At 54.1% G+C, this 139,114-nt stretch overlaps 6 protein-coding genes across 12 annotated transcripts; 3 read left to right on the plus strand and 3 right to left on the minus strand.

Moving 5' to 3' along the window:
* Positions 1 to 230: 230 nt before the first annotated feature.
* PCGF3 (polycomb group ring finger 3) lies at positions 231 to 48,650 on the minus strand. Of its 5 annotated transcripts, XR_012502114.1 has the most exons (11): positions 48,439 to 48,650; positions 33,833 to 33,981; positions 30,616 to 30,733; positions 29,639 to 29,735; positions 27,951 to 28,006; positions 20,724 to 20,834; positions 19,843 to 19,931; positions 11,688 to 11,825; positions 4,920 to 5,502; positions 4,196 to 4,276; positions 3,748 to 3,796 (listed from the first exon to the last, which is right to left on the minus strand). XR_012502114.1 is itself a non-coding variant. In XM_074352581.1 (10 exons), the coding sequence occupies exons 3-10, from the start codon at positions 30,722 to 30,724 to the stop codon at positions 3,749 to 3,751; spliced, it is 726 nt and encodes a 241-aa protein (XP_074208682.1). In that variant the 5' UTR covers positions 30,725 to 30,733; positions 33,833 to 33,981; positions 48,439 to 48,645; the 3' UTR covers positions 231 to 3,748. The 5 variants fall into 5 exon arrangements, 4 of the variants coding, with proteins under 4 accessions (XP_074208682.1, XP_074208677.1, XP_074208680.1 ...); XM_074352581.1 differs by lacking the exon at positions 4,920 to 5,502 and having other exon boundaries at positions 231 to 3,796; positions 19,843 to 19,928; positions 48,439 to 48,645; XM_074352576.1 differs by lacking the exon at positions 4,920 to 5,502 and having other exon boundaries at positions 231 to 3,796; positions 48,439 to 48,642.
* An 11,059-nt stretch (positions 48,651 to 59,709) lies between these two features.
* On the plus strand, positions 59,710 to 68,189 carry SLC49A3 (solute carrier family 49 member 3). The gene is given in 11 exon segments (XM_010958750.3): positions 59,710 to 59,948; positions 62,694 to 62,852; positions 63,038 to 63,251; positions 63,409 to 63,485; positions 64,413 to 64,550; positions 64,637 to 64,753; positions 65,449 to 65,601; positions 65,870 to 66,027; positions 66,260 to 66,369; positions 67,012 to 67,109; positions 67,111 to 68,189. Coding segments are annotated over 11 exon segments (1,548 nt in total). The 5' UTR covers positions 59,710 to 59,774; the 3' UTR covers positions 67,261 to 68,189.
* On the minus strand, positions 67,991 to 73,516 carry MYL5 (myosin light chain 5). The gene is made up of 6 exons (XM_010959468.3): positions 70,424 to 73,516; positions 70,211 to 70,283; positions 69,372 to 69,476; positions 68,941 to 69,025; positions 68,431 to 68,479; positions 67,991 to 68,089 (listed from the first exon to the last, which is right to left on the minus strand). The coding sequence occupies exons 1-6, from the start codon at positions 70,622 to 70,624 to the stop codon at positions 67,991 to 67,993; spliced, it is 612 nt and encodes a 203-aa protein (XP_010957770.1). The 5' UTR covers positions 70,625 to 73,516.
* A 61-nt stretch (positions 73,517 to 73,577) lies between these two features.
* ATP5ME (ATP synthase membrane subunit e) lies at positions 73,578 to 75,964 on the plus strand. Of its 2 annotated transcripts, XM_045519494.2 has the most exons (6): positions 73,578 to 73,715; positions 74,179 to 74,205; positions 74,418 to 74,506; positions 74,770 to 74,824; positions 75,377 to 75,475; positions 75,887 to 75,964. In XM_045519494.2, exons 3-6 carry the CDS (start codon positions 74,471 to 74,473, stop codon positions 75,910 to 75,912), a joined length of 216 nt encoding a protein of 71 aa, XP_045375450.1. In that variant the 5' UTR covers positions 73,578 to 73,715; positions 74,179 to 74,205; positions 74,418 to 74,470; the 3' UTR covers positions 75,913 to 75,964. The 2 variants fall into 2 exon arrangements, with proteins under 2 accessions (XP_045375450.1, XP_074208715.1); XM_074352614.1 differs by lacking the exon at positions 74,179 to 74,205 and having other exon boundaries at positions 73,585 to 73,715.
* On the minus strand, positions 75,950 to 106,218 carry PDE6B (phosphodiesterase 6B). Of its 2 annotated transcripts, none has more exons than XM_010958732.3 (22): positions 105,751 to 106,218; positions 103,102 to 103,254; positions 102,750 to 102,839; positions 89,772 to 89,912; positions 89,608 to 89,682; positions 88,673 to 88,737; positions 87,822 to 87,888; positions 87,606 to 87,653; positions 86,749 to 86,898; positions 86,343 to 86,486; positions 85,863 to 85,928; positions 85,253 to 85,399; positions 84,031 to 84,138; positions 83,523 to 83,632; positions 83,222 to 83,309; positions 82,730 to 82,830; positions 82,357 to 82,464; positions 81,717 to 81,780; positions 81,341 to 81,415; positions 79,860 to 79,943; positions 78,536 to 78,683; positions 75,950 to 77,695 (listed from the first exon to the last, which is right to left on the minus strand). In XM_010958732.3, exons 1-22 carry the CDS (start codon positions 106,216 to 106,218, stop codon positions 77,634 to 77,636), a joined length of 2,562 nt encoding a protein of 853 aa, XP_010957034.1. In that variant the 3' UTR covers positions 75,950 to 77,633. The 2 variants fall into 2 exon arrangements, with proteins under 2 accessions (XP_010957034.1, XP_045375442.2); XM_045519486.2 differs by having other exon boundaries at positions 76,084 to 77,695; positions 78,598 to 78,683.
* Positions 106,219 to 122,052: 15,834 nt separating this feature from the next.
* Positions 122,053 to 124,556, plus strand: TMEM271 (transmembrane protein 271). The gene has a single exon (XM_074375254.1). It carries the CDS (start codon positions 122,222 to 122,224, stop codon positions 123,356 to 123,358), a length of 1,137 nt encoding a protein of 378 aa, XP_074231355.1. The 5' UTR covers positions 122,053 to 122,221; the 3' UTR covers positions 123,359 to 124,556.
* The last annotated feature ends 14,558 nt before the right edge of the window (positions 124,557 to 139,114 follow it).

The raw sequence follows: 139,114 nt of genomic DNA on the forward strand, positions 1-139,114 counted from the left end.
CGACCAACTGAAGAAGTTCTGCATCCGAGGTCACGTCAGCCCATGATGGTGCAGGACTGGGGCTGGGGAGGGGACGGCCTGACCGCGGCACGCGTGTGCACGTGTGTGCGTGTGCTGTGCACCTGTGCACGTGCATGCGGTCCTCACTGGCACTGGGAGGGGGGAGATTTTTTGTTATAGTGTGTTACACTGTATCTTACATAACAAAGGTCCAGCCTGGGAGAATTAGGTAACTTTTTCTTTTGCTTTTATTACAAGCATATAATATTAATTGGCAAAACACTGAATACAAGCTTCACTATCATAAAATCAAAACATTTAAGCAATATTCCAAAAAAGATTTTAGACAAAAACTAGCCACCAATAGTACAAAAATTACACACCAACACAAAGCATAAAAAATGTAAACTTTCAAAATAAACAGTCAAAAACGTGTCTGTAGTGTCACCTCCATAACCCTCCCCAGCTTCCAAGTGGCCACTCGGACGCCCGGGCTTGGCGGCGAGCTCTTGCCCCAAACACCACGTCGTCGGGGAAAGAACAGTCTTCTTAGGCCCAATTAAGTTGTTGGAATAGACATTTCCACTAATGCCACACACATTTTAGGGGACGCTCAAGCTTTGGTCCCTCAGGTGTGCTCTTGGCGAGGTGACTCACGAGCTGGCGGAGAGCGGTCGGCCCTGCAGGGACAGGTCATGGTGAAGGCTCTGGGGCTGGAATAGGTTTCTAACCGGCTTATCCCAACTTAGTTTGTTAAATGCCAAGGCAGAGAAACACACTGGTCTAGCACTGGAAGTTCACGAGTGATGTGGGGAAGTGAAATGATTTCCTGAGGAAACAGACGAACTGCACTGTTCGTGATTTCTCTGTCTGCACTACATTTATTTTCAGCGTCTGCGAGCACATCAGACGTTTACGTACAAAGTAGAAGCTGGCTCTTTCCTAGAACATTCAATCCAATGACACTTTTCAAAATCACTGCAAAATCCATCCTGGGGGCTTTGAGGAAAAAAATTAACGAATTTCCAAGACTTCAAATGCCACGGGGAGGCGTCAAGGCCGCAGGCCCAGGGAAAGTAGCGCCCTCACCCCTGTGGGGGAAGGGGTGGTGCGTCCCGGGCCACCTGCATGGGCCCTCCCTGCACAGTCCCCGTAAAGCATTATTACAGTAACAGCTACAGAGAAGGAAAAGTCAGACAGCTGGAGGTGCATGTTCTCAAAGTCCACCCACATTCCCTTTCGATTCAGCAGAAAGATACTACATCACAATTTAAACGTGTGTCTATGGATGCGTGTTGGAGCCCTATTGCACAAAAGCAGAAAATGCTCTTCATCCACATAAAACAAAACACACAAATTAAAAGCTACTCAAAGTAAAAATAAGAAGCTTGCAAAACATCTCACAATTTCATTTTATATGCCTGTAAATAAAGCTGGACCACTGAAACCAAACAAGTGGATGGGAAAATATGATAGAAGGCTTAAAATAGAATAAATAATTTTATAAAGTTAAGTTTTCTTTTTCTTAACCCCCCCAAATCTTAAATTCAATATTATATATTCTATCTGTGTTTTCTATTTTCATGAAAACTGTATCTAGTGAGACTGTGCACAGGTGACAGGTCCCACTGTTGAAGAGGACGCCGTTATGCAGCCGAACGGCATGTGTTTCACCAGCATAAACAGTTGTGAAAATGATTTCACAGTAACTCCATCTGTTAAAAAAAAAAAACTTAATAGGATCCAGTCACTAACTGATCCTGGCTTTCATGCTGGAAAAAATAAAACTCTTGCCTTTGACGTTACATGGAAGCGTGAGAGCAGTGACAGGGCCCAGCAGGCGCTTCCCCCGGACGGAGAGGCCCACGCGCTCCAGCCCTCGGGGCTGCGGTCAGACTGGGGGCCGTGACCACCGGGGTCTCGGGCAGCGAGGACGGTCTGCACGAGGAAATGTTAGAAAAACAGGTACTTCTGCTGCTGAGGTCTCATCAGGTTAGCACAATTACGGACGCGGGGTCAGCAGGAGAGGTCCGACCCCCTCCACCTTCTGTGTGAGTACGTCAGCTTAGCACCATAGCAAACTCAAGTGGCTTCAAGGAGAGCTACAAAGTGCAAGTGTGAGGCTGTTACAGCGGCGCTCGTTTTAGTCTGACCTGTGAATTCGTTTTGGGTCTGGAGGTCCTACTGTTCGCCCTTCCTTCCTTTCACCACATGGGAAAGTACCTAGATTCTAACGTCACACTTGAACTGCGCTGTGGCGACTTACGGTCTTACGGAGCGCTTCAGCAGAAGTGTGTATCTGAGGTAGACGGGCAATATTTACTCATACACATCTGCTCATTAAACCCTTGCAGTAACTCTAAAAAGTGATTTGGATGGATAGCGAGCTTAGGGAATTGAATAATTCAAACATCACTGGGCGGAATGGGCTGAAATAAAGAGGTGACTTTGGCCCAATTCTGAACAGAATCTTGTCTTTATGTTTTTGAAAGGCCTTATATTAAAACCACTAGGCCTGAGTTGGTCTGGATGTTTCCCTCATCACTGAGGACCTGGGTTGGCACTTGTGCACGTGAAACAGGAAGCGGGAGAAAACAGACAAACTGACCACTTCCAAAGCAAATTCAAGAAGAGGTCTAGTCACTAAGGTGAAATTCATCACGGAAAACCCAGCCCACACTGTCAGGACCACCTACCAAACAAAGGCGCCCAGACCCCGGGGTCTGGGGGAGACAGAGGATGGCGAGCCCACAGTTCCACAGGAAGCCAGCCGACTCACAGATGGGGTCGGGGTCGGGCTCCCACTGCCCAGGAGAGGCCTGCCCCTCGTTCCTGCCTTTACATGCCAAGTTACAATTGTAAAGGAACAAAATTCTATGTGCTGGCAAAGAGTTTATTCTCCAATTCCACAAAAATATTAACATTTGGGAGGAGAAAAGGTTAACAAAGGGTGTGCTGCCTCGAGTTTAGGTCATTAAGTAACTGAGAAAGCAGCTTCCGCTGCCCGCCCCATCCTCACCCACCTCCAAGGGTGGACAGTGGGAACCGGGTCCACAAATCTGGGCTCCGGCTGCAAACTTGCCCATTGGCACCAGCCCCTTGCCCACCAGAGGCGCCGACTCAGAAAGGCCTGCACGCCGCCACCATCCACCTCTTCAGCAAGAGGCAGGAAACTACACAACCTGTGCCTGTTTAACAGAAGCAGTTTTTACGAACAAGATTTGTTCTGCAAACTGGCGTCGCGCTGCTCAAAGCACCTCCGGCGACTGTGCGGGAGGCGAGGCAGGCCCCCCTGCATCCCCCCCGCCCAGGGCTGTGAAGTCGCTTGGCTAATGTATTCATGGAAACCTCTTTTGGTACGCTTTTAAATGAAATTTTTATATATCTTCCAAGTCTTCAGGAAGGTAAAAGCAACATAAATATTGTCATTCACCATGAAAAGACATTTTTTTCAATAACTTAGGAAGGGTTCAATAAACGTACAAGTGTTTTGGGGGCTTGTCATGAAACCTGATTCATAAACTGAACGAAAGTATCGGCGATCTTCAAGGCCTGGAAAGAAGCAAAGGTAAGGAGGCAGGAGGAAGCCCCTCCAGTCCGGACCCAGGCGCCCGCAGCCCCGGTGCTGGTAGTGTCTTGTCGAGGGCGGGTCTCGTACGAAAGTCATAAACACTCTGCTCAGAAGCCTGGTCCGCGTGGCGCCGGGGCCACGTCCTGCGTGTCAGTCCCGCCTGGCCCCGTGCCCGGCTCACAGGAGGTCCATCTTGGGTCTGTAGTGCAGCAGCAGCGGCGCCTTCTGTAAGACGACGCAGGGGTGAGGGCGACGGGGCACAGGGGCCACCAGAAGAGGACCCACGCCCCCACACTCTGCCCCGGCTGTCTCCCCCCTTCTCCCCGGAGGCTGCGAGTGGGAGAGACCCCGGCCAGCCCTTGGGGACACATCTGCTTTCTGCTTCAGAAAGAGGCACCAAAGGCCTGAGGGTACCTCTGATGGCAGTGGTCCCTCCTCCCCAGGACCCTGGTCACCTTGCCTGCGGACTGTGCCTTCCCCGGGGCAACTCTGGGGTTGGTGATTTCAGAATGACTGAGTTCAAAACAATTCGTAAGCTCTCAAATGAAAATACGCACAAAAAAGCAGCCACTATTCAGAGCAGGTCCTGAAAATCAAATAAAGCTTATCAGGGCAGGGTCTCACCTTGAATCTCCACCTTGTGACGACTACGAACTTGAGTGTGTGGTCCTTGCCCAGGATCTCCTCATTGCATAGAATGTCCAGCTGGTGGAAAAACGAGACTCAGTCAGCGGGGCCTCTGTCCATACCAGCGATGCCAGTCGGGTCACACGTTTCAGTTGGCGAAGGGCCCTGCCCTCCTTTCTGGGGCAGCACAGGTGGAAAGGAGCCCCAGTCCACGCCCAACAAGACAGCCCCGCCCCTTTTATGGGGCTGCAGCCCCCAGGCTGCTCTCATCCAAAGAGCACCCTGCCCCCCACATCGGTCCGCTCTTGGGCTGTTTGTCCCGCTTGCCTCAGTGGGAAAGGGCTCCACAGACAGTTCTTTCATTTTTTATTTTAAAAAACTATTTTTAGTTCCACGTATCTCCTGCCCCTATCCTGCAGCCTCCCCGCCGTCAACACCGCCACGGAGGGCACACTTGTCCCAGACGGTGAACCTGCACCGACACGTCATCACCACCCGGAGCCCACAGTTCACGTCAGGGGTCACGCTCGGTGTTGTGCGCTCTGTGGCTTTGGACAAATGTGCGGTGACAGGCGTCCTCACTGCAGTGTCAGCGCACAGTGTTTCACTGCCCTAAACCCCCTGCTCTGCTGGATCACCTCCCCCAACCCCTGCAGACACTGGTCTTGTCGCCGTCGCCATAGTTTGCCTTTTCCAGGATGCCGCACAGGTGGACTCATACCGTCTGCGGCCTTTTCAGACGGGCTCTGTCCCTCGGTGATGTGCATTTAAGGTTCCTCCGTGTCTTTTCATGCCGTGCCAGCTCACTTCTCTTTAGTGCTGAATAATATTCCCGCGTCCAGAGGAACCACAGTTTATTTATGCATCACCTGCCGGAGGGCATCTTGGTTGCTTCCAGGTTCTGGCAACGACGGATAAAGCTGCTGTAGACGTCTGTGTGCGGGGTTTTGTGTGGATGTAAGTCTTCTCCTCTGGCTGAGCACCAAGGAGTGGGACTGCTGGGTTGTATAGTAAGGGCGTGTTTAGTTTTGTGAAAAACCACCAAACTGTCTTCCGAAGTGGCTGCACCATCTCACGTCCCCACCCGCAGTGATGAGCACGCCTGCTGCTCTGCGTCCTCCCGGTGCCAGGGACGTCAGTGTCCAGATTCGGCTGTGCTGACAGGTGTGGCATGGGGCCTTCTAATTTGCATTTCCCTGATGACAAGTGATGCTGACCCAGATGGCCTTTTAAACCTCTCCCTCAAGGCAGGGGAGAAGGGTCTGGAATCTGTGTCTCCTGTGGCTGCCACTGAAACACCACAACTGCGGACATAAAACAAGAGAGGCGGTGTGTCAGGTCCAGTCCCAGAGCAGCAGGCACGCACTCTCCGAGGCTCCAGGCTCCTGACTCGCCGCTTCCTCCCTCCAACCTCTGCCTCTGCCTCTGTCTTCAGGTGGCCGTCCACTCCATGCCTCGAGACTCCCTCCACCCTCTTCCGTGTGTATCGATAGTTCATTCCTTTTTAGTGTTAAAAAGTTGTGGTAAAATACACATAAAATTTGCCATCTTAACCATTTAAGTGCACAGCTCGGGAGATTAAACACATTCATAAAGTGTATCCACACCCACACCTACAGACTCTTCATCTTGTGGATCTCTGTCCCCATTAATCAGTAACTTCCCACCCTTCCCTCAGCCAGACATCCCATTCCACTTCTGTCTCTGTGACTCTGGGGACTCCAGGGACCTCACACAAGTGGAGTCACACAGCACATGCCCTTTTGTGATCGGCTTGCTCCACGGAGCAGGAAGGCTTCAAGTTTCATCAGGCTGTAGCCAGTGTCAGAATTCCCATCCTGTTGAAGCTGAGTCACACTCTGCCATGTGGATACACACACACCACGTTGTACTTATCCGCCGTCCACCGATGGACACCTGGGCTGCTTCCACCTTCTGTCTATTGTGAACAGTGCTGCTGTGAATGTGGGGGGTACCAGGATCTCCCCGAGAGCCTGCTTTCAATTCTTTTGGGTATTACCCCGAAGTGGAGTCACTGGATTTTATGGTAGTTGATTTTTGTTTTCCACAGTGATGGCACCATTTCACATCCGTCAGCAGTGCACGGGGGTTCCAGCTTCGCACACCCTCACTTCTCACGAAGCAGCCAGAGCCTGGGCGTGCGGGGGGCCCGTGACCCGTTTTGCTTGCATCTGCCTCGTGGCCGTGGATGCTGAGCGTCTTCCCTGTGCCTGCTGGACGTGTGCCTTCTTTGGAGAAACGTCTATTCAAGCCCTTTGCTTATGTTTTAACTGAGCTGTTTGGCTTTTCTGTGTGTGTGTTGAGTTTTAGGAATTCTCTATATATTCTGGACAGTAATTCCTATGTGATATATGGCTTGGAGACACTTTCTCCCATCCTGTACAATCCTTTTTGCAATTTTAAGGAAGTACAATTTGTCTATTTTTAATTTTGTTGCCCCTGCCTTTGGTGTTCTAGCAATCATCGCCAAACCCAATGTCGCAAAGTTTTGGCCCGTATCCCTCAAACATTTTGAGTTAAATTTTGTATATCGTGTTAGGTAAGAGTCAAACTTCATTCTTTTTCATGTAAATATCCAGTTTTCCCTGCACCATTTGCTGAAAAGACTGTTCTTTCCCCATTGAAGGATCTTGGGACCCTTGTCAATAATCAGTTGACCACTTGGAGGGTTTATTTCTGGGCTCTCTATTCTATTCCACTGGTCTGGATGTCTGTCTGTATGCCAGCACCACACTGTTTTGATTACCGTGGCTTTGTCGTAAGTTCTGAAAGCAGGAAGTGTGAGTCCTCCAGTCTGTTCTCTTTCAGGACTGTTTTGGTTATTTGGGTCCCTTGAGATTCCATGAAAAATTTAGGATGGATTTTCTATTTCTGTAAGAAGTATCTTTGGGATTTTGACAGGAATTGTACCAAATCTGTAGATCACCTGGGTAATACTGACATTTTAACAATATTAAGTCTTCCAGTCTATGAAGGTGGGGTGTATTTCCATTGACTTGTGTCTTTAATTTCTTTCAGCAATTTCTGTAATTTTCATTATATGAGTCTTTCACCTTCTTGGTTAATCCCTAAGTATTTTATTCTTCTTGACGCTATTATAAATAAAATTATTTTTGCAATTTTCTTTTCATATTGTCCACTGCGTGTGTACAAAAATGCATCTGATTTTTCTGTTGAATTTGTACTCTGCTACCTTACTGAATTTATTGATTAGTTCTGACAGGTTTTTTTTTGTGTGTGGAACCTACATATAAAATCATATCATCTACAAATAGAGATAATTTTCTACGTTCTTCTTTTCCAGTGGGTGTGTTTTCTTTCTTTTTCTCGTCTAATTTTGCTGGCTAGAACTTCCAGGATTATGGTGACTAGAAACGGTAAAAGCTGGTGTCCTTGCCTTGTTCCTGATCTTGGAGAAGCAGCTTTCAGTTTTTCACCACTGAATACGATGTTCATAATGGGTTTCTCAGATATGGATTTTACTTTCATATATGGCTACTATTTCTGGTTTGTTGAGTGTATTTACCATGAAAGGAACTAAATTTCGTCAAATGCTTGTTTTTTTGTCAAATGCTTGCTTGGGTTTTCCTCCACCCTGTGATGAGGCATACTACAGCAATCCATTTTTCCTGTGCTGAACCATCTTTGCATTCCAGGAATAAACTGCACTTGGTCATGGGTGTGTGAATCCTTGCAACGTGCTGGATTCTGCTTGCTAGTATTCTGTTGAGGACCTTTGCATCACTGTTCATAAGGGATATTGGTCTGTTGTTTTCCTGTAGTGTCATTGTCTGACTTTGGTATCTGGGTAATGCTGCCACATAGAATGAATTAGGAAGTGTTCCCTCCTCTTCAGGTCTCTGAAAAAGTCTGAGAAGGCCGGGTATCAACTCTCCTTTAGAAGCTTGGCAGCACTCGTCCTCTGCCGGGAGGTTTCTGGATACTGATCCAATCTCATTACTAGGTACAGGTCTGTTTGGATTTTCTGTATCTTTGAGATTTACTCTGGGCAGTTTTTGTGTTTCAAGGCATTTGTCCATTTCATCCAGGCTATCCAATCTGTTGATGTAAATCTGTTCATGATATGCTCCTATCATCTAGTTCTGTAGAATCAGTAGTAATGTCCCTACTTTCATTTCAGATTTTAGTAATCTGAGTCTTCTCTCTTTCTTCATCCATCTAGCTCAAAGTCTGTCAGTATTTCTGAACTTTTGGAGGAACCATTGATTTTCTCATCTCTATTTTATCTTTGCTCTAATTGGGGGGGGGGAGGTAATTCGATTTATTTATTTGCTTATGATGGAGGCCCAGGGACTGTGTTCACACCAGGCACACGCTCCACCACTGAGCTACGCCCTCCCCACCTCCAATCTTTATCATTCTGTCTTCTGTTAGCTTTGGGTTCAGTGCATTTTTCTTTCTCTAGTGCCTTAAGTTGTAAACTAAGGGTTGATCTGAGATCGTCCTTGTGTTTAGTGCGTTGATGGCTATAAACCTCCCCTTCAGCACTGCTCTCACTGCACCCATTAGTTCTGGTACGCTGTGTTTCTGTTTTCATTTGCTTCTAAGTGTTTTCTCATCTCTCCTGGATTTCTTCTTGGTCCACTGATTGTTTAAAAGTGTGCTGTTCTCTTTCCACAGTTTTGTAGATTTTCCCGTTTTCCTCTTGTCACTGATTTCTAACTTTTTGCCACTGGGTCCAAGAAGATACTTGGCATGATGTCTATCTTTTTAAATCTATTGAGACAATTTTGCCTGCTCTTCTCTTATAAGGACCCTTGCCACTGGACTTAGGGCCCACCTGGGTAATCCAGGATGGTCTCTTCACCCCAAGGTTCTTTACACATCCGCAGAGAACTTTTTCTTCAAATAAAGTCATACTCACATGTTCTGGGGGTTTAGAAATGAGCGTATCTTTTGGCAGGGTCACCATTCAACCTACTACAGTCTACCTTCTGGCCCTGCAAAAACCCACATCTGCCCCACATGCAAAATCCACTCACACCACCCCCACATCCCAAGAGATTTAATCCAGCACCAACTCCAAATCCCCAAACCTCCTCTGAAGTTCAAGCCCTACGCCTTCCCTTCTAGCCGGGTCAGGCGTGGGTGAGCCTCGGCACGCCCTCTCCCAAGGCTGTGGGTCTGTGAGACCAGAACACAGATTATCTGCTTCCAAAGACACAAGCATGGGGCAGGACAGATACTCCTGCTCCAGAAGGGAGGTACAGTGGCATAAAGGGATCACTGGTCTCATGAACTTCTGAGACCCAGCAGGGAAAAGTCTATGAGGTTTCAAGACTTTTCAAGAGAATACATCACTGTGGGTCGAGGTTCTGCCCTCTGGGCCTGTGATGGCCTCACCCTCTGGGCTCAAGGCTCTACTTTGGAGTCAGACTTCCCTTTTCTTGAAGGGCAGCTCATGTTTGTGGCCGAGCAGCTCTATCAGCCTATTTCCTGCAGGAAGGATTTTGGAAGTCTGACAGCCTTCTCTCATTTCTTCCTGTCTCTGTTCCCTTCAGTCCAAGCTGGTGGTATTTCCCAAAACCTCTGTGGGTCTCCCATGTATGTCAGAGATCCAGGCCATTTGACAGCCTCCACAGATCTTCCCTGGATACCTCCTCTCCAGTCCTAGGTCCCGTGAGATGGCTGAGCCACCATTAAAACAACTACTCTCCTTAGCAAAAGGTTTCCAGCCACACACTTGGCCTTCTCTCCAGAGCATGTTCTCCTAACACTGAAACTCCTACTATTACCATCTTTGTGCAAGTGGGTGCTGTGAATTTTCCAAATCATCAAGTGCTAGTTCCATATTGCTCAGCAGTTCTTTCCTGAATTCATCTCTCTCCTCTGGTATTTTATTACAAGCAGCAAGAAGAAACTAGACCACACCGTCAACACTTTGCTGGGAAATCTCCTCGCGAAATACCCAAGTTCATCCCTTCCAAGCTCTGCTTTGCACACCACTGTGGAGCACAATTCAGCCATGCTTCCTGCCGCTGGGTCACAGCCAGTTGTCCTCCCCCTTCCAACACGATGCTCCTTTCCCCTTCTGAGCTCTAGTCAGTAGCATCTTTGAGCTCCTGTCTCCAGCAGAAGGCACGTGTCTCTGTGCGACATGTGCCCTCAAAGACGACAGGCGCTTTCTCCACCTTGCTCAGTTCCTCCTGGATTCTCACCAGAGTCGTCTTTAAAGATCGTATTTATATCGACAGTCTCTTCAAGGCAATTAGATTCTTTAAAAACGGTGTTTCTCAAAATTCTTCCAGCCTCTACCTCTTATCCGATTCCAAAGGCACTTTCACAGTTCTAGGTATTTGTTAGAGCAGCACCCCACTTCCTAGTACCAAGATTGGTTTTGGTTTCCTGTGGCAGGTATGACAAAGTACCACAAACCTGGTGGCTTAAAACAACAGGTGTTTACTTTCTTGCAGTCTGGGGGACAGAAGTTCCAAGTCAAGGTGCCAGCAGGGCTGTACTCACTCTGGGGGCTCCAGGCATCCCTTGGCTTGTGACTACATGCTTCCCATCTCATTTCTGTCCTTACCCATCTTCTCCTCCATACAAGTGTCTCAAATTTCCCCCTGCCTCACTCTTGTAAGGGCATGTGTCGTTGGGTATAGGGTCAACCCAGATTACCTACGGTTACTTCATCTCAAGATCCATAACTTAATTACAACTGAAAAGATCCTGTTTCCAGAAAAAGATCACATTCACAGGCAGTGGGGGTTAGGGTGTGGACACATCTCTTTGGGGCTACAATCCAACACATTCTTCTCTAAAACACATCTCAAAAGCCGTCCCTTCTCTGCATCCTCACTGCACTGCCCTGGCCCATCTCTCCTGGGGCTTTGGCCCAGCTGGCCCCTCATGCTTCCACCTCTGAACCCCAACAATCCACTCTCCTCACAGCCAGAGGACTGTTTTACATGATGAATCCCCTGCTTAAGGCCCCACAAAGCCCTCTCTTCACACTTGCTTACGCATGGCCAGCTCCTCTGACAACTTACACCTGAGCGTAAGTGTGACGCTCCGGAGGGCTCCCCAGGGACTCCTAATGTGCCCACCCTCTGCTGTGCACCCCTGGGACACAGGCTTTATTTCATTCTCAGCATTCACCCCAACTCGGGACTGTCTTCTCCATCTACCCCCTCATCTATTCCCTCACTCCATCCATCTGCCTGTGGGATTAAAGAACAGAACTTCTCTGTGATGAGAACCTTTAGCACATCCCGCTGCCGCCCCATGACATCCCCGCTTCCCTTCGGGGCGGATCCCTAACCTTCACTGCTGTTTACTCTCACACTCTCTGTGGGCAGGCAAAACAAATGGAGATTTTTTTTTCTGATTGAAAGTCTCCAAAAAAGTTGTAAACAAACAAATAAACAAACCCGAAGAACTTCAGAAGTACCACCTTTATGAATAAAAAATGACTTGTCACAGTTTCTATCTATGGTGCAACTATTACCTCATTGAAAGATGAAAGGTTAAGTTTTTTGGCGATGAACTTCTTTAGATGCAGGACCGTTGCCTGGGCTGAACAGCGGATCCATTTCCGTTTCAAGCCCCGCAGTTTGCTGCTATTGCATTCCAGGCAGATGCTCACCTTTAAGAGAAAGGACACACAGCTGGGCAGAGGCCGCATCGGGGTCTGGCGGGGCCGCTCCTGGAGGCTCCCTGAGACGTGTACTAATCCCACCAAGTCTAAGGATGCTGACTTTTTCGAAATCATGAATCTGTTCTGACTGTAGAAACACTGTAGAAACAGAACTCTAATCACTTTACACAGCTTACCTTAAAACCCGCTTACCGTTTGCCATTGTGTGAAATATAACCCTACAAGATTAGCGTTGTCTTATTAACATAGTGCTTTCAAGTAAATCCAAGAATTATTTATTCACTGTGGCAGTGTGTGCTGGCCTCGGGGCAGGACCGACAAAGGCTGGAACCCTGCTCTGAAAGCCTCTGGGGGCTGGGACACGTGTGTCGCCCCATGGACCGTGCTCCCTGCTGTGGAAGCACGGCAGGGACAGACACGTCACACCAGCAGACACCACCGTGTCCGCAGGAATGCCTGGAGGAAGGCTTGCAGGAAGTCACATTACTCTTGGCCTTCAAAGAAGACCGCAGACTCACCAGAGGACAGAGCACCTGAGCAGAGGACACACCGTGAGCAAAAGCACAAAGTCCAAAGTCATGGTCACCTCTGAGTGGACAGTGTGTGACAAGGAATGAAAACAGCAAATAAGTAGAAGACGTAGTTCAGAAAGAAAGAGCTTAAGGCGGACTGACTGGCTGGGGTTTAGGAGACGAGAAGTGGCCGACTGTCCGACTGACCCACTGACCGACTAAGTGACCAACTGACTGACCGACCGGCTGGGGAGCAGGAGGCGCCAGGAAGGGGCAAGACTCTCGTGTCGCTTAGGAGGCAGGAAGAGACTTGTATTAATTTCCGACTTTTAAACAATGCATTCATTTTAGAATTTTGTAATTGCTAAAATAATAAAAATCAAACATATACCTTGCCAATTAGTTGCCCAGCACAGGCAAAAAAGAAGATTAAATAAAATTTACTGATTCAGTAGAAGGCACACAAGGCAGGGAGCACAGAATTAAGTTAGAACACTCCCTCACTCCATACACAAAAATAAACTCATAATTGCTTAAAGACTTAGACATAAGACAAGACACTATAAACTTCCTAGAAGAAAACATAAGCAAATTATTCTCTGATATAAATCTCAGCAATGTTCTCCTAGGGCGGTCTACCCAAGCAATAGAAGTAAAAGCAAAAATTATCAAATGGGATCTAGTTAAACTTATACGCTTATGCACAGCAAAGGAAACCATAAATGAAACAAAAAGACAACCTATGAAATGGGAGAAAATATTTGCAAATGATGCAACTGACAAGGGCTTAATTTCCAGAATATATAAACAGTTCATACAACTTAATAAGAAAAAACAAACAACCCCGTCCAAAAATGGGCAGAAGACCTAAACAAGTAATTCTCCAGTGAATACAAATGGCCAACAGGCACATGAAAAACGCTCAATATCACTAATTATCAGAGAAATGCAAACCAAAACTACATTGAGGTTATCACCTCACACCAGTCAGAATGGCCATCATTCAAAAGTCCACAAATGATAAATGCTGGAGAGGGTGTGGAGAAAAGGAAACCCTCCTACACTGCTGGTGGGAATGCAGTTTGGTGCAGCCGCTGTGGAAAACAGTGTGGAGATTCCTTAAAAGTCTAAAAATAGACTTACCATATGATCCAGCAATCCCACTCCTGGGCGTATATACAGAGGTAACCTTAATTCAAAAAGATACATGCACCCCAATGTTCACAGCAGCACTATTTACAATAGCCAAGACATGGAAGTAACTTAAATGTCCATTGACAGATGACCGGATAAAGAAGTTGTGGTATATTTATACAATGGAATACCACTCAGCCAGAAAAAAAGAATAAAATAATGTTGCTTGCAAACAACATGGATGGGCCTAGAGATCATCATTCTAAGTGAAATAAGCCAGAAAGAGGAAGAAAAATACCATATATCACTTGTATGTGGAATCTAAAGAAAAGAAAAAAAAAAAAAAAAAGGACACTGTGAACTCATCTACAAAACAGAAACAGACTCGCCGACTTAGTAAACAATCTTATGGTTACTAGGGGGAAAGACGGTGGGAAGGGATATTTTTGGGAGTTTGTGATTTGCAAATGTTAACCACTATATGTAAAAATAGATTAAAAAAAAACCAAGTCTCTCCCGTACAGCACAGGGAACTATATTCAGTATCTTTTAATAACCTTTAATGAAAAAGAATATGAAAACAAATGTATGTATTGTATGTATGACTGGCACATCATGTACACCAGAGACTGACAATTATAACTGACTGTGCTTCAGTTAAAAACATTTTTTAAATTAAATTTAAAAAATGTAAACAGAAAGCACAAACTAAAGCAGAAATACATTCAACTCACCAGCAACATAGTAAATGTGAAACTGTTTTGTCATTTAAATGAATTTTCTGATTGGATTTTTTAAAAAAACACAGCTCTCTGCTGTAAAAAGTGTCACATTTAAGAAAGATGTTAAAAAATGGAAACACCAGGCAAATATGAGCCAGAAAGAAGCTGACGGAGCTCTATTAATATCACGTAAGGCAGACTTGTAAGGCAGAAATCTGAGTAAGAAAACACTCCGGAAGGAGGGAAACATCTCTACGAGTGACTGCTCTGCTAACAAACCGCCGTCGGCGGACTGAGGGGAAGTCACTCAGTCCAGTCACAGTGGGGCCGGGAGGGCGCTGCCGCGCCCCACGCCTGATGGGCGAGGACCTGCGCCCCAGGCCTGAAGCAGCATGACCCCGCAGACCTGCCTCTGAGCGGGACGTCGACCACACCCAGCACCACTGGTGGCACAGGGGCTCACCAGAGGGGCCCGCCCCCCGCCGCACCCCCCCCCCCCCCCGCACAGGACCGCGTCCTGCACAGGGAGCACGGCTGTCACACAGGAGGAGCTCAAAGAATGCTCGGTCTGTCAACACAGGTGACCGCGAAGTTGGGGAGCACAGGGGACCGTCACGTCATGTTGATCTTTGGGCTGTGGGTCCACCACCTACTTAAATACATAAAAGCATGTTTGTGATTTTTTAACAGCTTCACTGAGGCATAATTTACATTTATCTGTTTTAAGTCTGCAATTCAGTGATTTTTAGTCAATGTCAAGTTGTGCGACCACCATCATAGTCCAGTTTGAGGTCGTCCCCATCACCCCATGAGGCTCACACCCTCTGTGGCCAATCCCATACCAGCCCTAGGCAACCCTGTCCATCTGCACAGGTGGTCCTCACGTGTCTCCAGACGCATCTGCATGCAGCCCGTGCTGACCAGTGCTCCTCCGTGTGGACAGAGCATGTCTCGTCGATCCACTCACTGGCCAATGGACGTTTGGACCGTTCTCAGGGCTGGCTATTCTGAATAACGTTGCTATGAACATTCACGGACAAGTCTTCGTGTGGATGCATGTTTCCACACACATCTAGGAGCAGAGGTGCTGGATCATGTGGTTAACTAATGTTTAACTCTTTCTTTGAGAAACTGCCAAGCTGCTGTCCACAGGGGCCACACCACTTACACTCCAACCAGCAGAGTGGGAGGGTTCCCGTTTCTCCACATCCTTGCTGACAACGTGTCTTTTCGACGGCGGCCATCCTCGTGAGTGTAACATCATGTATCATTAGGGTTTTTATTTCCTCAATGACTAACGATGTTGAACATCTTTTCATGTGATCATTAGCCTTTTGCATGTCTTCTTAGTGAAATATCTACTGAAATCTTCTGCCTACTTCTTAACTTGGTTTGTTTATCTTCTTACTGAGTTACAAGAGTTACATACTCTAGAGACAAGTCCTTTTCGGACACGTGACTTGCAAACATGTTCCTCCCAGTCTGTGGCCCCTCTTTTTACTTCTTAATGGGGTCTTTTGAAGAACAGCAGCTCTTAATCTAATGAAGTCAGTTCATCAGTTTTCTTTTCTGAGTTAACGCAGCTGGTTTTGAATCTGAGAACTAACCCAAGGTCCCAGAGAGTTTCCCTCATGTTTCCCTGTGAAGCCTTCAAGTTTTCGCTCTCACATTTTGAGTTAACTCTTGGGCATGCTGTGAGGTAAGGGCATAAATGCATCTCTTTGCATGTGAGGACCCTACCGTCCCAGCACCACTGGTGAAGACATTATCACACAATGTCTTGATTACTGTAGCTTTTTAGGAAGATTTGATGTTTAAAACTTTCAGTGCATACTTTAAAAAATAAACCCATGGGTCAAACAAGTCATAATGAACATTTAAAACTATTCAGAACCAAATTACTACAGTTGGAAACCATATGAATGTTCAACTCAAGAACTTAAGAGAAGGAACCTACAAAGAGAAGAAGAAAGGAAATTAAGAGCAACAATGAACAGAAAAGAACACGGTCAAACCTCTGGCAAAAGTGACTGAGAAAGTGGAAGACACTCATGCAGTCAGAAAGAGAAATGGAAAAATAACTATACGTGCAGCAAAAGCCACAGGCAGAAGAAGGAATTCCATGAACTGTTTTATGTCAAAAAATTAGGAAACCTAAGTCTAATTAGAAAGTTCCTAGGGAAAATATGACTGAGCAGAATGAACTAGAAAAGCAGCAGACTTGAGAAGGACTAAAACCATTACAGAAATTTAATCTGTGGTTAAAAATATTCCTACCTCTCTCCAAAAAAACTTAATCAAGATCTGACGTCTTCATAGGAAGTTTAACCAACAGTCAATAAAACTGATGGTCTCCGTCTCACACAGACGTCGGTAGAGGATAAAACATTGAAGAAGACTTGCTTGTCTTACTTGACTCAATACAGAACCACACAAACACACACGAGCAAAGAGAAGACTAACTCCCGTAAAACGAGTACGAAAACGTTGGGACGCCCGACACCCAGAGGCCAGGAACAGAGCAAGCGGCTTGCATGGGACAGGATGCAAGTGCCGGGCACCCCCCTCGCCCACGGGCTGACCCACACACGAGTCTGGGACACGTGTGCTGGACGTGCCCCGGGAGGCCGGGGCAGTGCCTGGAAGGCTGTGAGCACAGGGCACGCGGAGCCCTGGAGACAGTGCTGCGCTGGCACTGCTGCAAAACTGTCACACACACCAACTAATATTCAGTGGGTACGTCGTGCACCTCAAAAAGTCTCAAAAATATAATTTTAATAGGAGAAGTAAGCTGCACAAAGACACAGGTTCTGCGTTCTGTGCTTATGGCTACGTACGTACATGTGGAGATTCAGTGATCTAGGTCAGCAAACAGCCAAGTGCCCACAGGCCCACCACCCGCAAGTCCCCCACGTTCTCCTCCAAACACGTCCCAAGCCCTTGGCCTCTGCGCCATCGCCTGTCTGAGCCACGGATGCTGCCTGGTCTCCCATGGCTGCCCTGGCCTCTCCGGTCTCTGCAGAGCAGCCACACCCCCAGGCCTTGTCTGACCGCCCTGCCCCAGGCCCTGCCCCATCCCTGCACCTTGGCCAGTCAGCTCCGCGGGTCCCAATGGGATGGGCGCCACAGGTCCCGGGTGAGGGCAGGCCGGACACAGACAGACCGTGGCGCCTCCCTCCCAGTGCCAGGACATCCCGCGCGGCCCTTCCGCGTGCTGTAGCGCAGCAGCCCATCCGCCCACCTGCTCAAAAGCAGGCTGAGTGTGGGCCTGGCAGGACGTTCAGTATTTCTTGAAAGTGTTCACTCTCATCTTCCTGCCCCCCGAGAACTGCCTTTACCCCAGTCCCACCTGGCAGCAGCTGCTGCATCCTCCGGGCAGAGAACTCCCTGGACGGGCACGTGGACGGGGCGGCGGGACAGGGTGGTGGAACTAACTCACAAACACAACCCTGTCCAGCTCCTCCACGGACAAGGCTGGCAGAGCCGACAGAAAGTCCCAGATGCACGGGCATCACTGGGGCCTGAAAGCAGCTGGGTTAACAGTCCCCACCGACTGAGAGGAGGCGAGGGTGGCTGGAGGTGAGGCGGGGGGGGGGGATGCACCAGGATGCCCCCAGCCAGGCAGGAGTCCCCCAGCCCAGGAGGAGCCCGGCCTCAGAAACTGCTGCTTGCCAGAGCAGGACAGTATCTGCCTTAAGTGCAGAAAGGAGAGCAATGGCCACAAAGGTTTCAGCTCCAGAGAAAACCCGGACTCTTGCTCCATGAACACCCAGCACTGGCTCTTTTGAAAACAATCAATCGAACACACAAGTCCGCCATGTTTGGGATAGAAAAGAAAAGGCGAAAATTAGTAATGATAAACATAAATCCCGGAGATTAACCCGACAGAACAGGGCTCAGTGAGAGGAGAGCCCCGGGCACCTTCACACACGGCGCTCGGCCCTGTGCCCGGAGGGGCCGGCCAGCCCGGACCCCGGATCCTGGTGGGCCCCCAACGCCACCGGGAGGCGTCCAGGAGGACTCACACCCCAGCCGGGTCAGAGCCAGGGGAGGAGCAGCACGCGGGCCCCGGGGTGCCCGTCACCCCAGCATTTATACTTTTCTCCGTTCACCTGGGCACTGCTTCTGTCCAGCACACGCGTGCGCCTATGTCTGTGACGCTCGTGGAAATTTTTAACAATACAGAAGCATATAAACTGCAAAATTAATATTCTGATATTCTATTGTTATCCCCAAACCACACCATTTTAATTATGTCTTTAATAAATGTAAGTGCACGTGTCTATGTGTGACCCCTCCATTTATTAAATGCACACGTGTGTATCAGAACACACACGGACAGGCAGACCTCACTTCGCTGTGCTCTGCAGACATCGTGCTTTTTATGAATTCAAGATCTGTGGCAACCCTGTGTTGTCAGATGACGGCATGTTTTGCTTTTTACAAAATTTTAGATCAATGAGTGTGTGTTGTTTTTCGGGCATGATGCCGTCACACACTTAACAGAGCACAGTGCAATGGGAACACAACTCCTACCTGTGCCGAGACTAAACAGCATACGTGACCCGCTTCACTGTGACAATCACGTGACCACAGCGCTCTCTCCGCGCTGCCTGCATGTGTGCGCGTGTCTGCGGACGCACCACATACATTCTGTATGGACAGCACCCTACTTCTCACAGCTATCTGAGCTTTTCCTCTCCCAGACAAGCTTCAGAAGCAGCTGGTTAAGTTCCACAGTAAATGGTGAAATCACACCTCTGAAATTAACTTGGAGCGAACTGACATCTTAACCCCAACCTTCCCACCAGGAACACGCAGCTACTCGGAGCTTCCTCCTGTGTTCCTCTGTAAGGTCTGGGGTCTTCATTTCGGCCTCACACGCTCCTTGTTAGGATGTGTTAAAGTTTTCATCAGTTGCGTGGACAAGCCCCTGTCCCTGTGCTACTGACCACGACACACTGGTCTCATCACCCGAACGAGCAGCCCCAGGGCTGAGATGCTACGTCACACGTGCAGCCAGAGAACGGGGCGCCCTGTCCACATTCTTTCTGTCGCGAGTGTATGGGTTAGGGTCTCCCGAATCTTCTTGAGTAACAGCTGAGTACAGACATTTCCCTGTTTCTGACACTAATAAGACAATTCTGTTTCATCATAAAGTATGATTGCTGTAGCTTTCAAGTTAAGACACCAATAAAAAGTTCTGTAGATGGGACTTTATCAAATTCTTCCACGGCATCTCCGTGATTATTTAGTTTTCCTTTAATCTGAAAATGTAGCAAGTGACACATGAACAGACCCCTGCATGTTACATTTTCACCATCTTTTGATGCCCTGCAATTCCATTTTCTTTTGCATAATGTCCACACATGCACGGAAGACGCCCGGCCTCACGCGCCTCGCGTGACCACCTGGGCAGTGGGCTGAGGATGCCCATGGTGGGTGGAGGGCAAACTTTAACCTTTTTACACTTCAAATGTTCTACAGTGAGTGTGTATTACCTTGTCAATTAAAAAAAGAGGGAAAAGGAAAGAGTTGGAGGAAAGAACTAAGAAAGCTGTGGACACGCTAGCGTCTCCGGCCTCCTCCGGGGCTTCAGGGGAGGGCACCGGGGGTCCCCGGGGCCCCTCTGCCCACCTGCTCGTCGCTGCGGTGGTAATCGCTGTCCTCTTCCGGCTTCTCTTCCGCTGCTTCTTTGTTCGAACTGTCATCTGCTTTGGTTTCTCCTTGTAGCGAAAATAGAAAATACTGCATCATCAAACCCCAAATACCCCCCCAGCGATTTCAGCTCCACAGCGCACTCAAAACGCTACAAAAGCCCCGGTAATAACAGTCTGCATGTCCAAGAGTCAGGGGCCCGAGACATGTCTCTAGAACGCGGCGTCCTGAATGATGGGGCCCAGAGGAGCCCCCACCGCCCCGTTCCTCCCCCCACCGCTCAGTGCCTCAACGTGCCCCGCTAAACAGCGCACGACTCCTAGAACTTGCGTTGTCCCAGCTCCGCTTTTGAAACGAAGACCCCACCTCGGGAGAGCAGCGGGGACAGGACTCCAGGGTCCCTGGCTGCCTCGTGGCCTCGCCTCCCCAGGGTCCCGCGAGCCCCCACCAGGCTGCCAGCCGGGGCCTCCCCCTCCTTCTCAGAGTGTTAGAGGCACAGGGCAGACCGAAACCCCAGGAATCTGTGTGGTCCACTAGAAAAATACCACGGCATCAAAGATTTCAGAAAGTTGTTATGATGTGTTCAGATTTTAAAGCACTGTTAATTTTACATCAAAGCCAAAAGGGTGTTTTGCCATCCTGCAGTAAAACAGACGGAACTAAGAGTCCTGGGACGTCCTGTGGTCCCCGTGCGCCCCACCTCCAGGCACTGCCGGGGCCCCCGGGCCTCCCCTCACTCGACCTACCACTCAGCCCCTCTGTCCGCCAGTGCTTCTCAGTCTCAGCCTCAGCACCGGGGGCGGCCTGACCCCCGCCCACAGGGGAGGTGAGCAGGGCTCCCAAGTAAGACGACCACTCACCACTCCGATGGGAATCTAAGTGTGGTTTCGCAGAACAGGCCTCCCCCTTCATGTCTCCAGGCACTTCCAGGCCTAATTTGTGGTAGAATTCCCTCTGTTTTCTCATTTCCGCTATTAAAAATTAACATACAATCCTTAATCTTAAGTAGGCAATGGTTACATTAAAATGCTCACAAACATCACAGGAAGGAAATCGCAGACCTGGATCACAAGGTTTTGAAGCTGCTACTGACGAGAAAGTAACAAATCTGGACACCGCTCATAGAATTTCGGGGCAGTGGCCAGCTGCGGCCAGTGGGAAGCGCCAGGGAGTGGGAACCCCTATCGCCCGGACGTACTGGGCCCTGGCAGCGCCCGCCATGCAGACCCGGGGCTGCGGGGCCAGGAAGAGAGGACATGGTTTCAACCCTCAGGCCGGTGTCCAGGACTGAGCCATCATCTGTCCCTGGCAGTGGGTCAGGAAGCCTCACCGCTGGCCTGTCAGACCCCCCATCTCGCTGACCACTGGGCAGCCGGCCAGGGGACCTGGCCTAGCAGCCCCACCCCTACAGCGCAGCCCAGCGACCTGAGGTGCCGCTGGTTCTCCCGACTCCGTGCACAGCCACACTGGATCCTCCTGGGACAGAGACATCTCGGAGCAAGCAAAGGGGCGCCGGAGTTCACATCGTCTGCACACCTGCTGTGGGGCCGCCCTGGTGTCCAGGAATAGCTGTCACAGCTCGCTTGAACTGCCCACCACAGGGAGAGGGTCCCCACCCGAGGGGGTGACGGTCACCACGCCACCTCCTGCGAGCACTCAGCCTTGCTGCAGGCTGCACCCAAGCGTGACCCGGGAAAGGCCAACTCCGGGACCCAAGGTGGCTACTAACCGACGTTTAGCCGATGCTCCGCCTGTGACTCCACGCCCCATCCCGTGATGAAGCCTCAGTCGTGGCTCAGGGCCACACGCAGGCAGCCAAGGAAATTCAAACTCAGCTCAAACCAGCAACCTACAAATCACGCCGCAGGAAGCATTCATGTGCATCTGAGCCAGTGAGCTTGGCTGCGCTGACACCTGCTCGTCTGCCTTCTCCTAAAACCATGAGTCTAGAGAGGGCCAGAAACCCGCCTGCTGGACCTACAGACGCCAGAACACCCAGCTGTGCAGGGACAGAGGTCGTGGGAGAGTCGGAGCCGCGGGCCAGCCCGGAGTGACGGGAACACTGGGGCTAAAATGATGAGTCTGGAAAGTTGGATTAGCCTGAAATTATTCCCTTAAATAAGCAGAAACACAGGCACAGGATCGAAGGCCTGAATCGCACTGCCTGAGGCCGTGAGCCCATCTCCATGGTCTCCACAAGGGGTGGTGAACTCCGGGGCGGCAGCCCCGCTGACTGAGGCAGAAGGTGCAGCGACGCGGCATCAGACAAGCTGCTCACCCTGCCTGCTCACGTCCCGTCTGCGTGTCACGGCCTGATTCAGCCTTGTCACCGTCACTGTGCTGGTCATGGCGTCTGTGACCAGGGATCTCTGGTGTCACGGCAGCGACCTGCTGAAGGCTCGGTGGAGGCGGGCGGTTTTCAGCAATAAACTGTTCTGATCAAAGGGTGGCCCCCGCAGGCTGTAACAGATCAGCGTCGTGTGAACAAAACTTCCAGCCGCACCGGGAAACCAGAAACTCCGCATCCGCTTTGCTGGTCCACGGAACCGCGGCGTCCACGTCCCCGGGGCGCCTGTGGTGGGAGTCACAGCCGCCGCACGTGTGCCCGAGCTCAGGCCGCCGCCCTCGTCCTTCGGTGCTGCTCTGCCTCCCACCCCGTTCTGTCCTTTGTGGTTGTCGCTGAGCGTTTTACAAGGTCCCATCTCCTCTCCTCTCTCGGCGCGGCGGTCATACTGCTTTTCTCTGCTGTCTGTAGTGGTTGCCCTGGAGTTTGCAGTGCCCGTCACTGCTGACCGAGTCCACTGCAGGTGGCATCTGAGCGCTTCCCAGGCAGTGGGTGTGCTGTGTGCTTCCACAGGCGTAAACCCCGACTCCTCCCTCCTGGGCCTCGTGTCGCTGGTCACTTTGCTCGTCCCCCCGGCACGTCTAAGCACGTGTGTACGCACGTCTAAGCACGTGTGTACACACGTGCAGTGTGTATCTAAGCACTCATGTCGGGTGCAGCGTCACCATTATCAGTTTGAACAAAAAGTTACTTATTAAATTAAAAACAAGAAAGGGAAACAACAAGGACCTGCCGTATGGCACAGGGAACTACATTCAATTTCCGGTCACAGCATGTAATGGAAGAGACCCTGAAAAGAAAGTGTGTGTGTGTGTGTGTGTGTGTGTGTGTGTGTGTGTGTGTGTGTGTGTGTGTGTGTGTGTGTGTGTGTGTGTGTGTGTGTGTGTGTGTGTGTGTGTGTGTGTGTGTGTGTGTGTGTGTGTGTGTGTGTGTGTGTGTGTGTGTGTGTGTGTAACCGAATCACTGTAAACCAACTACACTTCAATTAAAACAAACAAACAAAAGAGCACCTGGGAAAAACAGGACGAGAAAAGGAAACGTTTTTATTTGATCTTCATTGATCCCTCCTTCGATGCTCTTCTGTTCCCTACGGAGATCTGAGTTTCTGCCCCTCATCCTTCTTTCTGAGGGGCTTCTTCAACAACATCTCCAGAAGGCGGGTCTTCTGGCCACAGGTTGCCTGAGGTTTTGTTAGAAAGTCTTTATTTATCTTCTGTTGGAGGGTAGCTCCTCAGGCAGAGAATCCTGGGCTGCTGGCTTTTTCTCCCGACCCTGTGAACAGTTCACTTCCCTCTCGCTTGGTTTCCAGGAGAAGTCGGATGTGTAACTCTTCTCTTGGTTGCTCTGCAGGTAAAGCGCCCCCGCCCCCGGCTTCTCTCAGGATTTCTTCTTTCCTTGATTTTCTGTAATTTGAAACTGTCACGGCTGGTGTAGTTTCCCTGCACATATCCTGCCTGGTGTTCTCTGAGCTTCCCGGATCTGTGCTTTGGTGTCTGATGCTACTTTGGGGAAAGTGTCGGTCATACTGTTTCAGGGCTCCTTCAGGCCCTTCCTCTCTCTCTTCTGGAGTTCCCGCCACGTGCCTGTGACACCTTCTGAGGTCGCCCCGCGGCCCCTTTGCTCTTCAGTTTTCGGGGTCTGTACCGAGAGGCCCTCTAGCTCAGAGTCTCCCCTGGGCTGTGTCCAGTCCACTCAGCCTGTCAAACAGAGCCTTCGTTTCTGTGTTTTCACCGCCGGCGCTCCTCCTTGGTTCTCTCAGAGGGTGTCCACCTCTGCTCACGCTGCCTGGTGTCGGGCTGGGCTCATTAGAAACATCACCTGGGCTTCCGCGAAAGCTGACCTCTGAAGCGACTCAGGGTGTGGCCTGGCTAAAGGTGCGTCTTTCCATTCGGGAAAAACTTCAGTCAGCCCTTCGCTCAACCCCTCTGCCCCCCAGATAAACCACCACCGCGAAGGCTCTGAAGTACAGTGCGGAGGGAAAGCTGGGATATTCAGCTTTCAATTCTCACAGAAATTCACTCAAGTGAATTACATCCAAAAGAGTGATGTCAACAGCTTGGTTCAGAAGGTATGAAAGACCGAAGTATTTCTGCGCGGAGCCGGCTGACGAGAAACGTGATGAGCTTTCGTCGAAAACCTTAATTTTCACGTTTGGCTTATTTGTGCAACTAAGCATTTCCCTGACCCACATGTATTTTACCAACACTGGCTGTAACATTCTTAGCAGATCCCGCTTCGTCCTGTACCGATCAGCATTTCCTCAATTTCCCTGAAAACCCTCGCCGGCGGCTGAGTCCTACAGACTGCACAGGGCAGACCCTCCCATCATCTCAAACCCACCGTGCGCACAGCAAGCAGACGCAGGGGCGCCCAGCGCCCAGGAGCCCCCAGCCACCCGCCTGCTGTTCCCGACAGCCCCTGCCCGCCCCGCCTGCTCTGCACAGACCCCTCAGCTGCTGCAGTGTTTCATTAGCTCCTCATCCGTAAATGATTCTCCTAGTCTGACTAACAGATGAGCCCATCAGAAACTTACTTTGATTGCACTTTTATGCTCTTTTTTATTTTTGTGAAGAAATTCTGCTGTGATGAGACATTCCATTTTAAATTTTCGATTCTTTCCAAAAGTTGCTTCCTCTGAGTGGTCTGGTCTGATGCCAACACATCTTATACCCTTGTATTTCAGCACAGACGTAGCATCAGCGCAAGACAAACAATTTGCTTCCACAGCTGACAAGGACAATCCTGTAGCAAAACCGTCCACACGTCCCTGTGGCAGAAAAGCTGGAGGCCTCCATCCCCGCTTCCCTGCTCTGCTGGTTTGCACATGGCCGGTGCTGGCGCTGGAACAGTCTGACCCGCAACACGGCTCTGGGCTGGCGGTCAGATTACCACTGTGCCGTTGAGTGTGACACAGACATGCGTCACCAGGCGGGGCTGTGTTCCCACAAACTGTTCTTGGACATTTCAGCTCGTGAAATTGTCACATCACAAAATACCATTTAAAAAAAAATTTTCCAACTATTTAAAAATGTACAAAGCACTCTTAGCTCCAGAGCCACACACAGACAGGAGGGGCTGATCTGGTCTGTGGCCACAGTTTGCTGACTCCTGTCTTGCCAGGGCACAGAGGCAGAGGAAGAGCAACGCAGATAGTGGCTGAAGCAGTTCCCCTTCCAAAGCAACGCCACAGGTGTGTTCACTGAAGTCACAGACGTCCACACCGTCTGTAGAAGGGTATTCCCTGAGCCCCTCCCCTACGTTAGAGCAAAACTGAGACACACCTAAGTGTCTGTTGGGAGAGGTGAGACGGACAGTCCATGCAGAGGGAGGGACGCGAGGGGCAGCGTGACGCACTGACAACTTGATCGAGTTTATAGGTAAAGATGTGGCCTCTGGCAAAAGAGGTTTTTAAAAAACTATAGAAACAAAAACAACAAATGATGAAAAACTAGTTTCCCGTCAAAAAGGTCTCATCTACAAGGGAACAGAAAAATGGAGCCAGCCAGCAACCCACTGAGTCCACAAAGCCGCTGATTTTATTTCCCAAAACGTGTGGGAGGCTGGATGCCACGAACAGGCCTGGTCACAGGGGAACAGCTCAAAGGGGCTGTGGAGGGCAGGCCGCCACTCTCCAAGACACGCCCCGGCACATCACTGCTCCGTCTCTCCGCCAGACATCAGGGTGAAACGCACCTGGCTCGTCGGGAGGACTCGAGAGAGGCCCTGTCTGGGAGGCCAGCTTTACAACGTTGTCACGACAAAACCAAAGCTGCAGACAGCCTGCGATGTCCAGAGACATCGGTCCCGCTGTTAAGGATTTCAAAGTTATAATGATCTTTAAAAGAGCAACAAAGGACTGAGAGTTTGAGAAGTAGAGAAACCAATCACTTGCCTACCCAGAAAATACCCTGGTCTGAGGGCAGAGCTCGGGCTGCCCTGGGCATCAGAGCATGAACTTGGAGAATTCTGGAATCTCTACAATTTCTCCCTGGCACGTGGCGTTACCCGCTACCACGCTGGGCTGTTGACAGGGTGGGGTGATGCCTGCACAGACTTGTTCGGGACGTGGGCAGGGTCTTCACACTTGCACCGCTCCCTCCATAAGCAAGGGCTCTGCTAATGACACGTCTTCGTGCACCCCATGCGCCAATGACTGGCCTGAGGTGCTGCTGCCCAGGCCCTGCCGGCTGGCTCCAGGGGGCCAAGGTGCCAGGTGCCCGCTGGCCGAGGGGGGAGAGGTTTTGAGCTTCAAAAAGGACAGTGACTGCAATAAACTGCGACCACGTACATGTTCAAGCCATCTGACTGCAGCCAGAGTGGCTGGGAAACCAACTCACACTCTGTAAACAAATATAGGAAAACCTCACACATTTGCTCTGTGTTTCCGTTTCCGTACAGAGAGGAAGGACCTCAGGGAAACCAAGGAGAGACTGCGTCTTCATGGAAGCATCCCTCATCAATGGAGAAGGAAAACAGACTGGAGGGCAGGCTGTGCGGCCATGAGGAATCCCGGCTGCGGCTCTGCGGGGCCTGGCGGCCAGGATCACCCACGGGGGGGGGGAGGGGCCCGACCTGATGGAACAACTGCCTGGAGCACCACGGGGAGTTAGCTTGGAAAACGTGCGCCGGAGTCCGATCGGGCCTCTCGATCCCACCAGCTTATGGGACAGGGGTCTTTAGGGACCGCAGAGGGGCCACGGCGGCCCGACCTGGATGCTGACAGACACAAACTAGACCCCGGGGGACGGTGGGGCGCCTACACCGACCAGGATGGTGGTTCCGGGTTCTGAGGAGAATCCTCTTTGGGGACACAAATGGCAATGTATACAGATGAAGTAAGAGATGGGCGGGGGGTGGGGTGGGCAGAGAAACAGGCCTCACCGCAAGGTGGCGACTCCTGACCCTGGGTGGCAAAGGCGTGGGGTTCTTCTCGAGATTTTTGCCTTCTGCATGTTTTAAATACCCTACAATAATTTTTAAAGGTTTCAGAATTTTATCTTCATGCATTCTTTGCCTTTTTCCAGAAATAAAAAACCCTTCAGATATCAAAAGATTTGTTCCTATCTACATTTACTCAGGAGATTTAAACTCTTGTATGAATGAATTCCGTGAACACTGAAAGAAGACAGTATTACTCCCTAAGTTACGTACTGAAGGCCAGTTGTAACATCTGTTGACCTACCACAGGAAGCTGTATTTTAAATAAATTATCACCTTCTTCTGAAACAACAATGAGAAAACACAGCCCAAATGAATTCCTCACATCGCTTATCTCCGGAAGAAAGCTGCGGCTAGGTTTTACTGGCTGGCACTGCCTCACCAGCCACCACCCACACCGGACGGGATTCTGAGGCCGCCGGCCCCCTCACCAAGAGCAGGACAGTGTCTGTGTGCAGCACTGTGGGCAAGTTTTAAAAAGAACAGCCACTTCCACTTTCAGGGCGTTCAGACTACACAGTATTTCTTTTTAATTCTTGTGAGATTCGGCAATAAATAGTCAAGCTTTACTGACGCGCTCCTGGCTGCACCTCCGCCCCAGCTCCCTGCTGCACCCCCACCGCCCAAGCACCGCCCAAGCACCAGCTGTGCCGTCCTGAACGAAGGGGCGGAGGCGTGAGAGACAAGGGAGCTCAGGGCAGGGATGAGCGTGAAGGTGGTGTGGCCAGAAGGGCCCTGCAGTCAGAGAAAAGCCCTCGGAGGCCATGCTGCAGACATGGGGGTCTGTGGGCGCTCTGACACTTACCTTCTTGGAGGCCTGGGACCAGTTTGTAAACAATATCCTGCATGGTCCTGTCATGACTGGCAAAAAAACACAACAGGTGGGTTAGCTCGAAATGGCAATTCTGTAACTCACACATTTTCCACCCAACAGTGTCAAACTCCACAATCACAAATTTGGAGTTTTGGTTGAATTTTGCTTCCAGTTTGCACTTAAAAAGTCTGTGTTAGGAAGAATTACATGTAGCCTGAATTAACGCATCATTTAATTTGGGTTCTAGATGCTTACGAACATTCCAAACAATGACACAGACAAGACCCTTTTGGTGACGAGGGCTCTCTGCCCGCTGGGCTTGCCAACCTCTGACAGACGCCAGGCTCCGAGGGTCCCCGGGTCCTGTGGAGCGCCGGGTCAGAGAGGGCTTCTCCAACTTTCCTGACCGTGATCCTTGCTGAGCAGCACATTTCGCGTCACGGGTAACACGCACACACACAGACGTGCAGACACCGCGGACCTTCAGTACCCGTGGTACCCTCACTGTTTCCTACTGACCCCACCGGCTCCTCGTAAAGCTCACCCCCCCACACAAGGATGGGGCGCCAGGCAGAACCGCTGCCCCACTGCTCAACATCTGGGCCCCCAAGCCTGGCGAGGGCCCACAGTGGAGGGTCTGGGGGAATCTCTTGTCAGGGAACTGCAAGCTGGGGAGGGAACATTCCTCCCGGGGCCAGCCCCACCCAGGCCCCTGGTGTGGGAGCCCCTGAAACGGCCCCACGCCTACTCCGAGCTAGAGGCTACACCCCTCACCTCTTCACGGTCCATGGTCTCCACCAGCCCACAAGACAGAAGCTCTCGGCTGTAAGAGGGGCCTGAGGGGTGCAGGGCTGCCTCACTGACCCCCAGACCCTGAGAGCTCTCCTCCTGTCCTCAGTCACGGTCTGGGTCTGTGAGTGCAGACGCCAGGCCCTGCTACCACCCCCCTCACTGCCCTACCCTGAAGCTGGAGGCCTCCCAGGCAACTGCGGGGTCTGGGCGGAGCAGAAGGCCACATCAGGAACAAGGCTCTGAACCAGCCTGGTACGATGGGTGCTACCAGATGACCACTCCAACTGGATGACCACTCTGGCCAGATGACCACTCCGGGCCTGTGTGGTTCTGGCCACAAGGGTCGAGGGACAGGGTTACCAGGAAAGAGCCACCCCGAAGGCCAGGTGTAGCCGGGGAGGCACGTGGCTCACGGCCCGGCACCTGAGAGCCCACAGTGGAGGCCTCCAGCGTGGGGAGCAGGGGAGTCAAGACGAGGCACAGAGAGGATGGGCCCGGGCTCTGGGGCTGCGAGCGGCCTCCCTCTGCAGAGCGTTTCGCTTCTCCCACGTCTCTAAGGCCTCCCGCGGGCACACAGGACACACCAGTGCATCCGGAGAGACCAGCACACGGGCCTCTCCTCCTGAACCCACGCGTGAGTGGCTCTACTTCCTTCCACAGCCCCTAATCTGCCCGAGGGCCACAGGCCAAAACTCCCGCCTCTGTGGCCTGACTCACGGCCCCCAGGACCCCGGGGGTGGCACAGGGGCCGAGATCCTTGGTAGAAAGGCGGGTCCCAGGGCCGCTGCCACTGCAGAGGAAACCACAGCCAGGCCAGCGGGTCCTGAGGTCTCTCAAAGGGTCGGACTCAGGTTTTTGGGGCAGCAGAAGCCCTGCGGGCCACTCACCCGATGTACTGCAGGGGGTGGCTCTGGTGGATGACGATCCTGCAGGTGGGGCAGGTGTTGTTCTCCTCCAGGTACTTCACCAGGCAGCTCCGGCAGACTGCGGGGCGGGGGGGAGGCGAGCCCAGTGTCAGAGGGGAGGGGGCGCAGGCTGAGGCCACAGGGACCCCGCAACCCCGCAGCACTCTGATGAGGCGCCTGCCTCCGCCCACGTGACAGAGCTGAGGCTCAGGACCCAGGAGGGAGAGAAATCCCAGTGGGGATGCGGGACCAGAAGACGCATCTTCAGCGGCCCGTGTGGACACTCGTGCCGGGGCTAATTCCTCAAGCTAAAAGACCACCCAAGTTTCTTCATAAAACAAAATGAGACAAAATTCAACGAAATAAAATAAAATATTGCCAGCCGATATCCAAAAATTGAATTAACTTTAAAATAAAGATTTGATCAAAACTGGCAAATCTTTGATTTTCTACAGTGAAAATACAAGATCAGTCATTGGCGTTAAGGGTAAAGACCCGTCCAGGGAAATGCCCTGGACCTCTGCAGGTGGGCTCCTCACCAGCGTCCTCACAGATGAGCCCCAAGTAAACTGGGGTCTACAGACAGGTGAGGCGGCGCTCTGCACAAGCTACATGTCTAAAACCAAGCCAGGCGGCCGGCCGCAAGGAGGACACCAGGCTCCTTGTTTAAAACACCTACAGCGTTAGCCTGGAAACTGCAAAAATAAACACTGCTCTCCACTGGGAAGGAACATTCTGTCACTCCACACACGACGGTTCGGCTGTTACGTCGGAACACCTCGCTGCTCCCGGTGCTGCTTCGGCTGCCTCACCCGACATCTCTGCTGAAGCAACTTCACGCCGTTTTTCTCCTTCACCTTCAGGACCTCCTAACCCCACTGCCTGCTTTGTGCTGGAGCTAAAAGCTTCTGGTAAAAAAGCCAAAGTACCAAGTAGCACACAGAACATTCTGCACGTACATGTGTGAAGACACTCGGTCACCGTGGTGGCGTCGATGAGATACCCGCTGCACAGGCGGCAGGTGATGTGGGCGTTTATGTCCCAGAGTTTAATCTTTCTGGTCAACATCTTTGGCTTCTGCAAGAGAGACACGTGTATTAACTGGTATCTGAAATTCTCTAATGGGTCTCAACAAAGGTTCAGGTTCAGTGTAAAGAGTTACAGTCTGACCGGGAGGAGCGCAGGTGAGGAGGCCTGAGGCAGGGTGCATGCAGGCCCTGGGGCGTGGCCTCCACCTGTGAGGCCTCTGTCCTCACTGCAGCCGACCGCCTCCCGGAGGACGACTGGGACTGTCCTCTCCCCGCCCCCGAGCAGTGCTCGCCGAGGGGCCCGTAACAAGCACTCGGCAAGCACTCTTTCCTAAAACCCCTGTGGCACTGCCCTCTTTCCGAGCCCCCACCCTCTCCTCCTGCTCGGAACCGAGCAAGGTCAGCTGGGGAGCTGGATGGAAGGTCTGTGGAGCTGCGGGAGGAGGGGCCAGGGAGCAGGCAGGCCTCGCTGGGCCTCGGTAAGGGGCTGAGGGGTCTGCTGGAGCTTCTGGGCCCTCCGTGAAGGTGACCACAGGGAGCAGGCAAGGTCCCCGCCCACTGGGGGAAGCACAGCACACACATGACATCACAGAAGTCCAAGCATGTGCCCCAGAGTGTGGACACCTTTTCCCCGCCCAGGTGGCCGGGGGTGCCCCTGAGCTGTGGCAGCTCTGACCGTCTCTCCAGCTGGACCGCAGGCTCATGAGGCTTTGTCTGGCCTGATACAGTGTGTGCCAGGAAGCAGAGGAAGGGCTCTCCCCGGAGCCCTCAGCAGGTCTGGGACCTCTGGCCTGCAGCGCCGGTAGGTGAGAGGCCTGCATGGCTTCAGCCACTAGGTTCCTGGTGATCGGCTGCAGCAGAGGTAGGAGACTCGCCTGAATGCTGACACCGAGCAGGATCCGAGGACAAGCTTCAAGACGAGCATCCCCAACAGGGCTGCACAGACAGAAATGCACTGCCTCCAGGAGACAGAGGCACAGACCTAGGAGGGCCCAAGGCTCCACCGGGGTGCAGGCTCAGCCTCGGCCAGTGGCCACAGTGCAGGCGGCTCGCGGGCTGCCCCGCAGACACGCTTGCGTCCAGTGCTGTTTAAGAAAAGGCAAAGGAAAGGAGACCTCTGGGCGGACGAGGCCTCTCGGCCTGAGAGGCAGTGCAGGGCCCGGAGGGGAGGGGCTGCCAGGAGATGATCTCGTCACCTGGGCAGAAACCCACCAGAACCAACCGTCAGAGCAAACTGAGGTGGTCAGCAAGGCTGCAGACTCAGTGCACTTAGAGAAGGAGCAGTGACGCGCTAGGTCCAGGCAGTGAGGCAGGAGGCAGGCACGTGTGCTCGCTTACCCGGGTCTGCCCTCCCCTCGAGCACAGGAGCAGACGCGGCCACCACCAGACAGGAGAGACTGGAGGGGCTCGGTGGGAGGGGCTCTCACGGGGGCTCGACTGGCCTGGGATCTGTGAGGAGGGCCAGGCTCGCCGGCGGAGCAGGAAGCGCTGGGAACAAGCACTCAGAGGACAGAAGCCCTGGAGCCGCTCCCAAGCAGAGCAAAGCAGCACAGGAGTGCGCCCACTGGGGACGTTCCTCCATAGCCGCCCTGACCGGGCCCAGCACCCGGCCCCATCTTGGGGGTGCTGTTCACACACGAGACACACTCACACCCACCACCAACCCAACAGCCAGACCAGAACCAAACCAGCTCCAAATTCACGCAGACCCGGGGCCGGGCTCCACGCCTCCTTTGCGGAGGTGGGGGCGGGGGCGAGGGTGGGGTGGACTCACCCACCCACCTCCCAGCTCTGTCTGCTGAGGGGGCCTAGGAGTGACCACTCCTGGGTGGCCCCGGGGCCTCCTGTGCACACATCACTGTCCGTATGAGGAGCTGGTGCAGCCTGGACACGCGGACGACCCAGGGCTGGACAAGGGGCCGCTGTGCTCAGGCTGGGGACAACTGTCGCCACTACTTGTAACCAACGGAGCAACACAAGGCCTGTAAGGCCACACAGACGGACAGGCAGACAAGCAAGGGACACCCTTCCTCACAGACGAGTGTGGGCCGACAGACAGGAGGGGACTGTGAGGTCACCCCAAGACAGCACCTGCAGTGACCCACTCAGGGACACTGGTGAGCAGCCAGAGGAGCCATACAGTCTCCAAGGACCCCCGCTGGACACCTGCAGCTGCAAGGGAGGCGGGGCCTCAGGCGGGAGCCGCATGCCCAGGAGGACACACCCCCTTGCGGGAGCCCGCAGGGACGGCAAACAAGCCCCGAGTAGGTGAGGTCCCTCCGTAACACCGTCAGGGGCACAGGGACCAGGAAAGACGAAGCACCTGCTGACGGCCAGCCAAGACCGGCCTGGAAGAGGGGCCCTGCTCGGTAACCACCCACAGTCAGAGGCTGGGGCTCTGCCGGCCTCGGGCGCAGGAGCAGCTGCGCTCAGCTGGGACCCTGTCACCACCACCTCAGGAGGGTCCCATCCAGCCCCCTCGCTCTCAGGCTCTGCACAGCATCCGACACCAGACACCAGACACCGACACCGCACACTGAGTGGGGCCCACCTGGACTGGACTGGGGCAGAGGCTCAAGGCTGCCTGTCCTGTGCCCTCCACAAAACTGCAGGCCCGGGCCCGGCCCCTCAGATGCTTCCCCAGACGGCGCAGAGCAGGCCCAAGAAAGCCACGTCCCCCACCTCCGCTAGACGGCGCCGTCCCCTCCTCCTGCCTCTGCACCGGCGCTCGGGCTATGGCCATGACTCGGCGGCTCCTCATCCACCGTCCCCTCTGCGCTCTGGCTCCTCACCTCGGGGCCCTCCTTCCGTCTCTCCTCCTCTTCCCATTTCTAGCACAGAAACGGCTCCTGCTACTCACTTCCATGTCAGTCACGTGTGACACACACAGTCCTGTAAGGAAGTTCTTACCAGTACTTATGGGTGAGTCCCACGTGGCCAACAGTGCAACAGTCAATCAGAAACATCACTCAGGAGAAAATCTGAATACGCACAAGTGTTTGTGCCCCAGAGATGACACTTTGAAGGAGTTACACGGAGCCAACTTCTCCTATGGCTACAATATACTCGTGAAGTGTAATTCAAGGCAAATTTAATCAATTCGCAAGCACTGAAAGAGGAGAAAAGTCAAAGTTCAAACTGCACTCACCTGTACGCACAGCCTCGTCCTCCGCTACATGTTGAAGCCCGTGGAGACACCCGGGACCGGGGCGTCACCCACACGGGCTGTCCACGCGGAGCCCGGCCCCACTGGACCTGGAGCTTTGGCTGCTCAGTTAAATAGGTCTGTTCATTCACCTGCTTAAAACAATCAGAAGAAAAGCAAAACTGAATGACAGTAAAACACCAGCACGAACCACGGAGACACGGGCAGGTCTTGGTGGCAGCTGGGTGGCACCGAGGCCCAGGGGCTGGTGGGGGGGCAGGCAGGGACTCCACCAGATGCTCTGAGGGCTGGGGACCGCGGGGCCACGCGGCTCAGTCGGGGCCTCGGGGACCTCAGCAGGCTGCCCACTTGCCTGCCGTGCTCCCCAGGCCTGCCGGAGATCCGAGGGCTCCCACCTGGCAGGCAGGAGAGGGGCTGAGCCCGACACCACGCGAGGCGCCTGTGGTTCCACGGCAGTGGCTACCCATGACCTGGGGACAAGGGCCTGACAGAGGCTTAAGTGACGTTCGCAGTGCATCCAGTTTGTGTCACTTTTACCCTCCAAGTTTCTCCATAACTGCATGTTGTGTTAACTAGTCTTTGAAGCTCAATTAACTTCCGCAAGAAAAAGGAAGAGAGGAATGGAGACGTGGAGGAAGATAGTTATTCGGGAAGATTAAAAGGCCCTTTAACGAGAGAACAGAGATGAAGAGACATGAATGTGGGTCTAGACCAGAACTGTCCGCGGGGGTGGAAACCTCTCCACTTGCTGGCCACGCAGTGGCCACTGAGCCCTTGAATTCTGGCTACTGTGACCGTGGAATCTCTCAGTGCACTTTGCTTAATTTAGCAACACAGTACAGACTGCTGACATGCACTCTTGGACAACAGGGAACAAAAGACACACAAATCCCCGGAACCTACATTCTAACAGAGGGAGACAGACAAGGAACACAACGTGCACAGAGAGACAGATTCTCTGGACATCAGAGGTGACAAACAGCACAGGTAAGAGCAGGAAAGAGGGTCAGGAGCCCTGGTGGGGAGAACAGGGTGGTCAGGGAGGACTTCCTTGAGGAGGTGACATTTCAGTAATAACAGAATGTCATGAACAACTTTATGCTTGTAAAGTTGAAAGTTTATAGAAATTGATGAATTTCTAGAAAAATAACTCACCACAGTTGAGGCAAGTAGAAATAAACAAACTGGAAAGTTCTTTAACTCCAAGGAATCTGACTCAGGACAGTTCCATGAAACCTGCGAGCAGGGACCAATTTCACAGACACTCTCAGAGAACCAGGAGACAGTGTCTCATTGTGAGAGCAGAACTGGGGGGACAAACAGACCAAGCGTGACAATCTGACACCTTGTCCAGCATGAACAGAAGGGTCACCCAGAATGCAGTGGGCTCAATGTAAGAAATAAATCAAATTTATGACAAAAGATAAAAGAAGAGAAGTGATAAGACCTTCCCAAAGGCACACAGAAATCATTTAATGAAATTCATCATCCATTCATGATATCTAAAAATCTCTTAGCAAATGAAGAACACAAGGAAATGTCCGCACCCGATGAAGGTTCTCCACTTAAGAGACACTAATACAGAACCCACTCCAAGGTCTGTGCCTGACGTTCAAAGCTTTGTCCCAGCAGCCCTGCAGCCGCAGCGGGGTCAGCAGGTGGGAAAGAGCCCAGCCATGTGGCAGGGGCGCAGGGAAGAAATGCATGTCCCCACTGACACGTCCAGGGCAGGTTGGGACTGGGGTGCAGTCAGGTGACTCGACAGCAACTGCACATCAAACCAGGGAGCTTTAGTGCACGTAAACGATGTCTCCATAAAGTGTGTTTTACCCAAAAAAACCCAAAACAAAAAAACTACAACACACATCATTCCTGGGGGTGAAACTGAAAGAAAACCAAACTCCTACCTTACACCAGGCTCCCTGTTCCTCATCCTCAAAAACCAGCTCTAGGTGATGGAGACCAAATGTGAAATGCACACCTTTAAGCCTTAGGAGACATGAGGGCTCCAGCTGGCGTGGCCTGCTCCCCTGCAGGTGAGGGACCCGCCCTGCAGGTATCCTTGCCCCAGATGGCAAACCCCGCCCGTGCCCTTCAACGGAACAGGGTGCCACGACAGCCAAGCAACGAGCAAGCCAACTGCCTGCAGCTCTCATGGGGGAAAAGCTGGCCACGGTCAGACACACGTGTGGGGCTCGGACAGGCCATAGCCCCGCCCACACCAGCCACTGAGGGTGACTCCGGCTGGTAGAGCAGGCCCCGCCATCCATGGAGCCTCCTGTCCGGCCCAGTCCCGTGGACGCCTTCTCACCAAGTCTGATTTATCTCAGTTCCCTAACTGGCAGAAACTTCAAAGCTGGAAAATAACCCACCGTAAACAACCTAGTCCTGCCCCACGGCCAGTGCCGCCTGCGAAGCTAGGAGAGGGCACAGGGCAGACACCCCGGCCCACAGGCTCTGTGACGGGGGTCTGGGCGGCCGCCTGGCAGCCACAGGGGACCGAGGTCTGAAGCTGACCGACGAGTGAGTGCCAGATGGGCCGCGTACTGGCTGCCAAGTGTCCCAGGACAATTTTTCGCTGCACGTGACATACATGCATACAATTAATTGATGTTTTATTGACACTAAAAAACATAAGACCAAATAATAATGAAACACAGCACCAGATCTGTCCCCCTTCCTGAACCAGAGGCGTGGGGGCTCACTTTCTGGCCCATTACCCTCGACACCAGTGCCGTCCACCTGTGCTGCCCAGCGCGGTGGCCGGTGTGGCTGCAGGACACAATCCCTCTCCTCCAGCCAGCACCTGAGACTCGTCCTGCCAGAGGCTAGCATGGTCAGCCCTTGGCTGGGCCCTGGGACCCTGGATGGTGACAGTTCCTGTCATTAATTTAAAACTTTACCTGAATGCCAAGAGTGGCCCCCTGTGCCCAGAGAGTGTGGTGCGTGCCAGGCAGACGCCTCCAAGAGCCCTGACAGGCCCCTGGGTGACAACGTGTCCGTCCATGACCCCAGGGGAGAGGACTCCAGAAGCCCCGCCCAGTTCTCCCAGGCCTCGCCCTACATGCCTTTTCCTTCGCTGATTTTGCTGTGAACTTCCGCTGAAATAGTCTGGAGCCCTGAGCACAAGGAGTCCTTCCGGCAGGTCACAGGAGAAATGCACACCTCGGACTCTCAGTGCCCTGGGCCTGCTGGGCCCTCGATGGGACCTGCCCTGACAAGCCCATTGCAAGCTGACCGAGGGCTGGCAGGCGGCCTCTTTCCGGCCCCGCAGCCCCACAGCACGTGCTCTTGTGGGGACCCTACTGCCCTCCCTGGGGCGGAGGGGGCAGCCTCCACACCCCTTCCCTGGTCTCCAGGCTGACCAGACCCCACTCTGGACACCGTCCTCCTGCTTCACAAGGGCACTGACCGTTCCAGCAAGCCCTTCTCGTTCCAGAACCTTCCATACCTCCCTCCCGACAGGACCCCTCCCCACAGGACCCCCCAGCCTCTCACCCCTCTCCCCCGACTTCCGTCCTCTACTCTATAGAACTGCTCTCGACAAGGTCCCAGGCCGAGGACATTACCAACCCCCCCTGTGCAAGGCCACTGCCCACCCTGCAGCCCAGTTGATCCCTCCAACCCAACACCCCAACTTCTCCCACACAGCACTGCCACCGGGGGAGGTAGGAGGTCGTGGAGACCAGCTGCGCACCAGACCCTCCCACACCACGAGGGGTTACTAACAGACCCCTGGCCCGTCTTCCCACGTCTGCAGGTCAGCTGCGTGTGACCAGCCGTGACCAGCAGGCCTGCCTGGAGGCGCCCACTCCCTCCCCTCAGGGACCCCCAGGGAGAGAACCTGCCTCCTCACACCCCCAGGGGTCATGCTTCCTTCTGTTAACATATCCTGCAAGAAACTCAAAGTTTTCCACTTACTTTTGAGTTAGTTTTGCTAAGTTATATTTTCCAGGGAAGAAGGCCATCAAATTCATTGGCACAAAATTGTTCATTGCATCCTGTGACCTCTATAAACCGCTTTACTGAAAATACTTCACAAATTAACAACTACATGCTTAAAAGGTAATATTCTGTAAGGACCGCCAAGAGCAGGACCCATCCCCGGGGACCCCCATCTTCCCAGACGACAGCCCTGAGCCCCGGGGATCAGGTGTGCACTCTTTTCCTTTGGCTCCTTTCACTCAGGTAACGGTCCTGAGATTCGCCCGTGGGGCCGTGGGGATGAACAGCTCCCCCTTTCTGTTCTGAGCAGCGTCCACCATAACTCTGGCCCACTCACCAGCAGGTGGGCATCTGCGTTGGGCATAAGCCTGCTGCGGACAGTCATGGTCACGTCTCTGGACAGACGTTTCGGACAAACGCCCACCGGGGAGGTTGTGTGCGCCTGTGGGGTCCCTTCTCCCGCTCCATCCTCCCCCACACCACACCCTCTGTCCGACATCTGTGCCCACGGCCAGTTCCTGGACAACACCACAGCTCCCATCTGGACGGCAGATCCACCCAGGACAGGCCCCCACCCCCACTCACATCATCAATTCATTCTCCGCAGACAAGTCTGACCAACACTTAGAATAGCAAACCAGATGGGTCCCTCCTGAATAAACCAATCTAAGGGACCCCGACTCCTGCCAGGCCATGCCCTCCCTCCAGGCTCCGCCCCATTCACACTGGCGTCCACACCAGCTCCATCCACGGCAGGGCCTGCCCACATATCCACGTAGTCCACATCGGCTCCACTCCCAGGGCCTCGCCCGCCTCACAGCTGTGTAAGCTCTGTTCCCCGACGGCCTGGTGCTTCAACCACCGCGTGGTGGGCAGAGACCCCGAGACTCTTGGACAGGCCACCAAACCCCAGTCCAAACCCCCAAGCTGTCACCCTCTTCAGTCACCCCCTCAGCAGAACCAAGGCTGTGTCCTCACCATGGGACACCACGCCCAGTGGAGCGCCTGCTGGGAGCCGGGGCCCAGGAAGCAAACGCTGTGGGATCAGCCAGAGCCACCCTTTCTGCCCTCACCCGGAGCTCGGGAAACCCGTCTGTCCTCATTCTCACAGAAATCACCAAACTGCCGAGCCCTCCCTGCCCGGCCTGGGCACTCCGTGCTCCTTGCTCCCCCACCGGAGGGGCTGGGCAGGCACTGTGCCCGGCCCCCGTGGCAGCGTTGGCACACGGCGGGCTCCTCACACGCCTGCTGGCGTCCTCCACCTGTCCTGCTCCTCACCCGAGCGCCATCCTGCAATGGCGCAGCGCCCAGCATGCGGCGGGACTCACACCCCGAGGGCGTCACAGGGTCTGCACTCAGGCAGACGCAGGGATTCGCCAGAACCTTGTCTGGATAAGCACACCCATACTGTGGACATCCTGGCTGGGACACTGAAATCAGGCCAAGATCACAAGAGAAAAGAAACTTTAAATGTATTTCTACAAGGCTACACATCACCATGAAAGCTTTTAAAAAATAATAAAAAGGAATAACATAGAAGTGCTTTGAATTCAGATTTTCGAGTGGGATCGCAACTTACGAGTTAGAGTCCCCGCCCACCACTCCTCCAACGGGGACCTGACCCTCCAGCAAAGGCCTCCCCGGCCCCCAGGGCACCGTGTCTCAGCCCCTCGCCCCGCCTCTGTGTGGGGTCTTGGCCCCACTCAGGGACGCTCCGCCCTGCTGCAGACCACGGGGCGTGGACCACGCTGCTCCTTCCCGATCCCCACAGCCTGGTGTGCCGACGCGTGTTGAACGAACGGACAGACAACCACCACTCGCTGACGCGGCAAAGGCTGGTGGCCACCTCTGCTGCTGAGTCTGCTCCCAACTCTCATTTCTTAAATTAAGCGTCTGCACAGGTATTTGGGTGTAACTTCATGACTGAGACAGACACCGAGGTGGGACCCCAGGACGTGTCCTCAGCAGCATCCGCGTCAGACACCTGCCAAGACCAGACCAAATGCTCCCAGGTGGAGGCCACAGGGCCCAGCCCACGCCTGCTCCAGCCTCCTCCCCGGGCCCCACCACCACGTTTACACCTCAGGTTCCTCCAGCTCAACACTCCCCAAACCCAAATTCAGAACCAGTCACCTGTGGCCCACTCGGAAGGCACGCATTTCCACACGGTATTGGCATCTCCAAGTCTCACCTGGATTTCCTACCCACCAGGGCTTGTGCCTGGTCTCAGCCGCACTGCCCGCACCCCTCGACCGTGCCATCCCCACCGGGCCATGCTCACCACTCCCAGCTCGTGGGACTCCCCTGTGTAAAGTCCTCCAAGTCTCAGAGAAAGCTAAGGCATCCGGCAGCCACTGCGGCCCCAAGCTGCTGTCCTCACTCGGACCCCCTGTGAGCTGCAGAACTTTCTAAGTGCAATCCTGCCTCACCGTCCTTGCGTTACTGTCTCTGTCAGAACATTCTCTCTCGGGTGGCCACACGGCCCCTCCCTCCCTTCCATCAAGCCTTCTCTCAAATGTCACCTTGCCAGCAAGCCTTTAGAGAACACCTTGTTTAAAATGACACACACACAGGACTCTAAGCCACCACCTTTGAACTTACAATTCACACATTTATTTTGCTATTACCAGCTCCCTACACAACAGTGTCAGCCATGTGACTGGCAACACTGAAAATTCAATAGGACGATATGATAAAGTTGAGGAAATCTTCCCAAAGGGTCGAAAAAGACAGGAAATATAAAAGATGCAACATCCAACTAACAGGTGTTTCAGAAAAAGAAAACAGAGAAGGAGCTTTGAAACACAATTTAGTATTTTACTTCTTAAGTTGGGCAACGAGCACACGGGTATTTGTATGTCATTCTCTACGCTCCTCTTGAAGACTTGGAAAAAAATTATTCGAGTTTCCCCAGTTGGAAGAATCATCAGACTGCAAGGGCCCACGTGCCAACCCACATCCAACCATGTCCTCAACCTCAAGACCCTGAGGGCACAAGGAAGGACCCGAAGTTCCGGGGGAGAGGACCCCCCCTGCCCACTGCCACGGAACAGGACTCAGAGCGTCGGACTCTTCACCTGTAGGACTGAACCCTAAAGGTCAAGGGAGCAGCTCTTTCACTGTCCTGAGGAGACAGCTTTCAGGCAGAATTCTGTATCCCAGCAAACTGCTGACCAAGTGTGAAAAGAAACTCCACAGGGCTCAGGTCACGAGTGCTAACACTCGTTCAAACTGAGCACCTGACATGTGCCCGCAGCTGTGCTCACGGGTCATGACAGGTGGGCTCGGAGCCCCAAACCCCGCCGCTAACCAGACCACTCAAACGCACCAGCAGCGAGGAGCACCTTGAAGAAGAGGATCCAGGCCGTGAAGCCAAGGGCGGTGAAGGGGCCACTTTTCACTAAGACCAGAGGAATCTGACAGGGCGGTGGGGGGGCACTGTGCAAATGGGGTGAGGGGCCCCGTGAGCCCAGTAAGACCACCACGTGGCCGGCCAAGAGACCGAGGCATCGGGATGGGGTGGGGTGGGGGGCCAAGGACAAGGGCCAAGGAGGGCACAGGCTCAGACGTGGTCCTTGAGGACGTGGGACAGGAGACAGTAACGTCGGGCAAGGTAAGGCAGGAGGGAAGATGCAATTGGAATGGAGCCTTGAAATAGACTGTATTAACATAATCACATCGATTTCCCACTCTCAGATCCAAGCTTTGGAGACGCATGAAAACATGCAGTGGGAGGGGCTGTCGAACCCCAAGATTCTACTGGCAGGCAACTGGCCAACAAGGCTGCTGGCCACAGACACGAGGCCTCTTCAGGAGAAAGACCACTCAGCCGGAACCTGGTGCCCAGAGGGCAAGCTGGGAGCCGTCTGGGTCACCCTGAGCCTGAAACTCGACCCAGGACCTCAGCTGGGAGGACCCCGGGGCTCAGAGCTGTAGTGGACCTGTGACCTGTTACCTCCACTTCCCAGGAGGCCCAGGACAGCTGCACCTGCTGTCCCGTCTGTCCTGTGGTGCTGGGTGCTAGGAGGGCGACCTGTCCCCAGGTTCACAGGTGACCGAGGGTTGCACCCAGGGGATTACACCAAACAGATGACAGGGGGGATGTGCGGGCACCTTGGTAGGGAGGGGCAAGTGTGTCTGCATTTGGCAGGATGTGAATTCTGGGGGCCAGAGAACGGTACACTAAGAGAATTACTACGGCAGGCAGAATTCTGAGATGGCCCCAAGATTGTGGGCCCTGGAGTACACATACCTCTGCCCTTACCAACCCAGGTACTGCGGTAAGGGGCTTTTGAAGATGTAATTAAAGACTCACATCAGCTGACCTTATGGTAGGGCGAGTATCCAGCGGCCTGACCAAATTCATGGTCACTCAAAGCAGAGTTTCCTCCAGCTGGTGGCAGAGGCAACATTCTCTCAACTGCTCGCAGTCCTGGGCAAAGGCCCTCGGGCGTCCCCAGCCAGTGGGTCCCAGGTGAAAGCTGCAGTTTGGCCCAAATGTGGATTTCAGGCTCCGAGGCCCCGAGCAGAGGTGTCGGCCGCAGCCGGCTGGACTCCTGACCCGTGGAGCTGTGACTAGTAAGTGGGTGTCCTTTCAAGCCACCAAGTCAGTGTCAATTCGTTATCCAGCAACAGAAAACAAATACGGTAGTTTAGAGGCATGGAAGTTACTCGCAGGAGAATGGGCTAGGTTCCCAAACATGTAGAACACAGAGGGGCCACCACCTCTGAAAATATTCTCATTAGGCAGCTATTCTTCCAATTCTACAGATAAGAATCAGGTTAATAAACATGTAGAAGAAGCTGGAGCCCGCAGTACAGATCGGATTGTGCCCCCAGAGATCACATGCTGAAGCCCTAACCCTCGTCTCCAAGTGCAAGGCCTCGGGGAGGGTCAGATTCACGAGGGTGGTTAGAGTCATGACAGGTCAGGGCCCTTACCGGTATACCGGGTGCTGCCCCACCGCCCCACCAGCAAGCACACAGCGTGGGCCCATCCGCCGGCCAGGAACCGAACCCACCAGCACCTTGATCTCGGACCCCAGCCCCCAGGACAGTGAGAAACAAACGCTGGCCCTGTAAACCACCCTGACTGGGGCGTGGTTGAGGCAGCCGGCCTGGGACAGCCCCCCTGGCCTCCTTGCCAGGTGGCCTTCAGTGAAAGGCGGGGAAACCAGTGGGCATCAGCAGCCCCACTCCAGGGCCCGGAAGGCAGTTACTCAGCAAAGGAAATGTTACTGCACAGCAGAAGCCACAGTTCCCTCCACAAGCATGAACCTTCTGTAAAGTCGGCTGAAAGTAGCAAAGCCGACAGAGGGGGCTGACCATGCACTGGGGGAAATGGTGGGATGGCCCACAGACGGCCTGGCAGATTCACAGAGCAAGTGTGACCCTCTGGGACAGAGGCCCGACCCCTGGGCCTGGTGCTGGGACCCCAGGCCTCTCCAGATAGGCTCGGCCAGCCCACAGGGCCCTGCCTGAGAGCCGGCAAAGAAGGGGGCCAAGCAGCACCGACCACGCCGTCCCACAAACCCAGAGCCCAACCAGCCTCCCTGTTTAGTCTACAGAGTAAACTGGAGACGACAGACTAGGGTGGGCGACGCACAGGTGAAGAGTCGGAAAATCCAGATGTGATAGGTGGCCTGAAAAGTCAATGCTGAGGCGGGGAAGGCGGGGCGAGATGCCACCAGCGCCACACGGGGAGCCGTCTGCACCAGGCTCAGGGAAGTGCCTGGGAGACGCTCTGGAGACAACGACGGGGGGGGGGGGGGGGGGGTGCACCAGAAATCAGCCAGCATGTGGCCGGAGGGCCCTTCTCCGGGTGGAGCCTCCGATGACGGGGCCTGTGGGCTCCGCCTCACTTGGGGAGCACGCCAGGCCGTCTGCAGCTGCTTTCAGGTGAGCCCACAACAAACGGTGCATTTAGAAACAGATAAGCAAGTACGGCAAAACTCAGATGAGGCCTGGGTGGAGGGGGGCCAAGGGTGTTCCCTGTCCAGTCTGTCAGCTTTTCTCCACTGTCCTGCTTTCTCAATGAAAACTGGTAAAAAAGGAACGTGAAATCACTTGAAATGAAAAGAAAGCCCCGTCCCCATTGCCCCTCACTGCCCGGCTGTGCCTGGGCCCTGTGGGGTGATCAGGGTGCAGTCCTGGGGTGACCTAAGAACCAAAGGAGTTAGTACACACACCACCTTCAGATCAGGGCCTCAAAAGGCATCAAGCAAGGTCAGCTTTTAGTTACTCTTTGTCAGGCATCTATTATGGAGCAGGCCCTGCTGAGCCAGGAGATACAGCAGCTGGTGAGACCCCACAAGACCCACAGGGGACCCACAAGTTAGCAGGCTTCTCGGAGGTGGGTGGACAGCTCTCTACAGTTTGCTTATTTCTTGTTAAGCATCTAGCATTTGCTGTTAATGTAGTAAAGTCCAGCAAATATTGATGTATTTGCCAAAAAAAAAAAAACCCAGTTAATCTTTACTCTCTAAATTCACCTAAATATTAGACGTTCTCTTCAAAATAAAAATCAACCTACCAATGGTTTTTTTAAGGACCATATTTTCTAGTGAGTTTTAGTCCTTATGGGTGAGGGTTTTTCCTTAACTCAATAGACAATTCTAAAAGTGCACGTGAGCAATGCTCATGCCTTAACCCTCTCTTCAGACGTTAAGGGTTTCATTACTGTCATTCGGGCCCTCACTTAATTCAGTGCTGTAGGGAGAAACAAGCAGATTAGAAAAGAAAGTCTTTTTTTTTTCTTCTTTTTTAATGGAGGTACTGGGAACTGAACCGAAGACTTTCTGCATGCTGAGCATACACTTTACCACTAAGCTATACACACCCGTTAAGTCTTTCTATTTTTAAAGGCCTCAGTTTTTAAAACTCAATAAAAAACTACCAACTTGTAGACCGAAGAACAGTAGTTCCATTTTTGAAGCACAATGAATTGTGCAGCATTTCTGTGATAGAAATAGCAAGTATCAGAAGGGTAATAAGAAACCATCCCAAACCTCAACATTTCAATAATAAAAGAAAATTACATTTTTAACTTCAAAGTCAATTTTATTAACCAAATAAAGCTCCAAGGAAAATAACAAATCCTGCCATTTAATAGATTAAAGAATAATACTATAGACCAAAACAAACCTTATTTTATAATCCAAATCATAGAACCCAAATAAAGAATTCCAATCACTGGCAGAGGGCCCTGCCCTCACACCAGCAGGTGGAACCTGGCAGGTCCAGAAACCAGAGTGGCAGCAGGGGACACCTCCCCCAGCGTGGGGACGGGTCCTTGAGGGAGGCCTCCCATGTGGCCCCCTGCATCCCAGCCCGAGTGCACACAGTGCAATCAGGCACACAGAGAGCTGCGGGCTGAGCACTGAGGCCCTTGCACACAGCTTCCTGGAGTCACAGTCCCTACAAGAGTCAAATATCCCAAACGTATCAGGTTCTCACATCTAAAAAATGTCTTACAAAAGTCAGTTAATAATTTCTGGAGCAAAATAACTGACAGAAATAAAATGATGCTCCAGAAACAACTAAAATCGCTGCCCTTGAAGCTATCAAAGAATTCCACATCCCTGACACACACACCTACGATTTAATTTGTGGTTTGCTACAGGTGTTCTGAATTATAAGTTAATTCCTAAAAATCTTTCCTACGTGTAATTTACCTTCCATTACGTGTAGGCCCCAGTATCACAACAGTTTCAGTCACGATGGCGACATCAGAGAAGCCTCCTAACTAAAGAGGCAGCTGACCTGCTGCAACAGAGGCCTGAACACACTACTCTGTATACAGCTGTTAATTCGCCTGCAGGCACTACTCGGTCAGGCCCTTCTGATGGCCCAGCAGCCCCCGCCCCTCCCTGTACACTCACCCACGTGGAGGCCCTCCTCTCCGCGTGGGCCGGGCCTGGTGACTAGGTTCTAACAAACAGAATCCGGTAGGGTGGGATGTCACTGCCAAGATCAGGTCATGAGGCCTGTGGCCTCCTTGCTTGCTCTCCTGTTCTGAGCTGCCCCATGGACATCCTAGTCAGCAGCTGCATTAATGAGCCTGGGAGCAGATCCCCCCACATGTGAGCCTACAAACACGACCATAGCCCCCACTGGTCCCCTGACTGCAGCCTGATGAGACCCTGAAGCAGAGGTTCCAGCCAAGCTGTGCCCAGATTCCCAACCCACAGACACCATTAGATAATAACTGAAGTTGTTTTAAGGCACTAAGTTTTGGGGTAATTTGCTGGGCAGCAATACACAAATAACACAAGCTTCAAAACCCTTCAAAAATCCAAAAACAGGAAAATAAAGAATCTAACCAAATCTGAATGCCCAATTTTGCAGATCTTTTCCAAAACTTCACAAGGCAAATTAAGTCTTTTTTTTTAAAAAAAGTAAAGTGCAATGTTAAAAAAAAAAAATAGAAGAAGTAAGCATTGAGTAAGAAGGGCCTGAGTATGGTTACATTTGGCAAATAAAAGTTTCTATGCTGGACTATTTGGGGACTCCGTCCGGTTAAGATTAAGTCCTGTGAAATGTTACACTGAAAATTCAAAGCGGTTTTCTCCTAAGTAACCAAGAGTGAAGTCATGGCGCAAAATGAAACACTGAACTGACCAGTTCTAGCATCTCCCTTGGAGGTTTTAGATTTATGCCTCATCCCACTGCTCAACCTCTGGGTCAGTCTGCAAGCGAACGCAAGTCCACCTTTCCAAAAGTGCTCCTGCCTTTCTCTGGCTCGCTGGATGAGGGCGCGCTGACCCCAGGCCAGGCGGCCCGTGCCCTGGGTTTCCCACCCTCTCACACTCTCCGACACTGTCTTACTGGGCACATGCCGGAGCCCCTGCCCAGCCCAAGTGCAGCACTACTCCGTCCCCACTTCCAACTTAAAGGCAACATGGGCAAGTTCTAGGTGAGTCTGATTCAGAAGTTTCAGAGAAGCAAAGCCCCCACCCCAAGTCCTCTAACACTTTCCTTTCCTGGAGGAGAGAAGGGGCCTGATCCACTCCCCTGACACGCGTTGGGCCGACTGGCCCCAAAACACTTCCCACGGCCCACACTCCCAGCTCAGACCCCACCCCCTCCTGGGAATTCCTGGACACTGAAAACACCTCCAGACCTTGAGAACAGGGCTCGTTTGGTGACACCACCGGAGGGAGAGGAGGGAGGAGTGGCTGAAGGTGCCTGACACTGACCACAGGGCCAAAGGAGGGAAAGGACAGCAGCCCTGGAGCAGGGGCTGGAAGAATGGGGAAGGGGGCACAGGGCTGGACTGAGGCATGGAGCCAGTGTGGACCAGGAGCCCCCTCAAGTCCCCAGAGCTGGGAGGATAGGCCCCAACCCTGCCTCACGTCTACCTCACCTGCTGAAGGTCAGAGGTTTGCGGGGCTGGCCCAGGTGCTCAGGGGCCTCACAGAGAGGGCTGGTTAGCACCTGTGGGGCTCAGGTAATCGGAATCCCTGATGCTCCAGAGCCTTTATAGCAGACAGATCCAGCTGAGTGGGATGGGCAGATTCTGGGAACCTCGGGGTCCTGCCCCAGGGGCCCAAACCCTGGGGCCTAGCTTGGGTCCCAGAACTCCTTACAGTCTGCCCTGAGGTCTGGGTGCTTCTCAGAGACTCATTCAAGAGTCCTGGCCTCGCTGCGGACCTGTCTCCAAGTTCTGGCTCTCATCACTGTCCTGACCCTCCCTGAGAGCCAGCCTTCTTAAGGGTCCTGCCCCAGCTCCTAGGTGACCCACTAGGAGCATGTCATACGGCGAGAGCCTTCCACATGTCACAGTGCCAGGGTCCCAGCCTCTTGGAGGGGTTGTCCTGGGGTCCCAGAGGTACTCACAGGAATGTTCCAGGACCGTGGCCCTAATGGGGGTCAGCCCTGGGGTCCCAGTACTCTCCAGTGGGTTTATCCTGATCTCTCGATGGGCTGGTCCCAGGGTCTGGACATCCCCAGTGATCCATCCCAAGCTCCTGGCCCTTCTCAGCAACTCACCCCAGTGTGCCAGCTGTTCCGGGGTCCTGCCTGGTCCTGCAGTCTGACCCTCCTCCAGGACCTGTCTCAGGGTCCAGCCCTCTCTGATTCCTGCTGGTCCTTAGGGTTCCAGCCCTCCTTCGTGACCCACAGTGAGGTTGGACTCTACTCCATGACCCATTTCAGGGTTGGACTCTCCTAGGTGAGCTGCCTCAGGGACCGCAGTGCTTCCTGGTCCTTTTCTGGTGGGTCCCAAGATCCAGCCCTCCCCAGAAGCCCGACCAGGGGTCTGGTCCTCCCTGGTCCCTCCACGGTGAGGGTCTGGGGTCCGGTCCACCCTGGTGGCCCATCTAGGGGTTCGGTCCTTCCTGGTCCCTCCCCGGTGACCCGTCCAGGGGTCTGGTCCTCCTCGATAGCCAATTCTGGGGTCCTGTAGCTCCTAGTCCCTCCCGAAGCCCGTCCCGGGGTCGGGCCCACCCCGGGGTCCCGGCCCCTCGAGGGTCCGGCCCTGGCCTGGGCCTGCCGAGAGGAGCTGGGGCTCCGCAGGGAGGGCTGACGAGGACACAGGGGCGCGGGCGGGGGTTCGGAGCCTTTCGGGCCCGGACACGGGCCGAGGCCGCGGCCTGTGGAGCGGGCGCCGCGGGCCAGCCCGGGCGGGGCGCGGACTCACTGACCTGCCGTCTCCGCTGCGGGCGAGCGGGGCGCACGCGGGGGCCGCGCCGGGAGGGGGAGGGGGCGCCGCTCCCTCCTGGTCCCCCCCAAGAGCAGGAGAAAAAAACCAGTCCGGAGTTTAAAACAAAGAGGCGGAAATGCCCGAGTGGAGCCGAGCGCAGAGTCGGGGGCGCCGCGCTTGGAGCATGCGCGTTGAGCGGCCCGGCTCCCACCCAGCAGCCGAGGCGGGGGCGGAGCCTAGAGGGGGCGGGGCAGAGTGGGAGGGGGAACAGGGCGTGGTCAGAGGTCGCAGGTGCGTCGGGGCTGGGCTCAGCCCCGGGACCTGGAGAGACGAGGGTCCTGGGGGCGGGACCTGGGGGGGGCGGTGTCAGAGAGTGTGAGTGAGGACAGGAGGGGCGTGGCCAGAGGGAGCCTCTGGGCCGGGCTCAGCAGAGAGACCCGCGAGGGGGCGGGGCCTGTCGGGGGCGGGGCGCTGTCGGCCAGGCCTGGGGGCGGGGCCGGTGCGGGGCTGGCGGACGCTGCGCCGGGCGGGGGCGCAGCTCACTTGCAGAACCTGGTACCCTGCTGGCTGCTGGGCGTAGAGCCCGGCTCGCGGGCCAGCGGTTTCCTTCGAGGGAGGAGGTTTCCTTCTTGCATTTCTGTCCTTCCTGAGAACTAGTACCGAGCGCCCTCAGTGCCCCAGGCGGGAGCGGGGACGCCGCGGACAGACAGGGGCCCTGCATCCCGGGCTTCCGGACATAAGGCAGCAAGGCTGACCCCAAAACTCGTTTCTGCAGGCCCCGCCCTGGAGCTGCAAGTAGTGACCGTGACGTCCACGCCTTCGTGGGGTCCTCACTTCAGGGGGAAGGGGGTGGAAATAGAGGAAGACGTAAATGTGGTGTCATGGGGGAAACAAGCCGGATAGGGGAGGCAGTGGGTGTTCGGAGATGGTTACAATAGAGTGAATGGGCACGGAAGGGACGCAGGAGCGAGCCCTGCAGATACCAGGGATTGGGGACAGTTCATAGGCAGGGAGTCCACCTAGCCCCTGGCCCCAAAGTTGGTGGGGCGGGGCGTGAAGGATGCTTTCTAGAGATCAGCCTGAAAGCTAGAGGGTAGAAAGAAGCTAGAGATGAGGTCAGATGGTGAGGTCCCTGGGTGGGCTGAGTGAAGGGCTGTGGCCATGGGACTGGCCTCTGGGTGCCCTGTGTCTGTGAGGCGGGACTGGAACAGGAAGCTGTGCACGTGGTGGTGCCATGGAGGGCAGAAATAATGGGGTCTGCTGGCGGCGCCGGCATGAAAGCAGGCAGGATGGGGCGGCTGCTGACCATCTGGGGAAGATGATGTCTCTAGAACCCCAGTGGGGCTGCTGTGAGGCTGCGGTGCAGGAGTGCAGTGGGCTTGCAGCATCTGGAGATGGTCAAGTGAGTGAATGAGGAATGGGGGACCAAGCCCCCTGCAGCCCTCCCAGAAGAGAAATTCTGGAGTCCAGGAGCAGCCAGGAAGAAAGATCCAGATGGAGCAGACCGGGGAGAAGGACCCCTAGGGATGAGAGATGTCTAGTCAACTGCTGGAGGGGTGAAGGAAGTGGGGCCCCTCAGGGGCCGTGGCAAGTGCAGTGTGGGTGCAGTGTTGGGGTGAAAACGGACTGCTCGAGGGAGGAGGCAAATGCAACTATAGACTGGAAGCCACAAACGGGACTCAGGATGCTGGGAGGAGAAGGCTGTTTTTTGTTTTGGCTGGAGCCCTGGCAGCCTCACTGCTGCTGGCTGGGCACAGGAGGAGATTGACCATGCTGACTGAGCCCAAGTCCCCATCTAGGACTGGGGAGCAGATCCAGGGGATGGCTGGCTGCCCTACACACTGGGGGAGGCCGACCCTGGTGCAGATCTCTCCTAGCTGCTTCTGTTTATGACCCAGATCAGAAGTGGAGGCCCAGGGGACAGCAGGCCAGGAACAGCCCTAGGCCTAGGGAAAAGTGACCCCAGAAGTCATCTGACATGCCTCTGACACCGTGGCCACCTGCCTGCACATGGGGGAGAGCCAGGAGCAAGTGTGTGAGGCCTAGCCACAGCTCCACATTTGTTTCAGGCCCAGGGTCTCTCACCAGGGGTGCAGACCAGACATCTGGGCCGGTGACAACACCCCATACCTTGACCTTGAAGCCTGGGCTCCAGCTGTGTCCAGATGCCCAGCCACATCTCTGCTGGGGTTATCTCTAGGGAGCTCAGGCTCTGATGTCAGAATGTCAACTTGTGACCTACCCCCAGCCTCATTGCAGAGATGCTGGACTCCATCCTGCCTGCCGAACAGAAGCACGGGGGTCCTTCCTCCCATGCCCAGGCCCACTGTCAGCAGATGCCTCAGAGTCTGCCACAGGTCCCCCACCCACCCCCACCCTGGGCCATCGACTCCCCACTTGGCGCACAGGCCGCAGACTGGTCTCCTGCTTCGTTCCTGGGGCCCTTGAATTTATTCTCAACATGTAATAGTGACTCTCATAACACATCAACCAGAGAATGTTCGTCCTCTGCCCCAAATCCTCCAGGGGCCTCACTCAGGGCAAAAGCACAAGAAGTGGGCACCGGGGCCCGAGGAAACCTGGGGTGATGGAAATGTGTGTTGTGTTGTTGGTGGTGATAAGCTCCTGGGTGTAGAAATGGGTCAGAACTCACTGAAGGGCACAGGTTACATTTGTGTGGCTATACCTCAATAGGAAAGGCCAGAAAGAAGGAACCAGAACCAGGACACAAGTAGTGAGAGGAGACTCCCACCCCACCGTGTCCATGCCGCCTCCTTCCCGGGAGCCAGTTGTCCTCACACCTCTGCCACCCAGCCATGCCCCAGGGGTGACATCCTCCACACCCAGCTGACCCCCTTCCCTGCCCTCAAGGGCCATCCTATCTGACTGAGGTTTCAGTGAGGCTGCCCATCCTACCCACAGGACAGGACAAAACAGGCCCTCTCTCGACCATGCACCTCACTTCTCTACTCGTCTGCAGCACGACTCCTCAGAAGAGCTGTCCACACTTGCCCTCTCCAGTTTCCCTCCCCGTGTCATCCCATCCCCCGGGGCTTCTGCCCTCCCCAAGTAAAGCACTCTGGTCCAGGTCTGTGTCATCTCTGCAACCCCCGTGCTGCTCTCTCCTCCCAGAAATGCTCCCTCTGCCCATCCCTCTGATTAACACCTTCTCAGCCCCCCAGCCATCCTCCCCTCCTCTCCTCGAGGTCTCTCCTGGCCAGCGACCTCACAATGCCGCATGGTTTTGAGCTCTGTCCTGATGCTGGTGACCCTCCAGTGTGTGTGCAGCGATGTGCCCCTCGCTGAACAGCAGACATAATTCCTGTCAGGTTCAGGACATGACCCCTCTCCTGTCTCCACATCTCAGCCAGTGGCAGCCCCATCTTTTCTGTTCCTGGAGCACAAACACTTGGACTCATTCCTGACTCCTCTCTTTCTCTGTTATCCCACATCCAGTTCACAGGGAAGTCCTGTTGGCTCTATTGTCAAGCATGCCTTCATCCAGGCGTGGCTCCAAGCCTCCACAGCTGCTGTCCTGGCCTGAGCCCACCTGTCTCATCTGGGCTGGAGCCACAGCCTCCACCCCCGCCCCCATTCTATCCTCAACAGAGCAGCCAATGAGCTGACACCGTAACACCTCAGTCAGAGTGCACCAGGCCTCTGCTTAGGGGCCCAGGGGCTGCTCCAAGTCCCTGAGGTCCTGTGCTGGGCCTGGGCCCTGCCTCAACTCTGGCTTGGCCTCCGCTCCCCTTCCTGCTCACTTTTTCCGGCTGTGCGGCCCTCCTCATGCTGAGCCCTCACACCTGAAGGCCGAGGCCGAGCTGCTCCCAGCCTGGGTGGCTCGTCCCTGCCACCCACACTCCTCCCACCCTCAGTCTCTGCTCACATATCTTCTGAGGCCTCTCCTGACCAATCTGGCAACAAAGCCTCGGCACTGGACAACTTACCTCGTTGGCAAGGCTCTCATCTCCTGTGTCACTGGTGGGATCTGAGGGGAGATTGACAGCATCCAGCAAAGTATGTGGGTATTTACCCTTTGGCCCAGCAATCCCCACAGAGGAGTTTATCCCAAAGACACACTGGCAAAAATGCATCTTTGCAACAAATTTATAACAGAAAAAACTGGAACAGTCCACATGCCAGCAAGTGCGGGTAATTCATAAGCTGTTGAACCTCTACACAGGGTCCTTGCAGCTGTAAAAGAGGGCCGGGACCTGGGCAGGCTGTCACCGGGCCTCCTCTAGCACCATGTCCGGGGCATATCGTTAAGACAGGCAAGAAGGATGAAGGGAGTTCAGCCTGCAACCGCTACCCAGTACGTGGAGGTCACTGTGTGCGCCACACAGTTGCCTGTGTCAGAAATCCGTGTGGATCCTGGGAAGTTGTGGCAGCAGCGGGGCTTACCTCTCCCTGAACCCCTCGTAGGACACAGAGAGGGGCAAGCGGCACAGAAGCAGTCAGCGGCCAGCACCAACTCCAGAGCCCTGGGATGAGCAGGAGGACACAGCCCCCTGTGCCTGCTGCCTGACGCCGGCATGTGTGTGGAGGCGCTGAGTTCGCCCTCCCACGGGAAGCACCTAAAACACTGGCCAGCGCTGGCAGCGCGGGCCGTGACTCCCAAGAGGAGAACAAGACAGCGTGTGCCCTACAGTGAGACTCCGGTGCAACGTGAGGAGGGAGAAGCTAGGGGCTGGGAGGCCGAGGCGCTGGAGCCAGCAGGGCCGGGGCGGGAGAGGAGGGCTGACCGCTGGGCAGAGGGTCTGAGTCCTGGCCGTGGCCTGCAGGGGGGTGTGCAGGGAGGGAGAGGCCCAGGGCTGGGACGAGCCCCCGGGAGGCCAAGGAGACACTCAGGAGACCACACGGGCAGGGCACCGGGCCTCAGCAGTGAGAGGATGGGAAGAACAGGCCCCGACCAGGCGGGGACAAAGCCCAGGGACTGGACAGGAGCGCCCTTGGCGAGGACACGGCACCACGCCTGGTCCAGCTGCACGTAGCGGGCGTGCAGAGGGGGACCTGCGACCCACGATGACAGAGGGGGTCAGTTACCGAGGCAGGCTCACCCCAACACGACGACGTTAAAACGGTTCAGGTAAGTGTTTCCCACATGTTCAAAGGGCCGGGAAGGTGACGGGCCCACCTGAACGTGAATCAGGATGTGGGCAAGAGCTCAGAGAGCAAAGGCACTGCTTGGAGCACCGTGGACAGGGGCCCGGCCAGCCCAGGGGGCCTCCATGGGCCTACACCGGCCACTGAGCATCAGAAGAGAGTGAGGGCAGCAGAAGGTTAAAACAAAATGTGACTGCACAGCGTCGCCGAGAGCAAACCAGCGTGGCTGTGCTGTGGAGCTCTGAGGAGCCAACTCGTAGTGTTTAAACCTGGCAAATGATGGAGAAAACCAACCATCTGCCTTCCCATATACACAGACTGCATCTCAGGGTAACCAAAGATGTGGTGAGGGGTCACTTTTCTTTGTGAATATTCCAGCTCATGAATGAAGAAGAAATATAGAATTACAATTCTGCCCTCTCACAGCCCCGATGGAAATGCCCACCCGTGTGCTAACATCACCAAAGGGAGTAGTCAGACATTTTGGGCCTTCTGAGGAAAGGGCAGCATCACCAAGAGGTCCAGCCTGACTCCAAGGGCAGCAGATCCGTATCTACGTGCCCACCTCTGCCTGTCCCAGGCGAGACCCTCTCTCTCCCAGGTCTTCCCCAGCAAGGGGAAGGAGGAGCCTTGTGACCCACACACGATGCGAGTGAGACGTGCTGCCTGGGTCAGCCCTGCCCCGTGGTGGGGAGGCAGCGGGTGCTGCTCCAGCCCCATTCCTGTGGGAGGTGCCCTTTCGTGTGCTTCTGTGTCTGGCATTTCCTCCTGCCTGTCTCTCCCTTCTTGCTCTTTCCTGCTTCCTAAGAGCGTCTCCCCAGTGCGGTGGCACTTCGTCCTTATCTCAGGCTCTGCCTCCCAGGAGACCCAGACGGAGGCTCCTGTCTCCGCTGCCTACAGGGCACACAGGTGTGGCGTGAGACCACTCTGGCTGTATCAGGAGCTGTGGCGTGAGAAACTGCTCCTTCCAGAAACAACTTGCAAGGGATTGAAGAGATACAGCAAGGGAAGCTACAGATGGAAAGGGAAGTGAGTGTTGACCAACGGCTTATTTGGGTCCTGATCAAACAAACTCAAACAAACTAAACTAGACACGCAGGCATCAGTTGGAGCGACTGGACGCTGTTGCAATATTTGATGTCAGCATGGTATCATGGTGTGTCTTTTTGAGTCCTTATCTTTCAGAGAGAGAGAGTGAAATATCTATGGATGGAAATGATACAGTGTCTGAGATTTTGTCAGGATACCTTGGGGGAGTAGGGTCAGGGAGGAGCCCAGAGAAAACAAGATTGGCCGTAGTCAATCCTTGCTGGAGTCGAGCGATGTGTCTGTGTGTATTTATTATGCAATTCTTGCTCCCTCTGTGTTTGTTTCAAATTTCCCATAATAAAAACTTTAAGAATTGCAAGCAAATGGGCTGCTGCCCGCTCTGTGCGTTTCCCACTTTTCCCGGGGCTCACCATCTTCAGGAGCGGACAGACCGTCTTCTTTCCTCTCTGTTGTCCGCATCTCCCCTCTGGAAACCAGGCTCCCTGGAAGGCAGGGGTGTGTTTTGTCCCTTCTCTTCAGAGCTGTACTCCCTGCCCCTGGAGCGGTGCCTGGCCTGGAGGAGTGGGTGCATCAGCCAAGGGGCATCTGTGTGCAGCAGGAAGGCAGGTCAACGGGCAGCTGTGGCCCGGGGCTGGCCTGGCCCGTGGGTGTGGCAGAAGAGGTGGGGGACACAGAGGCAACACTTGATGAGAGAGAAGCCGAGGTTGCAGATCTGAGGGCTAACCTGACCTGGCAGATCCAGACACTAACGCGAAGAGAATGCTGAGACCCCTGACCCAGGAAAGACAGGGAAGCCAGCCACCCTCTGGCTCCTGGCCTGCTGGGGAACGGCACTCAGACCAGCAGAAGATGCCACGTCAGCAATGGCTGAAGCCGGATCCTAATTTAATCATCACCAGTGAAATAATACTCATCCCTAACTTGTGCGGTTTTTCCAACTCAAGTCTAAAACTCTCAAGAATGTCCACAAGAAGGTTGTGTGTGTGTTGAGGTGACACATTCTAAGACCCCTGACCTACTCAGGGAGAGCCTAAAAATACCACGTAACTTTGGAAAAGGACATTCAAAAAAGACGTGCCTATCTCATACCATATACAAAATACTAGGTTTTCAACTTTCAGCATATGCACACGAACAGATACTCGTTTCCAGGGTACATCAGAAAACTTGGTAACTACTTTTTCTTATAGATACACAAAATATGCCACACAATAGCCATAAAAATGAGATACTAATTTCAGCCACATAGAGGAAAAAGACACTCACTTCACACTTTAAACAAATAAGTTGGACACTCACGTCTCTCACACACCCTTCATTCACTGTACATCAAAGAATTAGATGCCCACAGACAGAAAAGTTAGGTAACCATTTCACCCCATATATACGCAGAAGACAAAACTCTCTTACACCACACAGCCTTACATAACATGCTGCGAACACACACTAGAGGCCCACCTCCCACCAGACACAGATACAAAATAGATGAATGTCAGCCATGAGCCATGCACCACGTTACACCCACCTCTCTCTCTCTCTCTCTCTCACACACACACACACACACACAGTTGCCTGACTCATACGCACAGACACACACAGCAGTGAGAAGACCAGCTTCCACTCCAACAGGCTGAGGAGTTCTGAGACATGTGGATGGGACCAGAGTCCTCAGTGGGAAGGGGCTAGCAAGCCGGGACACAGATACATGTTTCCATGATTTAGGGTGTACGTGACCCCCCGTGCTGACCTGCCTGGGACGCGGCTGGAAAGAGACAGAGGAGCTGATGGGGTGCAGCCCTGGTGTGGACACAGGCCGCAGCAACCAGAGCTTTCCCTCGTTTAAGCAAACAGTCTTACGTCCAGTGCAGATTTGTCAAGTGTTTTCAATGGACCGAGTCCCTGACTGGCCTCCCATGTGGGTAAGGACGAAGTCCCACTGTCCTCTCGGAGGTAGCCTGAGAGTCCAGATCCTGATCTGCTTGCTCAGTTCCTGGCCGCGGGTGGTGCGGGCGAGCGTGGGCTTCCGGCAGTGGGGACATGAGTGTGATGAGCACAGGCCCAGACGCTGGGAGGGAAGGGTGTGCTTCCACATCAGACAGGTCCGGACGGCTCCCGCCCCGGATGTGCGCTTTGGGGTAGCAGGCCACCCCTAGGAGAACCTGCCAGGCAGGCCGTGGGCCCTGGAGACGTGGGGCTGCCCTGAAGGTCACCCACCCCACACACTGCCATTCTCAGCCACTGCCATGGGCCAGTCCCATCCTGCTCCAGGGATTCAGGTGTGAACAGACGGGTTCCTGCCCTCACATAGCTGACATTCTCCTGAGAGGAGAAGATAAAAACCAAGTCAAACCAAACAAACAGGACGGGGCACCTCCTTCAATAAGGTTAGCTTTCTCCCTCGATGTTATCCTCAGCAAAGAGGAGCTGCCTTTGCTTCAGTCTTGGCAAAGAGACCCCTCCCAGTTGCTTGGTTCCAAGCAGGCCACTGTTTAAGGAAGACACGTTCACCTGCATAAGCCTGTTAATGGTAGTTTGAGACGCTGAGAGGAGCCTACATTTCTTTAAAAGAAAAGGAGAAAAAGACATCGAAACACAGGTTTAGGCATAATTATGTGTGTTGAATATTATTGTAAACAAGCCTTACAGATAATTTTCAAAAGCAAGACACAAGGTGGTTTTTGTGTGGTGATCACTACAGGATGTACGTCTTCAAGACGCGATGTCCCGAGGCGTGCAGATGGATCCTCAGGGCCTGCGGGCGCTCTTACGCTGTTAGATGCAAACCTGAACAGTGTGGATGCTTCTGTGGAAGGTGCTCGTCCACAATTTAAACAAAACCTTTTCATTAAATGTGAGAGTAGAAAAAGTCATTATTTCCAAATAGTGTGTAAGTTTTATTTGTTTTTTTAGTGTGTAAGTTTTAAAAATTAAACTTCTTATTTTGAAAGTATTAGAGGTGCAAACACAGTTGTAAGAAGTAACAGCACGATTTCTTGTACATTTTTCCCAGTTTCCCCTAAAATAACATCTTGCAAAACACAGATGTGGACGCAATCTGGGATCCATGCAGATTCCCCAGTTTCCCTGTCACTCACGTGTGTGTGTACGTGACACGAGTGTATCGAACGTCTAGGTGGTGTATCCTTGAGTGTATACACACTCAAGATGCAGAGCACATCCATCACTGGGGTCCCTCCTGTTCCCCAGTCCCCAAAACTGCTCATTTGTTCCCCACTTCTAAAATTTTATCTTTTCAAAAATGTTGTACAATGGAATCATACTGTAGCTAAACTTTGCAGTGCGGCTTTCCCTGGCGGGGCGTAACTACCCTGAGATTCACCTGGCTGCTGCGCGTTTGAACCGTCTGCTTTGCTCCATGGCGGATGCCCCCCACTCCGCTAGCTTCACCACTCACCCCTGGAAAGACATCTGAGTTCTTCCCAGTTTTGGGGCTGTCCCACATAAGGCTGTTACGAACATTTGGGTACAGTTTTTGTGTGAACACATATTTTTGTTTCTCTGGGGTAAACGCCAAAGAAGGCGACTGCTTGGTCCTAGGATAATGGCATGCAAGTCTGATAAGAAAATGCCAATCTGTTTCCCATAGTGGCTGTAACGTTTCTCAACTTTACAGCAGTGCGTGAGCGACCCAGCAAATGCCAGCCAGCACTCGATGTCACTGAGTTTCACTTCAGCCAGTCTGAAAGGTGTGCAGGCATACTCACTGTGGTTTAATTTGCATTTTCCCAATGGCTGATGATGTAACCTGCCATTCGTATATTCTCTTCATTGAAATATTCTTTGGTGTCCTTTGGCCATTCTGTAACTGGACTTTTTTATTTTTTGAGTTGAGTTTTGGGGGTTCTTTATCTATTCTAGATGTCGGGTCTTTGTGGGCTGTGTGGTTCGCAGACACTTTCTCCCAGTCCACGTCTACAGAAGCCCACCGATGGCATTGTGTGAAACCTGTAGCTCAACCTGGAAGACCTGACGTCTTTACTATGCTGAGCCTTCTGTTCCAAGAACGTGGTCTACCTCTTAGGTCTTTGTTGATTTCTTCCATTAGTGTTGCATCATTTTTAGCATCCAAGTCCTGTGGACATTTTGCACGGTTTACACCCGAGTATTTAATTTTCTTTGAAGTAACTGTAAATTGTATATGTCTTTAATTTTGGTTTCCACATGCTCAAGGCTGGTGAGTAGAAATGTAATCAGCTGCTGATCTCACATCCAGCAGCCTTGCTGAGCTGCCTACTCCACAGACGAGCCCTCTGGATGTCGCGTGGGGGTGGGGGAGCCCCAAGTAGAGCAGGAGGGCTGGAGAAGGGGAGGAGCACTAGTGCAAGGCCAGCGTTGTGTCCATTTATGTCAGCCCCACGTTAGTGACCTCAGGAGGAGAAGTACTGGGGAGGAGTGGAGAGATGTCCGAGGAGGACCTCTGGGTGGGGAGGAGGACCTCTGGGTGGGGAGGAATGCACAGGAGACTGCCTGCCCACAGGGGAGCTCTTGTGGAAGAGAAACAGGTTGATACCTCCACCCTCCCTGCCTTCCAGCCCACAGGTCTCTCCATCTGAAACAAACAGAAACCCAGCTGTTTTCTCATCTGTGAACTGCAGATAATAACCAAAATGGGGAGGCCGCCTGCCCCTCCCTGGCCCAAGGACCAGGGCTCCGGAACAGCCCTTTCCCTGGGTAAGAGGATAGGCTGGCCTCCCCCTTCTTCCTCTGCCTGCCCACCACCCCCAACCCCCATCTGTCCTGCTTCTCCACAGGGCTGAGTCTGATGACTAGCATGGATTCGAGGCTCTGCAGCCTGACCCCAGCCCCCTGTTCCAGGCTGGCCTCCTGCTGCTCCTGCAGGAATTGGGGTGGGGATGGCAGAGGGAACCTTTCCCCCACCCCCTTCAGGAAAGGCCTTCTGCTAGACAGTGACTTCAGGGCGCCCTCTCCTGCAACCACCTGGTGGGCAGCAGGGGCCACCACCCGGCTTGGCCCCTGAGAGGGGACTTTGTCCCAGCTTCTGCGGCAGACTTCCGTCCTGGCCGACGGGGAGGATCCAACTTCTTAATTTGTCCCTTTTCCGCCTGGCGGGTTGGTGATCCCTGACCCCGGGGCGGAGACTGACTGGACCCCACCTCCGAGGCGGCCTGGGCCCCACCTCGGAGGGCCGTCCGGGCTCACATGCCTTTCCAAAAGCTGGCGGCCGGGGGCACCGCAGCAATGGCGGGACAGGTGGGGAATGGGCCTGGGGCCGCCACGGCCCCCACCCTGGATACGCTGCGAGGCTACCGCGCCTATGCACGTCGCTGGGTCTTCCTACTCGTGATCAGCCTACTCAGCTACTCCAACGCCATGGTACGGGGTGTCAGGGCCCAGGCGCGGGGGCTGGGGGCTTGGGGACAGGAGCAGGGGTACAGGCCTAGACCAGGACTCCAGTGAGCCCCAACCACCGGCATTTGATTCGGCCCGCTCCTCCCACCCGCCAGTGTCCCGGTGCGCCCAGAGCGCCCGCCTCATCAGAGGACCAGCCAGTGAGAACTGGGCCTGCCAGTTCCGGAAATCCCGCCCTCCACCCCACCCCCCCGCCGCTTCTTCCCCCAGACTCCGCTCTGAGACCCCATGGCTCTGCCCAGAGCCCAGCCCAACACATACAGTTGGGCTTAGCCCTGAACCTCTCCCTGCCCCTCCAGCCCCGCCCGGTCACCCGCACGTGCCTTGGACAGGCTTCCGCATGCACTTCCTATACCTGACCCTTCAATGGCCACTACTCAGGGGTCAGGCTGCAGCACTGCCCCACTCAGGGCCCTCCTGCCTCACCTCGTTTGTACTGCGGCCTCTGCCTGCCACCCCTCCGCCTCCCGTAGAGCCCCAGGGACTGGTTTGATAGCATTTGGCGGCCACTTAATCACAGTGCAAAGCTGAGGTTGGCAACAGGACCCACAGTTCAGAGAGGCTTCGCGCCAAGGCAGTCAGGAAGCACAGATGCGTGAGGGGGTTGGGGCCAGCAGGCGTGGACAGCCCAGGAAGACACCGGCCCAGGGAGGTTCCCAGGCAGCCCCTGCTCTTGGATGGCATTCCAGACTCCTCAGGGCCTTTCTCCTCGTTTCCTTGCTGGACTGGGTGTGGAGGGCCAGCTCTCTGCATGGACCTGGGGTCTGCTATGACCCAGAAAACTCTTTCCTCTTCAGGACTCACCAGGTCCTTGTGTCTAGATGCTGGGAAGCCAGAACTGGATTTGGGTGCGTTGGTCTGAGAATTCACGCAGGGGTCTTTCCCAGACCCCTTGCTGCTCCTGGGAGTCTGAGAGGGGACGGGAAGCACGTGGTCTTGAGAAGATCCTTGGACACCGAGGGTGTCCTGCTGACTTCTCTTATTCACTAGCCGTTATGGAGCAAACAAGAGTCACACCAGAGCTGTCGTGACCCCTGCCATGGTCACGGTGGTGCTCCGCCAGGTGTTCCCTGGCCAGGTCCACTTAGCCCCTTGCTGACTCCGCCTGCAGCCACAAGCCAGGGCTCTTGGGTCTGAGAGGGCAGCGTGAGTGCAGGTGGAGCCGTGTCCGGAATGAGGTCCAGGCTCCCAAAGTGGGTCTGGGTGAGGGTCAGCATGTGCAGTGGCTGCCAGCATTCTCAAGGGGACGTGAGGAGGCACCTGGCAGGGCTGGGAGCAAGTAGGAGGGAATTCTTGTGCAGCGGGGACAAGCTCGACCCCAGGTTGCCTTATGTGTTTTAGACCCATCTCCACCCTGCTGGCCACAAGCTCTGGGCAGGGATGAGGATGGGCGAGCCTGGAGAGGTGGGCTCACTCAGCAGGGCAGGTGTGGAAAACAGACCCCAGGCTTCCTCGCAGATGGATCCGGTGGGCAGAACCAGCTGGGCCTGTGTGGGATCTCTTTCTGAATCTGGGAGATCTGTCCCTGGCTCTGTCCTGAAAAAAGGAAGGAAAGGCAGCTGCTACCCAAGCTCGCTGTCATGTGGGGCTTTGTGGTCACGGCTTTGCTTGGGTCACGAAGCCTGGATCTTGCTGTCTTCACCACGGATGGCCTGGTCTGGGGCGAGCTCCCCCATTCCTGGTGCTTTCAGGGCTGGAGTGATGGTGGACTGTGACTTGTGACACCGTCCTCTTGGGGCCGAGCCTGGCTGCCTCCCCCCGCCCTCCTGCACTAAGCCTTGGTGAGCCCCTCCTCTCCTCTTGGCCCACCCGTCCTTTAGGGACTAGCGGGTGTCTCGCTTCCTCCAGGAAGCCTTCTCTGCTGACCCAGCCACACTCACTGTCTGCTGAAGGCCTGCAGGATTGAGTCCCAGCACTTGATAGAACCTGTGGCTGGAAAATATCTCACCTCCCAAACACATGGGTCTCCTGTAGAGAAGGTCAGGCTGGCATATAATTTGGGTGGTTCCCCCAAGGGCCCAATCACCACCTTTGCAGACAGGCCAAAGATGTCTTTTGGACCCCCCTCAAGCCCCCTACCCCGTGAAAGCAGCCCTTCCACTGTCCCTTCCACTTGGCCCCTCGACAGCTCCAGGCCTCCCACCTCTGGCCCTTGTCCTCCTGGGCGCCCACCACAGGTGCTGAGTGTGTGTCCACAGGCGCTGAGTGGCCCTGGCTGGTCCATGTGACTGGGGTCAGGGCCACTGGCTCCCCTCACCCCTACCCTCTCTTCCAACCTCCCCTTTTCTGTCCAGCACCTGGTCTAGACTCCTTCATGCCCACCCACCACACAGTGCCCCCAACATGGTGGACGCCTCTCTTCTGCTGACAGCCCTTGGGCCTTATCCTTGGAGGGTTAGTCCCAGTGGGGCTCGCTGTCCTGGAGCCTCCAGCCAGGTCGTTGGCCTCTGCCTGTCCCCAGGACCAAGCCTGCCAGGGTGATGCTGGTCCACGGCCTGGGCACAGTCTGAGCCCCACCCGGGGCCTTCTCTTTGGGTGACCAGGTGAAGACCCTGGCCCTTAGGGGGCTGCTGGACCCTTTCCCTCCCTCAGACCAGCCAGCCATGCCTGGGACGCAGGCAGCTGACGTGTCTGTGTGGTCTGCCCCTGGGCTGGTGCTGGGGCGTCTGCAGGGCCTGTCCCTGGGCTGATGCTGGCATGCGTCCGCAGCTGTGGCTCAGCTTCGCGCCTGTGGCTGACAACATTGCCCGGTACTTCCTCCTGTCCACCGAGCAGATCAACTGGCTCTCACTGGTCTACCTTGTAGTGTCCATCCCAGCCGGCGTGGTGGCCATCTGGGTTCTGGACTCTGTTGGACTTCGCTGGGCGGTGAGTCAGGCCCCACACCAGGGCCTGCTCTGGTGTGGGCTGGGTCCCCACTGTGGGCTCAAGAGTCGTGGCCTCCTCCCTAGACCCAGGTCCCCAAGCGGTGCCACTGGGGTGGGGGGTGGAGGCTGCAGTGCTGGGAGGGGACTCTGGGCTGGGGGGCAGCTCTTCTGATCCTGCCTTTGCAGACCATCCTGTGCGCGTGGCTGAACTTTGCTGGGAGTGTGCTCCGTGCCCTACCCTGCATGGTGCCCAGCGCCCAGGACCCCTTTGTCTTCCTCATGGGCGGCCAGAGCCTCTGTGCCCTGGCCCAGACCCTGGTCGTCTTCTCTCCCGCCAAGCTGGCCGCCTTGTGGTTCCCTGAGCACCAGCGAGCCACAGCCAACATGGTCGGCACCATGTGTAAGTCTCGGGGGTGAGGCCGACCGTCTCCTCTGCTTGTGCCCTCTGCTTCGGCGCAGCACCTGTGCACTCCTGGCTCTCAGAGGGTTGGGGGCTCCGCCTGTGGACGGGGGGCCAAGCCTGCCACGCTGAGCCTAGGTGTGTCCCGCCTGTCCAGCCAACCCCCTGGGTGTCCTGGTGGCCAACCTGCTGTCTCCGGCCCTGGTGAAGAAGGAGGAGGACATCCCCGTGATGGTGAGGGAGCTCACAGGTGCAGGCCTGTGTGTGCACCTGTGTGTGGTGTCTGGTGTGTCATGCGTGTGTGCGTATTTGTGGGATGTGTGTACTAGTGTGTGTGCACATGCGTGCATGCCTGTCTGTGTGTATGCATTCGCCACTTCCTACGGCCGCCCGGAGAGTGCACTCAGTCCACGAGGGATTCCCACCTGTGCAGGTATGGGGCACCTCCTCGGTATCAGGCACAACTCCAGGGACCAGGATGTTGGGTGGTCTTCTTGGTAGGGCCAGGGGCTCCCTGGAGCAGGAGGAGACAGAGCTGGGTGGGTAGCCGAGAGGGAAACAAGGGGCCAGTGGAGAAAGGCCCTGAGGTGGACATGAGGTTGAGGGGTGGGGTCTGCAGCAAGGGGAGGATAGAGGGCAGGGTCAGCCCAGGTGGCAGGCAGTTGATGTTGGTGTGATGGATACCCTGAGTGGGGGGTCTGAGGGGGCAGAATGACTTGATCCTGTCCAGAATGACTCAGGGAGAGAGCCAGGGCTTTGATCGGGTAGGGGGAGGGTTTGCAGGTGTGCTGAGGAGAGAAGGGCTTCCAGCCAAGCAGCTGGGTGAGTGTTGGGGTCACGCACAGAGGTAGGGAAGGCAGTCCAGTTGGCAGTTGGACAGCTGAGTCTGGGGCTCCCAGAGAGGGTCAAGCTAAGCTCAAGCTAATGGAGTTATCCTTGGGTGGTGTCTTGAAAGCTGAGTTCCAAATGAAGCAAAGCAGAGCAGGCCCACCACAAGTTCTGGGTGTCCATCTAGGGATGACAGGTGGAGGCGGCCAGCAAGGGGGTGGTGTGCCTCCAGAGCCCAGAGCAGCGGCGTAAGATGCCCACACATGTGCATACATCTGTGAGGGCTGTGCATGTGCGTGCACACATGTGCACTCATGCGTACACTCTTTGCAGCTGGCCTCCTACATCATGCCTGCTGGCCTGGCCTTCCTGCTGGCCACTGCGTGCCTCTGGGAGAGTGTGCCCCCCACCCCGCCCTCTGCTGGGGCTGCCCGCTCCACCTCAGAGAATTTCCTAGCCGGGCTGAAGCTGGTCAGTGCTGGGTGTCAGGGCTGGGTGGAGGCTGGGGTGGGGCCGGGCAGGGTGGGCTTGTGGGCTGAGAGTCCTCTCCCCTTCAGCTGGTGAGGAACAAGGACTATGTCATCCTGGCCGTGTGCTTTGGTGGCGGCATTGGCATCTTCTCCAGCTTCTCGGCTCTCCTGGAGCAGGTCCTCTGTGTGAACGGCTACTCTAATGTGAGTGGTGGCCCTGCCCTGGGTGCCCCGCGTGAGGATGGAGCTCTGGGAGCCTGTCACCCTGCAGGCTGTCTGCCCCACCACGCCTGTGCCCTCAACCTTCCCAAACGCTGGGTTTCCACACCTGGACGGGGTGACCTCTTGTTCTGCCGTGGGTGGTGTTAAGATGCTCTGTGTGAAAATTTGTCTGCAGCGGGGTGGCGCCCGTGGGGAGGGGTGGCAGCTCTACCCAGGTGCATTTTCCAGGTATTTTGTGTGGCACTTTCCCCCATGCCCTACTTGACCCCAGCCCTGCGGGTCTCCTCTGAGATTTGGAGATGCAGAGGGGAAGGCCTTGCTCTGCTCACAACATTTCCTGCTGTGCCCTCCACGTCTGGCATCGGCCCTGGGTGTGGGGTTCAGGCCCCGCGTGTCCCCAGTTCTCCAGGGGTGACAGGCACTGAGGGGCACCTGCAGAAGCCAGGCCCTTTCTCTCTAGCAGTTGTGGAGTTCCTGGATTAGGGCTGACACAGGGAGGCAGTATCTCTAGCGAGGACACCCGCCGGCCGAAGGTGCGCCAAGCCTTCCCTGCTGTCCTGCCTGGGCCGCGGGCGCAGGGACCTGCCATGGGCACCGTGGTGACGGTGTCCGTCCTAGGGATGAGTGCCTCCTACTGGGCCCTGATGACGGGGTGCCTGCCTCCTCTCCTCCTCCAGGAATTTGCTGGCCTTTGCGGGGCTCTCTTCATTGCATTTGGGATCCTGGGGGCATTGGCTCTCAGCCTCTATGTGGACCGGACCAAACATTTTACTGAAGCCGTCAAGATTGGCCTTTGCCTGACATCTCTGGTCTGTGTGGCCTTTGCCTTGGTGAGAGTCCTCTTGAGCTGAGACCATCATGCAGGGGTGGAAGTGGGGTCCCCTGGGGGGACTCTAGTGGACACCCAGACCCTCCCAGGCCCAGGTGCTGCCCGTTGGGGTGGTCCACAAGTGGGATAGGACCCCTGGCCTCCCTGACCTTGGGCGCTGCCACTCAGCTGAGACAGGGGGCTGGTGCAGGGCCTGGCAGGGCCTGGCTGTCCAGGGCTGTGGCATGTCTGAATGCACCCCATCTGTCTGTGTGGCTCGCTTCCCCCAGGTGTCCCAGCTGCAGGGACAGACCCTTGCGCTGTCCGCCATCTGCTCGTTGCTTGGGCTCTTTGGCTTCTCTGTGGCGCCCGTTGCCATGGAGTTGGCCATCGAGTGCTCCTTCCCTGTGGGCGAGGGTGCGGCCGCTGGTCTGGTCTTCGTGCTGGGGTAAGTGCCCAGCCTCCACTGCTTCCCTCCCCTCGCCCCACTCCAGGCGACACAGCTGGTGACCTGCCTGCTCTGGCAAGAGCCTAAGTCTTCTGAGTGCCTGCTGTGTGCAGGCCTGGGCCGGCCACTGGAGCCCACACTGATCGGAGCGGCGCGTGGCCCTCGGGGTGACCACAGGCACGTGGGCAGCAAGCAGCGCCCTGGGCAGGGCTGAGGCTTTGTGGTTGTGCAGGCAGGCAGAGGGTGTGCTCACCATGGTGCTGCTGACCGCTCTGACTGTGCGCCGCGCGGAGCCGTCCTTCTCCACCTGTCAGGACGGCCAGGACCCACTGGACTGGAAGGGTGCGTCCTGTGGGGGCCCCGAGTGTACAGGCCCAGAGGTCAGCCCCCACCCCTGCCCTGGGTATCTTCCCTCCATGGCCGCTGTCCTTGATGGGTGGGTGCAGGGCACCCACAGGGTGGGGATGGGTCGGATCAGAGGGCAACAGGTGGAACTCTCAGGCTCAGCCTGGTGGGAGCAGCCTGGGGCCCTGATGGGAGCCCAGCCGCTAATCCCCGTGTGAGTGCTTCTGAGATGAGGTCAGGGAGAAAGCTAGAGAGACAGACAGAGAGAGGCAGAGACAGAGACAGAGACAGAGAGAGGCAGAGACAGAGAGAGACAGAGACAGAGAGAGGCAGAGAGACAGAGAGAGACGGAGACAGAGAGAGACGTAGAGGCAGAGAAACAGTCGGAGAAAGGGCTGCTGTGTGCCACGTCTCCAGACCTGGTGCAGTGACCTTGGAGCTCATGGCTCACGGCCCCTGGGTCCGTGAACCCGCCTTTGGGGCCTGTTGGGGGCCCGGACAGGATCTATTCCCAGTGTCACTCTGTGGTCACGATTAGTGGGGTCCATGGGGCTCTGCCAGCTCTGTGGCCCCCGCACCTGTGTAGGGAGCTCTGGCTGCTGGGTGAGCCTCGGGCAGAGCTGGGCCGTGTCTCCGCAGGGTCCATGCTGCTGATGGCCGGCCTGTGCACTTTCTTCAGCTGCCTCATGGTGCTCTTCTTCCATGCCCCGTACCGGCGCCTGCAGGCCGAGGCTGACGCGAGCCTCTCCATCCAGGACGACACGTGCCCGGCAACCTCGGACCACATACCCCACCCGGCAGCCACCCCTGAGGCTCTGCCTCAGCACCCGCCTAGCCCCCAGCATGAACCCGGTGAGAAGCCTGGGACAGCTCCTTCCTGGAACCTGAGCTCCTGACCCTGCCTCCCTCCGCCTGGGAGCCCTGGGTCCCCCGGGCCCCCCAGGGACATCATGGGGGCCCTGCAGAGGGCTAGAGGCCAAGGGAGCTTAGTGTGTCAAGAAGCAGACCTGGGGACATGAAGGGGAGGTGGGGAGAGACAGGCTCTGGTCACCCCGGCTGTGCCAGTCATGACTGTGCCTGGGACGGTGTCAGAATCCAGGGGGACTTGGGGGCATTAAACACCCAGGGCCTGGCAAGCTGGCCCAGGGGACACTCGATGGCTGTAGCAGGAGCTGCTGCTCTGTAGACAGGAAGCCACTGACCAGGCTGATGCCCCAGGGGCCAGGCCAGACTCAGGGTATCTGGTGAAGGGACTATGTGTGGGGAGGCTGGGCTGGCCTGGGGGGCATAGGCAGAGGGGAACTGTTGGGTTGGGGACCCTGGGGGCCCCAGCATGGCTGAGCCTGTAATGGACAGGTGTGGGGAAGGCCTCCCTTAAAGGATCTCTCCCAGAGCCACTCTTAGCCTCTGCTGACGACTGAATGACAGACCTCCAGCTGGGTGCCAGCACAGGTGGGGAGAACAGGTGGGGCCAGGCTGGGCTGGAGAGAGGAGCAGAGGGTGGGCCCTGGGCAGACCCTCCCACACCCAGGGGAACAGCTTCTTCCCCCGGCAGAGACACTTGCAGGCAGGTTTGGGTTCACTTTTATTGAGCTGGCCGCACCCGGTGGGGGGGCCCTCACTCCCTCTCCTCCCCATGAGTGAGCACATAGCTCAGTGACTTATAGTCCAGGTTGCCAGCAGTGTCGATGGTTGAGAACTGGAACATCTGGTCTACCTGTGGGTTTGGTGGGGGGCGTCAGGCCCAGGCGGTGGGGGCAGAGTGGAAGGGTCCCCAAGGTCACGACCAAAGGGTAAATTACAGGCACTAAACTCCAGGCTCTGTCTTGTTTCTGCGCTTGCAGGGAAGGGAGGTGGGGGGGAAACCCTGCAAAGCGAGAGGTGTGGCTGAGGCAGGCGTCCCCCTTCCTGGACCCTGGGTGTCCCACCTACCCCAATGCTGCAGTCTCTAGGGGGCTGGGGCACATCCCCCTCCGGACCCCCAAGTCCCCAGGGCCATCCTTGGACTTCACAGAGGGCCATGGGGGAAGCCGGTGGGGTGGGGACCAAAGGCCAAACCTCGTCGGCAGTCATCCTGTCAGCCTGGGACATCAGCAGCCTCCTGATGCTGAGGACAGGGAGGGAGGGGGTGGATTAGGCTGATCTGGAAGAAAGGGTCAACCTGGAAAGGGACGGGTAGCCCCAGGGGAGCCCTGTGAGGGGTCAGTTTACACCTTCGGCTCCTCCGTGGGGGGCAGGGCTCTTTGCTGGTGCCTCGTGGAAGCCTGGCCCTGGGGAGTCCTGCGCACAGGGTGGGAAGAGAGGCACAGGGAGCCCTTCCTGACTCTCAGCCCTGAATATGCCCATTCACGGTTCTTGGCCGAAGGAGCCCCCTAAGAGGCTAAAGGCCCCATGATAGTCCGAGTGGCAGTGACCACTGGCCCCAGGTGGGTAGGACTGGTCCTGCCCTCAGTTATGCTGAGCAACCCAGGATCTGGGCAGGCCAGTCAAAGCCCGGAAGCTGGGGTGGGGGGGTGGGGTAAGCTGGGTGTCCTTCAGACCCGGGAGATGCCCGGCGCCCGTGGCCACACTCCCTCGTCCTTGTTAATGCTGCCTTTGCTGTCGGGGTCCAGCATCTTGAATGCGTTGAGGACGGTCTCATCGGCGCCCATACCTGCGCACAGGAGGCATGAGCCGCGGTTGCCCAGGGCTCCATACCCTCTGCCTGAATGGCCCTCCTGCCCTGAGCACCTGGGAGACTCTCAGCTTCCACCCTGGGGGGCCTGTTCTCAGGGTCCCCACCGTCCCACCAGGCCCAGAGCTGGCGGGGGACAGCGCTCAGTGAGGGACAGAGGCTGCCGCCAGCGGGCAGAGGAGAGAGGCTGGCTCACCCGCTGGGGGGCTGACGGTGCCCCACAGGTGCCAAGTCCTGAACCCATGGGGTTTTATGTGAGATGTCAGGATTTCTAAGTAAACGCACACATGGCATCGGCAGACCCACAGGCTGGCCCTGCGGCCGCCGCTCAGCTTCTCTGCAAACATGTTGAGGAACATCGTGGAGCTGATGGGCCCCAAGGCCGCCCTGACCATAGCATCCAGCTCCTCGTCCTTGACGTTGGTTTTGCCTGTGGTGGGTGGAGGGCGGGGATGTCACCGGCCCTGGTCCTAGTGGTGCAGGTGCCCCACAGGGCCGTCCCAGAACAAAACTGGGGACCCCGGGTTGGGGGAGGGAGGGGAGCCCAGGAGTGGTGGGTGTAGGTTCTGCTGGTCAACAGAACCCCAGACCCAAGCCTGGGAGGTGGACTGAGGAGGGGAGAGGAGCTCAGAAGGTCTGTGATCTGCTTCCTGGGCAGAGGAAGGTGGGTCGGAGTGCACCTCCCAAGTAGAAACCAGCCTGCTCTCTGCAGCTCCAAGGGCAGGACCACCCCAGGCGAAGGACAGTGCCCCCAGATGGGGAGTGGAGGGAGGGCACAGGCCTGGCTGTGCTGCCCGGGAAGGGCCAGCCTTGGGCTCTTCAGGGAGCGTAAGTGAGCTTCCCTGCCCTCTCCCAGCTCCATTCCTGGGCCGCCTTACCATGAGTGCCTGGAGGTCTGAGGGCAAGCCCCTCTTCCATGTGGAGGCGCTAGCCCCTCCCAAGAGCCCTGGTCTCAATCTCCTGCTCTGGGACGCCCATGCTTGGACTGGGCCACCCACCCCAAGATGCCCTCTGCCAGCCCTGATCAAACCAGAAGGGAGTTTCTCCCCAGAGAGGCCTGGCCCACCTCCTCACAGTCCCTGGGAGGTCAGATCAGGCTTTAAGGCTCTCTAGGGCTGGAGGACACTCCTGCAGGAGGGTGGACTTTTGCCCCAGGGCATGTACGCAGGGAGGCATAGGTGACCTTTAGGTCCTGGTCAATGAAGCCATCTCGGTTCTGATCCATTAGTATGAATGCCTGAAATGGAGGCCAGGGTCACTCGGCTGTACTGAATGAGGCTCGTACAGGGTCTTGTCACCTGCATTACAACTCCCAGGGGACCCCTCGGGCATGAGCTCCTGGGTGGAGGGGCTCCTGGTACCAGGGCAAAGCCTCACCTCCTTGAACTCCTGGATCTGGGTCTGCTCAAAGTTGGGGAAGATGCTGGATGGGGAAGATGACGCCCTCTGGGCCTGCAGGCCCCCCTCTTCCTTCTTCTTGGTCTTCCTGCTGGCCTGAGATGAGAACGCCAAGACTGAGGCTCCCTCAGCTTGCCCGAGGGTCTCCTTGGGCAGCACCCAGGCATTTGGGGGGACCATACAGAGGATGTGTGGATGTGGCACTTGGGGCTCCAGGGTTCCCTGAGCCTGGGTCCTGGGATGGGGCAACTGCAGGTGCTTGGCATGGTCGGAGGGTCCCTGAGGAGGCCAAGGTTCATCCTGAACTGTGCCTGGTTCTGTCTGCAGTCCCGTCAAGGGGAGCAATGACCTGTGCAGGTGGCCAGCAGATGGAAAGGCTTGTTCAGTGGGTCCCACTAGGGTGCAGGCCAGAACACACCATCCTCCAGTCCCAGGCTGTCCCCAGGATTGTCATGGCATACAGATCCCCCACCAGCCCAGCACATGCACACCCTCATGTGCGTACACACACTCACACAGAGCACACTGGCTCATGTGATATGTGCACACACACTCATCCACGCAGTTGCACACGCACGTCATGGACAGACACGCTCACATGTGTGAACGCAGCACTCACCATGCCTGGGTCTGCCTGATGTGATGGTCTGTGCCCTCCCTGCCCAGGTCACCCGTCTTAAGCTCATACCCAGTCTCCCAGGACAGCTCAGACTCTGGCTGCCACTCCCTACAAGGACAGGTTCAGGGTTCCCCGGGGACCAGACAATTGCAGAGTGAGCCTTGGCAGCCAGCGGTCCATCAGATGTCAGTCAGACGCCCTCATCCTGCCCGTCCAACAGGCCCCCAGCCTCCCAGGCACCTCTCCATCTGCCCCTTCAACTCTGGAGCCTTTGTTTTCCTGGATTCTGTGCATATCCAGGGCCACCTGCATGTGGGTGAGGGCCTGGGGGGCTCCAGGAGCAGAGGAAGGAGTGCCTTTCCCAGATTTGCAGAGTTGCTGTGAATAGCCCTGGTGGCCAGTCGTCAAGTGTTCCCCTGAGCAAGTTTTGTGTGCCCTCACCTCCCTGATTTGGTGACAGAGAAGTTCCAGGGCCCCTGACCGCAGCCTTGGGGCCACCCCTCCTGTCCCCACGGCAGGGAGCTCCTTGCCTGGCACACAGTGGGGGATAACATTTTTGAGATGGAGGACAGCCCAAATGGGCGGGACTGGGCCCCGCACTCAGACAGGTCTTCCCGCTACACCAGGGGCCCTTCGGCAATGTCTGGGGAGGGAAACTGGCCCAGGTGTCCGTTGGTGGTGCCAGACATCGGAGGTCCCTGGTTGGGGGAAGTGCAGAGTCAGGGGCTGGGAAGAATGGGGGTCTGCAGGCCTAGCAGGAGGAGGAGGCCTAGGGGAGAGGGAAGTGGGCAGACAGGATTCTGCAGTTTCACACCCGGAGAACAAGTTTTCCTAGCCCCCAGGACAGGTCTGGGTGGGGCTGGGGCATGTCTCTGAGCCACACAGCACCTGCTGAAGCTGGAAAACAGGGGTGCCCTGCTCCTCGGGGGGCACACACCTTTGGTCACATGGCACCCCTTAAGTGCTGCCAACCGAGACCCCAGGGCCAGCTCACCATTCACACATCCAACTGCAGGAACCTAGGGGCTTCCGGGGGTCTCTGCCTAGAGGACCCCAGAAGGCGAATGTGTGACTAACTGGGGAGACCTGGGCCTGGCTGCACAGGGACCCTGCCACTCCCAGCCAGGCAGGGTCTGGGTGTGACACCTGGTCCTACCTTGGCCAGCTACAGGAGTGGGGAGCGCTCCACTGAGAGGGGAAGGCTTGTGGGATCTGTGCTCAGAAGGTCGTGACTTGGGGAAAGCCAGAAGAGGTTAGCGGAGCCACTGGGAGGTTTCCTGGGGCTGGCGTGGGTCTGAGCACAGCATTTAAGACAGCGGTGGAGCCTGGCTCCTGGGAGAATATCAGGATTCAGGGTGGACACCAGCAGGCCGCCCCTGCGTCCCGAGCCAGGTGGGATGCCTCCCCACTAACCCCCTACAGTCCCCAGGAAGGACCCTGGGCCAATTTGGGTCTCCACCCCATCCCTCACTTCAGGGGTCTTCCCTGGGGGGCTTTGTGTGCATGTGTTCCTGTACCTGTGTGTGTCCTCTGCTGATCGCCACCCCCACAGTGAAGCCACCCCAACTCCAGCCCAACAGACCCTTATTTTTAATGCTGGAGCAGGAGATGCTGAGAAGTCTGGTTTATTTAAAACTCCAGGGAAGGGAGAACATGTTTGTCCCCTGAGGTCACCTGCCCAGCTGCTCAAGGGCAAGGTCAGGCGGAGGGCGGGTCGCGGGGGTGGTCTCAGCACTGCCTGGTGGCAGTGGAGAAGGTTGACTCTGGGCCTTGTGGTGGTCAGTTACACTTACAGCTTCCTCAGGGAGCAGTGCTGTGGGGGTGGGGGCTAGTGAGGCCCTCCCCTGATCCCAGGCCCACAGAAGCCTCTGGAGGCAGGACCCTCAGAGGGTTCAGATAAGGGCCCAGCTGCCCTATAGGATTGGCCTCACTGTTCCCACTCCCAGCCCAGGATACAGGTGATTTTCTAGTTTCCTTGCCGGGAGGCCCAGAGCCAGGACCCCCCAGTGAGTGGAGAGAGAGCAGGCTCTGCCCAGACCCCTGGAGCCGCCCTTGGAGCCTCCCCTTGGTGCAGATTTACTGAGCACCTGCTACCTATCCTGGAGTTTTCGTCCCTGCATCCTGTTCTCTTTAGAATCACAGGTCCCCTTTAGAAACAGAAGCATGGTCTCCCTCCACAGTGGAGCCCCAGGCCCTGGTTCTCAGGGAGCTTATGCTGGGAGCAGAGCCCGGCCCATGGGGTGGGTGGTCCTCCACCAAACCCCCAAGCCCCGTTGCCATGGGAACCGTGTGTTAGCGCAGCTTGCTCAGCTGGGAGGCTATCTGGCCACCACTGCCCCATCTCTGGGCAGCCCCTCTGTATACAGGGGCTGGCCCAGCTGCTCCTTAACTGGGGCTGACCACAGAGCTGAGGGAGACAGGCGTCTCCTCTGAGGATACAGAGTACCCCACCAGTGAGAATCGTGCCTCCCCAGCAGAGGGCAGCATAAGTGAGAGCCAGGGCCCCTCTGGGGATTCCTGGGTTGAGATGTACCTTTGAGCTTCGGGCTGCACGGTCCTGAGGCCAGGAGTCTGGGAGACCCAGGAAGCAAGCTCTGCTGGAGTGGACTTCCCAGGAGGACCCCAACCCCCTCTGCTGGAGTGGTTCCTGGGGTGAGGAAGCTGTAGCTCTGCTAGGGGGTTGGTATTGGGGCTGCTCAAGTGCGGGAGGCGGCACCCCAGGCAGTATGGCCCCAGGACAGGGCTCTGAGTCCAGAGGGGCCAGCCGCTGCCACCCTCCTCCACTAGGCGAGGGGCCTGGGCAATGGACCTGCCCAGGGGTAGCCGGCCTGACTCAGGTCACACCCTGCATCAGGACGACCCCAGATTCTCTGACCAGAGCCTGGAGTCCCTTCCCGGGCCGTCCTCGGGGCTGACCTGGGGCGGCCTCAGGCATGGACAGGCCTGGGGTGGCTGAGGAACGCGCTGCAGCGTGGGCGGGGCGGGACAGCCCAGGGCGGGAGGATGGGGAGCGCTCTATTTTGTACTTTGTAAGGAGGACTTATACTTTTCCAATATTTTATACCTATGGTGTCCGGACCTCGATTTTGGGCTCAACCATGCCTGAAAACATCAGGGTCTGCAAGAGTTTTAATCCCCGAGGGTAGGTACCCGCGGCCCCACCCGGAACATTGCGCATGCACAGTCAATCCAGCACGCGCCTGGTGACGTCACTCCTCGAAAGGGCGCGCGCGCGCGCGCGCGCCGTTTCCCCTCGGGGCCACCAGGGGGCGCGCCCCACACACCTGCTCGCTCCCCATAGCGCATGCGCTCGCTAGGGTGCGTGGGTGGTTTTTTTTTTTTTTTTTTTTTAAGGCGGTGTCCTCCTCGGTCGGGATTGTGCTTCCGGTGCGAAGGTCACGAACAAGATGGTGCCGCCGGTGCAAGTCTCTCCGCTCATCAAGGTGAACTGGTGCTCGGCCGGTGCTCGGCTCCGCGTGGGCCTGCGCGTGTGCAACTCCGCGGAGCGCGGGACTCCCGGCCCAGTCCCCGACCCGGCGGGGCGGTCACCCCTCTCACTGCTCCCCGCCGCGACCCAGCGGCTGCGACCCCCTCCCTCCCCCCTCCATCCCCTTCCCAGGCGCCCGGGAGCCCCGCCCCGCGCCCCGACCCCGCGGGCCGAGAAGTCCCCCCGCGGCCGCCGCCTCTGACCGCCGTTTCCCCGCAGCTTGGCCGCTACTCCGCCCTGTTCCTCGGCATGGCCTACGGAGCCAAGCGCTACAGTGAGTGACCCGCGGCGCGCGCACGGGGCTTCTCGAGGCCAGTTTGGACTTCCTGGTTCCCCGAAGTAAACGCGTTCAGGCCGGAGAGGGGGCAGGGTGGGAGGTGTCGGACCCGGAGGCCAAGCGGGCCGACCCTCGAGCGCGGCCACGGCAGGCTCGTAGTCGGGCTCAGGCAGCCGGGACGGGCGCCTTCTGATGCCAGGTACCGTCCAGGGAACTGGAAGCAGTTGATTTTTGTTAAAACTGGTCCTGAGGGTGTGTGGGAGTGCTGCAGTCTGACTCGAGGCAGCTCCTTTCATCACAGAGGGCCGAGAGAGAGAGCAGAACGTCTGGGGTGACCTCGGGGACCCTGTAGCTGCCCTTTGGGTTGGGCTCTCTGTTGGGTGAATGTCGGGCTTTACCTACACGCAGGGAAAGAGTGGAAAGCAGTCGCCTCAGGCGTTCGCAATGCATCTGAAGATAACTTTGCCTGTGGACTAAATTGCTTTTATGCAGCATTTCAGTGAAGAGGTTGATTGAGAATGCCTCCCCCCCACTGATTTCCTTAAACAGATTACCTGAAACCTCGGGCAGAAGAGGAGAGGAGGATAGCCGCTGAGGAGAAAAAGAAGCAGGACGAACTGAAGCGGATCGAGAGAGAACTGGCAGAAGGTACTTGTGTTACTCAATTTTTGCCCTCCACCTGGATTTTCAGAAACAGCTGCTGCTCCAGTGAGCCCCACAGTGGAGGGCACTGGCCCAGTGGGTCCTTCTCTGGGGGAAGGGGGAAGCAGTCACGGGTGTTAGGGGGACATGTGATCCTTGCCTTTGCTGAGGGCCTAGCCCCTAGGCCTTGGAAGTTAGCTGTCTGCCACCCTCAGAGGGGCCACAGGACCAGAACGAGGCCCAGCTCTCTGGGTTCAATAGCAGGTTCCAGTCAGAACAGGCAGAGATGGGAAAGACCAGGGTGGGAGTGTAAGCAGAGCACAGCTGGGCTCCACTGAGATTAGATACTGTTTCACGCAGTCCTTTTGGGTTTCCTGAATGTGTGGTGGCATGTGTGTTTTCCTTCTAACCTTTCAGCCCAAGAGGACAGCATATTGAAGTGAGCCTGCATTTCTCTGGAGCAGCGTGGATGAATAAAGCCTTTTGTGCTGTGTAGGTTCTCTGGCTTTCCTTTATTGTCTCCAGTTGATTGGTTTCTGGACCCGAGCTCAGCAGCTGTATGCCCACCTCCTCAGATTATTTAGGGTGTGGATGGGGAGGGAGTTTCAAAGAACTAATCACTGGCCACAGACCCAGGATGCGGTGCATAGACAAGGTGGGAATCACAGAAACACCATCGCTTGCTCTGCGGTGGAGGGGTTGGGGGGTGTGGTGGACAAAGGGCGCAGTTTGTAATGAGACATGGCTAGCCCTGGTGTCCTGGGTGCTGCTTGGTGTTCTCTGCTAACCATGGTAACACTAACCCTGCTCAGACCCTCGGGTGGGCATGGCAGGGTCGGGGGCAGGCTGATGCCCTTATAGTCGGGACCTGGGGCTCCACCCCTCACCTCACACATGCTCCCCTTAGCCCCAGGGAGGGGCTGTGGCCTCCTGAGGACCAGGCTGGGGCGCAGCTAGCTGTTCAGGGGGCTGCAGCCTTTGTGCCTGAGCCGAATGCAGGCCCCACACTAATGGCTGTGGTTCTCCGAGGAGACCTGGGGTGGGCAAGTCCGAAGTCCTGTTCTCAGCTTTGCACTTGGAGCAGATCTGGGCTTAGAGCTCTAATTCATTTGTAAAATGAGGAGAAAATGAGAAGCAGCCAGTGCTTCAAAGCCGTTTTTGTAGAGGTGAAGTTTGAGTGGGGATGGTGCACACCCCAGGGATGTCCTGAGGTTGGTGGGCAGCTGGCACTGGGGTCCCTCTGGGGACCTGGAGGAGCCTCCGGCCCCATACACGACCCCTTGTCACTGAGCCGCTCCTTCTTGTGAGTAGAAGGTTGTGTGGGGCGCCCTCCCTCCCACCTGGCATTCTAGGAAACAGCCTTAACCACACCCAGATTGGCCTTAGGGCACTGGCTCATCCTGCAGCCAAGAGGAGTACCCACTATCTGGAAACATGCTTTTGAGCTCATTACAACTTAAAAGTTCCTACTTTCTATCAGATTATTAGTACTCATTTCAAGTGTGCGTCGTGCGTTGTGCCGCTTGGGTCTGACTCTGCTTTTCCTAACAGCTCAGCACCATTAGGTCATTGGAGGCACGTGGTTGCTTCCGAGGAGGAAACCTCAGTTGTGCAGGACTTGGGCTGGTCCATCAGTGCGGTTCAGAGCAACTCCACACACAGCGTTCATTACTGATCACTGCTTCTCACAGCCTTGACCTTTCTGGCAGAATTTTACAATTGGTCAGAAACAAATGTCCTGTGCCATGTTAAAAAAGGGCAGCATGCTTTCTCTTTATTTTATTCTAAGTTTCTGTGCATATATTTGTTCTAAACCGGATGGAAGTTGGCATCTGTGTGTCTATCTCTACCCGTATGCACATAAATACATGTGCAGTTGTGAATGTATTCACCCAGTGCTTTTAGACACAGTTCCCAGACTCTGTTCAGAGGTCTCCTGGTGGTATCACTATGCATCCAAAAGATGGATGAGCGTAAGGTGGGCTACACTGTTCAAATCACAGTTGGCTTTAGTTCATAAAAACACAAACCTTAAAAACATTCAAAATAGCCAAAATTGTCTTCAGTCATTTTCTCAGGCTTCCTAGCTGCTTGTACCAGTGGTTAGAGGCAGAACGTCTGTGGGTGTGTGGGCTGAGGGAGCCGTGGGATCCCGCCGACTGGCTCACAGGATGCAGCAGGTGGAAGACTGGGGTGCTGGGCCACCATTGCAGACTTCTGTGCCCGCTGTAAGAGAAGACAAGACTGAGCAAGAACTGCGCACCCCAGCCCAGCTCCCTCCCTCCTGGCCATGTCCTTCAGCAGCCTGGCAGAGGGCAGAGCAGGGCAGAGCAGGGGCTGTAGTCAGCCTAAGCCGATTAGCTCAGCTGTTCTTAGTTCAGCTATCGGTGACACTCCAGCCCTGGCCTCCCACAGCCCTGAAGCCGTCTTGTTTACATTGGTTCCCTCTCCTGCTGGAGATTTCAGGGAGTGCTGGCAAAAGTTCTGGAAACCATGCAGGGTCACAGGTTCTGATGTGGGGGTGCGCTGACTGGTTACAGTGGAGTTGCAGTCCCACAAGGCAGGGTGAGGGTGAACAGTGCTCTGCACACGGGACGGGGAATGGGGTCACGCCTGCTGACTCAGCTTACTTCTTTTCTAGATCTGCTCTTTTGTTTCTGAGGGTGGCATGAGAGTACAGGCAGATTTCTGAGTTACTCAGGAGGGAATTGCTGCTTGGTGATGGAACAAAAGCTGCTAAGAGATCATGATATTTCAGGGCTTTTCTCCCCTTTATAAGGAAGTAACACTCAGTCACTTCCCTTGAGAGTCCTCGGCTAGGAACTGGGTGAGTTCTTTTGGTCTGGCTTGATGGATACACTGAATCAGCAGGGACGGGCCTCCCCACAGTGGCTTCCTGTGCAGTGAGAGACCCCAGTGCGCTAACCACAGGGCTGCCTGAAGCCTGGCTTTTCTCCACATGTAACTGGGTTGTTTAATTCCCTGTCCTCATGCTCTTTAACTTGGGGGATTCACCACATGCCTGCCCCCTGCCAGTCTCAGCCGTGGCAGGTGAGGAGCCCAGACCTTTCTTGGCCGCCGTCCTCTCCTCCTCCTTCTTCTCCAGAGCCTTCACCTTCTCCTCGTACTCATCGGCCAGGGCCTTCCATTCCTTCCTGTTGTTCTGCAGCCGGTCGAACATGGGCAGGATCTCCTCGTGGAAGCGGGAAAACTCCTGGAAAGGGAATTGGGAAGTCTGACCGCACCTCCCAGGGGCTCCTGTGTGGCCTGGGACAGGTGGCTTCCCCACGCCTGTTCCTCCCTGGCGCTATCCTGGCCCTACTGCCCTGGTGAGGGAGGGAGGACCACTGAGCTGTCCTGTTCCCAGCAAAGGCCTGAAAAGGGAGAAAGGCTTGGGGGTTGTGTCCTTGAGGTCAGAACAGGAGCTGCGGGGTGAGGTCCCTCAGAGAGAAAACAACTGTGGAAGGGACGTTGTCAGAGGTGGGCAGCACTGGGAAGACTTGGCAGGCCCTGAGGCTCCTTCACTTGTCTCACGTGCACATCACATGGATCACAGAGTGCATATGATCACACTTGAACACCCATGAGACATGCAGTGTGTGTCACGTGGACACATGCACACACGAACCATACACAAGCTATGTGGGTGGATGGGGTTGGGCAGTGGGAAGGGAATGCCTGATGGGGCCTCAGCATGAGACCCCTTTAGGGACCAGTGCGTACATCCTGGTCCTGCCTTCCTCCCCAGCACTCATAGCCCCTCGGTGGTGTTTCAGTGAAGGGCAGTGTGAGGCCTCAGGAGCTGAGGTGGGGAGTGGGACAGGGCCAGTCAGGAGTGACTTCACTCAGAACCAGACAACTTCCTCCTTGGAGTGTGGGGTCTGCCCTGAGACTGCAGCGAACAGCCGGGGTGGAGCTTGTGATGTGGTGGTAGGTGTCACTCAGGAGGGCTCTGCCCCCTAACTCCCTGGCCAGTCCCTGGAGCTGATGTCACAGCACCTGCTCCAGGTCCTTGGCACATGTCCCACTGTCACTCAGATGTGTCCAGGTGTTTGCTGGGCCTGACACACTAAGCTGGTGACAGTGGACCACCCCCCTCCTCCCAGTGTTTAGACACTGGACAAATGCACCGCAGTGCCCTAAGGTGGGTTCTGGAAAGGAGGTTTTAGGTAAGACCTCAAGGTGAGCAGGACATTCCAGGAGGGAGAAAGCTGGGTGGGAAAGCTCGTGGTGCTTCTGAGGAATTGACGGGGTGAGGTAGAGGGAAGGGGCCCCCTTGGGGGTGACACTGAGGATTTCAGAAGTTAAGTGCAGATGCAAGGAGTATGGGAGCCCCACACCAGCACCCCATCTTTGGCAAACCCAAGCAGCCCAGGACCGCCCTGCTCACCTTGTACACGAACGTGCACACAAAGTCGATGAAGCCGACCTGCAGTTTGGGGAGCTCGGCCGCCTTGTTCCGGTCCATCATAGGCTTGTAGGGGAGCAGGGGCACTGTGAGGCACTGAATGGTGGGTGTGCCCGGCACCTCCCAGAGACCCCCAGACTCAGCCCCACCTGAGCTCGATGAACTTGTCCATGGAGACAGAATGAGCACTGCCTATGGGCCCAGCTTGCTTTAGAAGGGAGAGCCAGGACGCTCCACTCCCCTCCAAGCCAGCGGCCCCTGCTCTGGGGCAGTGTCCTGGGGAGTGCTGGGCTGAAGCACTGTCAATACCCCCTCCCCTCAACCGTGAAGAGCTCACTTGCCCCTTCCTCTAGCTTCCCCAGCGAGCTATCCATGGTGCTGATCCAAGACCTGGCCCTGACTCCTGAGGGGCGAACCCTAGATGCGCTTGGAGGAGCTGTCCTTAGTGTCCACAGACTCTGGACCCCCATGGGCTGCCTCCTGGCAGTCTTTTCCTCACAGTTGCCCACCGTGCTCAGCGTGCCGCGCGGATCCATGCAGGATCCTAGAGGCCCTGGCCCGGAGCGGACAAACAGGCTGCCTGTCCTTACCCCAAGAGACTTTGCTAGTTTGTTGGGGCACCCTTTCCTGCAGTCTGCACCTGGCCCAGAGCCCTCCCAGCCCCGTGCTCAGACAGCTCTTCAGTGGCTGGAGTTGGCTTGTGAGACAAAACCTCTCTCCATGTCTTCTGCACATTCTTGGGCATTGCTTGTGTCCTTGTTGCCTGGTACCTATGCAGGTACAACTTCAGTCTACCAACGGATTCCTGATCCCACATTGCTGACCTGAAGGCCCTGGCATCATAATGGCGCTGCAGGCAGATGGAACTCCAGGCACACACAGACTGGCCTCCTTCCTTCCCCTCCACCTCTGTGAGGTCCAGTGACCACAAGGGCACAGGTCCAAGCCCCAGTGTCCCTCCAGTATTGGACACTCCTACTGTCCACACTACTCTGGCCTTCCCCCGTGCGCCCTGCCTCCTCTCCACCTCCCCCTTCCAGCCACAGACACATTCAGGGTGTGAACCCTGAACTCCAGCCACCAGCTTTCTCTGGCCTGGCACTATCCCCACGGGCCAGGCCTGCCCTGCCCTAGCCTTCCTAGAGCTGCTCATGACGTGGCAGGGGCTCACCGCAGAGCTGCCTGGGCCCACAGAGGCCTCTGGTAATGAGCCGCAGCCTGGTTCTGCAGCTTCAGCAACAGCTTTCTGCCTCTGTGCCGCCATCGCAACTTTACCCAATCCCTACTTTCCGCAACTTTACCCAGATCCTGGGCCCACTAAATTCTCACCAGGCTCCTCTCACATGACCCTACGCAGTGAAATTTAGGCCCCAGGACCCCTGGGGGCCCCTGTCTGCCCAGAGCTGGGCCTGGAGCTCCCAGTGACCATGATGGGTGTGGTGGATCCTGGAGTCCACACTCACAATGGGCTGCTGGTCCAGGACCGTCCTCTCTAAGTCTCCTTGTTCCCAGAACTCAGCCGCTACCAGAAGGGCCACCTGCAGTGCACACAAAAGGCATTCATCCTGTAGAATTCAGTGCCTGGTCAGATGTTGTCCTGAGATCCTGCCAGGAGGCCCGTGCCCCCTCGGTCTTCTCCATCCCAGACTCTGGTGGCCCTACTATTCAGGCTGGGCTGGCACACTGGAATGCAGAAGCCCCTTCCTCCGTGGCGGCACTGGTTGGCCCCCGAGCTGGGAAGCCGCCAGCAGCACTACTCTCAGATGACTGGGTCTGTCCCCCATTCCAGGCTCCACCCAGATGCAACCCCATGAGCACTGGGCCCCGTGTGGCTCTGACCTTGCTCTGGACTTCCCAGGGCTTGGTGATGGCAGACAGGTCACACGCCGTCATCATCATGGCCCTGTGGGCAAATGGAGCTCCAGGCACACCAACACTGGCCTCCCTCCCTCGCCTCCACCCAGTGAGGTCCAGTGACCGTGGGCACAAGTCCAAGCCCCAGTGACTTCCAGTAGTGGACGGTCCTACCTTGCACACCACTGCAGCTCTCTCCCCATGCTCCCGGCCTCCTCATCCCTCCCTCTTGCAAGTTTTTATTGGGGGCTTTTAAGTGCTGGTGCTTTACACATATTTCCTTGTTAGATCTCTGGGACAGGCCTGGGGGAGGATGTAGTTCTGAATCTCCACTTGGCAGATACAGGAATGGAAGCTCCTAACGTGAGCAAGCTATTGCTAAAGGCCACAAACTGAACACGGCCTGTCTGACCGCAAATCCTGCTGCCTCCGCCAGAGGAGAGCAGGTGAGGCAGCGCGTTTGTCTGAGGCACGGAAGCTGTCAAGAAATCAGCTGTTTTTGCTTTGGAACGTCAGGGGCGGGGCGGGGGGCGTGGCGTTGGGTCTCCTAGTCCTGCGGGGTTGGGGGTGAGGTCTACAGGATTAACCAGCGGTGGAGGGGCGGAGACGTTGCCCTGCGGCTCACATGACTATCTCCTTCCGCGTCGTCTCCAGGGAGAGGTACTCCACCCAGCTCTTTCGGTCCTCGTAGTTCTTGGACTCATCCACAATCTTCTGGAACATTGTCCTCTTCCTGAACCCCAAGGACAAAGGGAGGGAGTCGATCGCCGCCCCCTCGCCCCCACGCGTCTGCCTTGATCTTAACGCCGCCCACCCTTCTAGGAGAGGAACCCAGGCGGGGATTCCAGGCCTTGTGGGGCGCGGGGCGGGCGCGGGGCGGGCGCGGGGCGGGCGCGGGGCGCGCGCGGCTGCCGGGAGGTGCGGCCCTCTCCAGCCAGGCTCCCTCCCCACGGGCCCTACCCAGGGGCCCCCTGAGGACAGGCGGCGGCCGCACCCACTTGAAGTAGAGCGCCAGATCCGTGGCGATGATGGCGATGTCCATTAGGTGGATTACGTGCTCGTGCTGCCGCCGGTTCAGATTCTGGTAGATGTTAAGGCTCTGCGGGAGGGCCTCGGGTTACAGATGTGGCCCGGCAGCCCCTTCGCCCTCCCCTCCCTCCTCCACGTCCTGGAGGTCTTCCGTCTTATACCCAAGGATCACGGGCACCAGACCCAGGTGGACCCACATCGTGGCGGGAGGGCCCCTAACCCCCTCCGTCCCACCCCGCGGTGGGGGCAGTTCCAAATTGGAATCACCAGGCAGAACCCATGGCCTCACTGCCGCCAAGCCTGCGTCCCTTCTCCAGCCTCACTGGGGCCTCCCACACAGGTCAGAACATCTGCTCTCTGGACAGTCTGTGGTGTGGACGCTGGCCTGGGGAGCTCCAGGAGTGTTGGCGAGGGTCAGCTGACCAGGAAATACCTCCAGTGTATAAAGGGACAACACGAACCTCCTCAGAGAGCAGGAACTTCCCGAACTCTAGGTGATGTCGCTCCAAAATCGAGGAGCCGTGGAGCTTGGCTAAAGGGTTCTGGGATCTGGTACAGAGGTTTTATGAGAAACAAGTCGTGGTCAGAAGCCCTGAAGCGGGCATCTGCCCTGCCCCCTCCGTGGGGAAGGACCCCCTGGATGCTGCAGCCCCTCCCAAGCAGATGGCTTTCCCAAGCCCAGTCTACAGCCAGGCCCCTCCCTGGCGATGCTCCAACTAAATCACTTGACAGCTATGTGGGGGTTCCAGGGCGCACGCCTACTTCATCTGGTACAGGTTGTTGGTGCCCCGGTGGTCGATGTCGTGGCACAGGCCGGCGGTTACCATTGCAAAGGCCTCCAGGTCTGTGTAGTAGCTCTTCAGTTTGCCTGTCTGCAGAGACAGGTGCCCAGATCCTGCTGCCTGGCCAGCACCCTCGCCCTGCTTCCTTCCCTGCTCTGGGGGTGGGGCAGGCAGGGTGGGCCTGGCCCCGCTGCCCCTCCCCAGCTTCCAGTGCTGGCCACCCTCTTCCTGGGCGGGGGTGTGCGACAGTAGGAGGAGTGTCTGCCTCCTCCACCCCCTACCCTTTTTTTTTTCTTAACATTTTCTTGTTGAGTTACAGTTATTTTACAATGTTGTGTCATCCACCCCTCTACCCTTGAAGGCCCACACCTCCCACATGGAGGAGCCCCCACTTCCAGGCACCCTGGGCACTGTCCTTATGAACCAGGAGGGTCTTCACAACCCTGATCAGAAGGAGGCGTGCTCTGCCCCCTGCCTAGTTCACGCACCATGAGCAGGGTGAACATCGTCTGGGCCACGTTGAAGCCGTGGCGCCAGTTGTGGTAGGTGATTCTCCGGTACCCTTTGCTCACGGAGAACAGGAACCGCACCAGGACCTGAGGGAGCCAGGAGGAGCCAGCTCTGGGCACTGAGCGCCGACTCCCACCAATGCATTCATAGCTGACAGCTGTGTGAAAGGCCTGCTCGCCTGCCACCCCACATCCCATCCCCTTTCCCTTCGACTCTCCCTGTCCCAGTGATTCACCACTGGCCTCCAGCCACCTTTGCGGGTGGCACCTGAGGATGGACGAGGGGTGGCAGGCAGCTGGGGTGGGCAGAGCCAAAGCTAATAACAGCTCTGGCATTCACAGGACATTGCCAAGCCCCTGGGAAGAGGACTCCAGGCAAGGGGCTAGATAGTTTAGAAGAAAAGGTCCATTTCAGGCCTGGGTATCTGAATAGGGCAGAATGTGTGGGCACCTGGCACAGGGATGGGGACAGGAGATGGTGGCTGAAGGTCCAGAGACCAAGAGGTGGCAGGAGGGGTGGACGTTTTTCTGCAGGGCAGTTGTCTCTGGAGATCAAAGGGAGCCTCTTATTAATTACACTGTTTTTTTAGGGCCAGGAAATTATTTGGAAATTTAAAGAAATTCTGTTAATATTTTCTATAATTTCTTTCCCCTTAGTTTTCCATAAAGTTTCTTTAGAAAATTCCAGCCTGCTGCACTTGTTCTCAGGGGGCATCAGGAAGACAGCTCCTTCCCTTAGGTGGTGGGGAAGCTGATGCTCCCTGAGGTGTGGAGGGGGATGCAGGGCAGAAGCTGGAAAACCACAGGCAAGTGGCAGGGCTGTGGGCAGAGCTGGGAAGGTGGTCCCCTCCTCCCTGGGACCATCTCTGAGGGGCCCTCTGTGTTCACACCTGGAGGATGCTGTTGCTTTCCCCACAGGTGAGGGGCTGCTCCTGTTTCCTCTTCATCCCACACCAAACACCCACTGATGCCCAGTGATGCACTTGATCAAACTGCCTGGAGCACCTATTCATCAAGCTTCCCATCCATCCGTCCCTCCAGTCATGTACCCCAGGCATACTCACTATGTACATTTTACCTGCCTACACTGTCCATTCCATAATGAACATGCTTGCCTTCAAACTTCTGGTGAGACCTGGGTCCCCTGAACACATTTCCCCCACCAGCTGGTGCATCTGGGACCCTGATCACGACCCCTCACCTCCTGAGGAATCTGGAACTTGCGAACCACGCCTAGCTCATAGTACATCTGGATGCCGCATTTGACCAGCTCTAGCTCCGTGCACTCCAGATCAGAGAAGTGGAACTCGTAGATGTCAAACTTGGTGGGCCCCGGCAGCACTTCCTTCTGTGGGAGGGATTGTGGGGCTGCGGGAGGCAGGCCCACCGAAGCCCACTTGTTCCCCCTCTATTCTCCCAGGACCCAGTGTCTGGTGACATCTGGCCTGTAGCCAAGGGCACTTACCTCCTCTGCTGGCTCAGCCCCTTTCCTCCCCTCTCCTCCCACCTGTGGCCCAACAAGAACTTGCCTGGCTGGGCAGACACAGTGATGTTGTCAGGGAAACAAATGCAAAGATGTGCACACTGGGATACACAGGCATGCACAGAGACAGACGAGGCCGTGTGCGCACACAGGCACACAGAAAGACACACACACACAGACACGGGCACTCACGATGCACAGACAGCAGCAAATACCACAAGGCCACACTCTGCGCCCAGGCTTCCTCCAGCCTCCTGGGTGTGGAGACGTCTCCCCCCACCCTCAGGCTCCTCCCGCCTCCACCTGAGGGGCGGGGTCAGATTCTGACCAAGATTTTCCCCAGCTCATCCTCCTCACAGTCAGCAGGCTCCTTCCCCAGGCGTTCTCTTGTTGGCTAGGAGAGAACACAGATGTGTGATAGACAGAGTGACGGTGTCACCTATTGCCCTGGTGACTGTGGGACAAAGTGACATCTGGCACTAAAGAAGAGCGGGAGCCTTGGGAAGCCCCAGCCGGAGCCTCCGGTTGCAGAGGTGGGTGATGGTGCACGTGAGCCAGCTCACGCTTCCTGCCTGTCCTTGCCTCTCCCACTCTGTTCAGTCTCCTCCTGGACAGTGGTGCTGGGGTCCTCACATGCCATGACCAGAGGGCTGTGGTCACCCCCTACTCACAGCTAGGGGACTAGAGGCACAGGGGAGGGACGCCCCCACCGTGCACAGTGTGTGGGACTCTAGGACAGACGCCAGCCAGTGCAGGATGTGCCCTGACTACTGGGACACCCTGCCTCCCACAGGGGTGCTGGTGATACCAGGATCGACTGGATCTCATCCTTGTCGCATCTCACGTGGTACAGAACCATGTCCTGGGCGATGTCCTTGCGGTTCTCCAGCTTGTTCATCTTGTCGTAGGTGTCCGTGTTCAGCACTGACCAGCCCAGGAACTGCGTGAGAGACTGCAGACGGGGCACAGCATCACCCCCACCCTGAGCTCCTCCTGTGGGCAGGGCCCCAGGCATGCCCTCCTGTGCAGAGAGCTCCTGAAGGGGTCTTCAGTGGCTTCCAGGATGGGACCTTACAGGCCTGCCTTGTCCCCACTCTCCTTGGGCCTCATGCTGGGTCAGGGCCCAGAGCAGATGGCAGGCAGGGCCCTGTGTGGCCGTGTCCCCCCACCACACTGGTGTCACCTCCAGAGCCCCACCTGTGACAGGTGTTTACCTCCATCAGGACCTCATCCTGCTCGTCGAAGGGCTTCCCGTCTTTCCGGTTGTAAAATGTGGCGACCCCCACTATCTCCTCCTTCTTGTTGACGATGGGCATGGAGAGGACATTCTTGATAACCCACCCAGAGTCGTCCAGAGGCCCTTCCTGTAGGGAGAATGTCCAGAGCTGACTGCTGCTCTGGTCCGGCCAGCTGGGTCTGCTGCCCAGGGAGTGGGAACCTTGGGTCTTCTGCCCTCAAGCTGCGGGGCCTGGGTCACTGTTCCTGTCTGTTGGCCCCACCGTGCAGAACTTTACGTACATGAGCGAGTGTGGTGAAGTGTTCCCCTGAGGAAGCGGAGGCTGTCTCAGCAGGGCGGCTTCCCTGTGTGAGTGCTGTGGCCACACAGGGTCCTCTCCTGGGAGGCCCTCCGCTTGGCTGACTGCTCTGCTGCCAAATTCCTAATTGTTGTTGGCAACGGGCCTGGCCCCCCTCGACTGGGCCCCGCCGGTCTGGCAGCTGTATCTATCTCACACCCCCAAGGCCTGGCCAGTTCCCAGAGGAGGCTCTTAGAGACAAAGCTCATGTCCGCTGGTCCACTTGACCGAGGCCTCCTTCATAAAGGAGCTCGCCCTGATCATGCGGCCTCGAGTGAAGCAGACGTGTGGGCAGAGCAGACGTGAGCCCTTGCCAGGTGCAGCCGCGCCCGGCCAGCCCGCAGACCCGTGTGCACAGAGCACGTGTTTGCTGCCCTCAGCCTCAGAGTTTGAGGTTGTTTCTTAGGTAGCAAAAGTGAATTTAGTTCATCGTTTCTGAACCACAACACCTTCTCTCCTAAGCACAGTACACGTTCTAGTAATGAATAGACAGATACCTGAAATTTGAACATTTCATCAGCCGGGGCATTCATAATGTTACAGATCTGAAAAAAGATCAGAAAAGCAATTACACCTGCAGCAGCCAAATGCACAGTGTGATTCTAAAATGGACTGTCCAAGCTGACGAGCTTCTGAGCAGATGGAGCCGGGGACACAGGCCGGTGGGAAGGGCCAGGGTGCCAGGGACCAGGTGAGGGGCTCAGGGGACTCACAAAGCCACTTTCTGCCACGTAGGTTGGAAGGCCACTGACCAGGGCCCAGTGGTCGGCCGGGGGTGAGCTGCGGGGAGAGAAGCAGAAGTCAGACGAACCAGATGCTCCATTGTGTGTTCTTGCCGACTCTTCTCTGAGCTCCGGGTGGGGCAGAGAAGCCTGCTGAGTTGTGGGAGGCTGGCATGGACTTGAAGAGGGTGAGGGGAGGCGGGGGATGTGGTTTGAGGGTATCTGAGCTGCCTCGCTCCATTTTCTCTGCCCATGCTGAGGCCCCTCCCAGCAGGAACCCCTCCCCTACTGGGGGCCACGTGCTTCATCTCTGCGGGCCAGGGCCTGTGGAGTGGGACCCTGACAGCCTTATGGAGTCAGGGGGACACATGGCCATGTGGCTGTAGGGCTGCAAATGACCAGCTGCCATCTTGGCCTCTCTTGGTTGAGTGCTGCCCCACTCCCCCCGCTTTGCTGCCCACAGGTGGGATGTCCCCTCCTGCCCAGGCCCACTGGGTGTTCAGGGTGAGGCCTCCCCTTCCGGGGGTGGCTGGGTGAGACAAGATGAGACCCCAGTGGCCTCAAAGGTCAGTTGCTACTGACAGGGCCACCTGGACAGCTCACCTGATGCCCTGGATGTCCATCCACGGGGCTTCAGCCCTCCTCACTGCAACCTCCCCAGACTCATCCTCTCCCAGACCTATGAGTCTGCCCCCATCCCCACCACCTTCTGCCTCGTCCCGGTGTGCAGGGTGGAGCCAGGGGCTGCTGACTACACCATGACACGTCCTCAGGCCAGCCCAGCATAGCCCCGGGGTAGTCCTGCCCCCCGGTGATTCTTCTCCTAAAACCCCGGCACTCACGGGATGACTTTGATGTCTTCCTTGCCGTGGAGGATGTAGTCAATGACTTTGTAGAAGAGGATTTCCTGAGAAACAGACCACAGCAAGCGTGAGGGGTTCCCCAATCAAGGTGAGAGGAACCACCCTGGACACACACCCCCACATGACACACCACGTACACCCACATAATTACAACAGGCATGCACGTGATGGACATACATGCACCGTCACTGACTCGTGTGGGACACACAGTTGCCACTCTGGTTTATATGTGTCTTCCCTCCATCGGTGTCCTACTCAAGCCCGCACACCCGCTGGACCCCATGCGCCTTCACACAGACACACGCAGCCCACCAGGCCTGGACAGTTGTCACACACACACACACACACACACACACAACTATGGCAAGTCATGGTCACGTCCAGGCCTTGTGCAGAGACTCCTGTGCATACTGGGTGCATGGGACCATGGAGTCCCTGTGCTGTCCTGCTATCACTCCTACCTGACAGGTGAGGGGACTGGGGTGGGGCTGGGCTTTGAAGCGTGTCCCCGGCTGGATGCACAAGGAGCAGGGGTATCTGCCCGGGTTCCTACCTGCTCACACACACATGCACACACATGTGGCTCCACTTGGGGAGATGTTACAGTGATTTAAGAATAGTGCAGTGGGAGGTCTGGCCAGTCACAACAGATGCTGGTCATTGCAGCCAGGCTGACCACATTTGTCAGGAGACCAGCCCTGTCCCCTGGCCCGGGGAGGACCTGCAGGCTGGAGTTGTGGAGATGGCACTCGGAGGCCTGCAAGCCCACAACCATGATCCTTGCCTCTCCACACCCTTCCCCCAGCCCTCCCTCTCCCACCCTGGGTAGGGCTGGGACAGGCCCCTTCCACCGCTGGAGCTGAGGTCAGGAAAACCGGAGTGTGCGGGCAGAGCCTGCCTGTATCATGACTTACCCGGCCGTCAGGGGTACGCGGGCCTGAGTACGGCTGGGCTTCTCCCATCAGCACAGGCCACACATCAAAGAATTCCTGGACAGAGGAGAGAAGAGACTGAGTCACCGAGTCGGCATGGGGCAGACAAAGTTGGCCAGGAGGACTGTGGGGCACTGAGGCTTCACCTTCTCCTTGGTCATGTCCAGGAGGCCCACTGAGTATCGGTCACAGTTCAGATAGGCCCGCACGGTGTAGAAGGCCTTGTGGAACTGCCTCTCAATGTCTGTCAGCTCCTCAAACACCTTGTTGGCCGACCACAGCAGCACCTGGGGAAGTGACACACCTGTGGGCCTATGGCCACACCCACACACAGCTGTCTGACCACAGCAGCACCTGCGTGTAAACTGTCACACTTGACACATACATGCATCTGACCCCAGAACCCTGGAGGGACACTGATCAACGGTGCCTCTCCCAACAGAATCTCCACAGAGGGCTAGCAAAGAGCGTTTAATCCAAGCACAGGACTCCCTGCTCCCTGCCTCAGGGGCCCTGGACACCTCCAGGAAGATGAGGCCTCTGGGACTTGGCCAACCCTAGTTGCTCACTGGCTGGTGCTGGCCTCAGGCTGGGTTCAGGAGTGAATGAACGAAAACTGCAATCAGTTGCCCATAGGTTGAAAGGCAAAGGTCTGACCAGCTAGCCTTGATAGTTAGCCTGTGAGACACGGGCTTGAGAATATAAAGCCACTGTTTTCTGGATGTCAAGTGCTTTTGTGGTCTCTGAAAAGCGAGTTGAGAGTGACGAGGCACTGACCTGCTCCAGGAGGCCCTGGCCAGACTGTGGCCTGGACATCAACCCCCGACAGGGCCCCAGGCTGCTGTCCAGGGCCACCAGACGGGCTATCCTCCCCACCTCCTCAGCCACTGCCCACAGGTAGTTCCCTCTAGGCCCCACCCTTTCACACCCACTCAGGGTGCCCAGCCCCTCCTCCACCGGGATTCTTCCAGGCGTGGCTCCCTTCCTGCCACCCCCACCCTTGAAACCCTCTACAGCAAACCCACCCTTTGTTGTCATAGGGAGGGATGGGCTTTGGAGACCCCATTTGCCCTAGAGTCCTCTAACCAGGAGGCAGTCCACCACCCACCTCTCCCCACTGGTGGAGGAGGCTCATGGAGATTTGATCCCGACCATCTCCCCCCATTGGTGGAGCAGGCTTTCCCAGAGGCCTGGTCCCACCCCTCTCTGCATCTCTTGTTGCACTCCCACTGTGTCCTCAACGCTCATTCTGACCAACCACAGGGCCTTTGCACAGGCTCTGGCCTCTGTCTTCATAGCTCTTATCCCAGAACTTCCTCATCCCTGAGTCTCACTTAGCCTAAAGTTTTCTCAGGAAGGCCTTCCTTGAGCACCCGCTGACCCAGATCCCCTGCAGCACCCCATTTCATCCGTGACCTCGCAGAGGCACGTCTCACTGTCTCCTAACCACAAACTCCGTGACGTCGGGTGGTACAGCTTTTTCATGGCCAGAGCTTCACTTCGCCTCTGAGTGCTCAGGGTGTGCTTGCTGAGTGTGTGGAAGGTGGTGAGATTTGCTGCTCTAAAGCAGACTGTCTGAACTCCTTGTTCCGCAGCCAGCTACCACCTGGAAGTCTGCACACCTGTGTCGGGGGAGGGAGGGAGTAATGGCCTGGAAATGGAAGAACCCAGCACAGAACTCTCCACCTTTGCCACTACACAGTGGGTGAGAATGCCACCCTGCCTCCCCCCAGCTCTGTGACCTCGGCAAAGTCAACTAACTTGGAGACCTCAGGCTCCCCACCGATAACATGGGATGATGATGCTCCACCTTCCAAATGCTGGGAGGATTAAAGGTGGAACAGGTGTCATGCTCTTGGAGGAGCGCCTGGCTCTTGGGAACCCTAAATGCCAGTGTGAACATGCCTGTGAGTGTGCCTGTGAGTGTGCGTTAGCCACCTGTGCATCTGTCCCACAGGTACTCACTGAGCTCTCCCTGGGTGCAAATCCCTGGTTGGGACTGGAACCCACATCCCAGATGTCAGAGGTTGGGGGCGGTCTGGTGCTCAAAGATGTCCTGGATGACTGAGCTCAGGGTGGGGTGTCTGGGCTGCACACCTAATTTTTGAGGCACCTGAGTACTTCAGTCCGCAAACCCATCCCCTAGGAGAGGGACAGAGTGAGGAGGAAAAGGGCTTAGGCCTTACAGCTCAGCCTCTAGGCGAGACCTTCCTCCACTCCCCACCCCTACCCTCCTTCTGTCCCAGCAGAGCGTCTCCTGTCACCCCTGCCCCTCTGGTGCCCCAGTCAGACCAAGGGCCAGTCACCACATTGAACCCTGCTATGAAGCAGGTCCTGTTATGGCCCCAAGGAAGTGGGGGCTCTGCAGGTTAGGCACATATCCATGGTGGTCTGAAGCCAGGCAGCCCGGCCCACCCCGAGGCTTTGCCCTTTCCCCCTTCTTCCTATTTCCGTGTTTGACTCTCTGAGTTGAGTCTGGTGCACAAATCTTCAGAACGCAGCTGGATGGATTTTTACATCAGCATGCACATGTGTAACCATTGCCAGGTCAGGATTTAGAGCAGTCCAGCAGGCCAGGACCCTCAGGGAGAGGCCTTGAGGGTGAGGGGTGGGGCCCAGCCGTTTTAGAAAAGCTAGAAACCCTGATTCTTATGTAAAATCTGGAGACTTGCAAATCAAACAGGGGGCCTTGTGTGGCCGATGACAAGGGCCCTCTTCGGGGGCAGCTCATGCCTCACCCTGTGAGTCTCCAGACCTTGCCCCTTCCCAGGGAGTGGCAAACCCTTCCTGGCCTCAAGCCTGTGCCCACAGTCACCAGTGCTCACAGCCCGGACAAAACCCGGACACAAAACCCGGTGACTGTTTGAGTGAACGAGCGTGTGGTCAGCCAGGGGCTGCAGCATCGCCCTGCACGGAGTCACTGTGTTCTGGTTTAATGCTCTGAGATGAAAGCTGGTGAGGGACCAGCTGGTGACATGGAAAATGAGGGACGTCCAACTGCACGTGAGGACAGACAATACAGAGGCCCACACAGCCGCTGGAAGGGCAGGCTGACCTCGTGAGGTGTCAGGATACTGGGAGAACAGGGGGCAGACAGGAAAGATGACCCCATGGGCCCCGGGCAGCTTGTGCTCCCAAAGCTCTTCCTTAGCGGTAAGCTTCCGAGAGTCGGTCACTGAATCTCCGGGATTTTGTGAGCTGGTTGTTAAACACAGTCATTATTCAAGTTAAATAACACTAACTTAAAAATTAAGAATATTAAGGCAAAGGTAATAAATATACAAATCATCATTTCCTCATTATTTCACTATTGTCCATACTCTTAAGATATTTTATGGTGGGAAGATGGCCCACCCTGTGTCCACCTCTCCCCAACCTCGTGTCCAGTGACATCACAGCGGGAGCCCAGTGATGGAAGCTGGCCTGCACTGCCCAGGGTGGAGAGGCGTGCCAGCCCCTCCTTGCTGCCTCCTGACCACACATCCTGACTTCCGCTTGTCACACATCTAGAATGTGAGAGCAGCCTTTGAGCATGTGTGTTCTCCGCAAAGCCTTCTGACATCGGTGCCACTCGCCCTGTCCTGGGAGGGGCAGGGCGCCTCCTCCAGTCTTCACGATAAGCCAGTGGATCGTGGACAGAAGGACAGCCTGGAAAGAAGGGGAAGCCAAAATCCTGCACCAATGGGCCTTTCGTCCAGCTTCTGGTGCAGCATGGACTGTTAGGCAGTGGAAATCACAGTTGTAACTGACCAGTCAGCTTGACACAGTAGACCGGAGAGGAATGCCACCATCCCAGGGCCAAACCTAGGATGTCCTTGCTGCTTCTATGGCCTCTGACCAAAGTGGCTGAGACACTTTCAGAAAGGCATTGCTGGGGACCCCTGAGCCAGAGTCCCCAGGGAGAGTGATCAGGAAGGACCCACTGGGGCAGTGGGGAGAGGACACCAGTGCCTGAGGAGGGCCCAGGGCCCTGGAGGGTCACTGCAATTTGGGGGAAGGGGGTGAGCACTGTGCTGAGAACTGCCTTTATTCTCACAGCTACTCCCACAGCACAAGGAAGAGAAAAAAATAAGGTGCAGGCAATGTGGGAGCCAGTCTCTGTTCATTCTCGACTTTTCTTTTCAAGAAGAGCTGTGAGGTAGAGCCCTGTACTTTGTGCAAATTAATTAGTTTTCTTTAAAATACTGTCCAGTCTGTTTGGGCTCAGAAATGGCTTTCTATGAGGGTTAGGCAACTTGAGTGGAACTCAGAGCACTTGGCTGACATGGACGTCCATTGTTAGAATTCCCACCTAAAGCCCCTCTGTGCCCGCGTGTGGCCCGAGGAGCCAGAGACCACGAGTTTCCAGGTGGCCTGCGTTTCCTCAGGGTCAGAAAGTTACTTGCTGGAAGGATATTTATTGCCTGGCTTGGGTCTGGTGTGACTGGACACCAGCACAGATAAACATCCCAGAGTCGTAGAATTCACTTTCTGCCGGGGGTGGTGGCTAGAACACAGACAGAACAAACAAACCACCCAGCGTGTTGCAGGGGACTCAGTAGCTGGGGTCAGGGAGGGAATGCAGGGCCAGAGGGTGGGGTGCTTGGGTCAGGGGAGACCTCTCCACAAAGGAGCCATGTGGTGTGAGGAACAGTGTTCTTGGCAGAGGGACCAGCAAACACAAAGGCCACCTGGTGACACTACCTAAGTTTTCAAAGTCTGGTTCTGACTGCTGAGTTGGGGTGGCAGTTGAGGTGCAGAAGGAAAGGGACCCTGAGATAGTATGCATGAAGGGGAGCAGAAAAGTAGGGTATCTGGAGAGGGAGGGGGGCTCGGGGCATTCACGTCGAGAGTTGAAAACATGGTTTCTCCTGAGACCCGACTTTCCTGGGGGAAACACAGTCCATCTGGGTGAGATTCACTGGGGGAAAGTGCATGGGGGAGCCTGGCCCAGAAAATGCCCCTAGACTTGCCTCCCCAAGGCCCGCACCTGGGGTGTGGGGGATTGGATTTCAGTCTTGGCCTGAGGCCACTGTTTTGGAGCTGCTGATAAGAATTTGGGGACATGTCCTCACAGCTATTAAGTTACGGGGCCTTGCTGAGGGGGAGCCTCACAGTAAGGGCAGGATGAGAGCACTTAGGACAGCGTGCCCAAGGGAGATGGGATGACCTCCCCCAGTGCAGGAGATACACAGTGAGAATACCTGAAGGAATGATGGCTACAATCCCACCCCACCCTGCCTCGACTTGATGAAAGACATGAATATTACCATCCAAGAATCTCAAAAAACACCAGGTAGGATGAACTCCAACCCCCATCCTCCCGCCCAAGACATATTATAATCAAGCTGTTGAAAGACAAAGAGAATCTTGAAAGCAGAGAGAGAAGTGACTCAGCACACATGAGGACCACCCTCAGCAAGATCACTGGCAGGGTTCTCATCAGAAACTTTGGAGGCCAGGAGGCAGTGGGCTGACATAGTCAAAGTGCTAAAAGTGCTTAAAAAAAACTGTCAACCAAGAATCCCTTATCTGGCACAACTGCCCTTCAAAAGTTAGGGAGAAACTAAGACATTCTCAGAAATCCAAAAGTTGAGGGAGTTCATGACCTGCAGACCTGCCCTCCAAGAAGCGCTCAAGGGGTCCTGCAGGTGACATGAAAGGACACCAGACAGCACCTTGAAGCCACATGGAGAAATAAAGATCTCAGTCAAGGTAAATACATGGGCAACTGTAAAAGCTAGATTTACTATAACAATGGAAACTATGGAACATTGCTGAAATAAAGAAGACATAAGTACATAGGAAGACATTCTCTGATCATGAATTGGAAGACTTAATATTGCTACAATGTCAATATTACCCAAAATGACCTACAGATTCAATGTAATCCATATCAAAACCTCAATGATGTTTTTACAGAAATTAAAAAAAAAACCCATACAAAAGTTCATATGGAATCTCAAGTGACTCTGAATAGCCAGAACAATCTTGAGAAAGAACAAAGCTAGAGGACTTGTAATTCCTTATTTCAAAACATGGTATAAACCTACATTAATCAAAACATGTGATACTAGCAGAAAGACAGAAATATAGATCAATGGACCATCTTAGAGAGTCCAGAAATAAATCTTCACATATATGGTCAAATGAGGTTTGACAAGGGTGCCAAGACCGTTCAACGGGAAAGGGACAGTCTTTTCAACAAATGGCACTGAGAAAGCTGGACATCCACATGCAGAACAAAGCTGAATCCTTACCTCACAGCATAAGCAAAAATTAACTCAAAACAGATCAAGACCTAAATGTAAGATCTAAAACTATGAACCTAGAAGAAAACACAGGGGAAAAAGCTTCATGTCATTGGATTTGGCAATGATCGCTTAGGTGCGACATCAAAGACTCAGACAACCAAAGGAAAAATGGACAAATTGGACTTCCTGAAAATCCAAAATTTTTTGTGCATCAAAGGAGACTATCAACAGAGTAAAAAGGCAACTCATGGATTAGGAGAAAATATTTGCAAACCATAGATCTGATAAGGGAGTAATACCCAGATTATGCAGAGAACTCCTAAAACTCAACAACAGCAACAGAATGAACAACCGGATTAAAAAAATGGGCAAAGAAATTGAAAAGACACTTCTCCAAAGAAGGTATACAAATAGCTGATAAGCATATGAAAAGATAATCAATACCACTAATCATTAGAAGAATGCAAATCAGGACTACATTCAGAACTAACACCCGTTAGGATGGCTACTTTCAAAAACAAAACAACACAAGTGTTGGTAAGGATGTGGAGAAATTGGGACCCCTGTGCACTGTTGGTGGGAACAGAAAATGGTGCAGACACTTAGGAGAATAGCATGGAAGTTATTAAAAAACTGAACAGAACTACCATATGATCCAGCAATTCCACTTCTGGGTACATACTCAGAAGAACTGAAAGCAGGGTTTCAAAGAGATATTTGTACATTCATGGTCACAGCAGCATTATTCACAATAGCTAATGTGTCCATCAACAGATGAATGGATAAGCAAAATATGCTATAGTCATACAATGGAGTACTATTTAGCCTTAAAAAAGGAAGAAAATTCTGTAATATGCTACAACATGGATGAACCTTGAGGATATTATGCTCAGTGAAATAAACCAGTCACAAAGACACGTACTGTAGGATTCCACTTGTACAAGGTACTTAGAGTAGTTAAAATCATAGAAACAGAAAGCAGAGTATGATTTCCAGGGGCTAGGACAGAGGAGACGGGGGAGTCAGTGTTTAATGGGGACAGAGTTCCAGTTTGGGAAGCTGTATGGAGTTTTGGAGATGATAGTGGTGATGGCTGCACAATACAAATGTACTTAACACCACTGAACTGTAGACTTAGAAATGGTTAAGACAATAAATTTTACGTTATATGTATTTTACTACAATGAAAATAGTTGGGAAAAACAGTAGAGGGATGGAGAAATATGTACCATGCTAACATCAATCAAAAGAAAGCTGGAGTAGCTATATTAATTTCATACACAGCAGGCTTCAGAAGAAGGAAAATTGCGGGAGTAAAGAGGAACATTACATAATAATAAAGGGGCCATTTCTCCAAGAAGACATAACACTCCTTAATGTGTATGTATCTACAACTGAGCATCAAATTCCATGAAGCAAAAACTAATAGAACTGCAAGAAAAAATAGATAAAACCACTGTTCTGGCTGGAGGCTTTAGCATTCTTCTCTCAGTTAATTGATAGATCCAACAGGCAGAAAGTCAGTAAGCAAACAGCTGAACCATGCAGCAGTGGACATAATGAGTATCTGCAGACAACTCCACCCGACAGCAGCGGAATGTGCACCTCAAGTTCACACGGAGCAGTCACCAAAACAGACCAGAGTGCGGCCCACAAAACTCGTATTAACACATTTAAAAGAATTAAAAGATTATAAAGAATATATTGTTATACTACAGGACTACACTAGAAATTATTAACAGAAATGTAGTTGGAAAATTCAAAAATACATCAAATAATACACTTCTAATCAATACATGGGTCAAAGAAGAAGTCTCAAGAGAAATTTATGAAGAGTTTGAACTAAGTGAAAATGAAAATACAATTTATCAAAGTTTGTGGGATGCAATGAAAGCAGTGCTTGGAGGGAGATGTATAGCATTGGATGTACATATTAGAAAAGAAGAAAGATTGAAAATCAGTAATCTAGTCTTAGGAAACTAGAAAAAGTAGATTAATTTAAGTCTAAAGCAAGCAGAAGAAAATGAATAATAAGTATTAAAACAAAACCAAAAAACCCCCCCAAATTTGGTAATCCAGAGTAAGTAGCTTAGATTAACTGAATCTTTCAATGCCTTGAAAGACACAAACTACCAACACCCACATCAAAAGAAGCAGGATAATCTGAACAGACCTGTAAGTGTTAAAGACGCTGGGTCTACGTTTAATAATCTTCCAAAAAGGAAAGCCGTGTCCCTGATGGATTCAGGGGTGGATTCCACAAAACATTTAGGGAAGAAATTATGCCAATTCACTACAATTTCTTCCAGAAAACAGAAGCAGAGGGAGTACCTCCTAACCCGTTCTGTGAGGCCAGAATTACCCTCATACCCAAACCAGATAGAGACATTACAGGAAAAAAGAAAAGGAAAAAAATCACAGCCCCAAACCTCTCATGAACAGAGGTGCAAAGATTCTTAACAAGATATTAGCAAACCCAGTCCAATAACATATAAAATTAATTACACTCCATGACCAGGCTGCATTTATCCCAGGTGTGCAACGCTGGCCCAGCATTCGAAAATCAGGTAATGCAATCCACCACATTACCAGGCTAAAGAAAAAAAAAATAACATTATCATATCAATTGATGAAGAAAAAATATTTGACAAAGTCCAACACTCATTCAGAATAAAAGCTCTGAGCAAAGTGGAAACAGAGGGGAAATTTCTCAATTAGCTGAAAATTCTGCAACAACCCTAGTGAACATCTTACTTGACGGTGAGAAAGTGGCCCTTCCCCTAAGGCTGGGAGCAAGGCCTGGAGGTCCCCTCCCGCCACACACGTTCAACACCGCACGCAGTCCTAGCGCTGAGACAAGGAAGGGGAGTGCACTGGATGGGGGTTGGGGAGGAAGGGGTAAAGCTGTCTCTGTCCGCAGACGACACGATTGTCTATGTGAAAATACCAAGGAGTCAGTTTTAAAACCTCCTGGAACTAACAGTGATTGTCTTAAGCTCACGAGGTACAAAGTGGACATACAAAGTCAGTTGCTTTCCTTTATACCAGCAGTGAACAAGTGGAACTTGAAATTAAGAGCATAATACCACTTACGTTAGCGTAAAAATTAAATACTTAGGCACAAATTAACAAAATATGTACGGAATCTATATGCAAAAATGACAAAACTCTGAAGAAATCAAAGAAGCTCGAAATAAATGGAGAGGTATTCTCTGTTCATGAACTGGAAGACTCATTGTTAAGATGCCAGCTGTTCCCAACTTGATGTACAGATTTAATGCAGAACCAATTAAAATATCATCAAGCTATTTCACGCATATGGACAAACTGATTTTAAAGTTGATATAGAAAGGCAAAAAACATAAAATATCTAGCACAATACTGCAGGAAAAAAAGTTGGAGGATTGGTATTCCCAACTTTAAGACAATAAAGCTTCAATTGTGAAGATAGTACGGTACTGGCGAAAAAGCAGGCGTGTAGCTCAATGGGACGGAATTGAGAGCCCAGAAAGACTCACACAAGTACAGTCAGCTGCGGTTTGATAAAAGAGCGAAGGCAACTCAGCAAAGAAAGGCTGGTCTTTCCACGAACTGCTGCTGGAACTACTGGCACATCATGTGCCAAAAAGGTGCATGTGTAGACACAGAACTTATACCTTTCACAGGATTAACCCGTAGACCCGAGTGCAAAATGCAAAACCATAAATCTGCTAGAAGAGGACATAGCACAAAATCTAGGTGACCTTCGGTTTGGTGATGAGTTTTAAGATGTAATACCCACCTATAATCCATGAAGGAAAATTTTATTAAATAAATTTATTAAAATTTTAAACTTCTGTTTCCCAAATACACTATTAAGAGAATGAAAAGACAAGCTATAACGGTGGAGAAATTATTTGCATATCTGATAAAGGACTTAAACCCCAGTTTTACAAAAAAACTCTTAAAACTATAATAAGGAAACAGACAACTTACTTTAAAAAAAGCACAAGAGATCTGAACAGATACCTCACCAAAGAGTACGATTTTCAGGTGGCAAATAAACATATGAAAAGATGTTCAATATCTCCTGTCATTAGGGAGCTGTAAATTAAAACAATAACGAGAAACACCTGTCAGAACAGTTAAACTCCAAGTAACTGACGATACAAAAAGATGCCAAGGACGCACAGCAACAGGAGTTCTCAGTCATTGTTGATGAGTATGCAGAACGGTACAGCCCTTTTTTGGCAGTTTCTCACAAAGTTAAACCCAGTTATACTGTATTATCCAGCAGTCACACTCTTTGGTATTTACTCAACTGCACTGAAAAATTATGCCCACACAAAAACCTGTACACAAATGTTTATAGCAGTTTTATTCATAATTGCCCCCAACTGTAGGCAACCAAGATGTTCTTCCATAGGTGAGTGAATAAATAAACTGTGATACATCCAGACGTTGGAATATTACTCAGCAATACGAAGAAATGGGCTACCAAGCCATGAAAAGACGTGGAGGAACCCTAAATGCACGTTACTAACTGAAAGAAGCCAGTCTTAAAAGGCTGCGTACTGTGTGATTCCAACTATGTGACATTCTGCAAAACTGTGGAGACAGCGAAAGGTCAGTGGTTGCCAGGGCTTTGGTGGAGGTGGGCGTGGAGGGATAACGGGGTCCAGGTCGGTGAAGTGATTCTTCATGGCAACTTAACGGTGGGTGCAGGTCGTGAGGCGTTTGTCAGGGCCTATAGAAATGCACAGCACAAAGAATGAGCCATAATGTGTGCAAACACACAAAGAAAATCGTTTGGTAGTTTGGGAGAGTCCAAGAAAGAATGGAGGCAGTGATGAGATCTGCACGGAAATGCATGAAGCCTCCTCACAAGAGGGGATGGGGAGAGGTGCTGACCTCAGGCCTTTTGGAAACGAGTAGTGAGTGTCGTCCACAAGAGTCAAAGAAAGGAGCTCTGGTGATGAGTTTATGCCCCTGGGCTACAGGTCACAGTCCTGGCCTGCAGTGTGCGTGCCCCGGAATTGGACAGTTAGATAAATGGACAGCAGAGATGGGAGACAGGGTCTCCGGGCTGGTGTGGAGGGGAGGAGGCCAGAAGGGTCTGGACGGGGATGGATTACGGTTGGAGACACAGCAGGAACTCAGGCTCAATTTAGTGTGGACACAAATGGTTATATGCAAAAATGTTTACAGACGTGCGTGTACACACACTTGTCTCCTTGCTCTGTCAGCCAAAGGCCTAGAAGCTATGCCACCCCCATAGCCAAGAGCACACCTAGTGCCCAGATCTTTGTCTCTAAGACCATTTCCTGTGAAGGGAACCAGGACTTCCCGAGGAACGGTTGGTCTCAGGACTGGGCAGGAAATCCTACAGATGAAACAGGAGCATTTCTTAGCGTCCGAAAGTAAGGCTGTGTGAAAGCCCCCAAACAAAAAACCCACCCACCCACCAAACAAAACCACCCAGAATGAAGGATTTTGGGGGATGTGTCAGAGGACACAGGATCCTCTGAGAGGAACAGCTGAACCATGGCGTCAGGAAATTGTGCTGGTCGTAACTTAAGAGCACAGAATACATCCCTGTGTCCAGACTGATAAACATGATGATATAAGGAAATAAGTGGGCACAGTGAGTCTCCCTGCAAACCCCATCCCTGCAGTGGGGGGCCCCAGAGGCCTCTCGAAGTGCTCCTCACAGCCCCCAGGGGCCCCCGTCCCTGAGCGCTGCCTTCAGCCCCACTGCAGTCGGGATGGCCACTCCTCCACGGCCTCAGGCCGTGGCCTCGCCCTTCCTTCTGCCCAGCGCACCCTCCCGGCCCCCGAGCGTCCTCCCACCGCCTCTGCTGCACAGCCACCCGGGCTGGTGGGCCTTGTTCCCCCTGGGCTGCATCCCCAGCCCCACATGCCCTGGCCCATGGAGGTGACCCTCCCAGAGGTTTTACCTTAGGTGGGGCCTGCCTGTGGCCAGGAGGTCCTCGGCGGGCTTGGGTTGCCCCCTTGCCTGCCTGGGCTGCTCTTCTCACAGCCCGTGGGTCAGGAGGGGACCCCTGAACCCAGCCTTTCTCTCCAGACACTGAGACAAGCACAGGAACCTGTTGTCACTTTAACAGGTTTACAGCATGCGACCAGGACGCAAACAGCATTTGCAGACGGAACAGAAAGAGGGACAGTGTGGAGTGGCCAGTAAGGCTTGGCCCGGAGGCCGCAGGCCCAGAGTGGTGGGAGTCTCCCTGTCCACTCACTGTTTGTCCACCGCTCCCGCGGGCGAGGACTCTGGGCTGGAGGACTTGGATGGGACGTACCCCCGGGGGCCCCATCAGCTCAGCCCGTTCCCACAGCCACAGTCCCACCTGCTTGCGTCAGACCCCCACGCCTCCCTCGCTTACGGAGGAAAAGCAGATTCTGGCCCTGGAGGAGACTGCTGCCCCGTGTAGCCGGGGGCAGAACCCACCGGAAGCTGGGCCAGCGGGTGGCGGGACCCTCTGACCCTGCTGTACATTCATAGTTCACATAATTCGCCCAGCTCCTTCCAAAGAAGGTCTGAGGCGGCTTCTAAGGAGGCGCTGTGACTTCAGCATCTGCAGGTGCTCACGCCACCTGGGCCAGAGGGCGCGTCAGGCTGGGCAGACAGGGAACGAGGGGCCCAGCCCCAACAGGGGCCTGGCCTCCCTGCCCACAGCTCGGTGCACTCTCAGCACCACACCCACAACCACAAAAGCCTTGGGGCCTTCCCCCTGGGGCTGCTGGCCTGGGACCTGTGCAGGCGGACACAGCACTACATGTTTTTGTCCAGAGAGACTGGGGCCACGGGCACCTGGACACACTCTGACAGAGATGCCCTGTGCTCTGAGCACGACGTTCCGGGAGGGAGGGCCTGGCTGGGCGGCGCGCAAGTACCTGGCCTCGGCGTGTCTCACAGTTGTGGAGGTAGCTCAAGTGGTAGATCTTCAGGTTTAACGTGCCGAAATTCAGATACTTCAAGAAAACCTGAGAGAGTAGTTGTAACGGCAGGAGTTAAAAACCTTGGCTTTCAGAAGTGCACCCCAGTGTGCACCTGTGGGGGAGATACCCAGCTGCCTGGAGGAGGGGCCACACACAGGCCCACATGCCGGAAGACACAGGATGCCTGGGCGAGTCCCCAGAGCCAAGCTGAGGGGTGGTGCGTACTTGACACCGCTGGCCAGGCGCAGGGCACGGGGAGACTCGGGGTCAGACCGGCATGCACGCTCAGGGGCTCCCCGACACTCACATCTTCATCCTCACTGGTGAAACACGGGCCGTCCAGCTTGTTCACAGCCATGATCACAGCCACAACATCTTTGCCGTTCATGATGGGTGTGGCCAGGATGTTCCTTGTCACATAGTCGGTCAGCTCATCAGCGAAGGAGCTGAAGTGGGGACACTGTGAGGCAAGTGATAAGGGAGAGGCCACTGTTCTGTGGACCTGGAGCCCTGGTCCCCCTGGTCCCTGGGGTCAGGGCTAAGCTGACCAGGCCATGCCCTGGGCCTCAGGAGCCTGGGAAGCAGAGAGGACATGGCCAATGGCCTGTCCTTGGGGCTCCAGCCTGGCTCAGTCCCCAGCACCCCATCTCAGAGCCAGTGACACCCAGCTCTCCATCCACAGACTCTGTAGAGTCCTCGCGGGCACCTCTCCACCTTGCACCCCACTGGGCTGGGTCTTCCCACACCTGCTGCCACCTGGCAGAACTGGCCTCCTGGATGCCTCTTGAGTCTGTCCAGTCCACCCATCCCCAGGCCCCTTCTCATCCTGGCTGCATCTCCTCCTGCCTTCAGCCACCTCAGGCTAGCTCCTGCACCCCTGGACTGTCCCCAGCCGCTGCGGGTCTCCTGTGCCCCTGCTCCATGGGGTTTCTGGCACCCATGATGAGACCTCCATCCATCTCTGGCCTCCCGGGGGAGGGGTTCCCCCAGTCCCAGAGTTGCCCTTTGGGGATTCTCCCTGGTCAGGGGTCGGTTGAAGGGTTCTTAGGTTTGTCTCCACAGGAAAATGCTCATCTGAGCTTTTCCCCAGCCCTGAGTGTTACCAACCTCAGGACCATAGCACCCAAACTTCATTTGCAGAAACACCTGCCCTCTTGTGTCCCCACTCTAAGGACTGGCACCCACCCATCACCCCACAGAGGGGACCTGGGTCTTGGCGCCTCCCCTCCCCTCTGACCCAGTAGGTCTCCAAGCCCTGTGACTTCTCTGAAGTGCCTTCAGCTCTCTGCTTCCACCGCCCAGTCATCAGTGACCAGAGCATCCCTAGGCCCCCACCTGCCTCCCGGCCCATCTTGCTCAGCACGGCCTGCCCGGTCCTCCTCCCTCATCTGAGCTGTCCTGGATCCTGGGAGTTTCCCCACAAAGGCCAGCTGCCACTTTGGCAGGGTCTAGATACCTTGGTGACATGTGGGACCCTCTGACAAGGTGTTTCAGAGCCTTCCAGGACCTCCTGCCTGGCTGCCTCCCATGAACCCTGGGGTCTCAGGGACCACGAAGGGCTGGTGGGGTGACATCACAGCCCTGTGGCACTTGCCACCACTGCCCACAGATGGCCCCTGGTAGAGCACTGGCTCCGCTGCAGTCTCCCTCTGGATTTCACGATGCACTTATTGGAAACTTGCTTTTTAGCTGATTTTCACTCGCCTCTGTTCCACTGCATCTGAGATAAACAAGCCCAGTGTAGCCCTGAGGACTGAGGCCGTCGCCATGAAGGGGGCGTCCAGCCACACTGGCCAGTTGGGGAGATATCAGAGGAGGCTGTCCTGTTGGAGCTGGAGGAGAGGCCAAGCCCCAGGGAGAGACAGCCCTGCAGGGGGTGGGGTGGGAGGGGCCAGCACAGACAGTTTGAATCAGACCCTCAGAGACACTGACACTGACAGCACAGGTCTGGGGGTGGGTGCTCAGCCGGAGGACAACAGACCCAGACGTACAGAAGGAAGGGGCAAGGTGTAGCATGTGGGAAGGGGGTGGGGGAGGAGGTGGGGAGCGGAGGAGGCACTCAGTGTAGGCGCCCCCACTCCTGCCGAAATTTTTTCCCTGGTAATTCAGGCTCCTCGTATTTCGATTTGCAGGTGACCCATTTCTTAAAAAGGAAGTGAGATGAAGCTAATCCCGGAGATTACTATATTCAGGTCGCTGGACCCAGGCTTGTTTGAGCAGATAAGTTTAAGAGGATTGCAGCACAGCTCAGGATCGGGGGTCCATCCACAAGTCTGTTTGTCTCTGGGGACAAGGGGACAGTGGAGACCGGCAGTGGGTAATCCCCACTGGGTTCCTTCGTGGAACATGGATGAGACTGACCCAGCTCACGGGCCTGCTTCCCACTCCCAGGCCAGACCCTGATCCTCGGAGGTGGGACAAGACACCCTCCCCTGCCCACCGCGGCCTCCCCTTCCTGCTCCTTCTCCTCAGAGGCCCTCACACGTGTCCAACAGGCACCTCAGCAGCCTGGCCCAGTCTGACATGTCCTCCCCTGCCCAAACCACCCTCTTCTCCCCAGGGTGGGGCTCCCTCCTCCTGGCGCACGGGCCTCACACCGCAGAACCTGTCCCCTCGAATCTCCCAGCTCCAGGCACTGCCGCCCACTCCTTGACCAGACCTGGCTTCCCCATCGCTTCTCCTGAACCCCCAAAACTTGCCTGCCCCAGTGAGCAGTATGGTTTCCCAGGAGGTTGCGAATTTAGGGCTCTGGGGCCCACTGACTCCTTTCTGGGCCCCTGTACCAGCCCCTGCTCTGACCCCTTCCTCCCCAGACTCTTGTCCATGGAGCTGTCAGTTAAGGGGGCATTAGTGCCTGCCTAGGCCACCTTCCCCAAACGTGACAGTCCCCTGTGGGCTGACTCGTCCCTCAGGGCTTGTGGGGACCCCTCACTGACCCCCGAGGCCCAGCACCCACCTCCGTCACATCCTTGACGTTCACGGTTTTCTTGGTCTGAGCCACATGGCCCACGACCCCAATGTCCAGTGGAAAGACGATCTCGGAGTCGGGGGGCACCAGGCAGTCCTCCAGGATGCTGTCGTGCTGCACGCTGAAGAGGCGCGTGGCGAGCTCGGCCACGCCATTGCGCTGGCGGTACATGAAGAGGCTGCAGCGGTCGGCACGCAGGATGGAGCAGAGGCGCCGCAGGATCTTGAAGACCACCCTCTCCATGTTCACACTCTCCTGCATGTCCTGCACCAGCTCGAACAGTGCCGCACTCTCCTCCACCTGACACAGCTCTCGGAAGCTGGCGCCGCCCGCCAGGGCCGTGTCCTCGCAGGCGCTGGCCGCATCCTCAGGGCTCAGCTTCTTCCCAAAGTACTGGTCCGTGAAGCCCGGGTTCTGGTCCAGGAACTTTTGCACCTGCTCCTCGCTGAGGCTCATGGTGTCCCGCTGCCCGTCCGGCCCCAGGTGCACAGGGACCTCCAGCAAACACTGTCATCAGCAAAGCCTTTCTTAGCGATGATTACCACACCAGCTGACTCACCCTCGCCTGCCCGCCCTCGCCTTAGACCTGGACTTCCCACTTCCTGGGAAAATCAGACCCCCAGGAGTGGGGACTATAGGCTAACACTCAGGGGCTTCGCCAATAGCGGGAGTCCTGGGCTGTAGGGGAGCAGCACTTGGCTTCTAGGGGGGCAGGCCTCGACCCCCACCCCCTGGAGAGAGATAGTCCCAAAAGACACTGGGCCCCTTTTTGCCTGAGGGGCCCTGAGTATCTGGGGCTGTCCAGCAGGTAGCTCCAGGGCTCCTGGGCACCCGCACTTGGGCACAGGTGAGCTGGGGTGGGCAGGCAACCAGCTCTACCTCGGAAAGTTACAGCCCAGCTGTAAGAGGGGGAGAGGGGTTGGAGGGTGCAGCCCATGCCAGTGGAGGGAAGTGGGGAGAAGGGAGGCAGGTGTGGAGCTGGGACCACAAGGTGGGGTCTGCACATACTTTCCTTTCTCCTGTCTGGTGACGAGGTGGCTCTTGTTCAGACTGGCACCCTCGGTCAGAGGGCGTCTCAGTGAATCCCCACCATGCGTCTCTCTTCTCAGCCAAATCCCTGCTTATTGAGAGCCCTTTATTCATGACACTCGACCCTCTCCTTGTGTGGAGCCCACAGCCGCACCACTACTGCATTTTACAGACAGGATTATTCCTGAGTGCCGGTGCCTCAGACAGGGCCTGTGGGCCCAGACGGCAGCAGTGCCTCTGCTGGGGGCCATGTCCACCTTTCCCCAGACGTACTGGCCTCCCTGTGAGACATGACGTGATGAAAAGGCTGGATTACAAATGGAGGACCACCCTGGCCTGTCTGACCCTCCTGCCTCAGGATGGTCCTCCACATTGCACCAGAGACTGTGCAGATGTGTGTGTGTGTGCGTTTGCATACACGTGGTTCATGCTGGGTGTGCCCGTGGACTGCTGGAAGGTTGGGGGCAGGGCCTCTGTCCACAGTGTGGACTAGCCGTGCACACCACTCAGCAAAGCCTGGGTGGGCCCCTGGATTCGAGGGTCCCCTCCCATAGCTGCCAGAGAGTGATGCTGATGGACTCGGGGTCCTCCTGGCCAAGCCCGGGGCCTCAATTGAGGGAAAGGGCCTGGAGCTACTTTGTCTCTCTTGTGCTGCTGGAGTCCCTGTCCCCACCACACTCTTAACCAGGCTGCAGGTAAGGTGAGATTTTGACTCTCACTGTGCTGAGCTGGTCGGGAGGCGTGTGTACACGTGTATAGGCGTGCAATGTGCACACGTGTGTGTGAGTGCAGGGCCAGTGCCTCTTGTGCTTACAAACGTTTCCTCAGCACAAGTTCTGGTTCCTGGCCACTCTCTGTATGGGCCCTGGGCTGGCGCCCTGCAGCTGCCTGGCCACAATGGGCCCAGCTGGCTGAGCACGGGGCATCGGCCTTGTGTGTGACGTTCCTGCCTCCGCTTAGTCACGCAGCAGATTCCTTTCAGGGATCTGCTCTGAGGTCTCCCACTTCCCTAAAAATAGTGAGGGTGAATGCGGGCGGGGGAGACACGGTGCCAGGTTGGGGAGGCAGGTGCTGTGGGTGGGGGCTGCAGGGCTTGGATCGGGGGCCAGGGCCGTGGGTCACTTCACTCTCAGCTCAGCACCAGACTGCTACCAGAGCCCCTCCGGAGTACTGTCCAAATTATGCCCAGATGTGATGGCCGTCCGGCTGAGCCGCCCGGAGAGCCAGCGTGTGAGGGGATGCGTCCCAGATCCTCTGCCTGCCCTACTCCCAGGCCCAGCCTCCCTGCTCTCTCTCCCCCTCCCTGCAAGGCTGAGGGTTGCGGGGTAGGGGAATGACGCTCACATGAGTGAGGGGTGCACCTGCTTCTAGGGGAGGGGAGGGCGTGGCCCAGGGCTCAGAGTAGCTGCTGGAGGGTGCGTGGGGTGGGGGGCCTGTAGCAGGAGCAGAGTGGGTGGGGAGGAAGGTGCTGGCTGAGGAGCTTGGGGCGCTAGCGCGGGACAGCTGGGGGCTGTGGGTGAGAGCCAAGGGGGCGCGGAGCGACTGGCTGGCGGGTCTGCTGCCCTGAGCCTGCAGGCTCGCAGGGGTGGGGCGGTGGCCCTGCTGTCAGCGCCCTGAGGAGCCTGGGCCCAGGCCCTGCAGGGCGGAGTGCAGGTGCTGCCGCCTACCTGCAGGCCACCCTCCTCCCCCTCCACACGCCCAGCGGTGGGGCCCAGGCCCTGCAGGGCGGGCTCTTGACGCAGTGAGGTGCACCTGTGAGGTGCACCTGTGTGGCCTGGCATTTAGGTGCCTGTGTCCACCTGGGACGTTCACCCGTAAGGAGATACGCCAGGAGGCCTGCCTGTGAGATGGGCCTGTAGATACAGCTGTGTTCAAGGCCCATCAGACACAACAGGTAACTTCTCCACAGATGAACCTGGAGGCTGTCTGAGAAGTGGGACTGCTCCTTCACCCGTTTCCATTAATTTACCTCTTACAATGTGGAATTTTAAAATTCGCAAGCACGTCCTGGGAGCCATTTATATCGAATGCTATCACACGAGAGAGTTCTGGATTCCCGTCTCAAATGTGGAGAGGAGGCCCCTTCACCAGGAGCAATGCCCTGAAATGAAAACTTGCCAGTCAGGACGGATGGCGGGGAAACCGGGTTCACGTGCAGGAGTCTCATGAAATTTGTGGTGCAGTGGGGTACATGTCCCTTAGGACCTTGTCTTTCCACATGGGATTTGCTGGCAAGATGGCAGGAGAGGTGGTCACTGGCCCTGCCGTGAAAGGACGGAGGATACAGTGGGAGGTGGGGTGAGATGGGGTGTGGTGGGGACTCTGACCTGAGGTCGCCAGAGGGTGAGTGTGCACCCCTTGCCCCGGCCCCACCCTCTGCCCTCCTGCTGCCTGATTCCAGGGCAGTCTCTGGCCCACCAGGGTCTTGCCACGTTGTTTCTGGTGGGTGTAAAGTGAGGGCATGTCGTGAGGCCCCGTGGAATAGGCACAGGGACCGCGGGAGGGGAGCAGGAGGCTGGGAGTGGAGAGAACAGAGGTCCAAGTTGGGGGGGGTATGGATGGAGGGGTGCAGAGCTGGGAGCAGAGGGACGAGGGTCCACCTGTCAGGGGTTTTGGCTAATCTGGTAGGGGAGCCAAAACTTGGGCAAAAAATCACGTCAAGCCAAGAAGAGATAGCAAGGCTCACGCTTTCTTGGGCCGTGGGTCCAGGAGACATTAGCACTTCCTCATTCATATTTCATGACCATCTTCTGTGTAGGACAGACTCGGGTCTTACTGTGCTTGAGCCCCCGGTGTTGGGTGTGAGGACCTACAGACAGGACCACTGCCCCTCCCTGGGAATGCGGCTGGAGGGCCAGACCCACGTACCGCACAGAGCAGAAGGGCAGGTGCAGGAGTGGGACGCATGTTCCTTCTGATGGTCTGGACGTCCAGGCCCCGTCCCAGTAGGATCTGAGGTGCCCGAAGGGCAGCTCAGGGAGACTGGTGGTCCCTTGTGAGCGTGGCTCCGGGAGCAGGCAGGTCAGGGAGGGGAAGGGAGGCCCCACAGAGCGGCTGAGGTCTTCTCAGCGAACCAGCCTGGGGCTGGCCCTGCAAGACTCATGAGTGTGGTCACCTTAGACCATCCAGCCCCAGGCCAGCTACCAGCTGACCACAGCTGCAATGTGACCTCAGGGAAGACTGGCAGAACTGCCCAGCTAAGCCTAGTCCAAGTGGCTGACCCACAGAATCATGAGAAAATGAAGTTGTTTAAGCCACAATGTTAGGGGGCATTTTGTCACGTTATGCATGGCTGGCTCCTTGAAAACAGAGCCTCAGGCATGGATTAAGTGCGAATACTTTACAAGAGAGATACAATCCCAGGGAGCAGGGCAGGGATCAGGGGTGGGGTGGTGGAGAGTGAGTTGAAGTCACCTGAGCCCTGGTTCTCGGGGAGCCGCAGACACAGCTGGCGGTTCAGCAAGTGTGCCCCTTGGCGCGTGCACAGAGAAACCTGCCCAGAATCGCCGTGGGAGGAGGAAGGGGAATCTCTTCTTTCTACTCCCTCCAGCCTCCTGCGTCCCTGTGGCCAGAGCTGGCCCCATTGGGAATGAGCTCTCCACGCTTTGGGGCACTCCTAGCCCCTTGGGCAGCTGTTCAGAAACCCAGACACCTGCCCGTTGGGTGGAGTTTCACTCACAGCCACAGGGGATCGAGAGCTTGGTCAGTGCCAGGTGGGCCAGTTGGAGGGGGCTGAGCTGGAGGGGAGGCGGGGATCGGGGCACCAAGATTGTCCCAGGGGCCATGGTGTGTGTCTGACTCTGTGTTCCCAGAGGTTCACCCCCAACTAAGAGGTGGTTCTTCAGCCGAAATAGGACCTGTTAGACGTCATGAAAGAAAGCACACGTGGTTGGAGAGCTGGAAATAAAGTCATGCTTCCGCCGACCTTGAAGGAACCAAAGGGGCCTGTGTGGGGCCCATGGGTGGAGGCAGGTCTCCCTCCCTAATGCCGCTTCCACCCCGGAGCTTTATGCTTTTTGGTGATGTACACTCCTTCCAGGCCTCCTCCTCTTTGCACACACATCCGAGCCAGCAATTCTGGAACGGGACTCAAGACACGGGTCACTTGTTGCTCACCACTGTTTTAGTGGCTGTGCAGAATTCCACTGTGCGGCGTTCCCATGACTTATTGAATTAATCTCTTATTCATGGACCTTTAGAGGGTTTCCATGTGGGCTTTGAGGGAGATTAAATGATGTCCTGTCTCTGCCCCAGATCAGGAGCATGTGCGAGCATGGACGGAGAGGGTCACCTTTGCCACTGATGGCCCTCCAGGAAGGCTTGGCCTCGTGTGCTGCAGGGGCCCAGCTGGGGCTGTGACCTGACGTGACTCCAGGGGAGACGGCAGGAGAGACAGAATCCCTCAAGCTTACAGAATCTTAATGGTTTTGCTTCACTCAATCATAAAAAGGACCCATGGCTATGACTGCCTACCAAGCAGTGTTCCTCATTCATGGGTGGGGTGGTCTTAGGGGCCCATAGGAGTGCAGGGCGTGGGGGCAGGGAGGTCGAAGCAGTCATCCCCTCGGTACCACAAGGCTGTATCTGGTCTCTTCTGTTTAAAACTATAATGAAGAGGGCCCTGCTGAGTTCACTTCTGCCTCGTGTTTTTTCAACCTGGAATCTGTGAATGTGAATCAATTTGGAAATAAAATCTTTGCAGTGATAACCAATCTAGGATGAGGCCATCCCCAGTGTCTTTATAAGAAGAGGCACAGAGGGGAAGGCCATTCGTGGATGGAGACAGAGACGGCGTGGTACGTCTGCAGACCAAGGGGTGCCAAGGACTCCAGCCAGCACAGAAGCTGGAGAGAGACTTGGAACATATTCCCCAGAGAGGACCAGCCCGCAACTTGGACTTCTGGCCTCCAGAACTGAGGGACGCTGAACTGTTTAAGCCCCTACTCTGTGTAACTGGTTAGGGCAAACCTAGCAGAGGAGCACCAGTGTGGGCCAGGTTTGGCCGTGGGCTGTGGTTTGCCTGGTCCGAGCTTCATTCTGTGGCCAGTGACCCGCTGGGGACCAGCTAGGAACCACCTTGGCTTCCCAGCAGCCGTCACCAGTGCAGAGGGGAGTGCCCGGGCCATGCTGACAGTCAGAGCTGCTGCTTTCTGAGCACACACAGTGGTCTCCCAGTGGAGGCTGTCCTGGGGACCGCCAGTCTGAGGGACGTGCCCAGACCCAAGGAGGGAAGAGTTGTAAACTTGTGGGAATGGAGCTGGAACCCACCCTCCTCCACAGTTTGTTGGTTCAGCCCTTTGAGCAGCTTTTCGGAAACTGCGGCAGAAATTCACTTGCAACTGTAGGGGTCAGGACTCCCCAGAGAATCAGACCAATAGGTCTGTGGCTCCAGCCTGGTGTGTCCCAGGCCCGGGACCTGAGTGGGACTCGCCACGGGATGTGGGAGTGAAGGGACAGACTGAATGCACAGAAAACAAGTTAGAAGGGATGGGGCCTCATTTGAGACAGGGTATGATTACTGAGCATTGAGACAAAAACTTAGGCGATGAGCACAGGCAGGAGGATCAAGAGGAACATTTATGAGTCCTGTGACTGAACATTGTGGCTCAAAGGACCAGGAGAAACTGCTCAGAAGACACTGTGGCTGCAAGTCAGGTGGCGAGTAAGGAGCTGGGATAAAATACTGCTGCCCAGCTGGGATCACGGAGGCTGTGGCGGACAGTCCAGTAGGAGGATTACGCTCCACCCGCTCCATCCCTACAACCGACCTCAGGCAACTGGTCTGTGGCTGAGGGGATGTGGGAGGAAGGAAGACTGTCACCTCTAAATAGCTAGAGGGGGAGGGCCTCCACTGCCCTTTGTCCCTCTTCCATGAATACATTCTCAAAAGGGCTCTCTGGAATCCTGGAATGAAGATGACATACTACAGCTTTCTGCAACCACAAAATATGAATGAGGAATAACTTGTTGTAAGCCACACTCATCTGAGGCCGTTTACTACCCTAGAATAACACCAGAAGTTAACTTATTTTTAAACCGCAGTTCAGAGTTGACTTAATCCTATTCTCCAGTTCACAAGACATTATCATCATTGGTCCAAGTCCCTCTTATATTTTATTTTGCCCATCTGTCCTCTTGATCCATCCATCCATCCACCACTCACCATCCATCCATCCATCCATCCATCCACAATTCATTCACCTTCCACCATCCATCCACCATCTATCCATCCACCATCCAATTCACCATCCACCATCCATCCATCCCAGCTCCTGTCTTCGAGTTTGAATACTCCCTTCCAGTACCTTCCATCAGAAACCACCTTAAAAAGTTACGGGGGCATATAAAGAAAAAGTTCATGTTCTTTTATGAATTTATGTTCAAACTAAGAGATTCAATTTACTCATTGTTACTATAAGCCACCAAGCAATGTTTAAAGGGAAATTTATAGCATTATATAAGAAGGAAGGTCTCAAATCAGAACCAGAAAAAGAAGGGCAAACTAAAGCCAAAGCAAGCAGAAAAAAGGAGAATAATAGAAGAGCAGAAATCAATGAAATAGGAAACAAAAAATTAAGAAAGTAATGAAACCAAAATCCAGTTTTTTGGAACTGGTCAAAAATTAATAAACCTTTAGCCAAACTGATGAAGAAAAAACACATGAATTATCAATATCAGGAATGAAAGAGGAAATTTCACTACAGATCCTTCAAATACAAAATAATAAAAATTTTTTTTTCAAACATTTTATTCTCTCAGCTTTATTGAGATATATTTTACATATAATAAAAACCACAATTTATAAGGGGATATTGTGGACAACTTTATGCCAACAAATCTAAAAACTTAAATGTAATAGACAAATTCTTCAAAAGACACAAACTACTAACACTTCTTTAAGAAAAAATACTATAACCTAAATAGCCCTATAACTGTTTTTAAAAATTGAATTTATGGTTAAAATCACTTTAACCCCAGATGGCTTCAGAAATGAATTCTACCAAGCACTTTAGGAGGAAATAATACCAATTCTACAGACTCTTCTGAAAAGAGACAATAAGTGAGTACTTATCAACTCATTTGATGAATGCAGCATTATGCTGACACCAAGACAAGACAAAAACATTACAAAAGAAAACTGAAAATAATATTCCTCATGAATATGCACATAAAAATCCTCAACAAAACAATGGCAAGTCACATCCACCCCTGTATAAAAAGGACAGCATGTCATGACTGATGGGAAAGGCAGACTTGTGCATGCAGTCTTTTACCCCCCACTTGGCCACATAAAAATGCACTTTGGACCTAGAGCATTTCCTCACCAAGAGGTAAAGAGTCCTCACAGCCTGTGCTGGGCTTGTCATCTGTGTGGGCATATTTTTTCCTGTTTCAGACTCTACGTGTGTTCCTTTGTTCTGCCTATATCTGTTGCATGAGGGGAGGAGATGGGGTCCTTCTGCTGCAGCACAAGAGGGGTGCATGCAGGCTAATGGCCATGTATCAGCTGCTGTGAGGGACCCACTAGTCATGGGAGACCAACACTCACTAGTGAAGCTGTTCTCTTGCTCTGTTGCTTCTCTGTGTGAGTAAAGCTTGTTCCATCCAGTGCTTAACTGTACTGTGTTTTTCCTTGGTGACTCCAACACCAAGGTGTAGTAGACAGAAGTATTTGTACTTCTCCTCCAAAGAGGGATTTATCTCAGGAATGCAAGGTTGGTTTAATACTGAAACTCAATGAATGTAATTCACCATACTAACAGACTGAAAATGAAAAACCATACAATAATCTCAACAATTACAACAGCAACAACAACAATAGATTGACAAAACTCATCACCTGTTCAAGATAAAAACTTTCAGAAAACTAGACATAGATTTCAACTTGATGGATGTTTTCTCCAAAAAAGCTACAATTTACATCATACTTTAAGATGAAAAACCAAATGATTTCCCACCGAAATCAGGAACAAGGCAAGACTTTTTTTACTCTCACTACTTCTATTAACTACTATGCATGTGGGACTAGCCAATGGAATAAAGCAAGAAAATGAAATGAAAGGCATGCAGGTAGGAAAGGAAGCAGCAAAACTACTTCCACTTACCTGTGATATGACTGTCTTTATAGAAAATGTTAAAGAATCTACAAAAATAGATTGCTAGAACCAATAAGTAATTTAGCAAGGTTGCAGGATGAAAAGGCAGCTTAAAAGTCAAACGTATTTCTGGGGTTGGGGGTGGGTAGAGCTCAGTGGTAGAGTGTGTGCTTAGCATGCGCGAGGCCCTGGGTTTAGTTTCCCCAGTACCACCATATACATATATATGTGTGTATATATATATATATATATATATATAAAATCACCTCCCTTCCGAAAAAAGAATTAAAAAAGAAAAACAATTTTAAATCAAATGTACTTCCATACACTAGAAACAAACAATTGGACAATAAATTATTATTTAAAGTAATATTTACAAAAGGAATAAATATATGAAATTCTTAAAGGCAAGTCTAATAAAATGTGTGCAAGGCCTGTACACTAAAAACTATAAAATATTGAGAGAAATTAATAAAGAAAACATGCCCTAAATAAATGTAGAGTTAAATCATGTTCATGGATCAGAAGAGTCAACATTGCTAACATATCAGTTACGCCCAGGTTAATCTATAGCTTCAACATAATCCTAATCAAAATCTTGATAGACGTTTTTGGGTAGAAATTGCCAAACTGATTCTAAAATTTATATGGGAATGCCGAGGCTCTAGAATAGTAAAAACAATTCTGAAAAAGGACAACTTACATTACCAGTTATCAGGTTTTATTACAGAGCTACAACCATTAAGTCAGTGTAGTATTGGCAGAAGGGTGGACATACAGATCAACAGGATGGAAGCGGGAGTGTAGAAATAGTTACATGTTCTTACAGACATTGATTTTCAATAAAAGTGCGAAGGCAGTTTCTTGGGAAAGGTAAGTACTTTCAGCAAACGGTGCTGGAACAGGTGGACATCACCTGCAAAAACAAAAACCTCAACCATTACCAACACCAGACACAAAATCTAATTCAAAGTGGGCCACAGATACGTGCTTCAGAGCTAAAACTGTAAAACTGTTGAAAGAAATAGAAAAAATATTGTGACCTTGGTTTAGGCAAATATTTCTGATATAAAGCACAAAAACCGTGAAAGAAAAAGTAATAAATCAAGGTGGGGGTATGGCTGAGTGGTAGAGCACTTGCTTAGCACACACGTGGTCCTGGGTTCAATCCCCAGTGTCTTTGTTAAGGGAATAAAAAATTTTTTTGTAGGTAAGTAAATAAATAAATAAACCTAATTACCTCCCTCTCCAAAAAAAGAACAAAATAAACAAACAAAGAAAAATTTTTTTAAAGTAATAAATCAGACTCCATCAAAACTGAAAAGTTTTGCTTTTTAAAAGATACTGTTAAGACGATGAAAAGGCAAGTCAAAGGCTGGGAGAAAACATGTGCAAGGTGTTTGTCCGATACAGAACTTGCATGTAGAATACACACAACACTCTCACAGCTCCATTACACGAAGACAACCCAGTGTTTAAAACTTGGCAAATGATTTGGAAATCTGTTTTACTAAATAAGATATCTGAAAGGCCAATAACTACTAACTTCTCAGGTATTTCACCTAAGAATACATATGAAAGACTCAACATCATTAGTCATCAGGGTAATGCAAATTAAAACCACTGCACCCACCAGAATGGCAAGCACTACTAAGAAGACTGCTGACAATACCAAGGTCTGGTGGGGCACAGGGCTGAGCAGAGTGTAGAAGGGTGCGGTCACTCTGGAAGACAATTTGTCAATTTCTTACAAAGTTAAAATAAACTTATGACACAACCTAGCAATTCCACTCCTAAGAGAAACTGAAACACGTTCACAAAAGACTTGCACATAAATGTTCACTAGCAGCTTCACTCGTAAAAACTAATGTCCATCATTTTGTGACTGGATGAGTGAATTTTGGTGGAATTCTACTCAGCACTAAAAACAAATGAATAACAACAAAGTATGGTCAAGTGAAAGAAGCCAGACATGAAGGACTACATCTTTTATGATTCTAGGGATATAAAACTTTATACTAAAACTATAGTAACAGAAAGCAGACAAGAGCTTCTGCAGGGGACCTGGGAGGGTTGGGACCAGTTGTGTATCATGACTGTGGTGGTGACTCACACCACTGTGTACAGTTGTCCAAACTCATTGAATCGAACCCTCAAAATTAGTGATTATTGTTGCACATAAACTGTATCTCATAAAAAAAGAGTACAAAATGTTGGTATTACTCACAATCCAAAAACGCACAGGCCCAAGTGCAGCAGTGCACACGCAAGAGAAGGCTCTCAACAGCTTTACTGATAAAATCCCCAGCTAGAAGCGTCAAGTGTTGATCACCAGCAGCGTGGTAAACAAACAGTCACACCGCCGCTCAGCGCCGGCAACGACAGTGAATGGGCTACAGACCAACAGGAGCACGCTTCAGGCTCGCTGAAAGAAGCCACACATGTAAGAGTCACGCGCTGTGTATTCTACTTATATAAAATGCAAAGACCAGGCAAACCAAACTCAAATGTTTAGGGGTGCACGCTTAGGGGATAAACGTGTAAATAAACACAAGGAAGTGGTTTTCAACGAAGTCAGCAGCAGCTTTTGGGGGCGTGGCTCTTGCATCCTCAAGTCTGCAGTGTTCTGGGTCTCGATTAAGACACAGATGCTCGTTTATAAGTTAAGTTGTTACACGCAATTTTATGGATTCTGTGGATCTATTATATTTCACAAGACAAAAGCTTGTAAAGTAGTGATCAAAGTACATTCTCTGTCTCCAAGAGCTCACTAGCTTTGGTTTTGTGAGACTGAGCTCTTTAGATTAACCATCACCTGTGCGTAACTGGCACAGAGATGCACGCACGCATCTATAGACGAAGATAAATACTGATCATTCCTGGGGAAACGGGACTGAGAATTAATAATGAAAGAAAAATGTGAGCATTTATCCAGTTAAAAATATAAGGGATAGAAATACTGGAAAGTTAAATGATAAATTAGAAAAAATAATTAGAATCAGCCAAATTAATGGATGTCAACACTGTAGGAGATTGGATTTTAAATGCTAATAAATATGTCAACATTAAAATGAGGTTTAAAGGTAACAAGGAAAATATTCTTCACTTGATTCGTGATTACTGCTACAATCAGAAAAAACACGTTGGTTTAAAAACACATTCTCTTTGGTCTCTTTCTGGTTCCCTGTCTTCAGAATGTGACAGTGATGTGTCCTGCATGGAAGCACTACAAGCGCCTCTGCGAGGTTGCTTGGCATGTGGTAGCTCTGGGACTTTAAAAACTGCCCCTTCCCACCACCCCCACCACCATCCAGTCACTTTTCACAAGGGCCGTGCTTCTTTCCGGACTGGGCTCCCCGCCTGAACTCTGAGACCCCAAGTCGCTCTGTGGACTGCAGCTGTACCCGGGGCCCCTCGGCCGCTGAGTAAAGGCAGGAGGATGCTGCCAGGTGGCCTGTGAGACGGGGGTGGGCTTCACAGGTGAGCCTGGTAGGGGTTGGGACAGAGGATTCTGTCAAAAAGCAACAAAATTAGCTTTCAAAATGTGCATGGTTTGTTTCAATTTACACCCCTGATTATAGGTGCCAGAAACCAGCTTAGGTGCAGAGGGGCTCACTGTGAGAGTGGGGTAGTTACAGGGTCCCCGTGAGCTTTGCATGACAGAGTCCCCAGACTGTTGCCCCTCCCTCCTGCAGACACAGAGGGGAGACAGACACACACTCAGGAAGACAGCTGACTATCTGCTGAGTGTCAGGCAGTGGATGCAGAGGGGAGCAAACCATAGATCTAAGTACAATGATCATCGTGATGGTGGCAGGACCCCTCCACCTGCACCTGATCCCTCAACGTGCCTTCACCTCCCCAGCCCCAGTCTTCATGAGCTAGTGCTTCTAAAACTCACACTACAGCATCCTCTCTCCATCATCAGGATGAAGTCCCAACTTGCACAGCTCAAGACCCTTCGTGACAGGACATCTGCTGGTCACTCTCTGCCCATGGAGTCCCACACGCTCTCCTTGGGGCTCCCTCCCAGAGTGCACTCCCTTACCACAACAGGGAGATGGGTCCTCTCCTGCCTGCTAGTCTGGCCTGCGTCACCTGGCCCTGTTCTCCTTGTGAGCAAAACCAAACTGACATTAGATTCTGTCCTAGGACAGAGCAACCCCAGGTTGGCTGGTGTCCACCCATTCATTCATCCGCTCACTCATTCCTTCCATGTGGCTGGGGTGGAGCTGAGTCCTGATGGGGAGGAGTTGGAAGGTAAAGCTGGACATGAGTGGCCTGCACTGAGCTCCCAACCAGGTGGGGAAGACAGACATTTAAACACTGGGAGATCTGCCTGTTGTGGGGGACACTCTGTCAGGGGCTGAGAGGCAGGGAGGTGGGGGTTGTAGGAAGATGGGGGCAGGGGACAGGGAGCAGGAAGGTGTTGAGGGGCAGCGTTAATGGGGGGTTAAGGAGGTGGGGGTGCAGGGAGGTGGGGGCAGGAAGTCTGGAGTACAAGGAGGTCAGGGAGCAGGGAGGTGATGGGGTGCAAGGAGGTGGGGGCAGGGAGTTGGGGGCACAGAGAGGTGGGGTGCAGGGAGGTGGGCAGGTGAGTGGCTGCAGGTGGATGGGGCAGGGAGGTGGGTCACAGAGGTGGGGTTTGAGTCCTGTCTCCCAGGTCACACGATTATTGTTGGAAAGCCTCTGTGAGGACCACAGGTTCACGTGCACAGTTTTTGTTGCCAGGACTGAATAAGACAGCCCATGAAAGCACTCATGATAGCGTACACCGGACAGCAGGCACCCAGTAAAGTTAGGTACTGTTAGGTGAGGTGAAGCTAAGATCTAAGAAATGAGCAGGCCGAAGCTGGGTGGCAAAGGGAACATACAGCAGAAAAGGGAACAGCATACGCCGAGGCCCTGCGTCAGGAAGAGGCACAGCCCGGTTAATGAACAGGGTGGTGGTGGGGTGGGGCGGAAGTGTCTAGTGAGGGGCTGGGGGGGGGGGGGGCTCTGGAGGAGAGAAGAGGCCAGACTCCGGATCAATACTAAACCACTGACCTGTCCAGTACAGATCCTTTGATTAGTGAAGCGGCTTCAGAGCCCCTCCCAGCACGGCCCTGCCCCAGGTCTGCCCAGGCCGCCTCAGAGGCCAAGCGCAGGACCTGCCAACGTCAGCTCACTTCCTCCTGCAAAGCCTGATCAATCTGGCTGCGGAGGGCCTGGCTTTGGGAATGGAGGAGTTGCTGCATCCTCGCGGAGGTGGCTGCAAACCTCGTCTCCCTGGAAACCGAAATAATCACTGGAAGTCAGCTCATGGCAACTAAGCTCGCGCGTGGGTGCCACGAGTATTATACAAGCTGACTTACACACTGTCCTTTTAAAATCCATACACCATAAATGTGGAAGAAGGCTCACTATTCCGACTTTTCTGGCAAGTCGTCGTGCATGAGGAGAAGCACGGAACGAGGAGGTTCAGCTGATGTTCTAAAATCTGCACTCCCTGCTAAAAATACAGCAAACCTGCTCCTTGTCGCAGCGATTGCCGTTCAAGACAGTCCCACGCAAATGTCCAGAGAGCCGCATGAAGGGACTTCACATACATTCCCTGGGCAGATGGTTTCCGTGAAACGTGGGCGAGGGGCCCCTGCGCGCGGGCTGCCTGGCGAATGTGGGCGCAGCTTTCTCCAGACGCGAGGGACCTTTGGAGGCTCGTACCCCTGCTCACCGGGCACCACCGGACGCTGTGAGCTCTGGGGGTGTCTCCACAAGCCAGGACTGGCCAAGCGGGTGGCAGGAAAGGGGGCGTGTTCTCAAAGCACCCCTTCACCTTCCCATCCCCTCCTCCCCCAGCGCTTTCCCTAGCTGCTTCCGCGCCTGCCTCCCCAGGATCCAGCGCAAAGTTATTTAACGCTGCAATTAGCCGGCAGGGTGAGTCATCGGCTCCCCGGCCTCGTTCCTGCAGCGGCAGGGACGGTGTGCAAAGAACCACCGGCGCAGGCCCAGCCGCTCGGCCCGGTGGGACCTCAGAGGGCTTTCCAGAGGCATCCCTCCCAGGTCTCCTTTCAAGAGGACGATGGGGGCGCCCAGAGAGGCCAGGGAGAAAGCCATCTCCCACGCCCCACCCACCCTCACGCCTTCCTCTCGCCCACCAAGAGTACCTCGCAGTCCACCTAGATCGGAACGAGGGGATTCAACCCCCATAGCCCCCTCCCCCGCGTTGCTCGCTAGCCGTGAATCGCCTGATGAATTAACTCCCTCGCACCCGCGTCGGGGGGTACATTCCTGCATGATCCCCGACAAGGGCTCTTTAGACTAAAGCCCAACGAGACTCATCCAAGGTCCTGCCTGAGGTTTCACCTCCAGTTTGGCAGTACCTCTCCCACCTCCCCCCACCTCCCTCCCCGCTCACACGAGCCAAGCCGACCTCCCAGGCTGCACAGGAGGGTCCCAGCACCCGAGCTCCTCCTCCAAACCCTCCCCTCGACCCCGCATCCAGACTCCGGCCCTCATCCCCCGAGCACCCGGGCCCCCTCCTCCCCCGGGCTCCCCTGTTCCCTTCCCCCTACCCCCGCATTCAAACCTCCTCCCCACGCGGGCTTTCCCTTCCCCCTTCCTTCTTCCCCTCTCCCCCAGACTCGCCCCTTCCCCTTGTCCCGCGCTCAGGCTCTCCCCCATAGCTCCCTCAGCACCCGGGCTCCCTTCTTCTTCCACTTCCTGCACCCCAAGCTAACTTCTTCAAGCTTCCTGACCTCTGGCAGGCGGGTGGGCAAGGAGCGAGACCCCAGCCCTGTGACCTGGGGAGCGCGAACGCAGGGGAACAAGAGGTGGGAGGTCCTGGGGGTGGGGCCTGGGGGAGATCAGGGGAGAGAGCCCAGGGGTGGAGGGTGGCGCTCCCAGAGCTGCTGGGGGCGCTGACAGGGGGAGGAAGGCGGAGAGACACGGCGAGGGGGGACCTTTCCTCCGGGAGGCGGCAGAGGGGTGTCCTAGGGGCTGCGGGGGTTGGTGGGGCGGAGGAGGGCGGCGCCTGGGCCGGGCGCGTAGGGCCGCGGGCGGGGTGGGGGAAGCTGAGCGTCCTGGGAGGGGCGCCGCGGGCTGGGGAGGGGGCGCTCGCGCCCTGCGGTCCTCCGCGCCGCATCGGTTCCCTGCGCGGGGCTGCGGCGGCGGCGGCGGGAGGCGGAGGATGCAGGCTCCGGTGGCGGCGGCGGCGGCGCGGGCCCGGGAGAACGCGGGAGGATGAGGAGGAGGCCGGCGGTCCGGCCGCGCGGCGCCGGGAGGAGGCGCAGGCGGCGGGGGCGGCGGCGGGCGGCGGCGGGCGCGCGGGGTGCGGGCCGGCTCGGGCGCGGAGGATGAAGTGGAGCGTCCGCGGGGCCTGCGCCGCGCTCTCCTCCTGCCTCCTGCTCGCCTGCGCGCTCAGTGCCGCCGCCGTCGGCCTCAAGTGCTTCTCGCTGGGCTCGGAGCTGCGCGGGGAGCCGTTCCGGCTGGGGGCGGCCGCCGGCGCCTTCTACTCCGGGCTGCTGCTGGCCGCTGGCCTCTCGCTGCTTGGCGCCGCCCTGCTCTGCTGCGGGCCCCGGGACGCGCCTCTCGCGGGGCCGGGGCCGGGGCCGGGCCCGGGGCTCGGGGTTCCCGCGGCCCCAGCAGGGGCTCCAGAGGCCGCGCCGGGCGAGCCGGGTAGCGCACCCGGGCCTTCGGGGCCGGTGAACAGCCAGAACCTGCTCCTCCTCGGCGTTCTCGTCTTCATGCTCGGGGTCCTCAGCGCCTTCGCGGGCGCCGTGATCGACGGCGACACCGTGTCCCTAGTGGAACGCAAGTACTCCCACTACTGCCTGCCCCCCCGCGCGCCGGCCGCCGCCACCGGCCCGGCCTCGGGCACCCCGGCCGCCGTCCCCGGCCCGGCCCCCGGCGCGTCGCGCGTCCGCAGCACCCTGGACAGCGCCACGTCCGCCAAGTGCCGCCAGCTCAAGGACTACCAGCGTGGCCTGGTGCTTTCCACCGTCTTCAACTCGCTCGAGTGCCTCCTGGGCCTGCTCAGCCTCCTGCTGGTCAAGAACTACAAGTCTTCGCAGGCCCGGCGAGGCCGGCGCGGCCGGCGAAGGGGAGGCCGGGCCCTGGCGCGGCCCCGCGGCGGCCCGGGGGTTCGCACGCAGCCGCCGGCCTCCCGTGCGCGGCGGGGCCGGCGGGGCCGACGGGGGCGCCGACTGCAGCCGCGGCCGAGCGAGGCTTCCATTCTGTCCCCGGAGGAGTCGGACTTCGCCGCCCCAGGAGACTGCGCGGGTTTCGCAGCGCACCACGCGGTCTCCTATATCAACGTGGGCGTCTTCCACGCGTTTGACGAGGCGGGCGTGGAGGTGTGCTGCGGAGGGCACCCGTCTGTGGAGCTGCCAGGGTACGCGCCCTCGGACCCCGACCTCAACGCCTCCTACCCCTACTGCTGCCGGCCGCCCTGCGAGGCGGCGCGCCCCTGGGAGCCGAGCCGGGCCAGCTGAGCTCTCCGGGCCGATACGAACTGACCAAGCCCGCCTCCCTACCCGGCCCCCGCAGCGAGGGAGGACAGGGCCTCGCGGGGCGCAAAGCCAGGCCGCTCTGTGGCGTTGCATCTTCCGGGGCAGTCTGGCCCAGCGCCTCGGAGGGCTCCCCGCCACCAGACTGGTCCTCCAGTATTATCATTTCTGTGTCTGGGAGGTTTCTCTTCTTTTCTGTGTCTGTTCATATCCGGATTCCATTTTAAAGTTTACAATAAATGTTTTGGGGTTGGCTCGCCCCCACCGCACTTCTCTTTGGCAAGTCAGTTCCGGGCGCCCTCTGAGGCCCCGGGTGGGAGCTCACCCTGCGAGCGTGATTCTGCGGCGGGAGGAACCCTCGCTGAGAGGACAGAACGGCAAAGCAGCTGGTACTTCGGGAAGGAGGTGGAAGCGCAGCAACAGCACCACTTTGTACACGGATGTGCCTGCTCTTGTTGGTACTTTCTTACTGTAAAGCTCTCCATAAACGGTGAACATGTTTGGTAAATTTATTGCAATTTAAAATTGGTGAGTTCCTTTATTAAATTAATTGCTATGTTATTGGAAATATTCATCAAATTAGGGTTAGAGGATGTCTACACACAAATCAGTTTGGGGAGAATGGTTTAATTTGGTCAGACAAATGTTGAGTTTGAACAGCTGTATTCTGCTCGCTGGTTGACTAAATCCAACCTCTTTCTGAGGCTAACTTTCTGTGTGTATACCAGGTCCCAGACATTTCTTTTTTTGGAAACTGGCGGTGGGATTTTTACTGCAAAGCTGAGCTTATTTTGGTTAATACATATGAACAATCCAGTCCTATTTTGGAAAATCGCAGTCATACTTTTTTGGCAAAGATTATTTTCCTGTTGATTAATTCATTCATCTGGTAATTTTGAATATTATAGCATTTCCCTTGAAATATACCCCTTAAGTAGCCTTAATTGATGCGAAGGTCATACTTTAAAATCATTAGGATACACACGTGTTCATCTTTACACACACAATATGAAATGCGTTCCAAATGACGATGAAGCGGATTTCCATCCAGTCTTGTGGGCTGGCTGGGAGCCATGCAGGCTCTGACTCCTGGGAACAGGTGATCCAACTCTCATGTGTTGGAATTGTGGCACCAGGCAGGTATTCTGCTAATTCTGAACGTGCTCTAAGTAGAGCCCCACCTTGGCCCCCATGGTATGTGCCTCCAGCAGGAGTTGGAGACACACCCAGTGCTCTGGTAGAGTGAACACAACACAAAACACTTGAGGTGAGAAAAGCTAAAGAAATAACTGTGTAATATTTTCAGAGACTATTGGGGTCCACTTCTTATTGTGAAAAAGTAGCCAGATTTAGCATTGGAGGCATGATTTCCAGGAGCAGGCTCTAGGGTGAGACCTCAGCTCCCAGGTATCCTACCCAAAGCAGAGTTCCCCGGACCCAGGTGACCAAGGCCCCACTCAGCCGAGACCTGGCTGGGCCGCCCAGCTGTAGCAGAGGCTGCCAGAGAGGCGGCCCCCTTTCCAAGCAGAGAAGTGGAGACCTGTCACAATTCAGTGGAGGTGGAGGTGCAAACATGTTGCATGGATGTTGGACAATTCCTAAGAGAACTGGAAATTCTGATCACAGAGCCCATGAGCAATGGCTTCTCCTGTTATGCTGAAGCCATCAGAGGAAAAAGAATCATTCATGGCCAGTCTGTTGGGTTCTCATCAACAGCCCTCTTCAGATACTGGGACATTAGGGCTCCTCTCCTGCCCCCACAACCCCCAGCCCACTGGCTACCAACCGAAGCAGAAAACGTGGTAAGTGGCAGCAGAAGGACTTCTCCCCATCCACCTAGATTAAGTCAGCAAGGCATTGCCAGGCATCTCCTGCTTCCTGAGCAGGGCTCTTCCAGACTCCTGGAGCAGAGACCTCCCACGGCCGCTGCAAGGCTGACCTCCCAGAGCTACACAGAGGTGGTGGCCAGGCCTGCGTGTAGGCTGCCAGTGGGCTCCGGTAGAAGGTTGCTGGTCAGAAGCTGTGAGGACAGAGCAAATACTTGGGCAGCATAGACATAAGACCTCAGACCTTCCCACAGCCTTCCTGTTTTCTGAGGTGTTCCATCTTACACAGTTTGTATAGCTTAAAATGTTAGATATCTTAAGATTCTTTCAAATTTGCAAACAAAATCAGTGATCTCTCCAAAGCTGCAGACTTTCCTTGGGATGGAAGAGAAGGCAGGATGGGGTAAGATGGCAGGGAGCATCAGTGGGGCACAGACAGCTGCGTTTCCCCTATCATTTATACATGACCATGAAACTAGATGGGGCTTTCAAAATATGTGTTTCTAACTCCATGAATATTGTTAACCCCACTTTATAGAGGCTGATACAAAGATGTGGAATACCAGAGCTCTATTTTTTAAAGTTTACTAGAAGAAATAAAATATCAAATATCCCTAAACTCAGATTGTCTCAGAGATCAGTACTCAGGGAAACAAGTGGAGAATCTCAAAACCACTAAGCTTCCTTCTTATTGGGACGAAATTCCTTGTGGCCGAGTCAAGTTCCTTGAAGGGTGGCCAACTCACAAGCGCTTCTTATTCACATTTATTCTACTTTTTGGAAGTTTAAGTTAGTCATTAGAATTGATTCTGTATGCTTCTGGGAAAATAATGCTAGTTCTTGGAGCTTTCTTAAAATAGGTTTCATCCTACATCCCACAATAATAATAAAGTCTTGGCTTGGCGGAGGCCAGACCGAGAGTTTACGTCATGATGAGACACCGAAAGTCAACACACTGTAGCATTTCCACATGGCCTGCTGCTGAGTTTGTGCTAAACACAAAGCTTGTTTACCTCTCAGGGAATAATTTAGTGAACACAGTGCGGATGACGCAGGCTGGTGGGACAGCTCCTCGCCCAATCACACAGTCGCCAAACGAGCTGTGTTTTCTGAAGATTGATGTACGAACACTCCCAGGTCTCAGGTGCCTGGGTGTACAAGCCTTCCTTAGCCAGAGGGGCTGCTCTGCCCTTTCAACACAAATTTGAACACACAACTGAATTTTTGACTGATATTCAATTAAACAATCATTTAATTTAAAAAATCAGTCAGACGGTGTTTGTAGTAAAGATCGAACTGTTGGCGATCAACGTTTTTACTCCTGGCTGGTGTCATGACGCCGTGCAGATAGAAACCTCTAAGGTACGTGCATACACACATATGGCTGCACACACGTGCACACAGGTATGTGTGACACATGCACACACATGGCAGCACAGTGAGTGCATGTGCACATAGGAATGCACACAAACGCAAATGCACACGTGTGAACATGCAGGTGAGCTTTTACACTCCCCCACATACACGTATTTGCAAACACACACACACGTGCAGGGACACACATACACACACAGCCTCCTGGCGGAGTCTGAGGGCCAGGCCAGCATCCCCCATGCACCCCCGGCCACAGGCCAGTAGAGCATGCACGAGGGAGCAATCCCTGGAGGTAACTTGTTGCGGATGCTCAGCAGCACATAGGCCCGCAACCCTGTCCATCCAGGTGGGGTGGGGCAGGCTGGTGGGACAACTCCTTACCCAGAGGCCGGCCCCTCACAGCAAGCCACTTCAGAGCTGCTGGGGTCAGGGTGGCTGGGGGGGCCGGGCACACACTGCTGCGGCTTGGTTGGTGCTGACCTCTGGGCGGCCTCCGGGCCCAGCTCCCGCTCTGAGCCACGTTGTCCAGCAGTGCCCTCAAGGTTACCACTGCCCCAAGCACTGTTTTCTCACCAGGATATGGAAGAAAATTAATAAGTGAGAAACCCTAAGTAAATGAATCCTGGCATATAAGTAAGTATAAACTCTATAAACTTGTATACCTATTTTTATATGAAACAGAGGCAGCAGCCAGCCTATTGTCCATTGGTTTACTTTCTAGGTGATCCAATGTCTTTCCTTAATTTGCTGCTTTTCAGCCCAGTAATTGACAGAGAAAAAACCCACCAAAATGGAAAAAGAAAACTTAACTTGGGAAGATAGTGCACAAATATCATGACACCCCCAACCTGAATTCTAAGCACTTCTTAGGGTGACTGATGGGAGAAAACCTGGTGGTTCCGCAAAGCAATCTTGTGTTCTCTCTCCCTGGTCCCGTGATGTGTGGCCGTGGCCACCTGGGATACACCGAGGGCAGGAGGCCGGGCAGACCAGCAGTTCTGGCCACTCTGGTCCTCCCGCAGCACCTGGATGGCCTTGCTCGCTGTTGCCCAGGCCTGGGCTCGGCCTCGTGCCCCTGCTGTGGTGCCTATGCTGTTCCTGTCCCTGAAGCCTGGTCCATGCCTTCACCTCCACTCTTTATACACATGGGTCAGATCATGCTGTCCCACTCAGGAACTTTCAAGAGCTGCCCTTTTTCTGAATGAAAGTAGAACCTCGTGGACCTGGCCCTTCTCTGTGAGCCACAGGGGGCTGGGGGCAAATTGACAAGGGGCTCCCGTGTGGGGGCCCCGAGAATAAACAGGTGGGTGACTGAGGCTGGTGTGCTTCCTGGACACACTAGGTGGCGGGAAAGTGAATCTGCCTGTGTTGATGAGACCGGAGGAGGGGAAGGGCCACCAGGATATGGGCCTGGACCATCTCAGGGCCTGGACGTTTTAGGAGTGTGGACTCATTTCCTGTGACTGCTGTCACAAAGCACCAGAAATTGTATGGCTTAAAACAGCCAGTTTTTACTCTCTCACGGTCTGGAGGCCAGAAGCCCGAGGTCGGGGTGTGGGCGTGGGCGTGGGCGTGGGCGTGGGTGGTTCCTTCTGGAAGCTCCAAGGGAGACTCCCTACAGGCTTCTGGTGGCTGTGGACACCTGCTGGCTTTAAGTCCACTGTAGTCCAGAGTGATCTGCAAAGACCTGATTTCCAAATGAGGCCATGTCCTGAGAAAACAAGAATTTGGAGGGACAGTACTGAACAACACTGAACCCTGTACAGAACTCGTGGAGGTTCGCGGTCTGCTGACTCCTTCCCACCCAGGGAAGCAGCTGAGGACCCCTAGGGCCGGTATCCCTTCCCTGGCCAGGGCTGCGTGGGAGGCATAAAGACTTGGAGCCAGGTCATCTGTCAGATCAGTATTCTAACAAACCAGAAACATTAAAACTAATTACTGAAGGGAAAAAGTTTTCTGAAAATAAGTTGTAGTTGTCTTATTTGCAGACATTTTCAGAAAACAGGCCCAGTCGCTGTGAACAGGTCACTCTTCTCTTCCTGGCTGATTGGGCATGAGCGGTGTTGGTGCCAGGGCTCCGGGTTCAGCTGGGAGGCTTGACTCTGCAGGTGACCGGCCCCCAACTGCTCTGACCAGGATCTGCTCCTCCGTCAGGACCCCTCGGGCCTTCCCCAAAACCACAGCACGGAGACTTGGCCTCTGCCTCACTCATTTTAGCGGCTTTATTTCCACCTGTTCTTCCATGTCTCGGCCTCGGTTCCCCTCGTGTGTGCCCACCCCGGACCCTGTGCCCACCCCTGTGAACTGGCCCTGCTGGGACACTGAATTTGCTGGGAGCCCCTCGCATACCCATCTGCAGGACCGTCTGTTGGGCAGGCCCTTGGCGGCAGGGCCTCCTGCTCCGTCCAGCACGCCCACCGGGGGAGCTGCTTCTCCTTTGGGTGTAACTCAGGCTCTCTTTCCTAAAATGCTGGGCTTCACTTCTCCCACGCTGAAGCTCGCTGCCCCTGTGGAGCTGCCTGTGCCTGGGAGCTCTGCCCCGCCTGGCCTCCCTGCCTCTTGCTGTCCCCACCCCGTTCCCTGGGGGCTGCCAGAGGTCACGCCCTCTGCTGCCTACCCACCCAGACTTTCTAGAGCCTGCGCCCAGCTCCAGGGTCCCTTGCACACCACTGTCTCTTTGTTGGCTCAGGGGTCACCTGATCCATGGCTAATGTGTTGTGAGGGCTCATTGTGGGCCAGGCCCTGTGTGTCCAGCACTTTGGGTCACTGCCTCCATTAATCCTGGAAAACAGTCACTTTACAGGTGGGAGAAAGAACTGAAGTTTCGGGCCATGCCGTGGGCCTAGGTTGGGGCTGGTGTGGGGGGAGCAGGGCCTGAGCGCAGTCCTTCTTGGTGCCAGGGCCCCTTGCCTTGTTCTAGGCACAAGCAGGACCAAGGTTCTGTTCTAAGTGTCATTTGTGGGCCCAGGTGTGGAGTGGACAGTGGGACAACCTCCATCTCCCTCCAGACCTCTGTGCTTTCTGCCTACTGCCTGCTCACTGCCCCTTCAGGGTTGTCTGGACCCAAAAGTCAGCCTTTTCTCAAAACTCAACACCTCTGTCTTCTTGGTTGAGTGGCTCCATCCCTAGGCTGGTCCCCAAGCCCTTCAAGTCAGCATCTACTAATTCATTTCAGTTTTTGTTCAACAAATACCAACTGGGGCAGATGCCAGGGACCGAGGGTGCCCCACACCCTGCCACGTGCCCTAATTCAAGAGCTTGTGCTCACTCTTGGGAGGCTGTAGAGTAAAGAGATTTCTACATGCTTTTTATTGTACTAAGTGCAGAGATCTGGTTGTATTTATGTGTGAGGCACATCTCAACCTGGACAAGCCACACTTCAAAGACTCGACAGCTGCTTGTGGGGAGCTGCTGCTGACCAGTCTGACTTAGGCAGGTCGCTTCCCTGCACGTGGCCTCTATTTTGATCAGGAAAAGCAGTAACCATGATAAATTGCAACGTAATGTAAGACACGCACACCCACCCTCGAGATTCAGTTTGCACCGCCATAAAAAGTAACACAAAACCCTCGCGGTTTATGGTGTCATTCTCTGTTTTGGTCCCCATTTCTCTTCTTCCTTTAAACATACGAGGTTCCAGAAACTCCCCTCATGCTCTGGGTCACGCCCACCTCCACTTGGTTGCAGGTCACTCCTGGAGGTGTTTTTTGTGCTTCGACCACAGAAGCTTGTGTCCTGCATGTTGTACAGTATTGTTTTGTATCTTTGTAAACTTCACATAGTGGTGTCTACTGAGAAGGGTTCCTGGACCCAATTCAGCGAGTGTGGGTGGAGGCTTCTCCACACCACTGAGCAACTCTCAAGCCAGCTGGGTGTCCGAGAATCCAGCTCAACTCCCCACTACCAACCTGGCATAGACTCAGATTCTGTTGCAACTCCACCTCAGATACCACTGCAAGTCCAGTCACCTGTGCTTGACCGACTGGCTACAAATCAGAGGTTCCCACGGTCCCCTGGGGTCGTTCCACTAATTTGCTAGAACGGCTGACGGAACTCTGGAAAACCTGGTGTTGACTCACTAGATCACCAATTTATTATTCAAGGGCATTAACGGATACGGATCGACAACCAGATGAAGAGATACACAGGGTGAGGTCCCGAACAAGGAAGCCTCTGTCCTCATGGAGCTGGGGGCCAGCACGGTGGCACATAAAAACTCTCTGGTTCCCTGACATGGAAACTCTCCAAAAAGGACCAAACAGTGCTTTTTTTGAGGGGAAGGGGTGGGGACGGGCGGTTATGGAGGCTTCATTACACACTCACGATTGACTGAGTCGTTGGCCAGTAGTGACTGACTGAACCTCAGCGTCCCCCCTCCCCAGAAATAGGGGTGTGGGGTGGGGGCAATGGGACTGAAAGTTCCAAACCTCTGATCACATGGCTAGTTCTCCTGCAACCAGCCCCCACCCTGGGGGTGGGGTCCAAAAGTCAGCTCATTAGCATAAACCCAACAGTGATGGAGAGGGCTTGTTACAGGGAACAAGACAGCTATTTCACCTTTGTGGCCCGGAAAGGACTTTCAGAAACTGAAGACGAGAGACCAAACATTGTAACAAAATGAGCGCCCATCCCTCTTACCGGTAGGAAAATTCCAAGAGTTTTGGGAACTGTGAGTCAGGAACTGTGCATGAAGACAAAATATATCTGAGAGACACATTCTGGTCATACACATGTTTCGTAAGTTATAATATCGCTTGTACTGTGTCAGTCTCAGCACTGTGTCTCTGAGGTTTGTCGGTGGTGCTTCCTGGAACCCTGGTTCTCCCGTTCTAACCGGTGTGCTCAGGCAGCTGCCCTCCGCTCAGTTAGCGTTTCCCCACGGCCAGCCCTAGGTCATTTCCTTTTCCACCGTCATGTTGAGTCTTGAACAAAACCCCTACCTGTCTTGTTCCCAGGTAGGACTCTCTGGGCCCCAAGCCCAGGTATGATGTGGGGTGTGGCATTTCAGCTCTGCCAGGAGCTGCAGGAAGCGTCACCCTGAGGTTCCCCGATGGGGATCAGCACGACTTGCCACCCTGGCAAATTAGGGCCATCTTCCTCAGCTCCCTCAGAAACCACCTCACTTTTTCCTCCGGCTGCTGGCTGGGAAGCAGCATCTCAGGGCTGTCCAGTGAGGTGCCGACTGCTCAGCAACTTCAGCTTTCTTTCTCCCCAGCGTCAAAAACAGGTGCTGGTCTTTCCACCTGTTGACTTCTAGGAGTTCATGACACCTACCCTGGGTCTGCTTCTCCGGGAGTGTCTCATCACGGAGTGGAGTTGTCTTCCATCTGTTTGTCAAAAAGTAAATCGCACGTATTAATCCTTTCCTTTCTGGCTTGTGATACAGAAAACAAGGATTAAGCCGTCTGCCGAGGTGGTGCTGACAGGCAGTAGACCCTGAGGGGACTCAGGAGGAAACCTGGCCCCTAGAGAGTTAGATGCACAGGTCAGGAATAATTTTAATGAAGCCAGGCTCTTGTGTCTTCCCGTGTATGGAAAAGCACTGAAATCTTGACCGCAAGAGATGGGTCCTTTGTGAAAGGCAGTAATATTTTACCAGGACGTGCCCTTGACTGCACCTGCTCCCCAGCCGGAGATCGCACATAAACCAGGCTTCTCCGCGGCCTCTTGGGAGCAGACTCTCGGAGCCGCTGAGCCGCTGCCTCTGGGCTGCAGATCTCAGCAGGGCCTTGAGTAAAACTTAAACTCAGCGTGTTTGTTGTGCATTTTAAAGTTGACACTTGTCTCCCTGTTTCTCGCTTAAGGAATTCTCCCTATCCTGATGTTTTGAAGATATTTTTCCTTTTCTTGTAAAGATTTTGTCGTTTTGCTTTTATATTTAGGTTGTTGGGGCTCAGGGTAGGCTGCCCCAGAACGTACCTTGATGGCATATTGACTGTTTTGAATTAAGGTTCCTGAAGAAACTGTCAATGTGAGAGGGACACTTTGAGCCTTCTCTCTGCTCCCTGAAATCAGGAAATAAGCCTCTCACGTGAAAGGCACCTTCTCTGGGCCTGAAGGTAGACAGGGAACTAGGGCTGGGATGCCTGTGTAACCAAACCTCGTCACTTTTTACGTTTACTACCCTAAGCCCAAACTCTGTTTACATTCTTCTCTAACTGAGCTCTCAAACCTAAGCTTCTTTGTTCTGTCAATTCCTCACCAATTTATGTAGGTCAGCGACTGCATTTTACCCTTAATGTCTGATGCCTGCTTTGGCTAGTACGTAGGTCTTATTTCTGTGAGAATTTTTGAATTTCGTTTCCTTTTCTCTTGTTAATCTGTCTTTTGCCAATTTTATTATTAGTCTACCGACAAGAACTCAATATGGGCAGGGGTTGAATTCTGTCCTCCCCAGCAAGGCCTTTAATCCATCTGGGAATTTATCTTTATTTATCATGTAAGGTAGAGATCTCACTTTATCCTTTATTATTACGTATACATGTGTTAATCAAAATTCTAGAAACTGAGATGAGACCTGATTAAAATAAAAAGCATTTATTTGGGGTTTGTTAGGACTGTAGCCCAGGAGACACAGATTTGAGAATCCCTTGAACTGTGTTCTGCCAGACCTCAAAGATAGGGAGGTGTGCGAAGGCCAAGTCTGCAAGGTTACAGTTAAGTTACATGAGTAGTTTATCAAGAATTAAGACTGGAGCTGGCAGCACGTGAGGGTGTTTTTTAAATAAGGATCAGTTGGGGTTGAAATAGTCCCATAGTTATAAGGGAGACCTTGAGACCATAAGGTTGCAGCTGGCAGCAGTTAGCAAATATTGTTTTGAGAACAGCTGGTGGTGTCCTTGAGTTCAGAGAAAATGCAAGTTTTCTGTGGTGCAGGGACATGTCTGAGACCAGGTCTTCAGTGACTGCCTGACTCCACTTTTGTATGCTGAACTGTGATCACGCTGTTACACTTTCATTTTTCGGGGTGGGGGGTGGGGTTGGGGGAGGCAATTCGGTTTATTTATTTATTTATAGAGGAGGTCCTGGGGATTGATCCCAGGACCTTGTGCATGCTCAGCACACGCACCATTTCCTCCCTTTGAGCTACTCTCCCCGACACTGTCACATGTTCAATCTGTCATCATGTGTGTGCACGCCTATCTGTCACTCACCCAACCATCCATCTCCTGTATCACTTTATCTTTATTGTATGAAGAGCTAACTTTTCTTGCACTTTTTCTTTTTTATCATGTTAAGCCAATTATTTCAGTGCCTTTATTAAATCTGTTATTTTTAAGTGGTTATAACATCATCACTCAGGTAGGGGAGCAAATTTGCCACCCCAAAATGTGTCTCTTGGGCATATTATTTCAAGCTAGCTATTTTCTAAGAAATAGTGGATATGGGAAAAATTTTGAAAACCAAATAGGAATTACCCTTTTGTGAGAAACGTTTCCGTTTGTTAAGAGTGTCTCCTGTCAATCTGCCTCATGTCAATTTAATTCTCAGATCAGCTGGAAGAACCTAGAAGGCAGGAAAATTTTCTCCTCCCTAACACTCACATACACTAATCGTCTGCATTTACACAAATTTCCTCCTATGTTACTCTTTTTTTTTTTTTTTTTTTTTTTTACTGATTGGCATGTCCAATATCCTCCTTTAAAATTTTGCTCTTGGCCCTGTCCACGTGCATTTTAGACAAGATGGTCATGTGCCCTGCAGAACCTAGCCAGGATGCAGGTTGGAATCACACTGAGTCTGCAGGCTCCTTTGGGGATAATGCTGTCCTGTTAATTTTGAATAGGTCTACTTCTCTCTTTTGGGTCTTACATTTTTCAACAAAGCTTAATACTTTTCTCTGTAATTGTCTTGCATCTTGCATGACTTTTGTTAAGATTTTTCCCTGAGATGTATTTTAGTTTTTGTGGCTATTGTAAATGTTGTCTTTTAAAAGTTTTTATTTTTTATTTGGCTGTTGCCAGTTTAAAGACTATTACTGACCTGGTATACTAATTTTGTATCCAACAGCATGCAAACTTTTCTTTTCAGTTTTAATAATCTGTCTATTTCCAATATCATCTGCGACTAATGTAAAACAAAGAATGTTGCCTTCCATCTATTCAGCAAGGACCAAGTCTTTAGCCACTGCAGCCACTGACCTACATTACACCCCAAAAGGAATTCAGGGTGGGAAAAACAGGATGAAGCGTTCTGTATTTTGGATAGATGGGCCCCTAGACAGTTAAGATGTGTAGGAAGAATTTCAATGACCTCAGATTCTTGCATCTTCCCGCACATAGATAAGCACTAAAATCATTATTTTGAGATATTTGGGTTTTTTGGTGATTAGCAGTAATCTTTTACCAAAATATATGCTTAACACATGTATTTCCCAGCCCCAAATTCTCATAGTCTGACTCCTCCCCTACCTCTTCGGAGCAGTTCCTCAGAGCTACTGGCACGCTGTCTCTTGAGCTATCATCCTCAATAAAGTCCCCGAATAAAGCTGAAAATCTTATGTTGTGCATTTTAAAATTTCAGTTGACATTAATAATGGTTTTGTTTCTCGCTCTCTAAACCCTCTGCAAGTGATCCAAGTGTTCTTGCTAAGACCTTGTTTGGGACCCAGGGCAGGCCACCCAAATGTGCTTCAATAGCATGATGATTATTTAGAATTAAATTTCCTTAAGAAATGGCCCATGCAGGAGGGACACTTTGACCCTCCTCTCTGTCTCCCTGAAAGCAGGAAATAAGTCTCCCATGGAAAGGTGCCCTCCCTATACAGGAGGTAGAAAGGCACCCTTATCTACAGAGATAGAGAAATTAGGACCAAGAAGCCTGTGAAAACAAATCTTGTTATTTATTTTACTTATTTATTACCCAAACCCAAATTTTGCTTAAATTCCTTACTATAAGCTATCAAACCTAAATTTCCTTGTTCTGTCAACTTCTCTCAAATTTATTGTTTCTTTGTCTAAAAAAAAGGTATAAAAACTGCCTACTTCGCCCACTTCTTAGATCCCATTTCTATGAGACCTCTGTGCTTGTGAATTAAATCTGTTTCCTATCAATCTGTCTTCTGTCAGTTTTACTATTAGTCCAGCCGCAAGAACTCAAGGGGGTCGGAGGAACCTCCCCTCCTGACATCTCTAACCCAAAGTTAGATAGCGGTGGGATGGTCGGCCTCCTCTCCTGATGTCTGACTTAAATCAGTAGGTATGAGGTTTGCCTGGAATCTTGGCAGACACTTTTTAGCACATCAAGGAAGTTTCTTCTATTTTCAAATTGCTAAGAGTTTTTCTTTTTAAGGGGTAATTTGTTTTCTGCGTTTCCCCCCCATGTAAATGGGTATTGAATTCTATCAATTGACATAATTATCATTTGTTTTGTGAACCGAACCCCCCACCCCCCACCCCAGAAGTTTACAAATAAGAAAAGAGTTTATTTGGAGTCTTAGAAATTGCAATTTGGGAGGCACAGACTCAGGTTAAACCAAGAGTGTTCTGGGAAGAGAGACTCCGAGGCCCATGAAGCTGTGCTCTGACACAGAAAGGAGGCGTTCGTCCCTGAGGGAAGTTTAGGATAATTGTCTGATGAATACTTTGAGTTTCTGGCAGATGTCTTCATTAGCACAGTAAGTGGTCAAAAGGTCAGATTCCATCCAGGGTGACACTGTCTAAGTTAGTCTTCCTCAGTGGACTTCCAGCTGCATTTGAGACTTTCTCAGCAACAGTGACTCCGTTTTGATTTTCCTGCCACAGGTTTTCCCTGGATTTATCTGTTACTGTGGTAAATAACACTAACCTATGCTTCAATTTTAAGCCGAGCTAAAACTGTACCTAGTTTAAAAGTCAACTGTACTATTGGTTTACCCGTCTATCAATAACCAACCCCAGAAGCAACCACTTTCCTTGGTAATATGCCTCTACACTTACGGAAAAAATGGTTATAGTACAACTCTCATTATTTCCGTCTTAGATATGATTACTGATTTCTTACTATTGAACGTTGGGACTAGTTTTCTTACACCCCCCCACTTGACACACAGCCTTTTCTCCTCACCCTCCCAGTAGAGTCTGGGCATTTTGGGGGTCAATTCTGTATTCTACTTTGTTAAATCATAACCATTGTCCAGAGGTGAGGTATAAGGTACCCATGGCTACAGTCTCTTTCTTGTTTTCCTTGAAATTAACAGCTGACTAATGTTTTCTAGGAACCTGTGGCCGACATTCAGCAGAAGTGAGAACATCCCCTCCACGTGTTCAAGTGTCCCAGGTGATCCAGGACTTCTCTTCACGCAGACCTCCCTCCCTGCGCCCCCACCCCTCCTGACATGGGCTCTGTGGGTCTCTGCACAGTCAGGATCCAGGGCCTCCCTTTGCTCCTCTCAGGTCCCTGCTTGCATATGCTGTGTCCCAAGATCTTGGTGGGGGCAAGTGGACCTGAATTCCCACTGAGCAACACTGGCCAGTCATGGATGTTTATAGCAGCTTTATTCATAGTTGGCAAAACTTGGAAGCAACCAAGATGTCCTTCAGTAGGTGCATAGATAAACTGTGGTATCTCCAGACAATGGAGTATTATTCAGCACTAAAAAGAAATGTTATCAAGCCACAAAGAGACATGTAGGACCCTTAAATACATGTTACTAAGTGAAAAAGACCAACCTGAAAAGGCTACATACTGTATAATTCCAACCAAGGAGACAATAAAAAGATCAGTGGTTTTGGGGAGGGCAGGATAAATCTGTGGTGCACAAGAAATTTTTAGGGCAGTGAAATTATTCTGTGTGATAGTGTAATGGTGGATGTATGTCAATATATGTTTTTCAGACAAATGGCTATATAGGACAAAGAGTGAACCCTAATGTAAACTACAGACTTTAGCTGATAATAATGCATCAATATTGGCTTGTTGATTGTAACAAGTGCACCACACTAATGCATGATGTTAGTAATAGAGGACACTGTGTCTGCAGATGGAGAATGTCATACACTGAGTCTTTCTGTACACCTAGAACTATTCTAAAAGATAAAGTCTGTTAATTAAGAAAAGACAATGGTGAAGATAAAATGGCATACTAAAAACTCTTACATTAACCCAAAGAAGGGAAGAAAGGTGAAACAGAAGAATAACAATGAAAAAAAAAAAAAAGAAACAAATTGGAAAATGGCAGCTCTAAATCCAATTCTATCAATAATTATATTAAATGTAAATGGAATATATATTCCAATTAAAAGGCAGAGATCATCAGACTAGATAAAAAAAGCAGGATGCAAGATGTGAGTTTACAAGAGCCATTTTAAATACAGACACAGTAGGTTGAAATGAAAAGGATGGAAAAAGATATATGCAAATTAATCATAAGAAAGTTGGGACGTGAAGCAAGGTGAAGGCCCATTGGCGAGAATCATGTCTGAGATGCAGGTTACAACTGTAACTGGCCAGGAGACGTGTGCCTCGGCCTCCAGGGGCTGGTCCACTGGGGTCCCCACTCCGGAGCTGGAACCCAAGGAGGGGCTGGGCCTGATCCAATTGCTACCTGAGCTACTCCTGGTGGTGCTGAGCCACGTGCCGCCACACACGCCACAAAGTTTTCCAGGGCTGGTACACTCTGGTAGACTGCCAGGCCCTGTGACTGATCATCCTGGCCAGGACCACGGCACCCTGAGGTGCACTGCCCACAGCCACACCCCCTGTTGACAATCCCAGGCCCTGCCTCCTGGGAAGCTTCTGCAAGTGTGGCCTATAGGACATAACCTCATCTGGAACCTCAAGGGCCAGGAAGTCCTCTGGAAATGGATGATGCTGAGGGGTGGGGACCTGCCCATGACCCTGGACCAGCCCCTGTTCCTGGACTTGCCCCTGACCCCAGACCTGCTCTCTCACACTTAACTCTTCACCCCACCATGTCCTTCACCACAGCAGAGCCTAGTACTGTCTGATCAGATGGCCCACAACAGTTCCCAGCTCTGTGGCCTCAAGCAGGATTTTCAGCCTCTACACCTGTTTTTACCTGTGATTAGTTCTGATAATGGTCCCAGGTGGTAGGAAGGTCATAGCAAAGGGCCTTGCACACAGGCCTTCCCATCTCACTCAGCAACTCCCTCTGGAGCACCTGCCACCTCCCGCCGGCCTTCTGGTCAACCCCCTATTGACCTGGCCCCAGTACTCCTGCAACAACCCAGGGGCCACGCTGGCTAACCTGTTCCACCTCCTCCCCATTCGCACATCTTTCCCCATTCTTTCTTGCCTTGGGGCTTTGACTTGCTGGTCCTTGCTGACCATAGCTTGTCCACACTGCTCAGGATGCCGCTCAAAAACTGCTTCCTCAGAAAAACTGTTTCTGAACATCCTCTCTGAAAGTAGCATTTTTGTCACTCTATACTCTTCCCTGCATGGAACAACAGATCTGAGTGATACAGCCTCCTTCCATTAGAAGGTCAGCACCATGAGAGACAGTCTCTGTTTTGTTCACTGACGTACCCAGGGCCCAGGGCATACAGGCACCCACTAAGCAAATACTTGTTCGGAAACTGGAGTCGGCCTCTAACCCTTA

This window comes from Camelus bactrianus, chromosome 2 (assembly GCF_048773025.1).
Source record: "Camelus bactrianus isolate YW-2024 breed Bactrian camel chromosome 2, ASM4877302v1, whole genome shotgun sequence".
Lineage (NCBI taxonomy): Eukaryota > Metazoa > Chordata > Mammalia > Artiodactyla > Camelidae > Camelus > Camelus bactrianus.

Bases quoted from the DNA above. Each gene is read 5' to 3' on its own strand.
- PCGF3 (XM_074352576.1), bottom strand. From the start codon at position 30,724: ATGTTGACCAGAAAGATTAAACTCTGGGACATAAACGCCCACATCACC. The intron at 4,277-11,687 runs GTAATAGTTGCA...TTTTTCCACCAG, and splicing joins ACCTTTCATCTTTCAATGAG to CTGGACATTCTATGCAATGA. The intron at 3,797-4,195 runs GTGAGACCCTGC...GTCGTCTTACAG, and splicing joins TCACAAGGTGGAGATTCAAG to AAGGCGCCGCTGCTGCTGCA.
- MYL5 (XM_010959468.3), bottom strand. From the start codon at position 70,624: ATGGTCCCCCCAAATGCCTGGGTGCTGCCCAAGGAGACCCTCGGGCAA. The intron at 68,480-68,940 runs GTGGCCACGGGC...CCCTGTCCTCAG, and splicing joins ATTAACAAGGACGAGGGAGT to CATCAGGAGGCTGCTGATGT. The intron at 68,090-68,430 runs GTTTGGCCTTTG...CCAAACCCACAG, and splicing joins ACAGGATGACTGCCGACGAG to GTAGACCAGATGTTCCAGTT.
- ATP5ME (XM_045519494.2), top strand. From the start codon at position 74,471: ATGGTGCCGCCGGTGCAAGTCTCTCCGCTCATCAAG. The intron at 74,507-74,769 runs GTGAACTGGTGC...GTTTCCCCGCAG, and splicing joins AAGTCTCTCCGCTCATCAAG to CTTGGCCGCTACTCCGCCCT. The intron at 74,825-75,376 runs GTGAGTGACCCG...TTCCTTAAACAG, and splicing joins CTACGGAGCCAAGCGCTACA to ATTACCTGAAACCTCGGGCA.
- PDE6B (XM_045519486.2), bottom strand. From the start codon at position 106,218: ATGAGCCTCAGCGAGGAGCAGGTGCAAAAGTTCCTGGACCAGAACCCG. The intron at 85,929-86,342 runs GTATCACCAGCA...GTTCTCTCCTAG, and splicing joins ATGAGATCCAGTCGATCCTG to CCAACAAGAGAACGCCTGGG. The intron at 78,684-79,859 runs GTGAGCAGGGCG...TTCCCTTTCCAG, and splicing joins TGTGCACGTTCGTGTACAAG to GAGTTTTCCCGCTTCCACGA.
- TMEM271 (XM_074375254.1), top strand. From the start codon at position 122,222: ATGAAGTGGAGCGTCCGCGGGGCCTGCGCCGCGCTCTCCTCCTGCCTC.